Raw genomic sequence first — 122,195 nt, 5'->3', positions numbered from 1 at the left:
AAAAGGAGGGCTGGGAGACCTAGTCTTCGTGCTTATAGCAGACTGATCCTCTCCCCTAATTCCTCTAGATCCACATTACAAAGGATCTAAGGAGCCTTCAGAACTCTGCAAGTTAATATGGAAAAAAAAGTCACTGGAACTGAGTCTAGAAACAGACCTAAGGATACTTGGGAATTCACTTACTCAGTGGTATTTCAGATAAGTGGGAAAGAACACACAGAATAAATATATAAGGAGAAGGAGCCAGGGAAAAATCTGGAAGAAAATATATCCAAATATTAGTTTGTATTTATTTTTTGATTATTTAAAATTCGTTTGGAAAATTATCAGTGATTCTTAACTTTTTGCTCTCTATCTTTCCATATGTTATTGTGTTATTTTTATTACACACAAAGAAGAAAAGGTAGATGGAAGAAAAGCCAGAGTGTAAAATGAGTCAGTTTGAGGCAAATTTGAGAACTCCTTAGCGACTGAAATATGAAAGAGATAAGGTTCCAAGTGTGAATGAAATCAGCAGCTTACATTTATCCCACATTTGCTCATTCTCTGCTCATGCAGCCTTCAGCATCCAGGGCAGACAAAGGGCGGTAACTGTTGGTGACGGGCTCTTTGTCAGCCCTGGTCTCTGTGGAAACAAGGTGAAATGGGAAACAGCATATTTTAGTATTTAGGCTGCAAATTCATCAGAAGTGAAAAGCCTGGTGCTGTGTCTACATATTACATTTTGTCAAGTCTTTCCTTTTGTAAGCACTTTCTCTTTTGATGGGTAATATTTTTTCAATTTTTAAACAAGTTGGGTTTTTTTTTTTTTTCACTCTGTGAACAACCAAGAGAAGGAAAAGCTAAAGTAGTACCTGTTTATTTGTCTTCCTAGGCTGAAAGCAACATCTTGCAGAATTACCACAGAACCATTTCCTCTAGACACCACGTTACAGAATAAATGGAGATAATTAGAAATAGTCAATGTGCTAATTTTTCAGTATTTGTTTAATGCAACTGCACATTGGTGCCTTTATTGTGCTTGCCATCAAATTGCCCTGGGGTACCATTCTCAGAGGCAAAGGCAGATGATGTTTCATGTTAGTTTATTTTCTGTAGCTCTCCCGGTATTGGACGTGAAGTGGTTCAATAGGAATGCTTTCCAGCTGCTGCTGCTGCTGCTGATGCTGAGGAAAGAAGCCACCACTGCGAACCTGCTAACAGGGAAACACATTGGGTCACCCTTCTGTCAGGCAGTTATTCTTCCTGCCAAAGAAGGAATTTAAAATCCTCATGTCTGTCCACAGAGAATCAATTTTGGCCCAGAAAGAAGAGTTACCTATGAGGAAGACAGAAGGAATGATGGTACAATTAGTCAAGCTGTCCTTTAGCATCTTGCTGAACCTAAAGGAGGGAATCAGAATTTTTTATGGAAATCTATTGGTAAACTCAGTACTTCGAGCATTTTTGGTACAAGCAAAGACTAAAAGCTATCTGAGTATAATTGTTGGGAGTCTAAAGCGACAGAGGGGACATCAGAGAGCAGATTGTCTTGGATACACAAGAGAGTTCCCAGAACTTGGAAGAAGAGAAATCCCAGCTGGGCCAGCACCTTTCCCTTGTATATTCTGGTTAAGGGTCATCAGCATTTCCTTGGTGACAGGAGCGGAGGCAGATTTCAGAACTCACTGTGTATCTTTTCAGCATGTTGAATAAACTGCGTATTGTTCTCTTTCACACTGCTTTTTCAGGGACTCTCAGAAAACACATTCACTAATAGCTAAGGAATCTGTTAGGTATTATAAAATCATATAGCAATGACTATTATTTTTAAGTACAGATTTTATAAAGATATTTTATAGTCTTTATTTGTAGTTATAGTGGTCCTTCAAAGTACATTTTTTGGAACCCCAATTAGGGTGAAGAAAGTGAGGCATTCACCACAGGGGCAAGCAACATTTAATGGGGAACCAAAAAAACCCAGCACTCAATGTAAATAATATTTTAATGAAATATTAAAAAAAAATTAATGCCAAGCTTTCACAAAGCATAAACACCATAATTTTAAATAAAAACAGGCTGTTTTGTTCTACAACTCTGTGTTATTGTGCAACAGGAACAGTCATTTCCAATCAGCAGCATGCCCCACCAGCCAGTTTATTAGGGTTGATAATGTCATGCAAACAGATTGGGCAATGCAGAGCTTTAAACAGAAGTCATGATTTGTCCCTGAAAAGCTCCAGTTAACTATTCCCATTTGATTCACAATAAAGGGGGCTATTTTGATAACGTATATAGGAACACGCAGTCTTCGTTTTGTTTCAGGCTCCGACATGGCTCAGCAGGGCATCCCAGTTTATTAGTGACATTTTCATGAAGCTTAGAGAAGTGAGCTAACTTGCCAAGGTGATGGAAGCTAGTGAGTGTACAGGCTGGAGTTCCATCCCGGCTCATATCGCCTTGCTAACCATGCCACATCACATGTACCATGGTCAACTATGTTGGGCCAACATTCCTTCATATTATATTTGAGATTCTGACTCTCTAGTGGGAAAATCCATGTAAGGAGCATGTCTCAAATATGCAGAGCTTCCCAGTGGGTATGGTGGGCCTCAGAGGCACCAGTCCTGTTAACCTTGGAAGCAGCTGGACAAGGCCTAGGTCGCTGGTGACTTGTTTTCCTCTGACACAAATCCTTTACACCTCGAGGCATTGTAAAAATAAAATTATGTCTACCTATCTATTTATCTGTCTATGCACATACACCATGATGTTGAAAAGGCTGGAATGTATAGAATGCTGTCATACCCACTTTCATTTCTATTTGAGAGCTCTAATTCTTTTTTTTTTTTTTTTTTTTTGAGACGGAGTCTCGCTCTGTCGCCCAGGCTGGAGTGCAGTGGCGGGATCTCGGCTCACTGCAAGCTCCGCCTCCCGGGTTCACGCCATTCTCCTGCCTCAGCCTCCCAAGTAGCTGGGACTACAGGCGCCCGCCACTACGCCCGGCTAATTTTTTGTATTTTTAGTAGAGACGGGGTTTCACCGTTTTAGCCGGGATGGTCTCGATCTCCCGACCTCGTGATCCGCCCGCCTCGGCCTCCCAAAGTGCTGGGATTACAGGCGTGAGCCACCGCGCCCGGCCAGAGCTCTAATTCTTTAACATTCCCTCTGTACTGCTCTCCTGCCCTATCCCAGTAGATTAGAACTGTAATGTTCTGATTTGGCAATTTGAAGCTAGTGATTTCTATAATTATTACATCATTCAGAATATCTTAATTCCTCCTTTCATTGCCTCTTGTAGTATCTGTGTACAATTTTATCTCCTTCATTAAAACTATACAACACTTCTTTGCATGGTTGGACCTTGTATTGTCTCCTTGTACATCTTCTTCCTTCTCCCTCTTCAACTCCAGTGTCTCACATAGTTCTCTGCACAAATTGAGTGCTTAACAAATGTTAATCAAAGTAAGAATCAGAACAAGGAAGTGTTTCTCTGTGTCCTCCTAAGGGGATATGTAGGGAACATGTAAACATGTACAGAACTATTTGGAATCCTTAAACTCTAAAGATCCAGTCAACGATTCCTTGTCATTATCTTTGTATTAGCTACTTCAAAAATAATAATTTATGTCATAAGAATGTATAACTTAGATAATACAAAAACAATAAAAAATTAAGTCCAAAACTAAACATTGACTTAGTTGCTAAAACCATTATTCAAATGACAATCGCCCTCCATTAAGGTGCCCTGTTGAGAGATGATACACACAAAAGGGTTCACTATATAAGGTGCCATTTTAACATGAAATGTATTAGCAGTAATTTAAAACATTGCTTGAAGTTACTTTATACAACTGCAGCATGCTTTCTAATTTGATTTCCATGAGGTTGTGATATGCTGGTAAAGGTAAACTAGCTTGAGGGTTAACATACTCAAAGGAGAAGAGCAGGTTGTATTATTAGCTCTGCTTACTATGGTGTTTTGGTTTTCTTTTGTTTTTAAAATCAAGACTTTCTCTTATTGCATACCTCAGTGGGAGTATAGTTGCTTAGTAACCCTGCACTGACTGGGGGCTGTTGCTCTCAGAGCTATACCCGGGAGGAACCTGCGTGTGAATGAGACGGCTGTCAGCAAGCCTACACTCAAAGGATTTACCCGGTGCAGAGAGCTCCAAGAGAACACCAGAGCCCCTGGTATTCTGGTTCACTTGAATTTGTCCTCCTGCCTATTCCATATTTTTTTCACACATATAATCATTTGTTTGCAGTCCGGAAATATAAAACCATTCAAGAAACGGAGGCCCAACTATTGGTAAGAAACTTCTAATCCACATTCGGTATCTCACAATGTGTGTGGTAAGCAACTAAGTGATTTATCTTGCTCTCCTATGTCTGTTTGCTTCCTAAGTTGTGTGTCCTTCCCGTTGGATGGAATCCATCTGTTGCTCTGCTTACAGTGTGCTATGAGCATTTGAAGTTCAATGCTAATAGAGAGGAGACACTTTTTAAAAAGTTCCTTTTTTTCTAGGTTTTTTTTTTGTCCAGCAATTCAGCAATTATTATGTTAGAAATATCAAATAATAATTCAGAAAAATAAAAAACAATGGAGGCCACCATTATTGTGGGCTTACTGTGGGTGAGGCACTGTATTTTACATGTACTGTCTCATTTGGTGGTCATAACAATTCGCTGTTGTATGTGTGTGTTTGTGTGTGTGTATGTTGGGAGGGAGGTCCTATTATTATCTCAATTTTACAGATTGGAACCTGCAGCTTAGAGATGTAAAGTCACCTTCGAGGACACACAGTTAGTGATTTGCAGAGCTAGGATTGAAGCCAGGAAATCTTAATCACGATGCCAAACTATGTTGTTAAAATTACTTTAAATTACTTAGTTCAGCGAAAGGTAAGTTGTTTATAGCACACACTGTTAATACATGCCATGTAACGGTCCAGTATGAAAATCCAAATAACTCAACTGTTCTCTTGGAAAGATGCTCAGAATAAAAGAGCCTCTGGCTGTTGTTCATCTCAAAAAAAAAAAATGTGGTTCAGCAAGGAGGTTAAGAACACTATCACTTTGCAATAACACGATATCACTTTATGGCAGAATTCTGGGTCATCGGAATTTTCCCTGGATCATTAATAAAGCACTGCTTGTCCAGACAACCCATGTTTATTGGTCCCTCTGAGGGAGAAAAGAAAAAAGGAGGGGAAAGGTCGTAGAGATGTGTGAAAGAGGACCTTAGGGAAAGAGACCAATCAGGGCTTCTCTCTGTCCTGGTGGAAATGAGTTCCAGCTCCTTTTTTGTTCCTGCTCTAAGTTACTTGGCATCCTTTTCTTCTCTCTCTTGTTTCTATTAACCTCCCTCAGGGCAGAATGATAGTCACAACAGCCAATTAGGGAGACACTGAAGGAAGAAGGTGCTCCACAGCTCCTTCATTGTCCACAGAGAAACAATCACCTCAGTGGGAAGGTGGTTTTAATTGGCCCTATTCCTTTCTTTTCCTCCCCTTCCTCCCCATCAATACCCTCTCAATCAAGTTCCTTGGCCGAAAGCTAGTGAGTTACCGGGGAACCAGAAAAGCACTAATAAGCTACCACTCAGGTGGTTTGAATTATCGTACAGGCAAGTATTCTTCTGGGATTTGCTAGCTCTCGTTTCTAAGCCCCATATGTACAGCAGTGTTTCCAAGGTGAGCACCTTGGACCACCTGCATCAAGGTCACCTGGGAGCTTGTTAACAAGGCAGATTCCTGGGCAAGGCCCCAGATTCTTGCAATCAGAATCTCTGAGGGTGATACTGGGAAGTCGGCATTTTTAACAAGCTCTCCTGGTTGTTCTGGAATACATCATAGTTTGAATACATCATCGTTTGAAAACCACTGCCTTGCAACTTGCAAAGTGCTTTTACATACAACACTAGACTCAAACATCAAATTCTTCAGAGGTTTATTTTCTTATTCCCCTTTTTGTGTTGCTGTTATTTTCCTCTCTAATCGGTCTAACATCTCAAAATCAGTAGGTCTTCTGTTAAGAAGACTGAATAAGCCAGAGTCAATTTCTCTGCCAAAGATGACAATAAAAAGAAAATAAAACAACCATTAAAAACCATTTAAGATGGGAAGTCAGATGACTTCTGGGGGGACCCAGCATGGAAGAACTTAGTCTTAACTGACTCTGCATAATTTCTGGAGCAAGACTGAGTTCAAACCCTACTTTGTCACTTTGCCTCAGCTTCCTCGTCTGTAAAATAAGGGTAATAAAGCACTTACCTTATAGAGTTGTTGTTAGGGTTAAATGAATTAATAAAGGTAAAGTGCACAGGATGACTTTAAAGGGAGGGTTGTGGAGGGGGTCTCCGATTTTTAAACAACCAGATCTCACGTGAACTAACTGAGCAAGAACTCGTTTGTCACCAAGGGGATAGTGGTAAACCATTCATGATGGATTCATCCCCATGATCCAGACACCTCTCACCAGGCCCCACTTCCAACACTGGGAATCACAGTCCAACATGAGATTTGGAGGGGACACATCCAAACCACAGCACCTTCTTTCTAGAAACAGTTCAGTACTGAGACAGTGCACGTGTAATCCTATTCCTCAGGAACATGCTTGCATATGCTTTTGTTGGACACTCACTAAACAGCTACAATGTAGGGGTTATTATACTACCCACTGGAAAGTATAGGCCAATTAAGATAGAGGACCATCCCTTACAGAGCCCACATGCTACTTGAGGATCAGGTACACACATACATACATGATGATAATGGATGTGGGGATAAGAGGATGTGGATTGGTAGTTGAGGGACATAAATGCAGTAATAGGAGATGCAGACAAAATGGAAAAATTAAACAAATCAACTCTCCTAGACAGGGGAGGGGAGGCTTTTTCAGGTAAGACTTCCCACAGAAAATGATGTTTAGGCTTAGTCTTGTGGGATATGTAGAAGTTAAAAATATTAACTATTTCCTATGTGCCAGGCACTGCTCTGCATATTTTACACATTAATGCATTTAAGGCCAACAACCTTGTGAGCCTAGTTAGCCACTACCATTCTTTTACTGGACAAGAGAAAACTGAGGCACTGAGAGATTAAGTACTTTGCCTAAGGTCACACCACTAATGAAGGCGCAGAGCCATAATGGGTGGCAGTTTTGCTCCAGACTCTGTAATTCTCACTTTCAGGCAAGATAAAGTGTGCAGAGGTGAAAGAGCTCTGAAGTGGGGACACCCCAAAAGTCTGCATTGGATGGAGAGACGTGGCAGGATGTTAGGCTATGTAGCCAAGGGGGAACCCGTCATGAAGGGAGTCTGAGGTCCCCCTGGGAATGAACTTTTTTCTGTGGATAGTGGGTCGCCACAGGAAGGAGAGGGGCCCGATCAGATTGTTATAATAAAGTCAATCTGGCCTAGGCCAAGAGAAAAGGCCAGAAAAAGGAGACACTCTGGTTTTGTATAAAATTAAAACCGCCAATATTTACTGCCACTTTTTCTTTCCAAGATACTAAGAAAAAACCCAAACCTTAAATAGCAGAAAAGATACAGCTGCTCTGGCCTATATGCAGAATCCTTTACTACTATCTTCTGCATGATATACATCTGTGTTTACTCAAGTCCCAGATTTAATTGGATTTAAATAAGAATCTGAGCACAGTCACCCAGAAGGCCTGACATAAATAGAAGAGTATCAAGGGGTCGGAGAAGACACATCCTGTCTGCTTCTATAGAAAGCAGATTCAAGGATTCCCCACCTGCGTCTTCTTCCCCCTCCTGGTAAAGAGCTGCTCCTCATGTCACTAAGCAACAAATGGGCACTTGGGGAGTCCACATCTCATCACTCCCACTCCTTCTCTCTCCTCAAGAAGCCAACTAAATGCTATGGTTTGGATTTATTTCTCTCGTTATCTTTATCAAGCATGATAAAAATGCTTTGTTCTGCTTTTGGCTCTCACAAAGAGCCTGTTTCATCATCAACATAACTGTAAAGCTAAAATATGGTTGGGACGTTTGCCATCATTTTGCAGGTTTAGGTTGCCAGGCACACTTGCAGAACTTAATTCTTTGTTTTCTAACTACAGTTGCCTGCCTGCTTTTCGAGGAAGTTCTTAGTAGGTGAGAAGTGACCCAGGTATTGTGGCCTCATGATCTGAGCATAAAGGCCTCATATGCTCAGGGTTAACTAGGTCTCTTTTATTCATGACAGTATATTATGCTTTGAAAAAACATAAAAATAATTAAAATATTAGCCTCTAATTCTGCCACATAAAATAAGACTAATTGTTGCTAAAAGAGTGAAATTGAACTGTATGTGGCGACAGTATTTTTCCCTAATACTACCACTCCAGAAGTGTAGTATTAAGGAAAATGGAATTGTCCTCTGAGAACTAAACTATAAACTACATCATTGTTCAGATGAGAGATATGCAAAATCGCCCTAAGAAACATAGGGACTCACGGGTGAGCAAGATGAGACTCATTTGATTGAGAATATTCATATATCTAAAGACTTAATGAATTAATTAGCTTGTGGATGGTGGAGCACAAATCCAGCCGAGTCACTGGGGCAAATACTGGCTGTGGCCATTAGGAACTGTCCATTAGAGGCTGTGTCTTTTCAGACTCCTCCCAATATTCACTTGTAGAGGAGGCACCCAGCTATCACAGCCTGATGCCCCTAAACATTTGAATCATGCAATTAACTCCTCTCCGCTCTGATTCCATCTCTACCAGTAACTTTCTGATGACAATTTGGCTTTCTGTGTGATCTACCCGTGGGAAGAATACAAGTGTTTGGCTACCTTGGTTGTTATTGATTCTCAGTGAAAATTAACAGTTGCTATGCTGTGTTAGAGACTTGAACCTCCTAGGGCTTAGTCAGCATGAATTAGCACCCACTAATTGTCAGGGTTTGATAAGATGAGGCATCTGGATGTGTCAGGCTGTTGGCAGGAAGATAACTGATTCAAGTGGTGGCTCTTTGTGAGACCTTGACAGCCACACAAGGCTTTCTTGTGACCCGTATGTAGATTTCCCACCTTCTGGGCTTCAATTCCATTCCAAGATCTGCCCATCTAAGAAGTCAGAAAATCCTAGGAGCTCTCATTTATTGCCATTCCTCATACTTTGTTTTTAGGGTTTGCGTCCTCATCTGCCTTTCCAGACCAGCAGTTCCCAAAAGCCAGTGTGAGAACCATCTGCATCAGAGTGACCAGTCTGTGAAGATCAAGCATAGGAATGCCAGGACTCCACCCTACATGTCCTTTATCTGGGGTGGTGCCCAGGTATCTATTTATCATGCTCTCTGGGTAATTCTGATAAGGAGCCACATTCCAGAATCCCTGTCTAGATAAGTAGTTCTCAAAATTGGCAACGCGATAGAATCACTCTTAGAAAATGTTAATGCCCAGGCTTTACCCCAGAATAATTAAATCCTAGTCTTTTTTTGGAGGTGAGACGTGGGCATGGGTGTTTGTAAAACACTCTCTAGGTGAGTCTAATGTATTGTGAGTGTTGAGAACTTTTGGCTCAGAACTGTGATTCTCAAAGTGTATTACCTGGAAACTTAAAATGTAAATTCTCAGATTAACTAGACCCTCTAAAGCAGCAACCCTGGGGAAGGGTCCCAGCAATCTGTGGCTTAAACCTCTCTAGGTGATTCTGAGGCTTCATTGGCTTAGACTGTTTTGCAGAGCCTCCTCATTGACTTTCTGTGGCTAGTCTCTCTTTTCCCAGATCCGTCCTCCACAATAAAAATATTTTTGCCTTGTCACCCCACACTCAAAAGCATCCAGTGGCTCCATACTGCCTGCAGACATCCTTTGCCTGGCATTCATGCCTTCACTGGTCTACCCCAACCCTAGGCTTCAGTTCACTAGCAGAATAGGAGAAACCAGGCTTGCTGATCCCTAGACAGTGGTTTCCCATTTTGCTTATGCTGCTCCTTTGGTAAAAATCCTGGCCAGGCGTAGTGGCTCATGCCTGTAATTGCAGCACTTTGGGAGGCCAAGGTGGGCAGATCACCTGAGGTCAGGAGTTCAAGACCAGCCTGTACAACATGGTAAAACCTCATCTCTATTAAAAATACAAAAATTAGCCTAGTGCAGTGGCATGCACCTGTAATCTCAGCTACTTGGGAGACTAGGGCAGGACAATTGCTTGAACCTGGGAGGTGGAGGTTGCAGTGAACTGAGATCACTCTAGTGCACTCCAGCCTGGGTGACAGAGTGAGACTTCTTCTCAAAAAAAAAAATCCTGGAGAACAGGGAGCATGTTTGCAAATGCCACAATCCCTAACCTGGCATTGTTCACAGAAAAGGAAGTCCTTACACATTTGCAGTGTATGACTGTGCAAGTGTATGAGTGAGTGAGAGATTTTGTGCTTGTCTTTAACGCGCCTCTACATAATCTATCGCAGGTTCTCCATTCAGCCTGGAGAACAACTCACCTGAACCTTTTTTGTTTGTTTTTAAGCACTCAAGCCCATCAGGGCATGTGCAATATTCTGTTCCCACATTAAAACAATCAGTCTGGTATGAAAAGTTCCTTAGAGATGGGTGATTGGAAGGAGGCAGGAGGGGACTCCTGGGGTATGGATAACGTTTAATTTCCTGATGGGGGTGCTGGTTACATGTGTTCTCTCTACAGGAATTTATTACACTAAATACAATAATTTAAATTTTTCTGCCTGTATGTCTTACTTCAATACAAAGTTACAAAAAATCTTTTCATGCAGTTGTTCTCCAGCTTCTCAAATTCTAATTCGACCAGAGCTTATCAAGCATTGGTGATGTGCCAAGAACAGGGCTGGTTGCTTTCATATTTTATTTGATTTTTACCTTCATAACTCTGTGAAGTGGGAACTGGCATTATTGCTTTTTACTCATGAGGAAGTGAGGCTTGCAGAAATGAAGAAACTTACCAAGTTCACACAGGTGGCCAGTGTCAGGATAAAACTGGAATCTAGTTATCGTATCACAAAGTGCTACAGTTTTCTTTCCGCTCCACTATGACTCTTCAAGAGAAGTCTTTAAATGGAGTGTATGAATAAAAAATTACAATGATTTTGTTTTTTATTAGAAATCATCAAAGAAAACATTAAGTTGCCTTCTTAGTTTTCTTTCCTTTTCTTTTCTTTCTTTCTTTCTTTTTTTTTTTTTGTGAGACGGAGTTTTGCTCTTGTTGCCCAGGCTGGAGTGCAATGGCGCTATCTCAGCTCACTACAACCTCCACCTCCCGGGTTCAAGCGATTCTCCTGCCTGAGCCTTCCCAGTAGCTGGGACTACAGGTGACTGACACCACGCTTGGCTAATTTTTGTATTTTTAGTAGGGACGGGGTTTCACTATGTTGGGCAGGCTGGTCTCAAACTCCTGACCTCGTGATCCCCCCTCAGCTTCCCAAAGTGCTGGGATTACAGGCATGAGCCACTGTGCCCGGCCCTTCGCCTTCTTAGTTTTCATTCCAGATATTTTGTTTTCCTTTGTCTCTTTGCTAAGATGGAAACTGATCACTAGTTTAAGGCAGGTTTAAATGTTGGGCAGTTGAAGCATTGTTTAAAAGTACGGCAGAGTCCTGGAGGTCCCTTCAGCGCCAAGAGGACCCTGGAGGTCCTGTCTGCATCTTCCCTGCCAGATTTCAGGGGGAGAGGCCAGAAAAGCCAGGGTGGTAAGAAAGGAATGTGGAGGTTTTGGGCAGTGGCTATTTAGTAACTGCTGTAGAAGTATTTCAATAGTGCAGCTCCTGGTTTAGGCTGTGCTGCTGTGTGCAAGGAGAATACCAGCCCTGGGGTGAGTTGAACCTAAAGTAGAATATCGTCCTGCCCTGCATACACACCTTTGATGATAAGAGACTTTTCTCAAGGAAGAGTCTTGGCTTTACAATTGGCCATCTTGACAGTAACTTATAATTTGTTAAGAATTCACGCTGATTTTTCTTCACTAATGTCTACAGGCTTCCCGATTATTCTACCAACTCTACCAAATCCTTGTTCTTCGTTGCACAATTAGCTGTGAAACAGACAGAGGTTACCTACAATAAGGTAAGTGTGAAAAGGAGTCCTTCTGCCTATGAGTGTAAGGCAAGAAACAAGAAGGAAAAAAAAGAGAAATGGTGTAGAGTAGAAAGCAACAAGCAACTGACACCAGGAAAGGTCTCCTGTGCCCCACAGTGTATTAATCATTTTTATACATTTGGTGCCACTGTTACATATTGCTTTAATAACAGAATAAGTGCTGAACATGAAACAAAATAAAATTGTTTAAGACTAAGCAATGGAAAAGGATTCAGGCCTGTGAGCTCAATCCAGCGTTGTTCCCAGTTAACTTACTTGGCAATCAAGAATAGTATATGACATCTCTGCTGTCTCAAAACTCCCACATAGTACATAGTTTGGAATGCTTAGAAAAAACTGGCCTGGTCCCCAACGAAACCCACATGTTACTACTGATTTTCTTATATCCTCCAGTCACCAATTAGAAATTAGAATAAAAACAACAGAAAGCAATTTAAAAAATGGTCCTCCAGACGAAGTAGACCATGTGGCTGCTTACTTCACATTGATTCTTGCTTTCCTTTTTCTAAGAAAACCTTAAATTTCATTCGAGTGTGTACCTCACCCCCACTTCAGAGGGAATCTTGATTAGTTAGCTAGCACCATCCAATAGAAATATAGGAAGCCATATAAGTAATTTAAAGTTTTCTAGCAGTCACATTTTTAAAAAAGTAAAAAGAAACAGGTAAATTAATTTTAATAATGTATTTTATTTAATCTAATATATCTGAAATACATTGTCAATATAATCAGTATAGAAATTATTAATGAGCTATATTACATTTTTTTCATATTACGTCTTTAAAATCCAGTGTATCTTTTTCACTTACAGTGCATGTCATTTTGGACTAGCCATATTTCAAGGGCTCAGTATGGCTAATGGCCACTATATTGGACATCGACGGTCAAACCCATTTTACATTCCCCTGACAACTATGATTGGTGTGAGGCCTATGATGGCCCAACTAGGCTGACAGCAAAGATCTTTCCTGTTGGCAAAGATCATCTTTCTCTCTCCTGCTGGCAAGAACAAGAAAGAATAAAGGTCTGATCAACCCATGAGCTTTCTTGGGATTTATGAGGAGAACCAGACTTTGGATGAAACTGACATTGAAATGAGCAGGATGGAGAGAAAAATCCTAGGGGTTTGGTGACAATACTGGGCTGCTGATTAAACTTGGAGTTTGCCCTGACTCTGAACTTTCTATTTAGTGAGATAATAATTGTCTCAATTGTTTAAGCTAGCTTGTGTTGCTTCCAGCTAAAAGAGTGCCAGCTATATACAATGTGCAAGCTGACATGTTGTCATGCTCTGACACTGATGAACACACCCCCACAAGGCTGTGAAGTAGTAGGGGAAGAACTAACCTGCATGGAGTTGGAAGGGGGGGAAAAACAAAATCAAACCATATGGAAAGCAGTTGAATTCACTGCATTAAATATACTTTTTAAAATGTACAACATAATAGCCATATGTTTAAGTCAGAATCATCTGCAAAGCACGCATGTTCACTTTCTGTTCCAGAGTCAGGCGTCTGAATTCTGTGAGCAAAGCCTAGAGAAAAAAAACTAAGCCTATGCCAGATTTACAGGAATAGTTATCTTTATAAAGACTATATGAACTGTAATACAAAGTTACAAAGCTGAAGGCAAAGCTTTTCAATAAAGCAAGTGGCTCTCAAAGAGATACCTTCAAGAGTGTGGTTCTATGTTTCCCACCTAGTGCTAAGTAAAACATACATTTCAATTAGAATTAGAATGTACTTCAGGAAGTAAATTATTAAATGACCTAGCACATTTTGATGTTTTTAAAAGCCCAAACTCCCAGCTGTGGAGAACAATGAGTCTTTAATGATAATTTATTCCCCTCTTGTTCCCATGATTGCTAGATAGCTGGGGGCCCTAGATACTTATTGGGCTCCAGGGACCCAATGTGGGCATTGTCAGAGGAGGATACCAATTAGCAGGTTTGGTTTCACAAAGAAGCAAAGATTGCCCTGAGGTGAAAAACTCTGTCTCAGAGAAAACACCCTTGAACTTGAATTGTCTTTTTTGCTCATCATTAGAAGTCAGCAAAGGATTTAGCCTCTCCCTCACCAATTCATTATCCACACTCTTCAGAAAAAAAAAAATAATAATAAAATAAAATATTTTCTCTTATTATGAAGGTGACAATAAAGACAGTAAGCTTACCACATGCAGAAAAGAGAGTGACCACTTTCTACTAGTTTTAATGGCACTATCACTGCTTCCAAAAATTGCTTTAGGTCACTTACGGCCCCTGGAGATAAACATCTGAGGATTCTGCATAAGGTCCTTAATGGGTGTTTTCAGGACAGCATAATTACCTGAGGCTTGTAAGAGTGAAAAGCATCAGCCTCAAGGTTACTGAATAATGTATGGTTGCCTGTTTGTCTATTAGAGAGAGATAAAGAAGAACAAAAATCCAGTCACCATATGAATCACAATTTTATTATCTTTTTCATTCATTTAGTATTTCATTCAACACATTTGAAAGCATTTATTATGCACCAGGCACTGTACTAAACACTTTAGATTCTAGTATGATTAAGACAGCAGAGTTCTACCCATTGAGATGTTCACAATCTAGGTGGGGAAGGACATGGAGAATGAAGAATAAGCAGACCATTAATTCCCAGAAAGGAGTAGGGTTACCTCTGGGCCCCTGCGGAGGTCAATGAAGCTTTGTCTATGGCCTTTAAGAGCTTTTCATTTTTCTCAGCAGCAGGGATCTGTCCATTCTATATCTTTTTTTTTTTTTTTTCAATCTTCAAACATTTTATTACCTTTCTGGCTACATAGTGAATTCAGTGTCTTCATACTGAATGGTAGAAGATGGGAAGGAATTTTTCTTTTGCTTGGAAGTAAGTAACCATTTTTGGGTTGCTAAAGTCAATATTTAGCCCCTTCCCTGAGCACCCCCTCCGCTCAATCCCTATGCCCTGGCACCCATATAAATAAATAAAATGTTTAAAAAACTAAGTCAATATTTATTCATAAAATTATATCCTAGTCTTAAATAAGTTCAGACTTCAGAGCCAGACTGTCTGGGTTTGAAACCCAAGCTCTACTCTTACCAAATGTATGATGCTGACAAGTTGTCAAATCTCTGTGTTCCTCAGTTCCTTCATAATTAAAATGAAAAGTTCATAGGATAGTATGGATATATAAATATAAGTATAGACTTATTATGAGTATTGAATAAATGAACATACTAGCACCTGGCATACAATATTAATGGTATTATATCTCAATACAAGGGACTTACATTGCTACTTAGTGATTAGATTTGACAATCAGTAAGGAAAATGAATTTAAACATAACTGGTTCTTGAAAGTCCTTAGGAAGCAACATTTTTGGAGACCCACAGCCCACCTCTCAATATGTCTAGCACTGTCAATTTTTCCTTCAATGTTAAAACAAATTGTTGGTTTCTCGGATTGAACATTAAGTAGTATAGCAGGTTTGCCTGTAGGGAACATATCACACCAAAAGGCCACATTTTGAAACAACTTCATGTTGAGAGGCACCAAGAACTAAGCCTGATCTGAGAAGAACAAACTTCCTTTTCATCTCATGGTCATTTAGTGAAATGGCAGGCCAGAATTGTGACCCAATTTAAGTGATTTGTTTCCTCCTCTTTGACCAACTCCTCCTTTTGTCTGTTTTTGCCAAGACACAATAATTGAATTTAGAAAAATTAAATATAAAGCAATGACCTTTTACTAACATCTTGAGGTGCAACCCTTATTAATTTTCATTTGGGAAAGATAACTCAAGTTGTGTCATGTAAGCCATAAGCTTCTCGGGTGGCTGAATAGGAACAGCTCCAGTCTGCAGCTCCCAGCATGATGGATGCAGAAGACAGGTGATTTCTGCATTTCCAAGTGAGGTACCTGGTTCATCTCACTGGGACTGGTTGAACAGTGGTACAGCCCATGGAGGTCGAGTTGAAGCAGGCCAGGGCATCGCCTCATCCAGGAAGTGCAAAGGGACAGAGGATTTCCCTTTCCTAGCCAAGGGAAGCCATGACAAACTGTACTGGAAAAACCAGACATTTCCACCTAAATATTGCGCTTTTCCAATGGTCTTAACAAACAGTACACCAGGAGATTATATCCCATGCCTGGCTCAGTGGGTCCCTTACCCACAGGGCCTTGCTCACTGCTAGCTCAGCAGTCTGAGATCAACCTGTGAGGCAATAGTCTGGCGGTAGAGGGGCGTCGGCCATTGCTGAGGCTTGAGTAAGTAAAGCAGCCAGGGAAGCTCGAACTGGGTGGAGCCCACCACAGCTCAGTAAGGCCTGCTGCCTGTTGACTCCTTCTCTGGGGGCAGGTCATAGCTAAACAAAAGGTAGCAGAAACTTCTGCAGACTTAAACATCCCTGTCTGACAGCTCTGAAGAGAACAGTGGTTGTTCCAGCATGGCATTTGAGCTCTGAGAACAGACAGACTGCCTCCTCAAGTGGGTCCCTGACCTCTGTGTAGCCTAACTGGGAGACACCTCCCAATAGGGGCTGACTGACACCTCATTCACGCAGGTGCCCTCTGGGACAAAGCTTCCAGAGGAAGGATCAGGCAGCAATTTTTGCTGTTCTGCAGCCTCTACTGGTGATATCCAGGCAAACAGCGTCTGGAGTGGACCCCCAGCAAACTCCAAGAGACCTGCAGCTGAGGGACCTGTTAGAAGGAAAAGTAACAAACAGAAAGGAATAGCATCAACATCAACAAAAAGGACATCCACATCAAAAGCCCATCTGTAGATCACCAACATCAAAGACCAAAGGTAGATAAAACCACAAAGATGGGGAGAAACCAGAGCTTTTTAGAAAAGCTGAAAATTCCGAAAACCAGAATGCCTCTTCTCCTCCAAAGGATCACAGCTCCTCACCAGCAACAGGACAAAGCTGGACAAAGAATGACTTTGATGAGTTGACTGAAGTAGGCTTCAGAAGGTTGGTAATAACAAACTTTTCCAAGCTGAAGGAGAATGTTCAAACCCATCACAAGGAAGCTTAGGAAGATTAGACGAATGGCTAACTAGAATAAGCAGTATAGAGAAGACCTTAAATGACCTGATGGAGCTGAAAACTGTGCACAAGAACTATGTGATGCATGCACAAGCTTCAGTAGCTGATTCAATCAAGTAGAAGAAAGGGTATCAGTGATTGAAGATCAAATGAATGAAATAAAGCAAGAACAGAAGTTTAGAGAAAAAAGAGTAAAAAGAAATGAACAAAGCCTCTAAGAAATATGAGACTATAAAAAAGACCAAATCTACATTTGATGGGTGTACTGAAAGTGATGGGGAGAATGGAACCAAGTTGAAAAACACTCTTCAGGGTATTATCCAGGAGAACCTCCCCAACCTAGCAAGGCAGGCCAACATTCAAATTCAGGAAATACAGAGAACACCACAAAGATACTCCTTGAGAAGAGCAAACCCAAGACACATAATTGTCAGATTCACCAAGGTTGAAATGAAGGAAAAAATGCTAAGGGCAGCCAGAGAGAAAGGTCGGATTACCCACAAAGGGAAGCCCATCAGACTAACAGCGGATCTCTTGGCAGAAACTCTACAAGCCAGAAGAGAGGGGGGGCCAATATTCAACATTCTTAAAGAAAAGAATTTTCAACCTAGAATTTCATATCCAGCCAAACTAAGCTTCATAAGTGAAGGAGAAATAAAATACTTTACAGACAAGCAAATGCTCAGAGATTTTGTCACCACCAGGCCTACCTTACAAGAGCTCCTGAAGGAAGCACTAAACATGGAAAGGAACAGCCAGTACCAGCCACTGCAAAAACATGCCAAATTGTAAAGACCATCGATGCTAGGAAGAAACTGCATCAACTAATGGGCAAAATAACCAGCTAACATCATAACGACAGGATCAAATTCACACATAACAATATTAACCTTAAATGCAAATGGGCTAAATGCCCCAATTAAAAGACTCAGAATGGCAAATTGGATAAAGAGTCAACACCCATCAGTGTGCTGTATTCAGGAGACCCATCTCACGTGCAGAGACACACACTGGCTCAAAATAAAGGGATGGAAGAAGATCTACCAAGCAAATAGAAAGCAAAAAAAGCAGGAGTTGCAATCCTAGTCTCTGATAAAACAGGCTTTAAACCAACAAAGATCAAAAGAGACAAAGAAGGCCATTACATAATGGTAAAGGGATCAATTCAACAAGAAGAGCTGACTATCCTAAATATATATGCACCCAATACAGGAGCACCCAGATTCATAAAGCAAGTCCTTAGAGACCTACAAAGAGACTTAGACTCCCACACAATAATAATGGGAGACTTTAACACCCCACTGTCAAAATTAGACAGATCAACGAGACAGAAGGTTAACAAGGATATCCAGGAATTGAACTCAGCTCTGCACCAAGCAGATCTAATAGACATATACAGAACTCTCCACCCCAAATCAGCAGAATATATGTTCTTCTCAGCACCACATTGCACTTATTCCACAATTGACCACATATTTGGAAATAAAGCACTCCTCAGCAAATGTAAAAGAACAGATATCATAACAAACTGTCTCTCAGACCACAGTGCAATCAAATTAGAACTCAGGATTAAGAAACTCACTCAAAACTGCACAACTACATGGAAACTGAACCACCCGCTCCTGAATGACTACTGGGTAAATAATGAAATGAAGGCAGAAATAAAGATGTTCTTTGAAACCAATGAGAACAAAGACAAAAGGTACCAGAATATCTGGGACACATTTAAAGCAGTGTGTAGAGGGAAATTTATAGCACTAAATGCCCACAAGAGAAAGCAGGAAAGATCTAAAATTGACACTCTAGCATCACAATTAAGAGAACTAGAGAAGCAAGAGCAAACAAATTTAAAAGCTAGCAGAAGGCAAGAAATAACTAAGATCAGAGCAGAACTGAAGGAGATAGAGACACAAAAACCCCTTCAAAAAATCAACAAATCCAGAAGCTTGTTCTTTGAAAAGATAACAAAATTGATAGGCAGCTAGCCAGAATAATAAAGAAGAAAGAAGAATCAAACAGACACAATAAAAAATGATAAAGGGGATATCACCACTGATCACACAGAAATACAAACTACCATCAGAGAACACTATAAATGCAAATAAACTAGAAAATCTAGAAGAAATGGATAAATTCCTGGACACATACACCCTCTCAAGACTAAACCAGGAAGAAGTTGAATCTCTGAATAGACCAATAACAGGCTCTGAAATTGAGGCAATAATTAATAGCCTACCAACCAAAAAAATTCCAGGACCAGATGGATTGACAGCTGAATTCTACCAGAGGTACAAAGAGGAGCTGGTACCATTCCTTCTGAAACTATTCCAATCAATAGAAAAAGAGGGAATCCTCCCTAACTCATTTTATGAGGCCAGCATCATCCTGATACCAAAGCCTGGCACAGACACAACAAAAAAAGAGAATTTTAGACCAATATCCCTGATGAACATTGATGCAAAAATCCTCAATAAAATACTGGCAAACTGAATCCAGCAGCACATCAAAAAGCTTATCAACACAATCAAGGTGGCTTCATCCCTGGGATGAAAGGCTGGTTCAACATATGCAAATCAATAAATGTAATCCATCACATAAACAGAACCAATGACAAAAAAACACATGATTATCTCAATAGATGCAGAAAAGGCCTTTGACAAGATTCAACAGCCCTTCATGCTAAAAACTCTCAATAAACTAGGTATAGATGGGACCTATCTCAAAATAATAAGAGCAATTTATAACAAACCCACAGCCAATATCATACTGAATTGGCAAAAACTGGAAGCATTCCCTTTGAAAACCGGCACAAGAGAGGGATGCCCTCTCTCACCACTCCTATTCAACATAGTGTTGGAAGTTCTGGCCAGGGCAATCAGGCAGGAGAAGGAAATAAAGGGTATTCAATTAGGAAAAGAGGAAGTCGAATTGTCCCTGTTTGCAGATGACATGATTGTATATTTAGAAAACCCAATCATCTGGCCAGGTGTGGGGACTCACACTTGTAATCCCAGCACTTTAGGGGGCTGAGGCGGGTGGATCACAAGTTCAGGAGATCAAGACCATCCTGGCTAACATGGTGAAACTCCATCTCTACTAAAAATACAAAAAAAAAAAAAAAAAAAAATTAGCTGGACGTGGTGGCAGGTGCCTGTAGTCCCAGCTACTCAGGAGGCTGAGGCAGGAGAATGGCATGAACCCAGGAGGCAGAGCTTGCAGTGAGCCAAGATCATGCCACTGCACTCCAGCCTGGGCAACAGAGTGAGACTCCATCTCAAAAAAAAAAAAAAAAAAAGCAAGAAAGCAAGAAAGAAAAGAAAGCCCCATCATCTCAGCCCAAAATCTCCTAAAGCTGATAAGCAACTTAAGCAAAGTCTCAGGATACAAAATCAATGTGCAAAAATCACAAACATTCCTATACACCAATAACAGACAAACAGAGAGCCAAATCATGAGTGAACTCACATTCACAATTGCTACAAAGAGAATACAATACCTAGGAATCCAACTTACAAGGGATGTGAAGGACCTCTTCAAGGAGAACTACAAACTACTGCTCTACAAAATAAAGGAGGACACAAAGACATGGAAGAACATTCCACGCTTATGGATAGGAAGAATCAATATCATGAAAATGGCCATACTGCCCAAGGTAATTTATAGATTCGATGCCATCCCCATCAAACTACCAATGACTTTCTTTACAGAATTGGAAAAAACTACTTTAAAGTTCATATGGAACCAAAAAAGAGCCCGCATTGCCAAGAGGCTGGAGGCATCATGCTACCTGACTTCAAACTATACTACAAGGCTACAGTAACCAAGACAGCATGGTACTGGTACCAAAACAGAGGTATAGACCATTGGAATAGAACAGAGGCCTCAGAAATAACACCACACATCTACAACCATCTGATCTTTGAAAAACCTGACAAAAATGAGCAATGGGGAAACGATTCCCTATTTAATAAATGGCGCTGGGAAAACTGGCTAGCCATATGTAGAAAGCTGAAACTGGATCCCTTCCTTACACCTTATAAAAAAATTAATTTAAGATGGATTAAAGACTTAAATGTTAGACCTAAAACCATAAAAACCCTAGAAGAAAACCCAGGCAATACCATTCAGGACATAGGAATGGGCAAGGACTTCATGACTAAAACACAAAAAGCAATGGCAACAAAAGTCAAAATAGACAAATGGGATCTAATTGAACTAAGGAGCTTCTGCACAGCAGAAGAAACTACCATCAGAGTGAACAGGCAACCTACAGAATGGGAGAAAATTTTTGCAATCTACCCATCTGACAAAGTGCTAATATCCAGAATCTACAAATAACTCAAACAAATTCATAAGAAAAACATCAAACAACCCCATCAAAAAGTGGGCAAAGGATATGAACAGTCACTTCTCAAAAGAAGACATGTATGCAGCCAATAGACACAAGAAAAAGTCCTCATCATCACTGGTCATCAGAGAAATGCATATTAAAACCACAATGAGATACCATTTCACAGCAGTTAGAATGGCGGTAAGTAAAAAGTCAGGAAACAACAGATGCTGGAGAGGATGTGGAGAAAAAGGAACGCTTTTACACTGCTGGTGGGAGTGTAAATTAGTTCAACCATTGTGGAAGACAGTGTGGTGATTCCTCAAGGATCTAGAATGAGAAATACCATTTGACCAAGCAATCCCATTACTACTGGGTATATACCCAAAGGATTCTAAATCATGCTACTATAAAGACACATGCACAGGTATGTTTATTGTGGCACTATTCACAATAGCAAACACTTGGAACCAACCCAAATGTCCATCAATGATAGACTAGATTAAGAAAATGTGGCACATATACACCATGGAATACTATGCAGCCATAAAAAAGGATGAGTTAATGTCCTTTGCAGGTCATGGATGCAGCTGGAAACCATCATTCTGAGCAAACTGTCACAAGGACAGAAAACCAAACACTGCATGTTCTTACTTATAGGTGGGAATTGAACAATGAGAACACTTGGACAAGTGTGGGGAGCATCACACACTGGGGCCTGTAATAAGGTGGGGGGCTGGGGGAGGGATAGTATTAGGAGAAATACCTAATGTAAATGATGAGTTAATGGGTGCAGCAAACCAACATGGCACACGTATACCTATGTATCAAACCTGCACATTGTGCATATGTACCCTAGAACTTAAAGTACAATAAAAAATAAATAAATAAAATTAAATTAAAAAATTTTTAAAAAGACATAATAGTGCTTCTATTCTGAGATGCGGTGTGTTACTATTCCCCCTATTATTTCAAATGATAGCAATATTAAAACAATTTTGTATTATACTTCCCTGAAGTTAGCACAATCAGGCTACTCTTTTTTGCCTTCAAAGCTAAGACCTTGACCCCAAACCACCACCATCTCTCACTCAGGTGGTGGCAACAGCCTCCTAACTGTTCTCTTAGCCTCTAGCTTTGTGCCTCTCTTCCCCAACAAGAGGAAATGCAATAGCCAGAACAGCCTTACAAGGTCCCTTTTGTTCAACACCCTACAATGAGCCTCAGTTCATTCTCAGTAAAAGCCAAATGTCTTCCTTCTCTTTTTAATTATCTAAGTTCATTTTATTTTCCAGGATATTGTTTATCTTGAAATTCTATGGGTGCAAGAAAAAAATGTGACTGCTGCTATTATTGCGTGGAGTATTCATATACAGAGTATGGCATCTATCTTGTTGGTTGATTGTGTTTTTCAAATCTTCTATGTCCTTACCCCAAACTCCCAATCCTCCCATTATGCTTATCACCTTCTAATGCAATATATGCTTACTTAATATGCTTAGTGTTTATTGTCTATCTTCCCTTGTTAGAATGTAAGCTCCACAAGGTAGGCATTATTGATTGTTTTGTTTCCTGATGTATCTCATTTTTCTGGAACTGTGCCTGGCACATAGGAGTGCACAGTAAATATTCATTGAATGTTTGAAGAATGCTCCATCCCAACCAAAGGTAGAATAAACCAGTTACTTATTTATTTTGAGACAGAGTCTTGCTCTGTATACAGGGTGGAGTGCAGTGGTGTGATCACAGCTCGCTGCAGCCTCAACCTCCTGGCTCAAGTGATCCTCTTTCCTCAGCCTCTTGAGTAGCTGGCACTACAGGCTAATTTTTTAAAAAAAATTTTGTAGCTATGGGGTCTCAACATGTTGCCCAGGCTAGTCTCAAACTTCTGAGCTCAAGGGATCCTCCTCTCTCAGCCCTCCAAATGGTTGAGATTATAGACATGAGCCACTGCGCTCAGCCCAGCTATGTTTATTTCTATGCCCTTTTCTTCCCTTTATTATTCTGTCTCACACACAAATATGTCTTTTATTCTGATGTCCCACTGATATGATATCAATCTATTTTAGTCAACATTTTTTATTCTTATGGGTTATATACTTTTTTAGTCTTAATATCATTTAAGGGTGGATCCAAGATTTGGGGGCCCTCTTCAAGTAAAAGAATGTGAAATTAAAAACACAAAAACTGCTTGGAAAGAGGCTCTTCACTCTCATTCATGCCAGCTATCATGTTGAGATGCAAGACACCACTCCCCTTTCTTTCCATTGTGGAAGGAATTTCAGATAGTAGAAAACAGGGGCTTCCACTGATAATTTCCTAGCATAAGCTATGATGTTGATGATAAACAAGATTAAACTAAAAGGCAAAGAAGAAGCAAAAAAAGTAGTTTGATTCTGCCAACACATAACAAATTAAAGTGATTTACCCGAACCACTTAAGGTTAATTACGATGAAGCACAATGTAGACTGTGAATGTCATTAGTCTGATAGATTCACTTTGGCTGCCACAGAAGCTAGCATTTGATTCTATGCTGAGCTAAGGAGTTTCTTCAGCTTCTGGCACACAACCCAAGGCTTGCCCCACTCCTTGTTTTTTTTTTTTTGATTTTTTTTTAATTGTTGCTAAAATCAGTGGAACACTGGAAGAGAGGGAAAGGAAGAGAGAGAATCAAAAGCATGGAGGCATATAGCAATCTGAGGAAAGGAAGAGGTTGAAGACATTAACGTAGATATCTATAGCCCCAGTTGAGTTTCTGTTCATCTCCCTTCAATACCCATTCTCTATCCAAATAGTGATGTGGCGCTTTGTTTAATTATTGTTTAATAGAAGTCTTCTCTCCTAGATTGGAAGCTTCCTAAGAGCAAAGGCCTCATCCACTTCCCTCCTGCTCTCCCTGCAACATGTCCCCCTCCATGTGTCTGGCACATTAAAGGGTTTCAATCAATAATTGATGTGTGAATTCCTTTTACGAATGAGTAAACAAATTGAAGAAAATTTGGCTCTTAGAATCCCCCACTTGGTAGAGCATCTCCTTAGTCCTGTTTTCTTTATTTCATTTATTTCTACACCAAGGATTTCTTCTGCTCCTTATGCCCAAGGCTGGAAGACTTAAACCCCTGAATGGGAAAGTGCCTTATAGCAACTGCCTTCATCAAAACGAATTAGACCATAAAGACATCTAGTCTGCACTCTCTCCTACCTATCACTTTCATTTTATTTGTAATATGTTAATAATACATGCAGAGCAGGATAAATGAAAAATATTACAATATGTTCTGTTGACCTAATGTGAGCATACATTTGGCCAAGTAACTGTGAAATATTTGATATTTTCACAGGAAAGCCAATGACTTTCCGTCTCTGAAGTTGGTGCTTTGGTTTATTTGACACATTTTCCATAGTCATGTTACCAGTAATTTTAGAGGTCCCAGGGGAAGAAACATTTCTCTTCCCTGAGTTCAGTAATTGTCATCTGAAGGTCTGAGAGCTGTACCACTTGCTTCTTGATTGTTTGGTTAAAGAAAAAGTTGTATGAAATGTCCTTTCTATTTTCAGAATATATATTTAACATAGAAAACCTGCTGGTAATTGTGCCAGCACTTAAACGCTATTGTTTCTTGGAAAGGGCCTATTCTGTTGCATGTGCCTTTTAAATGTAACATCTTTAAAACTTGAGTTCAAAGGACTGCCTCTCCTTTCATTAAACTGTAAGGACTTTGGAATGCTGTAAATTCATGTTCCCAGTAATTCTGGTCCTGGACAAGTTTCCTCTTCAACACCCCCTGTCCTTTGTTGTCATCTGTCTTCTCAGCGTCCTTCTGATGTCCAGCTTTGTGTTTCCTGCTATGGACATTTCCTGAGATCACTTGAGCTTATGTTCCATCTCCGAGAGAAAGCTGATGAGAATTAGTCATCCATGAATGTGATTATGGGTGATAATAAGCCCTTCTCAGTTGAGGTATTGCAGCTTAGCAGGAGACTTTTGAAATATTATCACTTTGCACAGTATGATTTTACCCAATATTCACAACAACCCTGTGAAGGAGAAGATGTGGCTAGAAATATTTCCATTTGTAGGTGACAACACTGCATTCCTGAAGGGCTAAATGATTTGCTGATGGTGATGTTACAGGACCCCAGCACTTACCCAAAGGTAGCCATTGGGTCAGGGTTTCTGCTCTATAGTCCCTTCTGTGTCACCAGAAAGATGTTACAGGACCCCACCACTTACCCAAAGTTAGCCTTTGGGTCAAAGGTTTCCTCACTGTAGTCCCTTTAGGTTTTGCCAGAAAGATGTTATAGGAAAGGGGTCCGGATCCAGACCCCAAGAGAGGGTTCTTGGATCTCGTGCAAGAAAGAATTCAGGGCGAGTCCGCAGTGCAAAGTAAAAGCAAGTTTATTAAGCGAGTAAAGTGGTGAAAGAATGTCTACTCCATAGACAGAGTAGGATGTTCCTGAAAGTAAGAAGAGAAACACATCCACCCTAAGTACAATACTTGTATATATGGGGAGATGTGCTCTGCTACAAGGATTTGTGATAAAGGATTAATTTGCTTGATTACTATATTTTGCAAGAATCAATATTATTATCTTTAAAGCAAAATTAGGAATGCCTTTGTTCTCCAGATATCGGGATATCTGGACATGCCCAAGTCTGGGTCTGTTTAGCAAACATTATTAATTTGTTCCCTTAACCATAGACATCTAGAGGCTAGGAATGACTAACCTTCTGGAAATGCAGCCCAGCAAATCCCAGCCTCATTTTCCTAGCCCTCACTCAAAATAGAGTCGCTCTGGTTCCAACACCTCTGACAGTGACACAAAAAGTAGCAAAGTCTGAACTGAAAACAGGCTGAGTCAAGATACTTTTGCATTTTTCTATCATCAGGTTACTAGCATCTGGAATGATCAGATAACAAAATTGTAAGCAAAATAGTTGGCGAATAGGAAGGACTGTGGCTGCATGCTAATCTTTCAGCCCTTCCCTGATCTTTGACTCCTCTCGCTTCTTTGATTCCACATTCCCTTTCTCCTCCTTTTCTAACAGAATCTTCTAGTTTCCTAAGCAGATTCCTTTCTCTCTGTGTCCCTTGGAGTATCCAGGGGTTTTGGCCCTCTTCTTTGTTCACTTTATACTGTCTACATGTGTCACCTTAGGTACATCTTTGGTTTAAACCATGATCTTTAGGTTGATGACTTAAAAAACCCAAATCCTGAACTTAGGTAAGTCTTTGCTGAGTACTATGATGGTGCACGCAATTGTCTACAGGGTAACTATTCTGGATAGTCAACTATTACTCTAACAAGACATGGCCAACTCACCAGCCATCTTACAGACTGAACATTTGTGTGCCCCCCACATCCATATTTTGATGCCCTAATCTCCAATGTGATGGCATTAGAAATTGAGGCCTTTGAGAGATAGCTAGGTTTAGATAATACCATGAGGGTGGAGCCCCTAGTGATGGCATTAATGCCCTTACAAGAGAAAAAGAGACACCAGGGTGTCTTCTCTTCATCAGGTGAGGATACTGTGAGAAGATTACCATGTGCAAGCCAGGAATTGGACCCTCACCAAGAATCAAATTTATCAGCACCTTGATCTCAGATTTCCCAGCCTCCAAAACTGTGAGAAATAAATATCTGTTGTTTAAGTAAAAAATACTGGTGTTTGCTATTTTGTTATGGCAGCCTGAGCAGACTAAGACAAGATGCACTCCCCACCTGCTACCCTCATCTATTGCTTACAATATGAAATTACAACTTTGCTATTAGGCCATTTTCCAATTTTTTCATCTATTGATCTATCTGACTATAGTTTGGATATTTGACCCTTCAGACTGCATGTTAAAATTTGATGCCAAAGTTAGAGGTAGAGCCTAATGGGAATGTTTGGGTCATGGGGGTAGATCCCTCATGAATGGCATGGTGTCATCCTTGTGGTACTGAGCTCTCACTATATTAGTTTCCATGAGAGTTCCCCTGAGAAATGGTTGTTGAAAACAGCCTGGCACCTCCTCCTCTCACTTGCCTCCTCTCTCACCATGTGATCTGCACATGTTGGCTCCCCTTCACTTTCCACCATGATTGGAAGCTTCTTGAGGCCCTCATCAGAAGCAGATGTTCTCACCATGCTTCTTGTGCAGCCTGCAGAACTGTGAGCTAAATAAACCTCTTTTCTTTATAAATTACCCAGTCTCAGGTATTCCTTTACAGCAACACAGACTAAGACAAAAAATTGGTATCCAGAGGTGGAGTGTTACACTAAAGATACCTGAAAATGCAGAAGAGGCTTTTGAACTGGGTAATGGGTAGAGATGGGAAGAATTTGGAGGGCTCAGAAAAAGATAAGAATTTGAGAGAAAGTTTGGAACTTTTTAGAGATTAGTTAAGTGGTTGTGATCAAAATGCTTATAGAAATACGGTCAGGAAAGGCCGTTGATGAGGTCTCAAATGGAAATGAGGAACTTACTGGGAACTGCAGCTATCACCCTTTTTACATCTAGCGAAGAACTTGACTACATTGTGTGCATGCCCTAGGGCTTTGTGGAAGGCTGAACTTAAGATTGATGACTAAAGTATCTGACAGAAGACATTTCTGAGCAGCAAAGCGCTCAGGCTGCTGTGTGGTTACTTCTAACTGCTTATGGTAAACTGGTAGAGAAAAAGCAAACAGAGTGGAAAAATTCAGAAAATTCACATCCTGGCCATGTGTTAGAGGAGAAAAGAGCATTTTCAAGATAGAAGTCCTAGGGTATTGGGAAGCAAGCACTTGCTAGAGAGATTAGCAGAGATATAAGGCAGGCAGGTGCTAATAGTCAAGACAATGGGGAAAAGTTCCCAAAAGCATTTCTGAAAATTTCAAGGCTGAGCCTCCCATCACAGGCCCAGAGGCCTAGGAAGACAGAATGGTTTCAAGGGCCAGGCCCAGGGTGCTGCCATCCTTTGCCACCTGGGCATTCTGCTCTCCTCATCCTGGCCACTCTGCCTCCAGACACAGCTCAAATAGCCCCAGGTACCACTGGAGCCACTGCTACAAAGGGCACAAGCCATAAGCCTTGGCAGCTTCCATGTTGTGTTAGGTCTGTAGGTGTGCAGAATGCAGGAGTGGTGGTGGAGAATTGGCACCTGCCACCTAGATTTCAGAGGATATAGCAGAAAGCCTGGGTGCTCAGGCAGAAGACTACCACAAGAGAGACTACTCTGGTGGAGAGTCCCCATGGCAAGACTACTAGGACAATGCTGAGCAGAAATATGGGATTGGAGCCCTCGCAGAATCCCACTGGGGAACTGTCTAGTGAAGTTGTGGGAGCGGGACCACTACCTTCCAAACCCCAGAGTTATATAGCCACTGGCAATGTGCACCTTCAGTCTGGAAAAGCCAAAGGCATTTAACTCCAACCTGTGAGAACTACCATGTAGGCTGCATCTAGCAAAGCCATGGAAACAGGGCTGCTCAAGGCCTTGGGTGCCCACTCTTCTCACCAGTGTGCCCTGGATACAGAATGTGCAGTCAAGAGGGATTATTTTAGAGTTTTAAACTGTAATATTTGCTCTGCTGGGTTCCATACTTGCGTGGGCCCTGTTACCCACCATTTTGGCTGATTTTTTCCTTTTGGAATGGGAATATTTACCAATGTCTGTTCCATCATTGAATCTTGGAAGCAAATAACTTGCCTTTGATTTATTTCTTTTTCTATCCCTTCACTTTCAATCTATGTATGTCTTTGTAGGTGAAGTGAGTTTCTTGTAGGCAGCATATAATTGGCTGTTGTTTTTTAATACATTCGGCCACTCTGTCTTTTAATGGGAGAATTTAACTTTGATTGCAAAAAAAGAGACAAACAAACAAAAAACTGCACACATTAACTGCCTTCTCCCCAACATTTTGAATTTTTGATGTCACAATTTGCATTTTTGTATGGCCTGTCTCTTAACAAATTGTTGTAGCTATTATTTTTCACAGTTTTGTTTTTTAGTCTTCTTATAAAGATATAAGTGGTTTAAACTTCATGATTATAATATTAGTATTGCAAAATAACATCACTTGTTTTTGAAGTCTGCCAAAGTGATGTTAATTGTAGTACCACTCAGCAAGTGATTTAAACTTACATTAGGTATTTACATTAATAAAAAGTCCCTCTGCTTTCCAATACCTCAGGCAGAGCCAGATGTTTCACTATTTTACCAGGATTCTGCTTATTCCATAGGTTCTCCCTCTTCTCTTTAAGCTGTTTTTAACTGTGTGCCCCTCACCCATGAATTTCCTGTTTCTTTCTTGTGCAAAGCAGTTTATTTCTCTCTGGGTTTTGTGGTCTCCTTCCCAACTCTTGGATATGCAGCTCAACCAGTACAAATTAATATTGCAAAATAATTTACAGAATGCTTTGCAGCCTAAATGCTTAATCTCAATTAGGTGCTGGAGAAAAACAGCAATATCTTGAAAGCCCTAAGGTAGAAATCAGGGATGAGCTTTAATGACTATTTCTTCTCCTCTTCTTTTCTTTTTTCCTCTCTTCCCCTCTCTGCTCCTTCCACCCTGCCTCCTTCCCCACTGGATAACACAAACCTTCTGAGAAGCACAAGAGAGATAAGTTATATACCTGAGAAAATACATATATATTTGACAATGTGCTACAGAACTGCTTTATTCATTACACATTAGTTACTGTTCCCTTTACTATTGACTATTTGGGAATGATGAATCCTTAAAAGCTTACTGCAATGTTAGGTTTAGTGCTTGAGCAAAGATAACTAACTTTGATGTTGTACTTGTTTAGAAATATTAACACTTCTTATTCTATATTTTAGCATTATAATTAAAATTAATCTTTAAAAGTCACACACCACACAAACATACAATGGAGTAAGTTCACTTAGAAAATGATGCCTTTTCACTGTTTTTTTTTTTTTTTTGTATACTTTTAAATGAACCACCCCAAAATATTTTACCCCAAAATATACTTCTTTGACATATTTCAAGATAACTATTCACAGTGGCAAGAAACACAGAATAGCTAAAAAGATACTTTTGCAGGGAGGAGATTTGCATCTGTAGAGAAAATCTGCATTGGTGCATCCAGATCTTGAAAAGGTTAACTCAACCGCAGGCTACTGTCTATTCTTTCTGAGAGCTGCTACATGTGAGGTTTCATCTGCATCGCAAGACTGCCTTTGCCCCATGACTTTTTTCTCTCTTCCTCCCATAACTTGCCTTGCCATGCTCCAAGCCCCTGTTCTTTCTGTAACTTCAAGATGATATAAAAGTATCAACCATCTGGCCCTCTCTTTGTGTTTTCCTATTTTGTATGACTCTTCGGTGCACATTAACAAATTTGGTATGTCTTCTCTTATGAATATGCCATCTTTCAGTTGATTTTCAGTGAAACTTCAGAGGGTAAAAAGAAAGTTTTCCCTTGGCCCCTACACTTCTAACAGATTAAAATAAAATTCACATACCATAAAATTCTCACTCTTAAAGTGTAAAATGCTGGGGCCTTCAGTGTATTCACAAGGTCATGTAACTATCACCACTATCTAATTCCAGAACATTGTCATCACCGCAAAAATAAATCTATTATAATACCCCTGAGCAGTGCCTCTCAATTTCTGTCTTCCCCCAGCTCTGCCAACCACCAATTTCTTATCTGTCTCTATGGATTATCCTCTTCTGGGCATTTCATAGAAATGGAATTATACAATATATGGCCTTTTATGTCTGGCTTCTTTCACTAACCATAATGTTTTCATAGTCATCCATGTTTTAGCATATATCAGTACTATTTATTTTTATGGATGAATAATATTCCATTTATGGTTATTTATGGACATTTTGATTATCCATTCATTAGTTGATTTGAGTTGTTTTCACTTTTTGGCTATTATGAATAATTATTCTATGAATATTCACATGCAAGTTTTTGTGTGAACATATGTTTTCAATTCTCTTGAGTATATACGTAAGAGTGGAATTGCTGAGTAACTCTATGTTTAACCACTTGAGAAAGTGCTAAACTGCTTTCTAAAGTAGCTGTTTGATTTAAAATTCTCACTAGCGTTACAAAAAATTATATTAGATGGTAAAAATGCATTTGTAATGCAATGATAAATCTATTGCATTGAATAGAATTAAACAGGCAAGAAATGCTTTATTCAAGACTATTGCAATAAGAGAAATTGAACTGAACTTTGAGTACAACAGGGGCAGCTGGAGATTTATAGCAATGGGCAGAGTGAGGGAGTCTGTGGATGGAAGAGTACCAAGAGGAACCTGGTTGGACACCAAGGGTGCGTGATTCTAGTTAAACTGGCTTGGCACAATTTTTGCTAAAGCGGGCTCAGCACAGCAAGGAGAGCAGGTTAACAATAATGCCTAATAGAGAAGAGGCCTAAGAGGAGGCTGGCTAAAGTTTGACCAAGGAGGGAGTCCAGTACTATATAAGGGTTCCAACTCCACATCCTCATTAACACTTGTTTTGTCTGTCTTTTTTATTGTAGGCATCCTAGTGGGTGTAAAGTGGTATCTCATCGAGGTTTTGAGTAGCATTTCTCTAATGACTAATGATGCTGAGTATCTTTTCATGTGTTCATTGGCCATTTGTATATCTTCTCTGGAGAACTGTTTATTCACATTCTCTGCCCATTTTCAACTGGATTGTCTTTTTGTTTTTGAGTTGGACGAGTCCTTTATATATTCTAGAAAGTAGACTATATAAAGGACTTATCAGACGCAAGATTTGTAAATGTTGTCTCCCATTTTGTAGGCTGTCTTTTTGCTTTCTTGGTAGTGTCCTCTGAGGCACCAAAGTTTTTATTTTGATGAAGTCCAATTATGCCCTAGGGTCATCGCTAATGATTCACAGCCCTAGTATATCGTGCCTTCCCCTTGAGTGATGGAAACTGAGATCTGCCTTTAACCAATACGATATAGCAGAGGTGATGGGATAGCACCCCTGTAATTGTCTTGTTATGTAAGACCCTGTCTTAGTGGACTGGAGAGAGATATTCTCCTGCTGATCTTGAAGAAGCAAACAGCCATGGTATGAGCTGCCTATTGAGAGGGCTGGGAACTGTAGGCAGTCTTCAGCTGACAGCCAATAAGAAGCAAGGACTTCTCAGTCACACAACCACAAAGAAAGTAATTATCCCAACAACCGGAATGAGCTTGGAAGTAGATTCTTCCCTAGCCAAGTCTTCAAATCAAACCAATACATTGTATGCAGCCTTATGAGATCTCATTGAGGTTTTGGTTAGTATTTGACCAGAAGACCCAACTAAATTGTGCCCAGATTTCTGACTCACAGAAACTATAAGTGTGTGTTCTTTGAAATATTTAACTGATTAATTAACATTTGTTAACATTAATTAACATTTGTGGTAATTAGCTATGACGATAGAAAATGAATACACCTTTTAAACTAATACTTTTCAATCTGTTTTAATCCATGCTCCATTTCATAAATGTAAATATATACATTTAACCCTTTTTGTGGTGTAACCTAAAATAAAAATAAAATATTTTGACAAAAAAAATCAAAGCAATGACATAAAGAGTTGCTTTGCCTTCAAATAATATAAAACTTATTTCCAATTTTGATATTTTCCTTAAAATCCAGATAAACTTCAAATAGATTAAATGACCTGCCCCAAAATTCCCAAAAATAGGTTGTGGCTGTCACCATCATTTGCTGTCTCCTTTCTAAACAGCACATTCAATCTTCTTAAGGAAAGAGACCACACTTAATATTATAAAGATCCTTTTTCTGAAGGAAAAATTATGACAAGTAGTGTGACAGAAAATTTTTCTGTTGGTAAATATATTAGCAGGAAAGGTCTTATGATGTTTAAATGTTGTCACATATAATTGCACATTGAAAACATTATCATTGTTGAAAAGATGAAAATGACCTGAAATCAGGGTCATATGAGAACTCTGTGTAACAGAAAGTATAATTAGCCAGCACGGTGTCTATGGGTTCCAGATTGCTAAGAATTACTTTGAGGTATTATTTAAACATGCACAGTCCCCAGCCTCCAGAGCAGGGACCTGGGATTCTGTGTGTTAAATAAATGCCCAGGTAAGTTTATGATTAGGTGCATTTGGGAGATTGGATAATACGAGAAATACAACTGCAATATTTAACTGATTAATTAACAGATAGATTGATGTGTAGATATTCAAGTGTTTAATTGCTAATGTGCAGGTTCGGTCTCTGTATTGGGTCTTCAGGGGAAAGTTTACGTAAAAGACGTGTCCTGAAACACAGTGTCAGTTAAGTATGAAAGAAACTAAAAGTAAATGCACTGAATGTATTATACAGTTGACTTCTTTTTTTTTCTGTTTTTTTTTGTTTGTTTTTTTTTTTTTTGAGATGGAGTTTTGCTCTTGTTGCCCACACTGGAGTGCAATGGCATGATCTTGGCTCACTGCAACCTCCACTTCCCAGGTTCAAGCAAAACTCCTGCCTCAGCATCCCGAGTAGCTGAGATTACAGTCATGCGCCACCATGCCCAGCTAATTTTGTATTTTTAGTAGAGATGGGGTTTCGCCATGTTGATCAGGCTGGTCTTGAACTCCTGACCTCAAGGGATCCACCTGCCTCGGCATCCCAAAGTTCTGGGATTACAGGCGTCTGCCACCATGCCCAGCCAGTTGACTTCTATTAATAATAACTTTTTTTCTGTTAGAATATAAGATCCATGGGGAATGGAAGCATTATCCAGAATAAATATTTTTTGAATTTGTTATTACTAATATTATCAATGAACATGTTCCACTTACCTTGAGAATAGGGCATCTAAAGGAAAAAAGGGTCTCTCAGGTTGGCAAAATAGATCAGATAGAAAAAATAGAGTGAAAGGAAACACTCAACAGCTTCTCTGTTTTTTAAGAAACTCTCATAATCAGAGTTTGAATCTCCTCTGAATTAACTGAGTGGTCCAAATGGAAAATTTAAGAATACCTTTAAAAAAACACACACATAAAAAACTGGCTTCCTAGACCTTGTGGTTAGCAAATAAGTCTTGCCAATTTTGATAAATTAGTTGCAAATGAATCAGAAACATACGGACTATATGTAGTCATATTTTCAAATAGAAGAAAGGTGCTTGGAAAATGTATTTAGTTAATGCCAAAGTTTAAATGTTTCAGAAATAGTCTGTGGCATTCTCAGAAAGCAAAACATTTTCACTCTGTCAGCATTCTAACTTCAATGTATTTATATAGTGCCATTTAGCCCTAGAAACAAATTAACAGAAAGAATCATCTTGCAAAATACCAATATTTTCACTCACTCATGAGCACTGACCTGGCTGGTCTCTATTATTCTTAGGCCATCACATAGTCTTTAACATTTATTTCCTTTTTTTTCATTTCCATATTACAATACAGGAATAGCACAAAGGTAAGTGGTTTAAACTTCAGTACATATCCATTACCATATCTTCCCACTGGTTGGTCAGTATTAATAAATGCAAATAATATATGTAATTCTGCATATATTTTTCAACGTATGTTCTTGAAAAAAAAACAATAAAACACAAAACTATTATAATGCTGAAATATCACAGTATAGAACTTGAATCATAATTGTAATTGCACAGCTAAGAAGACATTAGATAAAGAATAATATTTTATTTGGTACATATCAGAGTAGATTTTTTCCATTTTAATTTGCTTTATTATTGAGTTGCCATTACTGTTCAATGTTAAGCTTCATTTTTGTGTTCAATAAGAGGTTATTTTTATGGTTATGGACTACAATGAGGCAATAACAAAAAACAAGCAACCAAAAAAAACCCCAGTGTTTTCGTAAATTCATTAAGGCAACCACTCAATATACTAAAGGAACAAAAAACAATTCCCCAATCATCAAGCTTGCTACCAGAATTCAATGGTTATATGACTGAATGTACTAACCAGTTTGATCAAAGCAGTTCATCCTCCTCAAATGTCTAATACCCTCTTTTTAGACACTTTGCAAATGGAATGAGTCTCAGTCTCTAAGTAACATGATAGCAAATTGTCAAAAAGATTTTGCTGTTCAGTGTTTCCGGAAATGGAACTCTAGAGCTACTTTAATAAAGCCTTTAAAATTGGAGATAATTCAATAGGTCTGGAAAAAAAAGACTCTCAAGAAACAAGAAAATAATGCCAAAAAACGATTTATGTAGAACAGATATTAAATGTGTAGTGCCATATAAATTCTAGCGAAGAAAATCCATTCTGACAGCTTACAATGTTTTATTGATTAGAAAAGTTTTGGAACATTACCAAGGTCCATGAAAGGCATGGGAAATAATTTCAAAGGAAAGGGAAAAAATTTAAAAATACTCTTTCCCCCTGCATTGAAGAATATTACAGTATAATAACAGAACAAAGTTTCTGGAAAGTTGCCATATGTTCCATGGAAGAAGAAATAACATGCAACAGTAGGTGTAATTATAGCAGATACCAGCTCACTGATGTTCAGTTCCCATTGTCAAGTGATTTAAAGCACCCAAGAAGTGCCAATGCAAACTAATTTCTTGAATTTGCTTTTTACTTTTGTGTATAAAGGAATGGTACACTGTTTTTATAACATCTGATCAAGAAGCCTGATTTTTCCTCTTTTTTCCATCTTGCCTGACACAAATAAGTTAAAAAATGAAAGGAGATGGCTTCTATGACTACTTACTTGAGAGGTTCGCAGCCTGAAGCTAGGCAACACAAATCAGTTTATAAAAATGTATCTGGCAACATGGATGTGCTTGGGGGACATTATGTTAAGTGAAATAAGCCAGGCACAGAAAGACAAGTACCGCATGTTCTCACTCATATGTGGGAGCTAAAAAAGTTGATTTCGGAGAAGTAGAGAGTAGAATTGTGGTTACTAGGGAAGGGGCGTGGGGCACATAGCCAGAGGTTGGTTAACAGAAAGCAATTATAGCTATATAGAAGGAATAAGTTCTAGTGTTCTATAGCGCTGTAGCGCTAGTGTTCTGTAGTGAATATAATTAATAATAATTTACTGTATATTTTTAAATACCTAGAAGAGCAGATTTTGAATGTTCCCAACACAAATGAATGACAGGTGTTTAAGATGATGAATATGGTAATTTGCCTGATTTGATCATTACACATTGTATACATGTATTGAAATATTACACTGAACTCCATTAATATGTGCAATTATTGTGTCAATGAAAAATAATAATAAAAGCAAAAAATGGGCAGAAAGATATGTATCTGAATTCAGCTTAAGAAAAGACTCAGTCTGATTTAAGTAGATGAATGAGGTATACTTCTACAGCAGTGGTCCTCAAACTTCAGGTGACAGAGAATCTTCTAAGGAGTTTGTCAAAATGCATTCCCAGGCCTCTCCTCCAGAGGTTCTGATTTGTAGGTTTGGGATGGCACTCATTAACCTGCACATAAACCAGAGCCTCCAGTGTACCTGATACAGGTGGTTCTCAGAGCACAATGTTGAGAATCTCTGCTCTAGAACCCTAGAACCCGCACCTTCCTCCTGTTCTCCTCTCCTCCAGGCCCTGGAGGATCAGGGTCCTGATGGAAGTCTATTGGACCTCTGTGAGGGAAGGGAAAATATTTGAGAACTATTCCACAGGCTTACTTTCTTTTTCTTTCTTTCTTCTTTTCTGACCTAAATGCAGAAGGAACAATTAATTATACCTTTCAGTCCACAGTTCATGGCACATAATAATCATTGTTGAGAGCAAAGGATCTGCTTCCCTCCCTACCTCCCTTCTTTCTTTCTTGCCTCCCCTTCCTTCTTTATCTATTTCCTTTTATCTCCATTCCAGTTAGTCATTTTTCTCTATCCCGTAGTCAAATTCTCTAATGCTTTTATTGCGAATCTTTTGTTAGTGTGCTTTTCTTGCAAAATGAGCGTTGCTGCTTTGCATGACTGTATGTAAATGGGTTTGTGTTTTACTTATTGTCCCTAAGCACCATGGTTGTGAGATACATTCATGTGTTGCCATGTGTATATTGAACCTGTTGTTTCTAACAGCTACAGACCTGGTGTTTATCTACCACATTATTATTTGATAGACAACCAGGTTGTTCTAACTCGTTGCCACCACATATAATGCTGTAACGCATATCCTTGTACACGTCCCCTTGGATCTGTGTATGAACCTCTTTGAGATGTGTATCAAGAACAGAATAGCTGGAGATTTTCGGCCTAAAAGAACGTCTTCTCTGGATCACTCAAAACCACCCCAGCCATATTTGCCACTCAAGGTCTCATTATTACAACTTTAAAAAGAGCATGGTATAGCTTGGCTGGGATGTAGGAATATGTGTGTTTATTCTACTTTCATGTGCTCAACACTTTACTGAGTATTTATTATATATTTGATGATATAAAGATAAATAATTCACATCCTTCATCATAAGTGTGTGTATATATATCTCCCATTTTTACAGATGGGGAAAATAAGGCTTGAGCTCATGCAACTAGTAAGTGACAGTCAAGATTTGAGACAAAAATCTATCTAATTCCAAATCCTCTAGAAACAATAAAATAGGGAGAATATTGTCTCTACAGGAAAAACATTACCTTGCTCTTTTGAGAATGTGAAATTAGGGAAAATAAAATTTTTCCCCAGATACTTTATACTTATAGCTCTTGATTGGTTGGCAGAAAATAGTTCCTTGCCAAGGTGAGTCTCCAACCCAAGACATACGACAGGGTGTTTTTGTGTTCTAGAGAGAAGATGGGATACTCTGTGAGCCAGACCAGTGGTCTGGGTGGAAGCTGAGCAGGAAGGATGTGGCAGCAGAATCTTTTAAGGGAAAATATCTCCTTCAAGCCACCATCTCTTCCTTTCCTCAGTACTTGATTTAAGACAAGCTCCAGCATAAGGTGGATAGGCCACAGAGCAGCCTCATGAGAATGAAGCAGCCCAAATGATTCTCATATGATCATATGCCGGCATAGGGAAAGGTTAAAAGGGCAATGATCATTTCCAGTTTAAGAACTTTTAAAGCAGTGGGACTCAACTTTTTCCAGTTTGATATCTTATAAGGACAAAAGCATTTTGATATTGTGTTATGACAATGGCTGTTCTTTTTTCAATTTTGAGTGAAATGTATAATAGCAAAAAGCTACAATGAATTTAGTAATACTTTAGCTTGTATCTAAACATTTTTACAAATACTAGTATCGTTTTATTTTTTAAAATATTTTATTTCATTTTATTATTTTTTGCTAGCTGCTGGAAGTTTGTTTTCTTCTTGGTGCGAGGCAAATTGTTACAGGATATCAGGTAAGCTGGGGTGTGACTTGGATAGTGAAGAGTGGAGTGCTCTCAACTTCCTCTTTGATATTTTGCTCTTTGACGTAAAAATAACCCAACTGCTTTCAGCTCATTGCAGCCTGCCCAGTCTAGGGCTGTGATGGGCCTAGGACCTCCAGAAGTGGGTCAGGCCTCTTTCTCAAGGCTTCCCCAGACAGGTCATGGGTGGACATGCAGCTGGAAACCTGAGGAGATCCTGAGTGCTCTGAGGACTCCAATACTGTGGCCATGAATGGGAGTATACATTTCTCAAAAAGAAGCTTGCTCACCAGTGATTAGGACCAGCCGTGGGGAGACTCTGGTGATGGTAGGGGGATGGCATCCCCAAATACTAAACACTTCCACAGAAGCCGTTGGTGGAAGTGGAGCCTAGGAGCATTTGTAATAGTCATGCATGAGTAGGAATGAGCCACTGGAAGAGATGGCTGCTGTGTTCCTGCTGGTGGGCTGATGTAAACACTGGCACACCATCATGGGTGGCAGGGACAGAGATGATAGGCCATGGAGTTTGCAGAAGAGACCACAGAGGCCACTTCATGACTGAGATGCACATGTGTGTGTGCTTGGGATGCATATTTATTTTACTACAGTATATGCTATTCTTTGCCTCTACAGCCTAGCGCCCACGGTCAATCCTGGGTGAGCATTTGAATTCCCAAACCCTTAGAATTACTTACTCTGTTCACCAGTCCACAATAGATCATATCTGGGAAACCACTATCCTAAATGCTCTATATCTATACCACTAGTTGGGCACTTAACATGCCATCTTGTATTCTCAGGTTATATTTTACATTTTTCTGTTAACATTCCTCTTTTTCTTCATCTGGATTGTAAACTCTCTAAAAGAAGAGATCATGTATTGCATTTTAATGTCCACAGAATGAAGAACAGTACTTTGCAGAGCCTTGTTAAATAAGGAGGGGTAAAAAGATTTATTAAGTAACCATTTTGTACCAGGAATTGTGATGGGTGCTTTATGTTTATTGTGGACCTTGAGGTTGAATCTACAGTCTAATCCTATCATGGTAACTCACCCATTTCCTTGCCTATGATGGATTCTGGCACCTCGGCTTAAGCCAATCAGAGCATTGCATTCACCTAAGGACTCCTTGGATTATGGCTGGGCATGAGACCTAAACTGGGCATTCAGACTGAGAGGAATATTTTCCCCCATTTTGGGGGAAGGGTTTAGCTGTGGGCAACTGATTAATGCAAGGATCTAGAACCTTGATGTCATTGAGTCACGTATTCAGTCAACCAAGCTGAAACCACTTTACAGCAAATATCTTCTCTTCAGTCCTCATACCCATCACTCACTTTTCTCACCCTGCTTTTCCCTGAAAGGCTGACCTATATGGTCTGTGTCAATGGATTTCTTGCCCTCTGGCTTCTGGTTGGCTTTAACCAATGGGGAACACAGGCAGGAGATGGCAAGGAGGAAGAAGAGTATGGTTAGCATATTTATTCTTGTACAATGTGCTGTTTTGGAACACCCTGTTGAATGAGATATGAATGGTTTACTCTTTAAACTATTTTGAGTTCTGTTTTCAGTCCCTTACAGTAAAAAAGTTATACTGATATATACATGCAACCATATAGATATATTTCCCCTACGCTTCTGTAGGCACTGATGATGCATATATTATCTCATATAAACCTTTGAAGAAGTTAAAGTAGCTTTATTATCTCCATTTTGCTGTAAGGAAACCAGGACCCAGAGAAATGAGGTGTCCAGGATAAGGACACAGGCTTGAAGGAAGCTTAATTATTAAGTTTAGAAATTGATTTACATTTACTAAATGCTCTATTATAGTATTACTGAGTTCATTTAAAAAAATTTATAAGGCCAAGCACGGTGGCTCACACCTGTAATCCCAGCACTTTGGAAGGCCGAGGCAGGTGGATCACAAGGTCAGGAGATCAAGACCATCCTGGCCAACATGGTGAAACCTTGTCTGTACAAAAAATACAATCTAGCTCAGGGATTGTAAACGCACCAATCAGCACCCTGTCAAAACGGACCACTCGGCTCTCTGTAAAATGGACCAATCAGCAGGATGTGGGTGGGGCCAGATAAGAGAATAAAAGCAGGCTGCCAGAGCCAGCAGTGGCAACCGGCTCGGGTCCCCTTCCACACTGTGGAAGCTTTGTTCTTTTGCTGTTTGCAATAAATCTTGCTGCTGCTCACTCTTTGGGTCCACACTGCCTTTATGAGCTGTAACACTCACCGTGAAGGTCTGCGGCTTCACTCCTGAGCCCGCCAGATCAATTTCTCAATGATCTGATCATGTTCTTTATAGCATTTCCCCCTCCATATGGAATCCACTCTACGATCACATATTATATTTAGTTTTCATATCTCTTTAATTTTCTTTAATCTGCAAGAGTTCCTCAACTTTTCAGTGACTATGACTTTTATCACATCACCGTTTGTGAAACCTCCAGCCTCTCTCCCCTTTTAAATAAAATGCTTCTAATTTTTTAAATAAAATGCTCCTGATTTTTTTCTGACGTTTCCTCATGATTAGATTTAGTTTTTCTGTGTTCTGCTGGAAGACTACCTAGGTGACGTCATGTCCTTCTTAGGATGTTGCACCAGAGGCACCCAATGTCTGTCTACGCCTCCTTGATAATTTAAGTTGTGATCACCTCTTCAATATATTATCTGATTTCTCCACTATATAGGAGAGAGGCCTGAGTTTGAAAGCCAGGATTTGTCAAAGCACAAAGCACTGCTGGCTGCTTCCTGTTGATTCATTCATCTGCCCTTACTGGGAACTTTAGTGGAGGCATTATCTGCTATGACTCTAAGCTAAGAAAGTTTTCTTTCTCATGAGACCAAGGTCTGGGTAAGGGAGGTTACAGTCAAAAGGATTTCTATAGCTTCTGAATTGTTTTCAAATCCTAACAATTGGCCGCTCACTATTCAGTTAAATTACTCTTAAGGGAAAACAATTTCATCAATTTTTTAAACCTCTTCCCTTTCTAACTCACAGTACTTTTAGGGTCTCTCAACTTCTCCTCCATAAAAGAAGTGTCTGCTTTGTTTGTTCAGACCTGGGTGATTTGTTTCTAAGCAGCAGGCAAATTGCTTTGTTCTCAGAATAAGCTTGAGGAGGAGGGATCCCAGGGTGGGACGGCAATCAGAAGGGTTTATACAATGGTTGGCTCCTCTTTCCTATCATGGAGATCCCAGGGGCCTTAACAACTTGGTTCTAGTCCACACTGACAGTGCTGGAGGTCACATCTCTAGTATCTTTCATTTAATCTTTTTCTGGGGATTTTTCCTGTCCCAGGAGGTAGTTGGAAAGACAGCAAACTTTGGTCAGGCTTTGCAGGTGGGTCTCTTGGCTCATGTGAAATCTGGATGTAATAGATTTAAGTAAACAACTGATCTTAAAGCCAGTCCAATTGCTGTTGCGTCAAAATTTATCCCAGGCCTCAAAGACCTTTAGGGGGAGTAAAGCCAAACGCCTTACCTGTAATTACATTCTGTTGATTTGTCTGAAGTTACTCCCCTTTGTCACTTCAGGTCTACGCAAAACTCCCGAGACAATAATGGGCATTGTTGGTTTGCACAGTGCTGGTGGAAACGTGGGTGCAGAAAGGCAAACTTGTGGTCGGTGCATTTTATTGCAGGATACAAATCACACAGCTGAATCTGGCAACTATTATGAGGCTGAAATAAGCACATATACTCACAGAACAAAGCAACCAAATTATGTGTTTAACATAATAATAATTACAAAAGCTCTACAGGCATCGTTTTGAGCTATCTGCTGCCATAAGTCCCAAGGGCTTCCTTCAACCATGGGGAAACTGAAAAATGAACAGTGACAGGAAGCTGGGGTGGAGCGAGAGCTCAGCCATTAGTTTTCTTTTGTGTGTGAACAATTGTTTTAAAGTTTAAATGCAATATTCAGTGTATCATTTGTTGCCACAAATTATCCCTTGGATAGTTTACTATGAGTGCCAGCTTCTCTGGGGTGCCTTCTGTGTTTTACAAGTGGTTCCATCAAACAATGATTATTATTCTTCAAAAAATGATCCAGAGTGGCTTATTACATGACAGACATGTGGTTTGAGTTTTGTCGTAAATGCAGAACAAAGGGTCTGAGAGTGTTTCTTTTTGTTATCTGAGCTGTGTGGCTCTAAGGAAACATCAGATAGTTCATTATTCAAATGAGAATATTTTCTTGCCTTTCATTTCATTTTCGGTTTTATTTCTGTATATCCATGACATTTTAGCAAGCAAGCTGCCTCCTCTAGAAGAGCCATCTGCTTTGCTTTTCAACTGTGAAACCATCTGAGAGAACGAATACCTTCTTCCTCATAGAAACACATATGGGGTGAGGGGAGTGGTATTGTTAATTATATATATGATTATGCATGAATATATACATAAATAGGTATATATTTATGTGTATTTGTATATGTGTATGTGTGTGTGTGTGTAGTGTCTTTCTTTACTTTTTTCTGTTTTTAAAAAATACTAGAGCATAGTTGTACAATCAAGGAACTTGGTCTCAATAAACAACTAAGCAAAAATCTCCGACCCACCTTTCTCCCATGTCTCAAACCTTTCTCAGTGCAATAGGGTATGAGTTACATAAGCATGGGGACTTTGGTCTGCATGTTGATTGGTATATTCCTGGTGTATAGAAGAGTGTCTGGTATATAGTAGTTGCTAAAATAATAGTTGTTGGATGAAGTGGTATGAATATCAGTGTTCCTCCTCAGTAAATTCTGTGTGTCAGGCATGTAACAGTCAGAAATTACTCTTCCTCACTATGATTGTGCCTGTCGTTACTCCCACTCAGAATGGTTATAATCTTTTGCCTGGTGCTAATATACCCTGTGCTATGGTGATGGTTTGGGGCAGGACACCTTCTATGACTTGTGTTACATTTTCTTACTAGATGACAAAGCAAAGATGCCTTGAGGCCATTTCCTATGAGTTGTCAGGCATCCCTGCCAACTCTGTAGGATTACTTAAATTATCACCAGTGAACATACATTTTGGATCCTGGCCTCAGGACTTTTTCTACATGAATATATTGATGGAAGAAACAGGAACCTATTATCTATTGAGATGACTGATAGTAAACCACTACCATAACTCAGGAAATCTGTGAAAAATACCCTCCCATGTATAAGTTAAAATGGCACAGCATAACTGGCCATGAAACAACAGCTATCAGACTAGCTTGATGTCCAATAACTGGAAATGGATTATCTGATTGCACCAAAGATTTCAGAGGCATGAAGTCAGGTCAGCTGGTTTTTGGGTTTCTATTGTGGAAAAGATTCATATTCATATATTGGACCTTGTCCGGCCACTCATAGAGTAACCGAGAGCAACAGACTTTTTGTTCTTGACAGAGATACATAGAATACAAAGGAAGAGACTGGAGATTATCCCTGATGTCAGTAAAGTCTATAGCTCATGGAAATGAGAGCTAGAAACATGTGACAATATTTTTTAGGAACTGTTCTATCATACATTTTCAATAATTCTCTATTTACTACAGAACAGAATTCCCAATTATAAGTAAGTTTTGTAAAAATCTAAGCTAATTCTACCTACTCAGAATCAAGCCTCTTTGCCTGTCCACAGCCACCGTTTGCTGGAACTGAGATGGAGAACACTCACCATTCACTAAACACCCACACCTTGATTTCCCTACCACATTGCTTTGAGGGGCATGCTGTCATCTGTGGTGGCTGAAGTTCCAGGAAAGGGGCTGGTGCATTCCTCTTTGGACATACTAAATATGAGGTATTGATGGTGCAACCAAGGGTGAATTGTGCATTAAAGAGTTGGAGAGAGAGCTCAGCACTCAAGAGAGAGGTCTGGCTGGACACCGAGATTTAAGAAGCTTTCACCTAATGATTGTACGTGAAGGTTTGAGGTAAAAGAGATCATCTAAGGTGATTATGTACAACAAGAAGAGACAAGGACACTGGTTTTATAGGCTAGGCAGAGGAATTAGTAACAGTGAAGGAGACTGTGAGACAATGATCCAAATAAGGAAGGAAAATGGTGTTATGAATAATTAAGCTAATATTTACTGAATGCCATCTATGTGGAAGAGCTCTGTTTAAGCATTGTGCATAAGGTAAATCAACTAATACAATAATCTTATAAAATAAGTTATATTATATTCATTTTTAAGATGAGGACACTGAGGCACAGGAAATTCAAGTAACTTCCCTAAGACTACCAACTAGAAAGTGGTGAGGTTGGAATTAAATTTATCTGATTCCAGAATCTGTACCCTAGTCTATTCTACAATACCTCAGCAAAGGAAAAAGAGTTTCAACGTGGAGACAGCGACCCACATTTGCACAATGCCATATGGTCCAGAGAATTCAATTAAGATAATAAATGCAAAGTATCCATTGAGTTTGAGGATTAGGAAAATACTAGTGATCTTAGCACAAGTTGTTTCAGTGGATTCGAGGCAGTAGAATTTTGAAGCAAATGAGCTCCTAAGTATCACCTATATTAGATCTATTTTTAAAAATTTATTTATCCAGGCCCTGGTTCCAGCACACTTGAATAGGTTTTCAAAAAATAGTCATTCTCCGAATGTTGCAAGAGTAAAATTGAGCATGAGATGTCAATTCTCCACATTAGCTTCAATTCTCCATTTCCCTTTAGCTGTATAGAAATAGCCTGTGATGAAGAGTCAAGGCTGTATAGCTTGTGAAACAATCAGGGCTTGTCTAGCCATTTTTGTTTATGTATGTAGGAGGTCATGAGGAGGCATGCTACAGAGACTTTAAAGATGAGGGAACTGAAGCACAGAGAGGTTAACACTTTGCTGTTCGTGGAGGTGAGGGGTCGGGGAGGGGAATCACCTAGTGTTACTTCCAGGAGATTTGAAAGGCTTTTTACTCTTACTGAAACTAACAATTTGATTCAACATTTAATGCTAGACTTTTAGCCCCTTTATAGATTCTGGTGGAAAAGAGATGGCTTATTGGATGGGCAAGAAAGACCTTCAAGACCCTCTTCTCCTGGTTTCTCTCAGGCTCAGGAAACTAAGAAGTCTCTGTTTTCTGCAATTATCTCTACCATAGTCCCATATAGTTAAGGACTAATATGGTTTGGTGGTATCCCCGGCTAAATCTCATCTTGAATTCCCACATGTTGTGGGAGGGGCCTTGTGGGAGGTCACTGAATTATGAGTCTGGGTCTTTCCCACGCTGTTCTCAGGATAGTGAATAGGTCTCATGAGATCTGATGGTTTTTAAAATGGGAATTTCCCTGCACAAGCCCTCTTCTCTTGTCTGCCACCGTGTGAGACACGCCTTTCACCTTCCACCATGATTGTGAGGCCTCCCCAGCCATGTGGAACTGTAAGTCCATTAAACCTCTTTCTTTTGTAAATTGTCCAGTCTCGAGTATGTCCTTATCAGCAGCATAAAAGTGGACTAATACAAGGATTTTCTAGACCACTTTGGCAGCCATCACTGAAACCGGCCTGAAATATATATAACGGTCCTTCTCTTATGTTCAAGCCAATTTGAATGGAAGGAGATTTCTTTATTTCAGATATCCTCACTAATTAATGCTCTACAATAGCATAAATTTCTTGTGGTCCAAATCCTTTTCTTTTAAAAGTCACTAAGTGGCCAGGCATGGTAGCTCACACTTGTAATCCCAGCACTTTGGGAGGCCGAGGCAGGTGGATCACCTGTGGTCAGCAGTTCGAGACCATCCTGGCCAACATAGGGAGCCTTCATCTCTAAAAGAAATATATAATTCATGAATACTAACAGTTTATGGTTTTTTTAGTCATACAGTTCAAATGCCTTCTACTAATTTTAAACAGCATCTGGATTTTAAAGGAGCAAAATTCAAAAGAAAAAAGCTTGAAAATCCTTCACTGGAAAAACCTGCCCATTAAAAAAAAATAAGACCAAAGCTCAATTCTCACCTGGTTCCAAAAACCATTTGAATTCAGCATATCATGTGTTGGATTTTAGAATGGAGTAAGCAGAGAAACAGAGGGAAAACAGCAACATGTGTAAGTGATCACCAAAAAAATAGCCCGTTTCCAATACTGAAAAAAACATGGCTTGTACATAGGTCACAGAACAAATCAGACGAAACCAAAGTGCCAAGTCACAACTTAAAGGAAAAGAATCCACGAGGGACCTTCGTGAGCAGATGGATTAGAAAGGCTAAGTTTCAACTCATGAAGACTTGAACCTACGCTATCTGAAATAGCCAGTCAATAACATTAATAATAATCATAAGACTCTGAAAACTACAGCTGGGGGGATTAAGCCAAATGGAGAAGCAAGGGACTGAACAAGAGAAGGGACTTTCCACAGAATTACTGAAAACAACAATCTGGTAATGAGGGAGTTGCTTCTTTCTGCTGGAGTGAAATTCCTCTACAATGTTTTTCCTTTGTGGCTGCATTTTCTAGCATCAGTAGGAGTACCTTCTGAAGAGAGTAAGTCCAGTTCACTATTGAATCTGCATTCAAAGATGCCAGTAAGCAGGTAAGAGAAAAGTGTTTTTTGTTTTTGTTTTTGTTTTTGTTTCGTTTTGTTTTGTTTTTGAGACAGAGTCTCTTTCTGTAACCTAGGCTGGAGTGCAATGGCGAGATCTCAATCACTGCTACCTCCGCCGCCCGGGTCCCGGTTCAAGCAATTCTCCTGACTCAGCCTCCCTAGTAGCTGGGATTACAGGCACGTGCCACCATGCCCAGCTAATTTTTGTATTCTTAGTAGAGACGGGGTTTCACCATGTTAGCCAGGCTGGTCTTGAACTCCTGACCTTGAGATCCACCCACCTCGGCCTCCCAAAGTGTTGGGATTACAGGCGTGAGCCACCGCACCCTGCCGAAAAAAGTGTTTTGTAATTGAATCACATGAGACTATGTGGAAAGAAGTCTGGCTCAGTGAATTAAAAATTTTCATTGGTTATCTTCTTATAGTAGAGTGTTTCCCATAGAAAACACCTTCATGGGCTATCTTTTCCTAATAATGTAGCCAAAGTTGGTCAAAATCAAGAAATCTTGTGTTAGCTTCACTGGAATGCTTGTCCAAATTTTTTCATTGCCTTTCAATTTTATCAGCTTGCCAGCACATGAGAAACCCACAAGCAGCCCACAACCCAGGACACACATCTGTCCAAAAAATTATCTGCTCTTTCTCCTATCTAAACAATAAGAGTTCTGGTAAGGATCACATATTTGGTTACTGGTAAGTCCCTTGTAGTATGCCTTACAGGCTCTGTAACCTCTATTGGATCAAATTACACGTGGTGTGGAAGAGGAGAAAGAGTGGAATGCTGCCATAATCAGTGTTGGGTAACCAGAGAGGAAGGAACAGTAAAAAATATCAACAAAAATAAATATGGAGCTCTTACTCCATGTGAGACACTGCCTTAAACATGGTGGGCCATAGAAACAACCTTAGGATCGAGTTCCTGTCCTTAGGAATCTCTGTCTAAGTGGAGATTATAGAAATACAGAGTCATCACTTGAAGCCTGTATTTTGAACGAGTACATAACAAAAGGCCGAAGACTTAGCAATGGGGACCCTGAATTAAGAAGTGGCATCCTCCCACTACTCTCAGTTGGAATGGAACAAAATTCATGAGGGACACATGAGAATGTCCCCAGATCTGGAAGAAAAAAAAAGTTACTATTTGATGAGTTCATACCAAGTGCCAGGCTCTCTGTGCCTTACATGTAGTAACTCATTTAATCCTCCTGATAACCCATAGGTGATTGCTATTGCTATTTCTGTTTCACAGATTTGGAAACTGAAGCAAAGACCTTAAATAATGTGGCCACGTCATGCAACTAATAAGCAGTAGATCTGAGATTATCTCAAAGGTATACTAATGCACCTAATAGTGCACCTAAAATGACCAAATGGGTTGCTAACAGTTCCACAGTGAGAAGGAACTGGGAAGTGGTGTTATAACTCATTGTAAAGCCTGTGAATTTTCTTCAAATAAATGCATATGTAATACTCAAATACATAAAGAAAGGTTCTGTGAGCTTCCTGACAATAAGGAGACCAGATAATTTGTACAGAGACTTCTCAATGGATGAATAGCTTGAGTTCCAAAAAATCTTTCCCCTTTTATTCTATTTTTTTTTCTTTTTCTTTTTTTTTTTTTTAGAGACAGGGACTTGCTACATTTCCCAGGCTGGTCTTGAACTCCTGACCTCAAGCAATCCTTCCACCTCAGCCTCCTAAAGTGCTGGGATTACAGCTTTGAGCCACTGCACCTGGCCTTCCCTTTCATTCTTATATACAAAGTACCATTATATAAATAAGTAGTTGTGCTTTTGTTCTGATGCATAGTTACTCTGTGTCTATGAAAGATGGTACATTGAAAAATTTTTAGGCATTGAATTTTTGACTTACAAGACTTCAGAATCCGGAAGCATCATGTGTACAGAGGAGATGAAAAACTTTGAAGTTGAAGGAAGGTCCTTGATCAAAAGAAAGGGAAAGTAGTGTTTACATAAGTGAGAGGGATATTCCCATTTCCAAATGGAAATTTTGTTTAGGTGAAGAGCCGCTAGTAGTACAATGAAGTACAAATCCATTTATTCAACCAGGCCACAGAACCATTTGCATTCTATGTGTCTGGCTAGGGGAAGTAGTCAGTGAAACCCATTAAACAGTGCTCAGAAGAAACCATCCAGCCCAGTACAATGAAAATGTACTTTTCAAGACCCAATGATCTATCCAAACATCATTTTAGTTGCTGTGGGAGAAGAATGCCATCATTCCTACTCAATAGATTGCATTATTATTGGGGAAAGAAAACAAAAGCATGCAAAATGAGAGCATGAGATGCTGACCACAGCCTGGGAGTTAAGGAAGAGATTAAAGGAAGAAACACCTTCCTGACCTGAGTTTTCTGAGAAAATGGAGCTGGAGCTTGGTAACACTCATCAATAGCCCAAAGATGGACTTTTGGGACTTTGCCTGAGAGCCTGTGGAGAAAATAAAGACCTGGGCTGGATAGTTTCTTCTGAGTACTGTTTAATGAGTTTCACTGACTACCTCCCCTAGCTAGATACATAGAACGCAAATGGTTCTGTGGCCTGGTTGATTAAATGCTTCATCAGGCAGACAGGCCCCTGGGAACTGTATGCAACATTTTATTGCCTTTCAAGGCAGTTGTTTCTCATTGTATAGATGCGCCTGAGTGGATAAATAATCGAGAGTTTCAATGCCAAAGGCTAATTTGCCCTGGCTTTGGAAATGCCTCTTTTTTTTTTTTTTTGAACCCCTAAGCAGCATGAATTATACTGATAGTTCTGCATGTTTCTGGCTGACCACCAAGGACCCCCCTTCCAGGAGGATGGGAAAGTTGCCGGATGAAGTTTTCTCACAGAATTTACCACTGACTATAAAGTGAAATTGCTACAATGAATAATCATCTTTCCTTGTGCAATCTTAATTGAGTTGGCAACATGTGTAATTACCATGATGGCAGAGGAACCCTGTGATGTTGAATGAAGGACGAGTTTCTTTGGCTATCTGTAGAAAGCCTCAAAACACGTTGTCTTCTTAAAGGCCGACCACCACTGAACTCATTTGAGCAGAGGTACATTTCACTTTGCTTGGATTTACCAGGGCTTTCAAAATTCAGTGCTTTCATGCCTTGCAAATAGGTATTTTTGGAAAGTGAATGCTTGCAGGTTAAGGGGATTTGTAATCTTTCTTTCAAGTGCTATTCCTAAGGTTCAAACATGTAAGTCTATCAATGAGTTGCAAATCACTGTAATGCAACACTTATCCAATTTGCAAGGATGTTTGTTAAAAAAAAAAAAAAAAAAAAAAAAAACAACCAACTCTCTCAAGGGGAAAAAAAAAGCTTCACAGCGAGAGCCTGCCCAGGGGTAAATTATAAAGATCTCCCACGAACATCAGAACTACATAAACTGAAGTGTAATTACCACCTAAGTAGGAAAATATAGTCTTTGTTTTTTACCTTTTCACCAAAAGACTATATACTCCTAGAAGTTCAAGAAAGGTCATTGGCAGAACCTAACCTTTACTTTATTGAAACTACCAAAGCTAAATTATACATGTTTTTAACAGCCTGCTGAATGCTATGCAAAGGCTTCTTTACAAATGTCAATCATCACTGAAACCTCAAGTCAGTGTCAAATCCTTGCAAATAATAGTAACAAAGTTCTTCAGTCAGATGCCTATGACTGAGATGGGTTTCATTATTTTCCCCTCTGACTTCTCATAACTGGAGGAAAGCTAGGAGAGAATGTGATATTGCAAAAATAAGCCCTGAAAAGTGCTTTGCCTCTTCCAAAAACTGATGAGCTATATTATTGCTGTAAGTACAATTGTTCAAAGAATATATTATACATGTGAAATCTATATTAACTTATTTAGGCTCCCATGGTATCATTTCGTAAGTTATAGCTACCAGAGACTCTTGGTATGCATTTTCTTTTATCTGGATAAATAGGAAATGGTAATATTGCTCAAGGTAGTGTGAGACAGCTGAATATTCTTGAACAGTCAGTAAAGGTCAAAATTGGGAAACAGGAATTTGCTTATACAATCCTTTCTGTGGCTAGCTCTCTTGCTAGCATGCAATTCAATACTTTCTGGGAACATTTGTGTGCGAAAGAAGCATGTTTGTATGCATCCATTTTTGTACTTCCATTTGCTTAGCATGGCTTTTGTTTGGTAGCTGAGAGTGCTCAAGGACATTAGGCTTATTATTTAATTTATTCAGTCCCCAGGGCTAGACCTCTAGGCAGAGCCATGTGTGGACCTTTTTGATGTGCTTCAAATTATAGTGTTTAGGCAACTTCTACTTCTCTTCCAATGAGTCTGATGTGATCTGAGATATTGCTGGGTTGACTGGCCTAGTGGGGTCTCCTCTCTAAGAGGATAGTTTGTGTAAAGTGGGGAATCAAAATCATCCTCTGCATAGGAAATGAAAGTATGTTTCAAAGCTTACACTGTGGGGGGAACAAACACACTAGGGCCTGTCAGGGTTGAGGGGCGGGGGAGGGAGAGCATCAGGAAGAATAACTAATGGACTGTGTGCTTAATGCCTAGGTGATGGGTGGATCTCTGCAGCAAACCACCATGGCACAGGTTTACCTATGTAACAAGCCTACACATCCTGCACTTCAACCCCAGAACTTAAAATAAAAGTTAATGGAAAAAAAAAAAAAGAAAATGTAAACTACTAAGAAATGCCTGTTCTTCACATTTTAGATAAATAGTGGATCTGGGACAATAGGATCTGGTTTTGTTTGTTTGTTTGTTTTCCTCTGTAATGTAACAGTGCCTGGAAGAGTTAATGTGATTTTATTAAAATTTCTATTTTAATGCCAAGAAACAATTTCTTCTCTGGAAGCATGTAGTTCAATATTTCTTAAAAGCCAAAAAGGGAGAATGTGAAAAGACTCTTCAAAGAGTTTTCCGTCTTTGCTGAGGCAACAACAATGATAGTGATAATCATGATCATTATCTCTTTCATTTGCATGGGATTTTTTAGCTCATAAAACGCTTTTATATACATTATGTCATTTTCTAATATAACTAAAACCTTGCATAATACGAAATTAGCTGTTGCTTATGTCAAGGCATTTGTGGGTTATTAGAAGCTGTGAGCCAGATGTTATGAATGGTATAAAGAGTGTATCATGGCAACGCATAGAAAGGTCCAAACTTTTGTATAGACAGAATGGCAAGACGATGAGAGGAAAATGTACCATAGCTTGCTTTACTGGAATAAAGAGTCCAAGGCAGGGTCAGGGCGAACAGAGGCATGAATACCTACTTTGGCTTTAGTACCTTATCCCAGAGATGGAAGGAATCCATTTGAAGTGGCTGCCTAGGAATCTACGTGAGATGGGTATTGATGCCATGTCTGAGATAAGCAGGAAGGAGAACAGAAGTGCCTCTACTTATGAGCTTTCCACTTCTGAACTCTCATGAATTTATGAACAAAGCTGCTTACAAAGTAAAAGCACCTCCACTGTGTTGTATCACCATCAGTTTCATTTATGAATTATTTCATTGATTCATAGATTCATTGATTTACTAAGCACTCTTTTCACACATAATTATTGTGCCAGGCACTCTGCTTGGTGTTGGAGACATAGTGAAAAGGACAGACAAAGTGCCACCTCATACAGCTTGTATGACATAGACAAAGAACAAGGAAACAAATAGCAAAATAAATACAGATTGTGATGTATCATAAAGGAAAATACAGGGCAATGAAACGGAGAGACAGTTTGAACTTCTTTTTGGAAACATAGATCCCAAGAGCAGCTCTATTAAAGAAGCCTTAAAAATTGTGTTATGGAGGCCCAACACAGTGGCTAACGCCTGTAATCCCACCACTTTGGGAGGCCAAGGTGGGCGGATCACAAGGTCAAGAGGTTGAGACCATCCTGGCTAACATGGTGAAACCCCGTCTCTACTAAAAAATACAAAAAATTAGCCAGGTGTGGTGGCGGGCGCCTGTAGTCCCAGCAGCTTGGGAGGCTGAGGCAGGAGAATGGTGTGAACCCAGGAGACGGAGGTCGCAGTGAGCCGAGATCACGCCACTGCACTCCAGCCTGGGTAACAGAGTGAGACTCTGCCTAAAAAAAAATTGTGTTATGGAAAATGTAACATCCCTTTGACAAACTCTGGGCTCACTTCTTCAAAAGTGTCATGAAGAGCAAGATCAAATGCTCACGAAAAATGGTTAGGGCTGGGTGTGGTGGCTCATGCCTGTAATCCCAGTGCTTTGGGAGGCCAAGGCAGGAGAGTTGAGTGAAGCCAGGAGGTTGAGACCAGCCTGGGCTACAAAGTGAGGCCCTAATTTACAAAAAATTAAAAAAAAAAAATTAGCTGAACGTGGTGGTGTCCACCTGTAGTCCTGGCTAGGCAGGAGGCAGGAAGATCGCTTGAGCCCAAGAGTTTGAGGGTGCAGTGAGTGAGCTGTGATTGCACCACTGTACTCCAGCCTAGGAGACACAGCAGGACCTTATCTCAAAAAAATTGAATAAATAAATGGTCATGATAAAACAATAACATGGAAGTAAATGTATTTTTAGAGTACATTAAATACAATAAGGTATCCCCTTACAGAAGAAACTAGGTAGGTCAGTGTTAGAAAGTTGCTGTGGTGGACAGCCCTTCTCTTTAAATAGCTTCTTTAATTTTTGAGAAAAAGAATTGCTGCTACAGATTATCTCATAAGGTTTTGTTATATAATTCTTGACCAATTAAAAAATATATTGAGCAAGCCTGTACTAGCTTGAAATATATTCTGATCTTTATTCTCCTTATTTATTTTATTAAGTCTTGGCAAAATGCTCTGTAATTGCCAGATGTTCTCACAAGTCATATGAATATTCAATGCAATTTTTTAATGCTTTATCTTCATTTAAGTTTCGTGTGCTAACCAACTGCACTACTGGAGCTTCTAAGGCTTTATCTTCAATTCACTTCTTATAAGGCTGAATCTAGAGCAAATCTCCCTTCTCTGCACCAACAAATTAGCCCACCTACATGGTTCCCAGGAGGGGACATCTATGATTATTGACACATTTCTTGCTTAATCAAACCGATCTGAGTTTTGAATGTGTAAAAACAGAGATGGAAAAAATTTGGAATGCAAATGGGAGAATGCAAATTAGGGAAGAGGTGGATACTTAAAGGAAAATCAGCATGATATTGGCAAAAGAAAGATGAGTAGATGCTGGATAAGGAAAAACAACAGTCAGGAAATAGTCAACTTATATGTTGCAAGTCTCTTTTGTGCTCACAGTGGACATTGCTATTCAAAGAGTATTCTTTTCTATTGAGCTTGGGGATGGCCTTAGAATCTTTTCAGCACATTACAGCAACCTCTGTCACTTTATCAGAGATGTCATATGGGGTCAAATCTATTTGCCATGGCAGTGTAAAGGGTATTGCTCACCCAAATATTTGCCTTTTAACAGGTAATATGGTTTGGTTGTGTCCCTACCCAAATCTCATCTTGAATTGTAGTTCCCATAATTCCCATGTGTCGTGGGAGGGACCCAGTGGGAGTAATTGAATCATGGGGTCAGTTCTTTCCCATGCTGTTGCTGTGATAAAATAAGTCTCATGAGATCTGATGGTTTTATAAAGGGGAGTTCCCCTACACAGGCTCTCTGGCCTGCTGCCATGAAAGACGTGACTTTGCTCTTCATTCCCCTTCAGCTATGATTATGAGGCCTCCCCAGCCGTGTGGAAGTGTGAGTCAATTGAACCTCTTGGGTATTTGAACCCAAGGTTCAATAAATTGAACCTTTATTAGCAGTGTGAGAACAGACTACTACAACAGTCTTCCAAGTCTTAACTTGAGACAGTAATGCAGGAGTTGGAGGCAATAATTTAGGAAAGATATTTAGGAAATACCTTCTTTTTAGGAAAAATGGGCTCATTTAGGAAATTTCATTTTAGGAAAAATGAAGATATTTTGGGACAGGGATCATCGTTTGTTTTTCTTGCTCCTCAAATCTAGGTCACCAGCTCGAACAGACCCTTCTTGCTCTGTCCCAAGGACAAAGAAGATGGCTGCTGCGTTCCCCTCTGTGAAGAATTTGCTGGCCTTTGAAAGAAACGGTCAGTAGAAGATTCACTGGATAGTGAAATTCTTTGTGCCTGGGATGTGTTCAGTCTGCTTTTCTGCTGCACCAGGAAAGAAGGTCCAGTGTCTTATTTCATTCTGGAGCTTTTTGAAACTTTTTACTCTGTACTTTAATTTTGGCAACCTTGGACTGATGGGGTTTGTAGATATTAATTATCAAATTGTTATTTATTAGCTGATATTCTTTCAATTCAATAAATATTTTAAATCCCTTGTGGTGTCTGTTGAACACGTTACCAGGAAACTGAAATAATATCTTCAGTCTTCCTTTTCTTTCCTCCACAAAATAGAAAGAAGATAACTATACATAGCTGATAGTTATTTTCTCTCAGAAATTCAAATATATTATTTTTAAGTGCTTCTGTAAATATTTGAACTGAATGCAATTTAAAAAATAAAAATCTAAAGACCAATACAATTTTATCTCATAAGATTTTTATTTTTGACCTTTAAGTCAAGAATTAATATCTCTATATTAGCTGCAAATGGATTTAATTACCTATATCTGATTCCATGTTAATAATATTAAACCCAACATAGAAATATTGCAATTATGGGTGTGGTTTTTACCTAAGTATTCCCAGGAGCATTTGGGACCAGGCAGAATATGGAAATGTTAAAGGTTACAGCTCAGGAGCTAAAGGTGCGCCTATAATGAACTAAATCAAAGTTCAATGAAATAAATTCAAGATATTTATTGATGTTTATTAGGGACCTTAATGGATCCACTTTATTTACTTGCAGGATAATTGGAGTATAGCAGTGTAAGTAGAAGTTTCAGTAGAAGGAAGCAGCCTATTGTTAAAGACCAGTTGTTCACTTTGCTGATGATTAAACACTGCTCTAATATAAAGGCAAAAAATATTTGCTGTGTTTTCCTTTTTTCTGTTTAGGCTTAAAGGAAACATAAGTAGCTGTAGTATTGTGATAGAGTAGACACCTAAAGTCATCAGTTTTAGGTAAAAGGCTAGTGAGGCCACTCCTGAAATTTTGCGTTGGAGGGGCTACAAATTACTATTATCCTTCTGATTCCAGTTGTGTGTGTTACAAGTTTATTTTCTGCAACTTTGAGGACTTGAAATTTTCCTTAATGCATTTGTTCAACTTCTTTCCAAGAAAATTATGCTATTAATTTAATTACTAAGATCTTTATTTGTATTTAACTTATTAAATATATGTGTTAGGAATTGCTTAGTAGAGTATTATTTATGGTTACATAAGAAAAACACTGCTAATAAATATAACTAGGAAAGAGGGAAGGCTGCTGGGATTCATCACATACAGCATATAGCCAAGGTATTGTAAAAGCAGTCATTTATTATATGTGACTGTATTTACATTTTTAATATTTGTATTGTCCGGAAGGATTTTCTTGCAAAAGAGTGGTAAAAGAGGCCAATAATCATTAATATAACTAGATAAGTTCCTTGCAGAAAGGCAGAAAAATGCTCCAGAAACATCATATGCTAAATTTTCTAGGAACTGTGGATAGCTGTGGATAGCTGGGTTTCAGCCAATTTTTGACAGCATATAAATAATTTTGATATATACGAAAGAAACTTTGGAAAAGTTCAGATGAGCTTTTCCTTGGAGACATGACTGCACAAAGTTGGGGTGCTGATTATAGTTCATTCAGTGCAAAATGATCCCCTATTCCCAGCTTTATACTCCAGTAGTAATTACATGGGCTCCCAGAATGGGGCTAAAAATGAGGCCTCTTTTTATACAGTAACTTGGCTGTCACATTTGTCGCAGAGAAAAAAGAAAACCGTTGATGCGAGTTTGTAACAGGGTTCAAACACTTTTCAGGTTCACCATTGTTTTTATTTTCCAATAGAATTTCGTTTGACTCTTGCCTACACTTCTATCTATTGTTATCTCTCACTTCTGCTAGCCTCAGCCTGCTTTCTACATATACTCCACTCAAAAGAGGCTGAAGCAATTCTGAAACGTGTTTATACAATTATTCACTGACCACATCTGTGTCTACACATGCAGTATGAAGTAAAGATTTCTCCCAATTATATTCAGACTCTAACAAAATGGCAAATCACTCTGTTAGAATAACCACTTAATAACTTCATTCTGCTCCTATGTGTCAATTTAAGTGCAAATAAAATTGATGCCTGAGAAACATTTTGTGGAAGGAACATTTTGTGGGAGATGATTGTCAAGAAGGATTACTTAAGTGTTTCCCAGCATTTATACATTAAACCCGCAGATGCTGAAGGCTGAGTGGGGTGGAGTAGATAAAGACTATAGTGATTGGATAAGCTGAGGAAACGGTGTATACATTTTCACATGGTGAAAAAGCTGTGACATATCCTGTACTTCATGAATCTACTTCATTTTACTTGATGTAACCATTCTTTAAAATATTTGATGAAGGAAACCTTTTTTTGCCTCACATAAAAACTACAAACATGGCTGGGTGTGGTGGCTCACACCTGTAACCCAAGCAGTTTGGGAGGCTGAGGCAGGAAGATCTCTTGAGTATCAGAGTTCCAGAACAGCCTGGACAACAGAGTGAGATCCCATCTCTATTAAAAAATATTAATAGTTAAAAAATTAAGGCCGGGTGTGGTGGCTCACGCCTGTAATCCCAGAACTTTGGGAGGCCAAGGCGGGTGGTTCACAAGGTTAGGAGATGGAGACCATCTGGCTAACACAGTGAAACCCCATCTCTACTAAAAGTACAAAAGATTAGCCAGGCATGGTGGCGGGCACCTGTAGTCCCAGCTACTCAGGAGGCTGAGGCAGGAGAATGGCATGAACCCGGGAGGCGGAGCTTGCAGTGAGCCGAGATCACGCCACTGCACTCCAGCCTGGGTGACAGTGTAAGACTCTGTCTCAAAAAAAAAAAAAAAAAAAAAAAATTAAAAAATATTCTGAAAAATTAGTATTTTGCCAAACATACTTTCACAAATGCTAATCTGAACACATTCCTCATTTTACAGATGATAAAACTGACTTGTTAAAGACGAAATTGCATGCCTAAGATCCTACAGTTAATTAGTGGCTTATTGGGCCTAAAAATCTAGGGCTTGTGATGTTCTTAGTTTCAGTACATGATTCCCTACTTGCTCTACTTGTCTATAGCAGATAATGTGGCAACATTTACTTTTTTAAAAAGCTTTTTTAAAATGGAGGTGTAATTTACATACATTTCACCCTTTTTAATGTACAGTTTTAGGAGTTTTGAAACCACCATCACAATCAATAGTTATTTTTTTCTTAAAAAGTTAAGTGTTTTAAGGAATGTGTGCTAGAGTGCATGAAGATAATTTCAATGGAAATATATTTGTGTTCAAAATCTGTTTAAATGGAGAACCCTAGGCAGTCCTGACTAATGCAGTTTATTGTATAGACTTCAAGAATGACCATAAGCAGGAGAATTATACTGGGAAAAAGAAATGACAAGTCAAACAGCCAAAGGTTAAGCTATACCATGAGAGGAACATACGGCCTAAGAAATTGCCAGGCATGGCTCTCACCTCTAACTGACTGCCTGTCCATACACATCTAAAGAGAAGGAAAGGAGTGGGCAAGAAATAACCTTGAGATTTCAGTCCTGGGGAAGGAAGAAGCTCCCAAAGAACTCTGAATTCAGGGAACAGCCATTCCTTGTTTGAGATTCGTTTTTTTCAACTCACTCCATGACTTTCCTTTAGATTTCCCTTTCTCCACTCTCCCCTTATTCTTTCCAAGTTCCATTCCTGAACAGAATCCGAAGGACCCCTCTCCTTTTTTTCATTCTGCATCTCTGTGATACATGTTATTCAGTGGTGAGGTAAAATCATCATAGTTTAGTTAAACACCAGTCATCAGAAGCCCTTTGGGATCACTCAGTTTTGAGAATGGCACTTCTAATTTCAGTTTCATATCATAAGTACATTTATGCTGCTTGATTATAGTTTCCAAGTGAATTTTATCTTTAAAATATCATGCCCGCTTTTGTTTCTGAGGCAAAAGTCTCTGATCGAAACTAGCAAATCTAACTTTATTTCTTTTGTCCAGACTTTCTTTGCTCTTCCTGACCATTTCCAACAGAGTAATGGGGTGAGAGAGCACCTCATGCGGGACTTTTCCTTTTCTTTCACCCCTGAGGAGTAACACATCCTGTTAGCCCTAACTTGGGCCAAGCCTGTTTGTTTCACAAAACAACCATCTTTAACCATGCTGGGTAGAAACAAGAGATGGATACTCCTCAGGAGGAGTGAGCATGCCTGCTGTGCAGGTAGGTCTTGCCCAACTTCAACATGAAAAGGACCTAGTAAGAAAGAAAACACAAAGCCCTAGAAAAGGACAACAATCGCCATGTGGAGGCAAAATGAAATTGGGTTGTGTACACAGACTCTCCATAGGGATTACACTGAGGAGACAGGAGGCTTCTGGACCTCTTCCTGCAGGTCAGATGGCTGAGCACAGAAAGTGCAGCTCTGGTGCAAACTGGCAGCTCATGTGCTGCTGAGCACTGACTCCTGTCCCCCAGCTCCAGCTGTGGGACACATGGAAACCAAAGGCTGAGTGATGTCTGAGAATGCAATCACCAACTCTCTGTCTGCAGGAAACATGGTTCTAGAATGGCAAGTATGATAGAGCTGTTTATATCAGCAGGATATCAGATTGCCCAAGAAGACACTCTCTCTAAGGAGCCCTTGCTACATGTCAGACACTGTCAGGTGGTTTACCTCCTTTAATATTCATAACAAGCCTGTGGATAAAGACCAGAAGAAAGTCTCCATTTTGTGATATTGAAAACTGATGTTCAATGAGGTTAAGACAGTTTTTTAAGGTACAAATGTATTAAGTAGCAAAGATAGGACTTGAACCCTAGTCCGACAGACTCTAAATGTGTGCTCCCAAACTTTTCATGGTATTGCAGGCCAATGTGGCGAGGGAAAACAACTTTTGCTCAGTATTTTTTTCTTACATCATGTGACCTCAAAAGGAAGCAGATCTTTTGGCTACTTAAGATACAGAACAACTTGTTTTTATCTTTAAGACGGTCAATGCTTTAGTCTTACTATTTAACACAAGGCAGTTCTCACTGCTTTTACAGACAACTCTGATGGTGGTATATACATGTATTTTACTCGTTGGAAGTAATGACTAATCAACCCACAGGTAAGAGTAAACTTGAAAAGTTTATGTGAAAAATCCATTCCTCACCCCTTTCCTGATGGTCAGGGAAGTGTGCTCTGAATTACCATGTTAGTTTATTCAATTATTAATAAATTCCCTTATACTGACATAACTTTAGTAAAAAGTTATGGAGAAAGTATCTAATGTTGCATTAAATATACCATGTCCGATGAAGAATTATCTGTTAGTCCAATGCCATGGAGGAAACCATCAGAGAATTGGGCATTTTTTCATTTTAGTCAACTGAGCTTTCTGAGATCTTAATCTCACAGGTGTTATGGCCCACTGGCATATTTGTTTTGCAAATTTCGTGTGGGAAGCAGAATTCTAGTTTTTCTGCTGTAGCTATTTTGTAAGGTAGTAGATATTAACACATCCCTGAGTAATAAATAACACAAAACTCAAGCCAACCACAGGAACGTCAGGTCTCTTACTGCCTCACATGCTTGCCAGGCAGCTGAAAGAATGTCTAAAAAAGAAATTTGCAAGGTAATAAAAGACAGAACTTCCTCCAGATATATATTTTTGGTGGGAATTTACATATGCTATTGTTTACCATATCCTATCAGCTATGGTGAAATGGACATGACAGTCACATTTGGAATGAACATAAAGCTTTATTTATGTGCCATACATATGGAAATAAAATGAATTTCCAAGAAGTCCTGAGCGCTTTGATTGCTTTTTTATTTTATTTTTTCTCTCTCAATATAATGAGAGAACACCCATACCACATGGAAAATAAAATCACAATTACAAGCATTCAAACAGACTTACTGATATGCAAAGTTCGTAATATCCCTGTTTGTTGCAAGACCTGGAGCCCATAATGACATGTGGGCCTTGAAGCACGTGGGCGGGCCCAGCCAAACACCCAGATTTGTTAGTGGCTGCCAGCATGGTTTTTGGTACTATCGCAATTTAAAAAATAGGAAAAATTAGAGCAATCTACTTATTTCCAATAGATTTTATGTGAATGAAATGAGATAATTTATATAGAAGTGTTTTGAGGGCCGGGCGTGGGGGCTCACGCCTGTAATTCCAGCATTTTGGGAGGCCAAGGCAGGCAGATCACGAAGTCAAGAGACTGAGACCATCCTGGCCAACATGGTGAAACCCCGTCTCTACTAAAAAAACAAAAATTAGCTGGGCATGGTGGCACGTGCCTGTAGTCCCAGCTATGCGGGAGGCTGAGGCAGGAGAATTGCTTGAATCCAGGAGGTGAGGTTGCGGTGAGCCGAGATTGCGCCACTGCACGCTAGCCTGGGCGACAGAGCGAGACTCCGTCTCAAAAACAAACAAACAAACAAACAAACAAACAAAGTGTTTTGAAAACTCCTATGACATTTTATAAAGGAGAGTTCATTCTATTCAACATAGATGAATCTTGTTAAGATAACTTTAAGTGAAAAAGGCAAAAGAGAATTTTAAATAGTATCATATCATTTTGATAAAGACCAAAAACAAGAAAAGCTTGTTTAGGCTACCTATATATATGATAAAACTATATTAAAATGGGAAGGGGATGATATTCACAAAATTCAGTGTAGCTCTTACTTCTGGGGGAAGACCAGAAGATGAGCTAGAGAAAAAACACACAGATGAGTCATGTTCTAGTTTTGAGGTAAGTGGTGGGTTCATGGGTATTCATTATATTATTATTATGCTCCAAAAATTAAGTTACCTATATTTTATAGTTATCAAAATTATATTAAAATAAAATGAGAGCATTTATTTCAGATGATCCTATCTTATAAGAAGGAAACTCAAATCCCAGTTTGTCTCTGAATTACTAATGATATTTTTAGCTTCAACTGTTCTTCAAATTGTTTTCTTTTCCCTTCCCTTTTCCTCTTTTAGTCTTTTTCACTTGCTCTTGCATCCACAGACTAGTACTGAATACACAGACGCTCCCAAAGCAGCATAGCATTGACGCATAATCTAGCACAGCAGTAGTGGGGTCTTCGGAAGCAGGCTCTGCCACTTGCTATCTGGGCCTTGGGCAAGGTCACTAAATGGCTTATTGCTTTAGTTTCCTAATCCTTACAATGGAGACAAAAATCAATCTCACAGGGCTTTTTTGGATATTAAATGAGTTAATGTTTGTAAAGTTCTGCGTACCATGTTGTTCAATTAAACACTGTGCTGGCAGTGGAGGTGCAACAATGAGAAAGATGTGGTTTCAGTTAGAACAGCTCACTATCAAAGATCTTCGGAAATGAAAATTGGCTGGTAAATATACCATAACATTGCACAAACAACAGAGCTTGAACAAACAAATATTATTTTGTAAACACATTTTGAGAAAGAGTGAATGACTTGGGCTTGTTATCATCATTGGATTAGACTCATGAAGATGGAAGAATGCTGTTCTTCCATCCAGCCCCTAAAACAATCCTGTGTATTCACTCCTTCCCAGAGAGACAACTTGAAGACCGCACAGATGGAAATGGTGGCCCCATGAGCTAAAACTGTCAGACTGCTCATTAATTTCCTTGATGAACTGTTGACAAAATGTTAGACCAATGAAAGTTCATAGACAGAGACAAAGAGGAGCTGAACACATGCAGTGATTTTCTTGTTATTCCAAGAACTGTTACAAACTGTGACCCCTAGGACTAGATTGTAGACTTTGTAGACTCAAGAAAAACTCAGGAATACATCTAAGGTTTCAGTCAAATTAATTCCAACCAGGGGATGAGAATTATGTTTGCAGGAATTAATTATTCACATATTTTTCAGAGTCTTTTGGGGGGTAAATACACATTCTCTGTTCACTTTGGTGGTAAAAATACTTTTTTTTTTTTTGGAGAAAACCATGCAATTATTTACTGACCCATTAACTCTCAGGATTTCATGAAAAATTATGATGTTTTGGATTAATTTGAGATATTGAAATTTAGTATGAGTGATAGTTTATGTTGTTTTATCTTCCTAAAGATATCCAAGTTTGATGAGATTGTTAAAGGCAGTCAGCAAAAAATTATGACAACTGCAATAACCAGAAGTTATAAGAACAAATATACAAACATGTGGTTTGGGGTAGGAACCAAATGAAAAGGTTATTATGAATACAAGAGAAAGAAAATTAAGAAAGGGACGAGAAGAGAACTAGAAAGAAAATGGAAGGCAAATATGTAGATAAATACACTGATCTTAGCCAAAAGGCTGAGAAGCTATGGATGGATGGATGGATGGATAGATAGATAGATAGATAGATAGATAGATAGATAGATAGATAGATAGATAAACATAGATAAAAAGATATTGAAGAGTTTATTCCATTCCACTACCTCTATAGAAAGGAAGGCTGCTGAAACAGAGGAGGGTCTTTTCTCTGGCTTAAGCACAGATCTAGTCTTACATACTGTGGCTGTCTATATAACTGAGGCCATTTTTCAGTGCTTTTCAGTTTAGGAAAAACTTAGGAAAAGGAAGGAGGCTAGAATCTGACCATTCTTCCCAAACCTGAAGGTGATTTTCTGTTTTGTTTCTGTTTTGTATCATTGTTTGAAAAAGAGAGCACTGGGCTAATGCCCCCTGAACATCACACACACATAGTTACATAGGATCTTGCTTCTGAAGATCATGTACATCATCCAACACTATAAAAGCAATGCTATCTTCAAGCAGGCCACTAGGGTAGTTGTGGCATTTCATCACTCACCTGAATAAAGAAGTAGATCTTTCTTAACAGTCTGAAATTGAGGGGATGGGAATTCTAAAAATTTTTGATTGAGCTTTCTTTCAGTGGTTCTACCAAACACATTTGGACTCTTACTATTGCTTCCTTAGCAAGATACAGAGAATAACCCTCACAGAGGCTGAGCATTTGCAGTGTACTCAGAGGCTGGCCTTCTGTCTCCATTTACCACTACGTGTTATGCTGTACCCCAAAGATACTGCTGACAGGCTTTGATTGCAACAGAAGGCATCTTTGTGGAGTCATGCATATGGGGCAGTTCTACAGCACATTTCACACATTGCACTCCGTGAGAACGAACATGTGAAGTGCCAACTGCTGACGTTAAAATATGGCTACAGTATTAAAAGAAACTTGCTCAGAATTTAAGAGATGTCACAGGTCATCCTTTATAGGACAACACTAATAACGAATAAGAAAGACAGAAAATAAGTTTAAAAAGGAGGAAGGAAAAACAAAAACCCTGAGTATTTGAAATATCTTTGTCATTAGGAAAGAAACTATTTGTAACCAACAAGGAAAAGACTGTTCTGCAGCTCCTTATTTGACTTCAGTATTTGGGTAGAGTCATCACTAAAGTGTCTGTTTTTCTACAGCCTAGTTTTGAATGTAATGTAAAAAAAGAAGCAAATGTTTCATTTGGGCACTTTGAAATGTTTTACAAGTGAGGATTTATATGTATCTTATCATGCAGTCACCCCACAAAGTCAAGCTAAGATAAAGTTTTATATTACAAGTGGAAACTATGATTTTCAAAAGTCAGGGGAAGAAATAAACAGCTAATCTCCATTGTGTGCACTAGAAACAGAATCTAGTGTAATGACACAGGTTATTCTCTCCTTCTAACAGCCGTTAAAGCTAAACCTTTGCTAAGAGGCCAGTTGGGTGTCACAATGCCCATTTGACCACACAGAGGTTCAAGCTCTCAATTTCCTCGAATGATTATGTTTGCCTTGGCTGAAATTATTTAATTATTTTTAGACACTTTTGAGACAGCTGCAACATTCCATTATTGCATTATTGACACAGAACACATCACCATTTTTATTTTAGAATGTTAAACTATTTTAAACATGCTGACAACTATGGCAAACAGTTTAGCAATACACAAAGTAGCCACCATCCACTTAGTGAATTTTCATAATTTGCTGTATTTGCTTCAGTTTTGTTTTTGTTTCACAGAAGAAGTATTCGAAACAAAAGTGTTACCTACACATTTATCCCCTGGAGATTTCTCTGAGATTCTATACCATTCCCTTCCTTCTCAGAGAAAAATCACTGTCCTGAATTTGGTGTTTATTATAACTGCATATATTTTAAACATTTATTGTATAATTACATATTCATAAATGCTTTACAGTATAATTTTGCTTATTTTAAAGTTCTATATAAACTTACATGTAAATGATATTACAACTATTATCCTGCAACTTGCATTCTTTCTACTAAAAATTATGGCTTTGGTATATACTCATGATGATGCATGCTGCTCTCACTCATTACTTTTAACATTTGTGGAATATCTTTGGTTTGCATCAGTGCATTTATCCTCTTTTCTGTTAATAGACATTTAGATTATTTTCTCTTTTTTTTTGGCTTGTATGTGTATTCTCATATATCGGTGAAAAAGTTTCTCTGAGGTATATATCCGGATGTGAAATTGCTGCATTATGGAGTATACCTGTCTTCAGATTTACCAGATATTGCCAAATTTTTCCATGTCGTGGGTATACTCCCAGTGCTCAACAACCTTGCAAAACTAGATATTCTCAGGCTCTAATTTAATTTTTGTGAGCTTTCTGTTAAAAATTTTTATTATGTAAAATTTTAAGCTCAGTGAAATGTAATATAATGAACTTTGATGTACTTCTTTTACAGTTTCAATAATTACTGACTTATGGTCAGTCTTGGTTTAGGCACACAGCCACTCTCTATACGCCCACTCCATTATCATTTTTTGATATTTTAAAGTAAGTCACTAACAGCACATTATTGCATCTGAAGCTAATTCATTTGATGTCTCTAAAATATGAGAATTCTTTCAAAAAAACTGATAAAATCAAAAAAATTCTTTCAAAAAAATGATAAAATCATTACCATACCTAAAAATTTTAACAATAATCTTTTAACGTAGTTACATATCCAGTTAGTGTTCAAATTTTCCCAGTTGTATTATACATGTTTATAGTTTATCTGTGTGAGATCCAAATAAGATCCAAATTTTGATGTCTTGTCTCTTTTAATCTGCATGTCCCCCTTTTTCTATTTATTTATTACTTTTACATTCATTTTTTGAAGAAACAGGGATATTTGACATAAAGTTTCTCATAGTCTGAGTTTTGCTGATTATTTCCATCTCAATCCAATAGTGTCATGATAACAAAATATCTGAGACTGCATAATTTATAAACAATAGACATGTATTGCTCACAGTTCTGGAGGCTAGGAAGTCCAAGACCAAGGTGCCAGCATATTCAATGTCTGGTAAGAGCTGTTCTTTGCTTCCAAATGGCGCCATGAATGCTATGTCCTCTGGAGGGAAAAGGGAAAAGGGAGCCTAGCAAGTTCCCTCCAGCGTTTTTGTAAAGGTATTAATCCTATTGTAATGACAGAGCCTTCATGACTATCACTTCACAAAAGGTCCCACTTCTTAATACTGTTGCATTGGGGATTAAGTTTCAGCATGAATTTTGGAAGGACACACATGAAAGCCACAGTACTATCCTAGGGTATTATGTAAGAATTTCCAGTAATATTTCATACATGGCAGTATGTATTATATTAACTATGTTTTCTTAGTTTTGTATTTTTAATGCTCTAGCATTAGTGGCCTCTCTGAATGGGAAGAGACTGTCCCTCCAGGGCTAGCAAGACATAGTAAAAGACTTGCCTAGAAGCATGTCTTTCACATGTAAACTAACCAACCGGAGTCTGTACTCTGAGGCACCTCTTATCTGGCTCTTATCTCCAAGAGGCAGTTTTCCTCTGTCCTAAGCACTGAGGGCCAAGTACCAGACAACCAAAGACCACCACTATAGTCTAGCAACTGCCAACATTCTTCAAACAACCCGACCTAAACTGCTCTGCTTTGCCTTCCCCTTGGAAAACACAATAAAGGCTCTGGACCGTGCTGTCCCTGCACCCCTTCTGCTTACTGACCAAACCTGGCATTTCTCCATGTGGCCCTGAATGCTGTGATACACCCACTCCGCTTGTGCAATGTAAATAATAAAAATCTTTCAATGGCATTAGCTTCTCTATGTTGTCACCCAGTCACCTCTACAAATTAAAATCCCATGGGTACATAACACATGTACTTCTATTAGAAAGCATGTAATGTCTTTTCTTACTTTTGATGATGTTAGCAATCATTGCCTCCATTAATTTATTTCAATAAGGGTTGTAAAATGGTGATATTCTCATTCTGTCATTTTTCTTCATTTATTAGCAAGAAATCATTTATAAAGAGAAATTTTCATTACTTATTTGGTTCCCTTGGGTTATGGTTTTTATTGGAAAGTCAGAAAGAATATTTGATTCTTTATCTTTATTTATAAGCTACTAAAATGAGTTGGCTTTCTGGCATCCTTTAAAAGTGATGAACAAGGTTTGTCATGGTGGTAATTGTTGTGTAGACACATTGTTATCTCAAGAATCTATACATATATACCTCAATACCGTAATTTTTTTTTGGTTATTATTCTTATTGATGCTTATTTTTGGCCACTGGGAGCCTCTTTAAGTTGGCTCCTAAGTCCTTTTGTCATGACCCTGGTAGTTTGGAGAGCTTCCTTGCTCTTGAAAGTGACAAAATATTTCTGACAATTCTGTAAATTATGTTTCCAGATCTGGAATCAGCTCTTTCTCCAAGGAGCCTTTGTTCATTTTAGTAGGAAATGGTATTTAGAGACTAAGTGTAGTTACATTGTTGAATTAGGGGTACATACATGTAGATTTATGTTTGGTCTCTTTATTCTTGTCACAATACCTTACCATCTTAACTTCCATAGCTTAAAGTCCTGTAATTTTTAGGATAAGTCTTTTTACCTCTTCTTCTTGAAAATTCTCTTGAATAGATTTGACCCTTTTGGAATTACATATAAATTTAGAATCAGCTTATTAAGTTTCATGGAAAAAAATTCAAAAATTTTTAAGCATTTTACTGATGTTATAAATGAATGCTAGGATAATGATATCTTTGTATTATTGCATCTTCCTATTAATGAATATGGCATATTGTTCCTTATACTTAGATACTTTTTATATTTTTCAGAAACATTTTATAATTGATAGGAAGTTTTGCTCATTTTTTTATGTGTGACTGACAGTATTTGTGTCTGTTGTGGATCTTTTTTTCTATTTTATACATATATTATGTATATATTATAGAAAATATAATGTTATATATTATAAGTATTATATATACTATGTATTATAATATATAAATGTAATATATACCTACATTGTATATTTAATGTATATTTATATATTATATTATATAGTACATATATTTTCTGGGAATGTAAATTAGTAATAAAGTATATTATACTTTATTAAAATAAATGAGCTTCAGAGAAAGGGAAAATCTGGCAATCATCCTGAGAGTAAATGAATAAAAAGAGTAAGAGTAAAAACTGGTCAAATCGATATTTCTCAAAGTGACAAAGCAGAAAATAAGTTCCCTGTTATTTGACTGGCCAATTTGTGGGAAACAGTAGTGGTGAGTCAAATATGAGACACTGATGATGAATGAATGAAATCGGATGGCATAAGAAACATGGTTTGTCTTTAGATTCCCTACCTTTGATAGAGCTGAGATACAGAAAAATGTTTCTCTACTAGAAGAAAAAGAGAGAAACACATAGTGACAAATGCTAAAGAGGCCATTGAGAATGGTAGTCAGGGAGTCAAATGCTACTCAGCTACAACCATTATCATGCTGCAAGAAGGTGAGCCTACTGTAGCCTGGTCCTCTGAATTTTCAAAGCAAACCAGAAATTCGGATTTTGTGAATTCTCTTGGGTTGTAAGTTTTGGTGACAAATTCCAATATTTTAAGAACATTGACCGTATAAAACACATATATAGACTGTTTATGGTTTGAGGGCCGCTTTTCTATGATCCCTGGATTAGAGATTGTTAGGGCTCAGAAATCAGTAACTCCAAATGTGTTTTGACATGCTGAACTGCAGAAACCTCATGTAAGTGCCCTCCTCCACCCACCGTCTCTCCCAAAACCTTTATCTGCCTAAGATCCAGGCCCACCAAAAGGAACAATTGTTTTTTCTTCTCCCTGTAAAACCAAGAATGCAATGATGCCTGAACAGACCCTTTCACAAGATAATGGACAAGCTAATTTCTGTTCCCTGAGACATTCATTCTCCCTAGTAATCCCCTCAACAGAATTTCTCTTTGCCCCTCTCGGGTAACCTGTTCTGCCAAGGCAGTATCTAAGCTTCTGAACCATTTGGGATGGTGGGCATCCCTCAGTGATTCTCCCTATGTGCACATTAAATAAATATGTGTGCCTTTTCTCCAGTTAATCTGCCTTTTGTGAGTTGATTTTTCAGCAACTCCCCAGAGGGCAAAGGGGAAGTCTCTCTTGGCCCCCACAAGGCTTTCTAAATATAATAATTTTTAAAATTTAGTATTTGGATGGTTGGAATACTTTAGTCAATAGGGACAACAGAAGTAAAACCCCACTTTACTTTCCTTTGGCGGGTTTTTTTTGTTTGTTTATTTGTTTTTCAATCTACAAATTCCTCCTTCCCACCACACTAGCAATTCTGAGACACTCCAGTAGGGGGCACCTATCACGTCATTTGAGGATCTCTGCCACCACTAAAGATGGGATTGTGCTGCTTTCCTTAAGTTGTGTTGAGATAAGAAAAAGGTAGACTAGATAATCATATAAACACAGACTCTGAAGTCTGGAAGACGTCTTGGAAAGAATTAATTCCACCCAGGGCTATGTAGGTGAGGAAGCTAAGTCCCACAGAAATTGAGCGGCTTGTTCCAGGACACATCTTAAATTAGCGGTATCTGCTGCTTTTTAGGTTTCTTAATAATTTTCAAGTTTTGTGCTGCAGTGTACAGTTAGCCAAGCTAGTCATGGGATTGCATGAACATCCCAGGGAAATGCTAGTTTTTTTTTCATTATGCATAATTAGGGCTTAATTAAATTTAATTATTTATAATTATCCAAGTAGAGATTGAATATGCCATATTGTCTTTACTATGCTTGAGTAAAAATATAAAAGGCCTGCGAAGGCAGTAATTGAATAAGAATGCAGAGCCTTGTATGTGTAGTAATTACACTGTAGTTTCCTGCTAGTTTCCGACACTACTGATGGAGGTTTGCATAAAAGATCATTCCCTCCTCATGATAACTCTAGGTAGAATTATCCTTTTTTATACTATAGGCTTATTATAAAAATTGTTTACAAATATCTGGTTGTGTATGTGTACAAAACAGATGTTGAAGCTTTTAAACAATCAGTATGAAAAACAATAGTACGCAAACTTCTTTATTACCAAAAATAATTAAATGTCATCTAACTTATTGATAATTCCAGGTAAATAGCAATAGTACATGTTATAATTTCTTGGGTCCTACTATATTACTCCATTTTCATACTGCTATAAAGAACAGCCTGAGACTGGGTAATTTATAAAGAAAAGAGGTTTGACACACAGTTCAGCAAGACTGGGGATATCTTAGGAAACTTACAATCATGGCAGAACGCAAAGAGGAAGCAAGGCACCTTCTTCACAAGGCAGCAGGAAGGAGAAGTGCTGAGCAAAGGGGGAAGAGCCCCTTATAAAACCATCAGATCTTGTGAGAACTCACTCACTATCATGAGGACAGCATGGGGGAAACTGCCCTCACGATTCAATTATCTCCACCTGGTCTGTCCCTTGACATATGTGGATTATGGGGATTACAATTCAAGATGAGATTTGGGTGGGGACACAAAGCCTAACCATATCACCTACCATGTGTCAAGTGATGCTAAGCACTTTGCAAATTATGTTACTTGCACTTTTTAACATGCCTAACAGGTAGCTAGTATTCCTATCATAGTTTTGGTGATAAATTCAAATTTATAGATGAGGAACTGAGAATCAAGTGATTAAGTGACCTTGGATTTGACCTGAGGCCTCTGACTTCAGAGTCTGTTACATTAATATCTGCACTGTGTTGCCTACCTAAGTAGATGTTTCAGATGACATCAGCATCATCTAAAATTCTAACAAAAATCACTCATTATAGTCTTTTAGAGGATTAAAGAGAGTTTACCAAAACAGTTTGTTCTTCATTCCACATTTCCCTTGGAAGTTCTGAGACTTGATTTCCTCAATGCAACATCTAACTAGTGGCATTGCTCAAACTTTTGGCTTGTGTTTCTTTCTTAGCACATACTTCATAAAATGTAGTTTGAAGCAAGACCCCTTACAAAGAAAGTGAAAAGATCCAAGAAAGCAATGCTGTCAAAACGAATAAACATTGTAAGAGACTATTTGTGGGCACTAGTGAGGAAATTATCTGACAATATGTCATAAATTTAGATCCCAATTAAACACAGGATATACAATAGTTGCCTATAAAATGTGAACATGTTGTAGATACTTTAAAATCCCAAGTTTAATGCTTAATGAGAAAAAGCTGTTGTATGATGTCAAACAGAGTAATATTGCATTTTTGAGAAATCATATCTTTGACTTTCTCTATGAAAGTAAAATTAATCTGTGCATAATTAGGTATTGGGATGAAAATTGTTTCCTGTTTTCTCGGATAATACTTAGAACTTTAAGTAAAGGCAATTAGTTGTGGTTTACTCTCACAAGCAATAGAGTGGGCTAGACTGGGATTGAGCTGGGAAACTCTTCAACATACAGACTTCTTTAAACCTTGGCTGGTCGCTAGTATTTGTCCCCTTCCATCTTGAAGAGTATACACCAACTTTAGTGGCTTACATTTAAAAAAGATAGTGTCATAAGTTTTTCGCTCCCAGACTTTTCAGTTTTTGTTTGTTCTAAAATAAATTTATTTGCATGCTATAGGTAGTGGTATGCACTTTCTACTTTGCTACACTCTCACCATTCCATATTATATTAATTCTAGCTGCTTCACTCACTTATGCCTCTCTCGGTCATGAAGGCATTTGATTTGCAACCCTCTTTTATGGCCTAACACGTATAAAGAAATGCAATATTGGATTTTATTTGAGCATAGTGATTAAGACACACTGGGGACAAAAAGGAGGAGGTAATTCTTCATCGATTGGGGAAGACTTCAGGAAACGTTTCAATAAAGAAGTAGCCCTTGAATTGTCACTGTAATCACCTGATGGATTCTTCCTGTCCACTGCACAGACAAAACCAGTTCACTGAGACTGTGGTATTGCAGTAAAGAAAGTGTTTAATGGACGTGAAGCCAACCATGTGGAAGATAGAGTTATTACTTAAATCAGTCTCCTGAAAGGCCCAGAGGTTAGGGTTTTTTCAAGAATAGTTTGGTGGGCAGGTGGCTAGAGAATGGAGAATGCTTATTGGTTGGGGATGAAATAATAGGGGTGTGGAAAATGATCCTGGTGCACTGAGTCAACCTCTCAGTGGGGGCCACAGGACTATGTGAGTCTTGAGTCAGCTGGTCATTAGAAATGCAAAAGTCTGAAAAAAAAATCTTAAAAGGCCAATTTTAGGTTCTACAATAGTGATATTATCTACAGGAGTAACTGGGGGAGGTTACAAGTCTTGTGACCTCCAGAGAAATGGCTGGTTAGTGTTTAAGTATATCTTAGCAGCACTAAGGCTCCTTTCATAATTCTAACCTTCTGGCCTTTCACTAGTTTTACAAAGGTGGTTTAATTTTGGGAAGAGCTATTATCATCCTTGCTTTAAGGTTAAACTATAGGCTAAATTCCTCCCAAAGTGAGTTTGGCCCACACCCAGGAATGACCAAGGACAGCTTGGAGGTTAGAAGCAAGATGGAGTTAACTATGTCAGATTTCTCTTACTGTCATAATTTTGCAAAGGCAGTTTCAATATTAAAAGAGGAATAGGTATTATGTAGATTTATAGGGAGGGGAGGAGGTTATGCTGGGCATAGGAGCATACAATTGAAGAAGAAAACTCAAAGGAGGGGACCAAAATTATGGAGGCAGGTAGGGGCTGAACTATGGAGAGCATGAAATGACATATTGAAAGGTGAATAAGTATTCCCTTTGTGTACCATATATAATATAACCCTAATTTCTATTCCAAATATGTGCATGATCAGTTATGGGCATAGCGGAATTATGGCTTAGGGGGTAAGAAATGGGTTGCTTACAATCTGATCATAAATAGTTTCCTGAAGATCAAAACTGGAAAGGGGCATGAGAAGAGGGTGCCTCTTTCCTTGTTATCATTTGATGATGAAAATGTTCTATCTAGACTGGGATATTGGCTATCTAAGTCAAAATTCATCAGATTGTAAACTTAGGATCTATTACTATATGCAATAATACCTCAGTGAAAAAATTAGGAAACAGGGAACATTGTTATGTAATAATGAAAACAATAATGATGCTTTAAAGTTATAAGTGAAAATCTCTCAGGGTGATGACAATCTGACTTTTTTGCAGTATTAGGGTATGTTTGCAACTCCTCTTTGTCAGATATTTTTTCCTATCTTTAATTCAAGCAATTATTTCCAGAAAAATATTCCAATAAGAAAGTAATCTATTTTCAGTTAAAATTTTTGTATAGATGACATTTGGCAGAAATATTAATTTTTATATTTCAGTCTTCTACCCAGTGGGTGCTACTTAACATCAATTTCAAATAATTGAAAAGTTAGTGTCAAACATTCTGAGAACTCTTAAGAAGAGGAATGTATATATGAGTAAGTGTAAGGCGGATATCACCATATGATTGGTATGAACACATTCTTATTTCATTGTACCACGCAGTTCATTTGACTGACTCTGTCATAGACTCACTGGTTGAGAACTCAAGCTTCTGTAGTTGGATAGATCTGAATTGGCATCTTAAGTGTAAAATTTAGTAATTATATGATATTGAACATGTTATAGAAGCTCTTGAATTAGTTTCCTATTGCTGCTGTAAAATTATAATAAACTTGGTGACTTAAAACAACACAGATTTATCATCTTGCAGTTCTGGAGACTGAAAGTCCTAAAATAAATAAGCAGGGCTGTGTTTCTTCTGGAGAAACTAGGGGAGAATTCATTTCCTTGACTTTCCTACCATAGGCTTTCCTTGGTTTGTGGCCCCTTTTGCCATCTTCAAGGCTAGCTGTGACTAGTTAAGTCTTTCTCACGCTGCATCACTCTCAGACTCCTCTCTTATGATCAAATCTTTCCTATTTCCCTCTTATATGGACACTTCTGATTACATTGGGCCCACTCAGGAAATCCAGTTTAGTCTCCCCATCTCAAGGTCCTTAGCTAATCACATCTATAAAGTGCGCATATTCACAGGCTCTGAGGATTTGAACACTGACATCTTTATGAGTCATTATTCAGCCTACCACAACCCTCACCAGTAGAAAAGGAATAATAATACCTACCTTATGGGATTACTGTAAGGATTAAATGGCCAGTGTCACGGCTTGACACATGTAATGCATTCTGAGTAAAGTTAGTTTTCTTTCTAATTTTTAATTGTGGTAAAATATACACAAAATTTACCATCTTAACCTTTATCAACTGTACAGCTCTGTAGTGTTAAGTACATTTACATTGTTGTGCAAATCTTCTGCAGAGCTCTCTTCTTTTTGTAAAACTGAAATTCTATACCCATTCGACAGCTTCCCATTCCTTCCCCCACCAGCCCTTGGCAAGCACCATTTTACTCTATGTCTATAAATTTGACTACTCTAAGTATCTCAGGAAAGTGGAATCATATATACAGCATTTTCTTTTTGTGACTGGCTTATTTCACCTAGTGTAGTGACCCTAAGGTCCACTCATGTTGTAGCATGTGTCAGAATTTTTTTTCCTTTTTAAGGCTAAATTTATATTCTATTGTTTGTATATGCCGCATTTTGTTTATCCATTAATCTATCAGTGGACACTAACTGCTTTTACCTTTCAGCTATCATGATAGTGCTATAACGGACAGGAATATACAAACAGCTCTTTGAGCCCTGCTTTTAATTCTTTTGGGTGTATACCCATAAGTGAAATTGTTGGATCATATGGTAATTCTATTTTTAATTATTTTAGAAACTGCCATTTAATCTCCTATAGTGGCTGCACGATTTCACGTTCCTACCAACAGTGCACAAGGTTTCCAGTTTCTCCGTATTGTCACCAATACTTCTTTTCTTCTTCTTTTTTAAATAGTGGGCACCCTGATGAGTATGAGGTGATACCTCATTGTGCAGTTAGGTTTGGATATTAATAATGATAAACTCTGCCATCCTGAAGAATGGTGGTATAACCTTAGGCAAGTTACTTTGTCTTAGAACCTCGAGTTCTTACACTGAAAATGGGGATAGCAATAATTTGCGGTATCATAGTAAGGATTAGAAATAAGAAGCAATGGGCCGGGTGCGGTGGCTTACGCCTGTTATCCCAGCACTTTGGGGGGCCGAGGCGGGCGGATCACGAGGTCAGGAGATCGAGACCATCCTGGCTAACACGGTGAAACCCTGTCTCTACTAAAAATACAAAAACATTAGCCAGGTGTGGTGGCAGGTACCTGTATTCCCAGCTACTCAGGAGGCTGAGGCAGGAGAATGGTGTGAATCCGGGAGGTGGAGCTTGCAGTCAGCGGAGATAGCGCCACTCTACTCCAACCTGGGCAACAGAGCAAGACTCCATCTCAAAAAAAAGAAAAAAAAAAAGAAATAAGAAGCAATGTATGTAAAGTACCTACGCTTACTAGAAATGATAAAAATCTCTAAGAACAATGGCAAATTTATTAGGGTTCTCCAAAGAAACAAAACCAATAGGAGAGATATACATCTATTCCATATTTATCTATTCCATAAATATAAATAAATATATATGTTCCATATATATATATATATATATATATATAGAGAGAGAGAGAGAGAGAGAGAGATTGAGAGACAGATTACAAAGAATTGGCTCATGTGACCATGGAGGCTGAGAAGTCCAAAAATTTGGTATCTGCAAGCTGGAGACCTAGGAAAGCTGGTGGTGTATTTCAAAGGCCTGAGAGCCAGAAAGTTGGTAGTATAGATTCCAGTTGGAGTCTGAAGGTCCGAGAACCAGGAACGCTAAGGGCCAAAGATTCGTGTTCCAGCTCAGTCAGGCAGAGAGAGAGTAAATCAACCTTCCTCCACCTTTTTACTCTGTTTAGCTCCTCAACTGGTTGGGGAGGGCCACCTGATTTACTCAGTCCATCAGTCCAAATGCTAATCTCTTTCAGAAACACCCTCACAGACATACCCAGAAATAATGTCTAATCAGATATCAGGGCATCTCATGGCCCAGTCAATTTGACACATAAAATTAACCGTTACAACAACCATCACTGTGAAGATATTTAAAGGGAAAAGAATTAAGGAGAAACTCACCCTTGGTAGAGGGCAAAATAATTTAAGCTGACTTTATTCTGAAGGTCAGCTTGTATAAAAGAGATTCTACTAGCTTAATTTTGCTTCTTAATTATTCCTTCCTTAAAATTTTATAAAGAGGTTCAGGATTTGCTTTCTTTCTCCTCATTCCTTTGAATCATGATACAAATTTAAATCTACTTACTTTGTGCCAAATAGCATATTTCTTATGTTAAATTCATTCACTGAATCCTAGAGCAGACTAAACCTATATAATTAGTCTTACTAAAAGCCAGAAAGTTAGCTGTCAATGCTTCTATTTGACATGACGTGTGATGAGCATGTTGTAAATCCAAACTGAGTTCCCAGTGTGCCATGCTGGTAATAAGTTCAGACCCACCGTAATTCTCCAGCATAATGTTCATGATTCAACAAAAGAAAACTCACCCATGAAAGCAGATTGTTATTTTTGGTGTAGAAGTGCAAATGAGTGAAATGCGAATATTTGTGTGTTTAAATTCTAGTAAAAAGCCTTTTATTTACTGGGAGTCTATTTCTCTTCTAATACATACATATATGTTTATATGTGGAGACAAACTGTTTGGGTTCAAATACTGGCCCTTTCACATACTAGCTGTGTGTTCTTAACCAGGTTACTTAGCACCTCTTTCTTCAGTTTCCACATATGTAAAACAGGATATAAATAGCACGCCCCTCAGGATTGTTAACTATCAGGTTGAAGAACGGACTAAGTAAATTAGTACATGTACAACCCTTAAAACAGTGCTTGGCACATATAAGGGCTGTATTAATACTTGTTACTATTTCTGTAGGCTTTTAAAAAATGACATTATAACTTGTCACTTCATCTAAAAGGTTGCCCAGGTGTTAAATGATGGATTTAGACAAGCTGGACACCAAGTTTGTGTTCTATCATTCTACAGCTGATTTAGGGTTGGAGACAAACTGCTGTATTATCAGGATACAAGAGTTATGAGTTCTCTGATGGCATACTCAGTCTAGTCCCAGAGAGAAACCAAAAGAATGAACCATTTTACTAAATAAATAGTAGATAAACTTCTGTATGTTTTACTGATATCATGGGCAAAGGACAGTTGAACAGTAGCCACTGAACAAAGTCTGCAGCACTATAGGGTGCACATGGCAGGATTCTAGTTAAAAGACTAACAATTCTTGTTGCAAAGCAATACAAAACTCATGAATTTTATGACCTAATCATACAGGCAGTGCACTGTGCTGTATAATCTATTTCTCTCAGCATAATGCAGTAACCTTGTACTTGCAGGATTATCTGTGGCCCTGTGTAAACTAAATGGCCTGCATTTAGTTTACAATGGATTAGTACCACATCTAATATTTTATGGATAAAAGAGTATCTTTCTTAAGTGGTTAAAATAGTCTACATGGCATAAAACAATGCCAGATAATAACAGAAATTGATTTTGTAAATATTATTTCTTTAGTTTCTGCATGAATAGAGCTTTTAAAATGTAAAATGTGTGTAGTGGTTTCAAAATGCTATCTGTGGAAAATGTACTTACTGAGTAGGTGATGGATTTGGGGGAGTTTAGCAGACTGTTTGCCCAAGTACTTTGAATCCAGAATTCTAAGTGGTCATGACTGGCAAGCCTTAGAGGCTCTCTCTTCCAGCCCTATTGTTTTAAAGATGTGTGAATGGGGTCCTGGAGAGGTTAAATTATTTAGCCAGTGTTGCATAATTTCTTAGAGACAGAGCTAAGTGAGAATACTGGTATACAGTTCTTTCCACAACATTAAATTTTATTTTATTCCTTTCTAATTTTTATGGACTTGTGGAAGTCAAAGGAATTACTATATCCACATCACTTTTTAATCCCACATTTAGACAGTAATCTATAAACATGTTTACTTAGATACAATTGCAGTTTTCTACTAAACTCCAAACCTCTCTTCTGGGCTGTTTTCCTTGCCAGCAACTCTGTCATAAGATATGACTTTTCTTAAGGGTTTCTGAAACAGGTAACATTGAGAGTCAATTGACAGAGGGCCAAAGCCCTGAAGTCATCAGTTAATATCCACATATATTTACATACATATTTATTTTAAAATGAACATTTCAGGAGCAGCCCAAGTATGAACTTTTCCCACTGACCTCATTTAGATGGAAAAGAAAATGAATTGTTGCAAAAATTCAGCACAATGGAAAAGGGCTCATGACTAGCTTAAACGGCATTGGCCAGTTCATACTACACCAGTCTATACCCACAGACCCTGTGGCATGGGAAAAGGTCACCACAGGACATTTGTTCTGCAAAAGTTGTTATGTGTCATGTCCTGTAGTCCTGTTATGGTGGCCACAGTTGATTGGTGCATGGATCTATACCTTAGGAAACACCATTTAAGCACACACATAGGAAACCGTTGGTTTGTCTTGAGAAGCATATCCCCTAGAGATGTTTCAAATCAATGATAACTGATCACACCTATTCAGCCATGAGCTGTGGCTAAATTATGAGAATGGTTGAATCACCAACACTGGGAACAAAGGGCTCATGCTTCTTAGAGAACAACAGGTTATCTGAGTCACTTAAACTGTAGGATTACTAAAGTAGTAAATATTTTTTGAGCACTGACTGTGCCCTGGACACTGTTCCAGATGCTTGAAATACATAATAAATGAAGCCCTAACTTCATGTAGTTTCTTTTTAATGGGGACAGGAACAGACAATAAGATATTGATATAATAGATTAATAGCACTATCACTTAGAAGGTGGTAAGTATTCTATGGATAAGAAAGGTAGAGTTTGGTAAGGGGGGATCAAGAGAATTCATAATGCTGATAGGTGGGGGCTTGCAATTTTAAACAGAGTATTCAGAGCAGGTCATACTAAGAAGATGTTTGAGCAAACACTTGAAGGAGGTGATGAAGTTAGGTATATGGACAGCCAATAGATGATGTCCCACTGTTCTAATCCACTTTTAGGTTTGCTATATTGAGTTGTATGAAAGGGGGCCCACTGGGTAGTTGCCTGTGGCACCAATCTATAAGGGATGCTAAAACAGCCCTAAAACTGTAACAAGATGTACTCGCTAGAACTTCTCTCAGAAAGAGTATTATATTTGGTTGAAAGGAATTCTTGAAAAAGGTTTTTAAGGTACGGGGAGATCCATCTCAAGGGATATCAATGTCTCTTAGACATTGTATTCACATAATTCCTAAACTCACGTTGAAGAAGGAAAAATCTCTTATCTATAGGCTTTTATTTGGGGGATGTTTCTCTTTCCTGGATGAATTTTGCATTTTGGAGTCAAACTTGAATTTCTTTGGAAAATTGGTTTTCTTTGGAAAATTGATTAAGCCCTGCCACTCAAGTCTGTCCTTTCTATCTTTTTTTCCAAGTAATTCTTAGCATGTCTCCTGGTATTGGAGAATATTGGGTTGAAGGGGTGACATTATTAGACCGCACGAGTGCAGTGGGCAGTGTTGCCATCCCACCCGGATCACTAGCTCTGTGAGTGCATCCCTCAAACTGCTGGGCTTTGTCCCTAACAACTGTCACTTACAACTGCCCTTGGCCACTGGAGCCACTGGAGCTGCCATTCTTCTGAAATTTCCCATTCTTTTCTTCTCAAGCCTCCCTCGACCTTTGTCCTTCCAGGGTGGCTTGTAGCCTACATGTACCGGGGTGGGATATAAGTCCAGTTCCTTCATCTCAAGCTTGTGATGCCCTTGAGATTAGGCTAAAATCACTTACTTAGCTTCTTCCCCTTTCCTATCCTGCTTCCCCACTCCCTTATTGGTCTTTTGTAAATCATTGCACCTGAATTTCTGCTCAGGCTTTGTGTTTGGGGTAAACCCAAACTATGACAACAGGGTGCCCACAATTCTTGGTCAAGTCATGGCTATATATTTCAGCCTCAGAAGTGCTTAAAAGCATGTGGCTGCTGAGACGCTGCCCATAATTTATTTCTTTATTTGCCTAAACCTTTTCTGTTCCTTGAAATTGAGATGAGCCTAACTATGCAAATGACAAGTCCTTTCCTAGGAAAATGCTGGATCCCAGATTCTTTGATGCTTCATGGGGAGCCGCGTATAGTACAGTTGACCCTTGACAATGCAGAGGTTAGAGGTACTGCCTCCCACTATGCAGCCAAAAATTCACATATAACTTTCGACTTCCCCAAAACTTAACTATGAATATCCTACTGTTGACTGGAAGCCTTACTGATAACATAAACAGTTAGTGAACATATATTTTGTGTGTTATGTGTATTATATACTGTATTCTTACAATAAGGTAAGCTAGAGGAAAGAGAATGTTATTAAGAAAACAATAAGGAAGAGAAAATATATTTACTACTCATTAAATGGAAATGGACCATTATAAAGGTCTTCATTCTTGTAGTCTTCATGTTGAGCAGGCTGAGGAGGAAGAGGAAGAGGAGTGGTGGCAGAGCCGAAAGAAAAGTGTTGTATAAGTATACCTGCATACTTCAAGACTATTCAAGAGTCAACCGTAGTTCTTTAATTACGGCAAGATGGTTTTGTGTACCTTGTATAAAGATGTAAAGACATTTAACCACATAACACTTTGAGTGGAAGAATTATTAAATTCTTACATCAGATAAAAACTTTAGAAACTTTTCCTGAAGCATCTGGTCATTAATGACAAATTTAATCAATTAAATTTCCTGAAACAGTTTAAACAACTAAAATACTGGTATTGCTGAATAGTTTGCATAAATTAAATATTTTAAAAATCAGACAAATATGCACAAATGAATACAGTTATATATAAATTTATTCTAAAACACCAACACTATGGGTTTAAAGTCGCTTCTTTTTTATATGTTAGTTTCTATATGAGACTGGCATTTTAGTTATGTTAATTTTGATATTTTCCAAAGGTTTTAAGAATATAATGTTAACATATTCCTAGGGTTAGAGACACATTACCAGGCCAAAAAGAAAAAGAACACCTCCTTAGCCAAAATAAGCCACAAGATCTGGATAATCAGTGGATCAGTTTCTTGTTGAGACAGTGGAACTTGGATGCTCCTTCCAAGTAGACGCACACACAGGTCATTTAGCTGAACTTTCTCTGTATAGTTAAATTTTGCTAGTTTGGTCAAAAGATTTTCAGTCATAACTCTAAGATGGGTTTTCCTTCTTCACATATTCAATGCATAGATCTATAGGACCACCATAACCAGCAAAATATAGAATGTTCTTATTAATCCCCAAATTCTCTGTGTACCTTGCCAGTCAACCACACTCCCTACACACACACACACCGACACACACACACACACACACACGACCACAGAACCCCAGGTAACCACTGATTTGCTTTTACTCACTATAGATTAGTTTTGTTCTTTCTATAATCTCATATAAATGGAATATTATATTTCTGGCTTCTTTCAACTGTATAAGGTTTTTGAGCTTCCTCCATGTTGTTGCCCTTTAGATGGCTGTACAATATTTCAGTGTATAGACATACTGCAGGTTGTCTATTCATATGATGTATATATGGGTTATTTCTAATTATTGGCTTTTTTGAATGAAGTTTCTAGAAACATTTACAGACAAGTTTTTATGAGAACATGTTTTTATTTCTTTTGAGTAACTATCTCTGAGTGGAATTGCTGGGTCGTGTGGTAAGCGTACATTTCATTTTGTAGGAAACTGCTGGTTTTGCTACACCACTTTTACTTTCCCACCAGCAATTTATGAGAGTTCTAGTTCTTCCACATCATTTCCAAGATTTTCAGTCTTTTTAATATTAGCCATTTTAGTGGGTATGAAGTGGTATCTCATGGTTTTAACTTATATTTCACTGATGACTAATGATTTTAAACATATTTTTATGTGTTTATTGGCCATTCATATTTTTGTGTGTGAAATGTCAGTTTAAATCTTCTCCCTGTTTATTTTAATTGAACTGTTTGTCTTTTTATTCCTAAATTTTAAGAATTCTTAATATATCCTGAATACAAGATTTTTATCAGATGTATGTATTGTGAATATATCCTCTTAGCTTATGACTTGGTTATTTCATATTTTAATGGTGTCTATTTAAGAGCAGAAATAATTCTTTTGATGAAATTCAATGAACAATTTTTACTTTTATGGCTTGTGCTTTTCGAATTCCAAGAAATCTTTCCCATACCAGTGTCATAAAGATTTTTTTCTATGCTTTTTTAAAAAAATAAATTGTATGGCTTTAATTATTTACATTTAGGTTTATAATCCATTCAAGTTAATTTTTATGTATGGTAGGAGGTAAGAGTTGAGGTTAATTTTTTTCCTATATATATATCCAATTGTTCCTGTAGCATTTGTTGAAAATGCTTAATCAAAAATCAATTGACCGAATATTCATAGTCTATTTCTGAATTCTCTATTCTATTTCATTGAGCTTTACAGTGGCACCATACTCTCTTGATTACAATAGTATAGTAATCCTTGAAATCAGATATTGCTAAGTCCTCCTGCTTTGTTCTACTTTTCAAGATTGCTTTGGTTAGTTTATGTCCTTTACATTTCCATGTATATATTATATTGCGGTAGTCAGAGCTACCATGAATTCATCTATCTTTCTTCTACCCAGCATTTTGTTAACACTTTTCTTATCTATGTGGTTTTCTTGACCACAAAAACTTTTCCCTATTTGACAAACATTTATTGGTTGCGTTTTCCAATTAATTTTTCTAACTGCTTTGTTTTGTATTATGGAAGATGCTTCCTTTTATAAATATGTATAAAAAGTATCTCATGAGCTGCAATTAACTCATCACTATTAAACTACGTACATATTTTATTTTTACCATTAGGGCTCATTTGTAAACACTGATATAATGACTAATTTTTTTAATTCCAGGGAAACAACGCAAACTCAACTGATGTGTCCATGTTATTAAAATATTACCACTTATTTTATATAAAGAGGAAGAACACAATTTAGTTTTCTAAAACACAGATCATCCACATATTCCTGGACTGTAGATATACCCATTTTTGAGTTTAAAAATGACATTAGAATCTTGAAGAATTATTTCACTCTAGAAGTTTTTATTGGTTCAGATTTACTGCAAAATAGACATTATAATGACATGTTCAACAAGATGAAAGAACATGTTTCATGATCTAAAGTATGTCATAGAGGGATGAAACAGAAGTTTAAGACTATAACCTCACAGATGCATAGCAGAAGTTCTAGGTTTATATTTTGGAAAGGAAATAGTGTAGAAGAGGTTTTAAACATATAGTGTTATGTTCACAGTAACAGTCATAGGGACTTTGGTTTCTTACCCAACTCTTACTTCAGACTTGCCAGTAAGATAAGTTTCAACCATAAGTTGCTACATATTGTATATGTAGTGTGTTCAAAATTGTACCTAGCATGATGGGATAGCAAATTCAATTTTTACATATAAATGGATAGCTGGGTTTACTACAAGTATAGATGTTAAAATGGACATCATTATAAAGGTGACAATGGCTAGCTGAAAAGAGTGAGCCCAACTTCCAATTAACCTGTACTGAAATGCCTCTTTCACATATTCATGGACTCAGCCATATTCTTCAGGACATATGTAATCAGGCAGTGTTCCTGTCAGGGCTCTTTTGTTTCAAGGAACAGAAACCCACCTAAGCTAGCTTAAGAACTTAAATTTTTACAAAGATATAGTAAGGGTGATAGAAATCAAAAATTAGATTCATTATGTAACCAGGTCCTGGGACCTAAAATTGTATAGCTATCAGGAATTGAGGTTACTCTATCTCTGTGGGGGCTTCAGGGTTATGGGGTCTCTGCTACTCTCTGTGTCTATGATCCATCTTCATCTCTGCCTACCTCTTATTCAGCTTGTACATAACTTAGAGGGGCTGATCCAGTCCTTGTTACATCATGAAACCTTTTATAGTTATGTTTCTGACCCTCATCTGCTGATTAGCCAAGGACTTCAGGCTCCAAATTCCCAGGGAAGATCGGCTCTACCTAGTTTTTAGCCAAGCCTCACAAGCCGTAAGTTTTAGAAGCAAATGGAGCCACCATCTTTGGGTCAGTTCTCACATCAGGTCCAATGAGCTGTAGTTAAGGAAAGGGTCTGGGGTTATCTAGTAGAGAACATGATCATTCAGGCCAGTGGAGCCTGCCACATAGTGTGTGTTGAATGTTGAATGAGTGAACAAATAATGAATCAGTGTCCTGTCTGAAGGAAAAATAAAGCAGAGGACCTTGAAGATAAAACTTGGTCATGTTGTAGGATTACAGGCAACAAAAAACAGAAGAGAAGGCATTAAATTTATCTCCAGACATTTTACACTGAATAGAAACAGGCTATATTTAAAGTTGTTATGCCATTTGTTCACCACATAATTACATGGTTTAGGAGCCCTGCTGCTTGGAGGAATAAGACTAGATCAGAAGAGCAACAGTATGATTTCATAAGCCTAATTATTGGTATTATTTCCTTCTGTTTTTAAGTTTTTGCGATTATTTTGTGAGTTTGAAAATATTTCCTATCATATTGCATAGTAGCCATTTCTTCATGTATTGCATTGTGTCCTTAGGAAGGAGAATGTAATTGGCATGTTAGTGGGATGTTTATTTCTTGATCAATATGTTTATTATCTTAATCTGAAAAATCTTAGAAAATTACAGATTATAATTGTTTGATTTAGCTGTTTGCTGCACACTTCTAATCTCTGAGGATGCTTATCTTCTGAGTTACCTCATTTGTCTTTTGGGCAAGAGACATTTTGGAATCGTTCAGTTTAAAATAAAAGTACCTTTTTCTTAGAATTTTTTTCCCCTTAGACTGGATTTCATATAGCTTCATAAATTTTCTTGTACATTTTCCTTATGATGTGTGGAGTTATGTTTAAATGAATAGAGAAAATGGGTTACTGTAGGCCCCTATATCTTCTTCCCTTGATGTGCTTCTATATTGAATTCTTGGCTTTCTGAACCATAAACTGGTACTCATTTGGTTCTGTGAGGACTGAATATGCTTCCATCCACAGCTCCTTCAGAGCCCCAGAAAGTTTGTTTCCATGGATACTTCTGCTGAGGCCTGCATCCGTACATTTGCATCATGCAAATGTACCAGGTTGGCCTTTACTACATTCTACCTTGCCTTCACCTGTGCTTGCCTCCACTTGATATTTAGAAATGTTTTCATAGATTTCATCCATGCTAAATCCATTAAGAAGTAGTGTGGGTACACAATAGGCACACAGGGTCCACAAAGATGGATCTTCACACTTTGAGAATTCATGAGCATAAGCACTTTTCAAATGACTCCTCTGTTGGTAACACTATCATCTTTCATTTGGGTATGTTTGACTTGTTCCTAATCCAGATTACCAAGCATTTCTGAGATTAGAAATCAGTTCTACCCTCTCATCTTCTCTTTTATTGCACTTGAACTCTCTGGAGATAGGCTTGATTCTTAAAAACTAGAACAAATATCATCTGGTTAAACAGAGACCCGTGTTAACAAGTTGGCCCAGCTGTAGGTTACCAGCACTCACAGGGAAAATGTATTAGTAAGACATTGTTTTGTTTTTTGAGAATCAAGGGAAATTCTACCAAAATCTTCCTGCAGCAGCTTACAGGTCCCATTGCATGTATTCCAGTGTCCTTGTGACATTCAGAGACTCTTCTCTTTAATTACAAGCAGATGTGAAGATTGAAATATCATGCTTGATAAAGTAAGTAATGTGGCAAATAATTCAGAGAATTATAGCTCATCTTCTAAGACAGGACAAAGAGAACATCACCCTGAGAGGAAGCCTTCTTTGGAAATGTTCACCATGGATAGATTTCTTAGTTACTATATTGTGGTGACCTTGCTCTAATGCTTTTTAATTCTCATCATTCCTTAGCAATAAACCAGAAATAGGAAACCACTGTCAGGTTCCAGCGGGAGAGGGATGTCAAAACCACAAAACTGAACTTAAAAGTGTTTTAACAGGTTAAAAGATAAAAGACCATAGAAACCACATGGACTTCAGAAGGGGAAGAAGCTTGTTTACAAGGTCAAGTCAAAGTGTAGTCAAGTGAGTGACCTGTATCTGGGGTAGAACTGTGCCAGAAAGAGCCCCGGACACTCCTGACAGTAAGACTGGGGCAGGTTGAATATTTAAGCTAAACACATAATTAAAAAGGTCTCACTCTCTACAGCTTTCCAAACCATGCAGTCTGTGTACATATACGTGTATATGTCAGTGAGTGTATGTGGCTGAGCGTGTACATGAGTGTGGTGTGTGCGTGTGGATCTGTGTGGATGTGTATGTATATGCGAGTGGGTTCTATCCCACTGCTGGTGAGAGGTGCTATTTCGGCTATTTTCTATTGTTTATCACCATAGCCATTAAAAAACGATGTTTTCTCCTTGTTGTTTTTGCTTGGATGTTTGCTTCAAACTTGCAGATTCCTAATAGACTGATTTCTTCCTCTTCCATCAACCCTGTCCCTTGCTCCTCCCAAAGTGCATTCACTCATCATTCCCATTGTCACTGTCATTATGGATGGCTTACCATACGTGAGGTGTTCTGCTGAAAGCTAGACCCCATTCCTCCATGCAATACTTCCAACATTGCTGTGTTGTGAGTTACCTCAAATTCTTAAATATGACAAAACTAAGTCTTAGAGAGGTGAAGTAGCTTGGTTAAAGTCACATAGCAAGGGTTTGAACCCAAACCCATCTTATCATCAAATAAAGTTGTCCATTGTTAGTCAAAAAACATTTTTAGCAATTATTTAACAATTATTCTGATTAAAGATGGTGAAATGAAGAACCATCAAACATCTACCTTCCCCTGGTATGTAGATGTCCGCATAGACTAGAAAGCTAAATTCAACTGTGTCTTTGCCCAGCACACCTAATAAAGTCTATCATGGGCGCTGACATTGTTTGGCTGCCTCCATGGAATCAGGAGTGACCAGATTACATTCTCCTCTTTACCCGAAGAAAAGTCTCTGTTGTGGTAGTACAGGACATTTACTGCAAGGCTGGTAAACAGAATGTTCAGATCCTAATGTCCAAAGTTTTAATGTAGAGACTTAAAGGGCTGTCCTAAATGTCAGAGGCAAGGAAAATTCGTGTCTTGTTCCTTACAGGTAAAAAAAAAAAAAAAAAAACTTCCCAGAAATAATCTCTGATTTCAGAGTTTCCTGATACTCACATCTCACGTCAGGTCATATGACATCCCGCCCTTCTGCTGGCTGTGGAGAGGGAGATGATTGTGTTGCTTCAGGATTCTTGTGTTTTAGAAGTGCTAAAGAAATGTCTCATTCTCACAATGGGCCAGTTTCTTTCTTGCTAAGTTTTATAATAAAATTTGGGCAGAAAAAGCAATAATGTTGGTAGTTTCTATGACATTAAGTAGAAAACAGCTTTCCAAACACAGAAAAATAGATCATTCCCAAAGGTTTGCTGACATTTGTTTCTGGTCAACAATATTCCTCAAAATTTAACATTATGGGATTTACCAAGCAGACAAAACAAAATGAAACCTAACATCCCTGAGAAGATTCAACCTATTCTATGTGGGACAGGTGCCAGTGAACTTGCTGAAGTGGTAGGCTTGCCCCCAACACAGCCTGCTGAGTGTTGCTGAGGAGTGGCAACTTCCAACCCTGTCTCCACACAGAAATCTCCAGGCCTGGGGCATTGTTCAGAAGTACCATTGCGTGGGCCCCATTCCCAGACATTTTTTTTTCCTCTGGGATGGGGCCTGGCAATTAGAAATTTTTAAAAAACTCTGGAGATGATTCCATGTACAGTCAGAATTGGAAACCATTAAGAAACTGGCCCAAGTGAATTCTGTTTTCTGCAGGAACAATTAATTAATCAAGTGCTGTGAACCAGGAAACTTTACCTAATTCATTCAAATATCCATTTGATGTGCATACCTTTCTCAAGAATTTGCAAAAAGAGATATGATCAAAGTTTTCTGAAAATATCTCTGAGTAAATGTATAGATTTGTCAGCACATAAAACATTAGTACCAATGCTCAAGCTCATTGACTTAAAATAGAAACTGCTGTATTGATTTGTGGTCCTTAAAGAGGCAGAAATAAGTTGTAATTGGAATCAAATTGCTCAGAAAATCCCCCTGGCAAGTCTATCTCCTAAGGAACATTCTCAAAGAATAAGGAACATGTTATCCTACCCTGCAGGCTTCATTCTGCCTGCTCAGGCCCACAGAGGCAAATCAGCTGCTCTGCGGACACACCCTTCTCCTGTAGAGAAACTCCTTCGTAGGCAAGGAAGTACTCCCGGTCCATCACAGGGCTGTTGGGCACAGACACACTTGCCCACTCAGCCCTGTGGAGCAGGGAAAGAGAGGTGAGAAGAGAAGGAAAAATGAAGAATTGTCAGGCCTGCTAGGGGTCTAGAGTCCAGGGTAGGGATGGGAGAGAAGAGTCTCTGGAGGGAAGGGCACAGGAGCTTTTGCACCTACATAAAATAGTTTTCAATTCTGGCTCACTGTTAGAATTACTGGCAAAACTTTAAAAATACTATATCAATACCCACGTTCCACTTGGATCAGTGAAGTCAGAATCTTTATGGGCAGGGCCTGTGCCATCATATATGTCTTTAAAACTCTCAGAGATTTGGCTGGGCGCGGTGGCTCACGCCTGTAATTCCAACACTTTGGGAGGTCGAGGCGGGCGGATCACGAGGTCAGGAGATCGAGACCATCCTGGCTAACATGGTGAAACCCAACCTCTATTAAAAATAGGAAAAAAATTAGCCAGGTTTGGTGGTGGGCGCCTGTAGTCCCAGCTACTGGGGAGGCTGAGGCAGGAGAATGGCGTGAACCTGGGAGGCAGAGCTTGCAGTGAGCTGAGATCCTGCCACTGCACTCCAGCCTGGGCGACAGAGTGAGACTCCTTCTAAAAAAAAAAAAAAAAAAAACTCTCAGAGATTCTAAAATGCTGCCAGGGTTGAAAATCACTACTGTATTATCAGCCTCTTAAAGGGCAGGTAAGATGGATTAGCCATTTATATAGTATAATTTCTTGGGTGCTGGAAAAATCCACTTTCCCCTGAGTTCCTCCCTTACCTACACCTTAATGCACAAAAATTCTACAATTTGAGATGTCTTCCTTTGGCTTAATCCAACATTGACCTTGTTCTGTGTTATAAGGCACACACTTCAGAAAGAAGGAGTATATGGAGCTGATTTGAGTCACTTTAACCATTCTGGGTATTTTAAAAGAGGAAGAAAAGGCCGCAAAGTCAGAGGGAATGTTGGGGTATCAGGAAGGACAACACCAGGATAGGGACAGGAAAGGGGAACTAGAGACTAAATCAACCTTCTCCATTTTGTCTAGATCTTGTTCCTGAGGATGACCTCTGCAGACTGCTGGACGCAGGAGACTTGTAGGTACAGACTCCCACTTCTGAAACTGGAAAGACACGATTCAGTGGTTACAAGGGGGTAACGGGGTAACAATAGGGCCCCATCCAGCCATTCTTTTGGTCCTTAAGCCTTTGGGGATCAGAGAGCAGATCTAGGCTGATACCATGGGCTGATAGATGGCTGAGCAGCAGCCATCCACAGCCAAGTGAGGCTAGCAGCAAAAGAGATAGGACAAGGAGTCAGGTCCCCAACCCAATCTACTACTCTCCACTAGACTACAATCCAGACCACTTCTCCATTCCTTGGATTTACTTTGTTCTATGGAAGCAAGTGCTGTTTCTTCTTCCTAAGGGCACTTACTGGCTATTATGTTTTTTTGTTCCCTGAATATAGATGGCTTTCAGCTTATAAAGAATTTGTGTTTCAAAAGTTCAGATATAATGTAGTTATTTGTACAAATATTATGTCTCTCCTATAGAAACAATATAATATGTGGTGGTTAGGTTCCCAGGTCAATTCATGAAAAGCTTTCATCGTAAACATTCCTGAAGGAATGTAATCATATGTAACCAAGGAAATAGGAGTTTTCAAGTCAGGAAATCTCGACTTGTAAATCCAGTGCCTCTCTCTCTGCCCAAAGAATTAATCAGGTACTGTCTCCTCATATATAGATATCTCCTCCCCAGCAGTCCTGCTATAGCAACATTTTTGGGAAATCATGTCGGAGTAAATATACCCCGATCAGTGCATAACTTGATAAGACATTCAACTTGTTTATTTTGCAGGGTTTGGGGTGGGGAATGAGAGAATCTTCCCTCCAGGTTTATGTTTTATAAATGCATATATTTATAAATAAGACAGATGGATAAAATCCACATATTCACTTCCTAGCAGAATTGCTTTCATCAAGAAAAATATACATTTTTGTATTTAAAATTTGGTTAAGAGTATTCAGTGCATCAGTCTAATCATATCTAATAGCAACTTGGCAATTTTGTGTCTTGAAACTATAGTATGGAGCACAGAGCATGCCATCTTTGAGGATGTTTGGCATTTCAGCAATAAACTCCAGTGAAAGAATGACTTCAGACAAATTTTAGGGCCTTATGACAGATGTATTAGTGGAGAAAAAAATGTTTTCCCAAAGATGACTTTGAAAGGTAGCGTGGAAATTTTGCTCTGAAGACTTATTTTTATGCCTTATAAAGTGACAAAGATGTGACGGGCGCTACAAAGGTAATGGGGCATTGGGCCAAACAGGCAAAAGTAAGCATCCCTATAGGACTTAAGACAAAAGAACCATGAATGCAGCCATCCATAGGGGTAGGGAACCTGCCTTTTGAGCCACATAGAGGATTTTCTCAGATGAAAGGAAAGAAAAACAACAGCTGAAGCAACAAGAAACAAAAATCAGGGTCGAAGGTCCTTAGAGCAAATCTTCAACACTCCCAGCCTCTGACTGCTGGACTGTGGAATTCCTTTGAATTCAGAAAAGGCAAGAAGACAGTAATTTTTAAACTACCGTTTCCTACAAAAACACATTTCTTTCTTCAGCCACATGCTATTGGCTGATGACACAAGAACTGTCTGAGATGTGAACCAGTACCTGAATTCCTGTGTATAGGGTCCTCTCTATTGCCCTTTAATTTTGAGGTTCTATTCATCCATCCAGCCATCCATTCAATGAATATGTAATGATCATCTACTAAGTGCCAAGCAATGTTGTAAGCTCTAAGGATAGAGTAGTGAATAAGACAAAGTCCTTTCCCTTATTTTATAGGGAAAACAGAAAATAAGCAAATAAGTTAATTATATAAAATAATGTCAGGAATAAGGGCTCATTAGAAAAGCTCAGCAGTTAAAGAAATATAGTGAGGGGATGACACACACCTATTTTAGATAAAATGGCCCTGCTGAGGAGGTGATATTTGAGTGGACTCTTAAGTAGAGATGGAGTCAGCTATTGGAAAATGTGGGGAAAAGATGGACCAGGTGGACAGGTTTGCTATAGCACAGGTCCCGAACACCCAGGCCATGGTACTGGTGGCCTATTAGGAAGTGGGCTGCACAGCAGGAGGTGAGTGGCGGGCAAGTGAAGCTTCATCTCTGTTTACAGCTGTTTTCCATTGCATTACTGTCTGAGCTCCACCTCTGGTCAGATCAGCAGGGGCATTAGATTCTCTTAGGAGCAGGAAACCTACTGTGAACTGCACATGCCAGGGATATAGGTTGCATGTTCCTTATGAGAATCTAATGCCTGATGATCTGTCACTGTTTCCCATCACCCCCCAAATGGAACCATCTAGTTGCAGCAAAACAAGCTCAGGGCTCCCACTGATTCTACATTTTGGTGAGTTGCATAACTATTTCATTTTATATTACAATGTAATAATAATAGAAATAAATTACACAATAAATATAATGTGCTAGGTTCATTCTGAAACCATCCCCCGTCCCTGGTCTGTGGAAAAATTGTCTTCCACGAAACTGGTCCCTGGTGCCAAAAAGGTTGGGGACTGCTGTGCTATAGCAAAGGCCTTGAGGCAGGAACAAGCTTGGCATATTGGGGAAAAACAAGACACCCTTTGAGAACAAAGTGGGGTGAGAATGGTAGATAAGCTCTGAAAGGTAAGCACAGATTAGAATATGTAGAATCTGTGGATGTGGATAAGTTAGTAAGAAGTCTTCGAAAGGAAGCTATTAGAAGGTTTGCAGCAAGATACTAATGTAAAATTATTTATGTTTCACAAACAACTCTGGAAAACCCATTTCTGCTGGAGGAATAGATATTGTATTTACCCTTATGACTGAAACAACTAAAATACCAGACAAAATATATAAAACAACAACTCTCAAGACATTGGACATCACAGGGAGAAGGATGTCTGAGATATGAAAAACAAATTAAGTGAGCCAAACAATGGCCCTGCTTACTGCCTGGAGAAAGTTTCCAGGTCACAGTGCAAGGACAGGGAACCCAGGCAGAGTCCAGTGATCTCATGAGCTGGAGAGCCAGCTGTGAGTCTGGGGACACCAAAGTAGTAAGAGATCACAGAGCAGAGTACCAGAGAGGAGAAGGCTGCACAGAGAACTCCGGATATCTATAGAGGAACCCCCCTTGAGAGTATTCATTCAGCTGAGTCCAGATTAGGGCATGTGTATCAATTCATTCTCACCCTGTTATAAAGAACTGCCTGAGACTGGGTAATATTTTTTTTTTTGAGACAGAGTCTCGCTCTGTCCCCCAGGCTGGAGTGCAGTGGCACAATCTCGGCTCACTGCAAGCTCCGCCTCCCAGGTTCACACCATTCTCCTGCCTCAGCCTCCTGAGTAGCTGGGACTACAGGCACCCACCACCACACCTGGCTAATTTTTTGTATTTTTAGTAGAGACAGGGTTTCACCGTGTTAGCCAGAATGGTCTTGATCTCCTGACCTTGTGATCCGCCTGCCTTGGCCTCCCTAACTGCTGGGATTACAGGCATGAGCCACCGTGCCCAGCCTGAGACTGGGTAATTTATAAGGGAAAGAGGTTTAATTGACTCACAGTTCTGCATGGCTAGTGGGGGGGCCTCAGGAAACTTACAATTCTGGCAGGAAGCGGGTACCTTCTTTCCAAAGTGGCAGGAGAAAGTGTATGAGAATGAGGGAAAAACAACCATTTATAAAATCATCAGCTCTTGTGAGAATTCAGTCACTATTATGAGAACAGCATGGGGAACACTGCCCCCATAATTCAATCACTTCCCTCCTTTGACATATGGGGATTACACGTCCCTCCCTCAACATGTGGAAATTACAATTCAAGATGAGATTTAGGTGGGAACACAGAGCCAAACCATATCTTTCCACCCCAGCTCCTCCAAAATCTCATGTCTTTTCACAATTCAAAACCAATCATGCCTTCCCAACAGTCCCCCAAAGTCTTAATTCATTTTAGCATTAACTCAAAAGTCCACAGTCCAAAGTCTCACCTGAGAAAAGGCAAGTACCTTCCACTGATGAGCCTGCAAAATCAAAAGCAAGTTAGTTACTTCTTAGATATAATGGGGGTACAGATATTCGGTAAACGCTCCCATTCCAAATGGGAGAAATTGGCCAAAACAAAAGGGCTACTACCCCACACAAGTCCAAATCCAGCAGGGCAGTCATTCAATCTTAAAGCTCCAAAATGATTCCATGTCTCACTTCCAGGTCACAGTGATGCAAGAAGTGGGCTCCCATGGCCTTAGGCAGCTCTGCCTCTGTTGATTTGCAGGGTACAACCCCCTCCCAGCTGCTTTCATGGGCTGGTGTCGAGTGTCTATGGCTTTCCCAGGCACACGGTGCAAGCTGTCGGTGGATCTACCATCCTGGGGTCTAGAGGTCAGTGACTCTCTTCTCATAGGTCTACTAGGCAGTGGCCCAGTGGGGTCTCTATGTGGGGGCTTCAACCCCACATTCCCCTTCCATAGTGCCCTAGCAGCGTTTTTCTATGAGGGCTTTGCCCCTGCAGCAGACTTCTGCCTGGACAGCCAGGTGTGTCCATACATCCTCTGACATCTAGGTGGAGGTTCCCAAACCTCAATAGCTGACTTCTGTGTCCCGCAGGCCCATGTGGAAGTCACCAAAACCATGTGGAAGTCACCAAGACTAGAGGCTTGCTCCCTCTGAAGCCATGGCCAGAGCTATACCTTGGTCCCTTTAGCCCTGGCTGTTGGGATGCAGGACACCAAGTCCCAAGGCTGCACAGAGCAGGGGTGGCCCTGGGCTGGGCACAGGAAACCATTTTTTCCTTTTAGGCTTGTGATGGGAGGGGTTGCCACAAAGGTCTCTGCATGCCCTGGAGACGTTTTCTCCATTGTCTTGCCGATTAACATTTGGCTCCTCAGTTTGTATGCAAATTTCTGCAGGAGGCTTGAATTTCTCCCCAGAAAATGGGTTTTTCTTTTCTATCACATGGTCAGGCTGCATTTTTTTAAAGTTTTATGCTGTGTCACCTCTTGAACACTTTACTGCTTAGAAATTTCTTCCACCAGATGCCCTAAGTCATCTCTCTCAAGTTCAAAGTTCCACAGATCTCTAGGGCAGGGACAAAATGCCACCAGTCTCTTTGCTAAAGCATAGCAAGAGGGACCTTTGCTCCAGTGCCCAACAAATTCCTCACATCCATCTGAGATCGCCTCAGCCTGGACTTCATTGTCCACATCACTATCAGCATTTTGCTCAAAACCAGTCTCCAGGCTCTAGGAAGCTCCAAACTTTCCCACATCTTTCTGTCTTCTTCGGAGCCCTTCAAACTGTTCCAACTTCTGCCCATTACCCAGTTTCAAAGTCGCTTCCACATTTTCAAGTATGCCCACTCTCTGCAGTACCAATTTACTCTATTAGACCACTCTCACACTAATATAAAGAAGTGCCTGAGACTGGGTAATTTAAAGGAAAGAGGTTTAATTGACTCAATTCTCTATGGGTGGGGGGGTCCTCAGGAAATTTACAATCATGGCAGGAGAGGAAGCAGGTACCTTCTTCATAAGGCAGCAGGAGACAGTGTGTGAGAGTCCAGGAAAAACTACCATTTATTAAACCATTAGGTGTTGTGAGAATTTGCTATCGTGAGAACAGCATAGGGGAAACCACCCGCATAATCCAGTCACTTCCCTCCCTCGATACATGGGGATTACAGGTCTCTTCCTCAACACGTGGGATTATAATTCAAGATGAGATTTGGGTGGGAACCCAGAGCTAAACCATATTAGCATGTGTGTGAGGAAAGTACCCAAACCTGAAGAAAAATTTTCCTGAAAGAATAGGGGGAAATAGTAAGCGGAACTCACAAGGGGCCAGAAATACTGCCTGTTTCCAACAGCTACAGGGGAAAACCTCACAATTCAGAGGACATCTGCCAGAGAACTAAGAAGAGTGTTGCAAAAATTGTGCGGAAAAAATTAACCCTAAATGAAATGCTGCTGGGATTCTTCTAATAAAGCTTAAAAATAAGATCCATCAAGAACAAAGTAACTGAAAAATATCTAGCACTCAGCAAGGTACAATTCACAATGTCTTGAACCTAAAGACATGCCAAAAAAAAAAACATAAGAAAATAATTAGAAGATCAATCACTCATATGGAAATGACCCTGATCTGTAGTTGACACAGATGATGGAACTGGTAGATTAGGATACTTAAGCAATCATTACTATATTTGTATTTGTATTAGTCCATTTTCACACTGCTGATAAAGACATACCTGAGACTGGGTAATTTATAAAGGAAAGAGGTTTAATTGACTCACAGTTCTGCATGGCTGGGGAGGCCTCACAATCATGGTGGCCTCACAATCAAGGAAGAGCAGAGGGACATCTTACATGGTGGACGGCAAGAGAGAATTTATGCAGGGAACTCCCCTTTATAAAACCGTCAGATCTTGTGGGACTTATTCACTATCACGAGAATGGCCCAAGAAAGACCTGCCCCCATGATTCAATTACCTCCCACCAGATCCCTCCCATGACACATGAGAATTATGGGAGCTAGAATTCAAGATTTGGGTCGGGACACAGCCAAACCGTATCAGTATTCCATAAGCCAAAGAAGCTAGAGGCAAGATTGAAAAAGTTAATATATAAATAAAATATATATTTATATATTATATATTATATATATTTATAATATATAAAATATATATTTATATATTATATATTATATATATTTATAATATATAAAATATAAAAATAACCAAAATTTAATTTGTACACATAAAAACCACACTGTGTGATTAAAACATTCATTGGCTGGGACTAATAGCGGAATAGACATTTCAATAGAAAAGATTAAGAAGCTTAAAAGTATAGCAATAGAAACAGCCTGCCTCCCTCCCCACCACTCCCACAAAAAAAAAAAAAAACAGAGAAAAAATGCTAAACAATGATAACAACAAAAACCAGAGCATAGTGATCTGTGGGATGACATCAAATGACCAAATAATTAGAGTAACCAAAAGAGAGTTGAGAGGGGTGAGACATAAAACATATTTGAAGACATAATTGAGAAAAATTGTCTAAACTGATGAAACTATTAGCCCACAGATCCAAGAATCTCCATAAACCTCAAGCACGAGAAATATAATGAAAACTACATCAAGACACATTTTGATTAACAGAGATCAAAGGAGCCAGAAGAAAATAGAGACATTATATACAGAGGAACAGTCATAAAGAAGACAGCAGATTTTACATCAGAAACAATTCACGCTGGAAGAAAGCGGACAGGATCTTTAAAATACTGAGTGAAAGAAAAAAACCTTAGCAACTTAGAATTCTTTAAGCAGTGAAAATATCTTTGTAAAAGAAAGTAGAATAAAGAAGCTTTCCTAAATATAAAAGCTAAAATAGCTTTTATTTTTAAATTAGCAAAGCTGCACCATAAGAAATGGTAAAGGAAATCCTTCAAGGAAAATGATACCAGATGGAAATATGAATCTTTACAAAGGAATGAAAGCCACAGAAATCACAACTATATGGGTTTATGTAAAGGTTTTTTTCTGAATACTTAAGGGCTTTTAGAAAATAATCACCCATTTTGGTGGTGCTGGAGCTGCACTGGGCTAACTTTATAAGGCTGACAGTGCTTCTCCCCCAAATCTCTGTTGTCCTTGTGCTTTTCATCTCTCTTGTGTTCATCTGTTCTTTAGTATAAGTAGCATAATGAGATGCTGTGCTTCCCACTGTCCTGTTAATTCATAGTGAAAATGGGCCTAGAATCTGACACTTTATTTCACTTGATGAATTGAAATTTTTACTAAGTGGAGCTGTCAAGAACCTTAAAATAACTGTAGATGACAATAAATTTTCAGGTATGCTGCCTCATCTTTGGGACAAAGTTTATTGTTCTCATCTACAGCATTTAGCACTCACCCAGGAGTAGAAGGTTAGGCAATAGCTTTTGAGCTTACACACCGGTGTGTAAACAAATGAAAAATTTCTAAGCATTTGAGTCGCAGTCTGTCCCATTGGGAGCAGTTTAGGGTCAGTTAGCAGCTAGAAACCTAAGGAAAGCAGACCCTCACTAGGATGACTGCAGAGCTGAGGGCTAGCCTGGCTTGTGCAGTGTGGTGCGCTTAGATAATAGCTCATCACTGGCTGTCATCCTTGGCTTCTCTTACATTGTTTATGTTACAAGTTCTCAGCAATTTACAGAACTCTCTCTCCTTTCCTTCCTTCCACCTGTGATCTTCTCTGCTTTGGAGATAAGAACCATTTGTGCAATGTTATACTAATACTTAAGAATAACATGCACTATGTAGTTATAATCAAACCTAATGTTTTCAGATGACCTAATTACATCTTCAATGTGGAAAAAGTAAAGAACAAAAAGAATTCATCTAAACTTCTAGGCAATCCAGTTGCCTTTTAAATGTAAGAATGGAATTCCAAATACTTTAGCTATATGACTGAAAGTAAATCTATGGATACAATCTTTGTGAATGATCTTTTAAATGAAAGAAAACTTTATGGAAAAAAATTACTCACTTAAAACAAAAATAACAGGTATACTCTGTAGTATAAAGACAATTCCCAGCTTTAAATGGTTTGACTTAACAATTTTTCTACTTTACAATGGTGCAAAAGTGACACACATTCAGTAGAAACCTTACTTGAGAACCCACATAATCATTGTTTTTCACTTTCAGTATTTACTAAATTACATGAGATATTCAACACTTTGTTATAAAATAGGCCTTGTGTCAGCTGATTTTGTTCAACTATAGGCTACTGTAAGTGATCTGAGCATGTTTCAGGTAGGCTAGGCTAAACTACGATGTTTGGTAGGCTAGGTATATTAAGCGCATTTTCGACTTGTGACATTTTTAGCTGTGATGAATTTATTGGGTAGCATGTAATCCCATTGTTAAGTTGACAAGCATCTGTATATAGAACTAAAATATATGACTTCGATAGCCTAAAAGATAGGAAGGGAGAAATGGAGAAATAGTGTTGAAAGTTCCTATACTAAATGGGAAATAGAATAGTATTATTGGAAGGTAGACTGTGATAAGTAAAATTTGTATACTATAAATGCTGGAATTGCCACTAAAGAATAATATATCAAGGTATACTGAATAAGCCAGCAATGAAGATAAAATAAGATCATATAACTACTCAATTCATTCAAAAGCATACAGAAAAATAGGAAAAATGTTAACAAATAACAAATGGGATAAATAGAAATCAAAAATAAGATGGTAGATTTAACCCAATCATATCAATAGTCACATTTAATGCAAATTGTTTAAACAAATTTGGCAGAGATTGTCCAAATGAATTAAAAAGAACATAATTATACTTTAAATATAAAGACAAAAATAGTCTATAAATTAGAAGACTGGACAAACATATGTTATATAACTAATAAAAATTCAGTTTGAATGACCTTATTTATACAAGACATAGATTTCAGAGCAAAGAATATTGTCAGATATAAAGAGGGTCATTTCATAATGATAAAAGGGTCAATTCTTTAGAAGGACATAATCGTATTTATTATTTATGTATTAGGTAACACAACCTCAAAATATATGGAGGAAAAATCAATAGAATTGCAAGATACAGACATATCCACAATCATGGTCAGAGATTTCAAAACCTAGTCTCAACAATCAATAAATACAAAGACAGAAATCGGTAAGAATGTAGTAGACTTGAAGATTATCAACCAACCTGATCTAATTGACATTTATTGACCACTCCACCTTACAGCACCAGAATACACATTATTTTCAAGTGCACACTGAACATTGATGAAAACACAGTATATTCTGGGCCATAAAACATATTTCAATAAAATTAAAGACAAAAAATTTTTAAATAATTCAAGTCATACGAAATATATTTTCTGCCCATGGTGGAATTAACTAAGAAATCAATAACAAAGATATCTGGAAAATTCTCAGATATGCAAATCATATTATACACTTCTAAATAACCTATGGGTCAAAGAAAAAAATTTTTAAAATACGAAGTATTTTGAACTGAACAAAAATGGAAACACGACATATCAAACTTTCTGGTGCAGCTAAAGTCATATATAGAAGAAAATTTATAGCTTTCAATGCCTAAAAAAAAGGAAGTTCTCTAATCAATGACCTCAGTTTCCACCTTAAGAAGTTAGAAAAGACAAGCTTATTAGGTGCAGAGTAAGCAGAAGAAAAGAAATAATAAAAGTCTGAGTGGAAATCAATGAATTAGAAAAGGGAAAAATAATAGAGAAAATCAATGAAACTAAAAGCCAGTTCTTTGAGAATATTGATATAATTGCTAAACCTCTAACCAGACAGATCAGTAAAAAAGAAAGAAAACACAACCAATAATAAGAATGAAAGACATTTCTTCACTATAAATCATAAAGATATCAAAAAGATAAAAGATATTATGAACAACTCTATGCCGATTAATTGGACAAATTAGATGAAATGAGCCAATTCCTTGAAAGACACAAACTAGCAAAGCTCAATCAAAAAGAAATAGATAACATTAAAATAAATTTGTAGTTAAAAAACCTTCCCACAAAGAAAAGTCCAGACCCAGATGGCTTCACTAGTAAATTCTACTAAATATTAAAAAAAACATATTCTATACAAATTCTTCCAGAAAATTGAAGAGGAGTGAATACTTCCCAACTCATTCTATGAACCAGCATTATTCTTATACCAAATCAGGTAAAAAGGTTTCAAGAAAGGAAAACAGTCCAATACCCTTCATTAACATAGTTACAAAAAATAAAAAAATAACACCCTGAATTCAGCATATATAAAAAGTATGATACATCATGACCAAATGTAGTTTTTGTCAGGAATGCATTTTTTTAACAATAGAAAATCAATCAATGTAATTTATCATTTCAGCAGACTATTCAAGGAAAGTATATGATCATATCAATATATGCAAAAAAAAGCACTTGACAAAATCCAACATGCGTTTCTGATAAACATTGCAGCAAACTAGGACTAGAAGGAAACTTCCTCAATCTGATGGTCACTCCAAGTGTGGCCCACAGATGAGCAACATTGGCAAAACCCAGAAGCCTGCTAGAGATGCAGAATCTCAAACCCATCTTAAACATACTAAATTGGAATCAGAGTTTTAGCAGGATCCTCTGGGGATTTAAATATGTGTGTGTATTAATCATGGTTCTTTAGAGGGACAAAGCTAATAGGATATATGTATAAATGAAAAGGAGTTTATTAAGGAGAATTGGCTCACACGATCACAAAGTAAAGTCCCACGATATGCCATCTGCAGGTTGAGGAGCAAGGAAGCCAGTGGTGGATCAGTCTGAGTCCCCAAACCTCAAAAGTAGGGAAGCTCACAGTGCAGCCTTCAGTCTTTGGCCAAAGGCCTGAGAGCCCCTGGCAAGCCAGTGGTGTAAGTCCAAGAGTCTGAAAGCTGAAGAACTTGAAGTCTGATATTTGAGGGCAGGAAGCATCCAGCACAGGAGAAAGATGAGGACTGGAAGACTCAGCAAGTCTGCTCTTCCATCTTTTCCTGCCTGTTTTAGTCCAGCCATGCTGGCAGCTGATTAGATAGAGTCCACCCAGATTGAGGGTGGGCCTGCCTCTCTAGCTCCACTGACCAAATGTTAACCTCCTTTGGCAATACCCTCACAGACACAGACACACCCAGGAACAATATGTTGCATCCTTCAATCCAATCAAGTTGACACTCAATATTAATCATCACGAAATGCAAGATTGAGAAGCACTGCACTAAGTCTAATTTACAACCATGGCTGATTCACAATCACCTCCCTAAAGCGCTCTACATAGAGAGGTTGTTCTGAACCTTTTACAATATTCTAACTTGAACCTCCATTTTCCTAGAAGTATAATGGAGATACATATATTCCATAGGTTGTTTTAAGAAGTAAATTAAACAAGACAATAAAATATTCAGCATGGTGTCTGTTGGCTATTGTTATTTTCCAGCGAATGTATAAAATAAAGTGCCCTAATAAAAAGGATTTATACTTAATAAAATGGATTATTAGAAACTTACATCTATAAAGAAATCTAGTCTATGTCCTCATTTCACTGATGATGAAACTAATTCCAGAAAAGTCAAGTGACCTCTCCAAGATCACATGCCAGAAAGGTTTTCTGATTTCAACTATAATGTGCTTTCTGCTACACTACATGCTCTGACCTATTTAATTCAATATCACCACAAGGTAATCTGTAAAAAATAAAAGCAGGAGGTTGTCAGGGAGAGGTGGATGATGATAATTTACTTAATGGGTACAATGTATGTTATTTGGGTAATGATACCCTAAAAAAGCCCTGACTTTACTACTATGCAATCTATGCATGTAACAAAATTGCATAGGTACCCCATAAATTTGTACAAATAAAAAATAAACTTTCACTTTAGATGCAGAAGGTAGAGAGATTCCTTTTTCCTATCAATACCGAACGTTACAGTCTCAAAAAAAAAAAAAATCTCTCCAGTACTGTTTAGTACCTCCCATTTTCTACTAGAAGTTACATGTCAATTAAGAATATCTTTAAACACAGCAAATGAGTGCAAAATTGACTTGGAGAAAGTGGTGGGTATTGTGTATTTAACACACAAAATGGTTGACTAGCCAAACCAGGTGATAACCATTTATTTGGTGGATAATACTCTACATGAATATTAAAATGTTAGTGAAACAGGCAATTTCCCTGACCCCTTTGTGGGACTCATGAAGGGAGTGGCTCATTTACTCAGCCCCTTACTCAGCTCTCAACCCCTTGTGGGAGGGGGAGCATGCAGGTGAACGGGCGCAGGGGCTGCGACAAGTGCTTCTGGGCTCCAGCAGGGGCAGAACTCCGTGTAGCCCCCGCAGTGTCGGGGGTGCCTGTGACCCCTGGAGCCCCGGGGGCCATGTGTTACAGTGCTCTTTTAGCTTTGCTATCCGTGGACAGCCAGCTGAAATATTTAATAGCTCAGTGTGACAGCCTCTGTATCAGAGCTCTTGTTCAGCGTCCAGGAAGAATCAGATCACACGAAAAAATTGAAGATAGTAAATGTGAAATATTTTATTGCTGATGAAAGTGGCTCTCAGCAGGAAGGGGAGCTGGAAAGGGGATGGAGTGGGAAGGTGGTCTTCCTCTGGAGTTTGGCCATCCCCTGCTGAACTCTTTTCTGAGGTCCTGCCATCAAGCCATTGCTCTGAAGTCAAGCTGCTTCTCGCTGATGTCAAGGTGCTTCTTCTCTTCTCTCCTTTCCTGCCACTCTGTTGGTCTGCTGCTCTGCCAGTGGAGCCTGGGGTTTTTATGGGTACAGGATTGGGGGTGCGGGGTGGCAGGCCAAAAAGCAACATTCAAGCGGGAAAACAAATGCATGTTCTCACTTTGGGCTGCAGTTCCAGGCTTAAGGGTGTGGACCTCACTGGGGACTGCCCTCTTCTACCCAGTATTTCCCTGCCTCCTGCTCCTATCATTAGGTTGTTCCCTTTTGATTAGTATTTATAAATAGCTCTTCACTGTTATGTATTATGATTGCTTCATGAAGTTGTATTATAGTTGTAAAATAGTTAACAAATGATTTAGAAAACTATTAAGTAAAAAAAGAATAAGGAACGAGAGAAGATTGAGTGGTTGTAATTCTGAAAAGAAATTAAGTTCTGATTTTAAAGTGGTATTCCTGGAGGCTGAACTCTTTTCTTTAAAATGAAAAAAAAAAATCCAAACCCATTCAAACTAATTTCCTGTCAATTAAACAATTGCGTCTAATTTACTGTGTGGTAGAATCAACTGATGGTTTGTACAGAAATCCATGTTTGGATGGAAAGCCAGATGAAAAAAATTATTTGTTGAAAACAAAAGTAATTTCCGCTTTTGTATATAAGCACACCACCTCTCCTGCTGGCATATTGAAAGGATTTGCCATTTTCTCAAAGGGGTATAATCCAAATAAATGAAATGCAAATACCAATGAACCCTAGCCCTCCAAGACTATATTTTTTAAAAAGAGAATAATCAGATCATTGCTCTGAAGTAAGAAAGCAAATGTTTTCACGTATGAAGAAAGCTGATGTGTGAAGAAGTTGGACATTATTTTTATTTTACTTCAAGTAAGTTTAAACCCAGAGCAGAGATGAAAGTGAGACTGCTACTTCGGTCTAAAGGGCAAAGAAAGCATCTAGTAGACAGTATAACTGAGAAGGATTTTTATAGCAGTATGATGTTTTAATAAGAATAAGATATCAGGGCCAGGCACGGTGGCTCACGCCTGTAATCTCAGCACTTTGGGATGCCTAGGTGGGCGGATCACGAGGTCAGGAGTTTGAGAGCAGCCTGGCCAATACGGTGAAACCCCGTCTCTACTAAAAATACACAAATTAGCTGGGCATGGTGGCACGCGCCTGTAGTCTCAGCTACTCGGGAGGCTGAGGCAGGAGAATTGCTTGAACCCGGGAGGCGGAGGTAGCAGTGAGCCGAGATCGCTCCACCGTACTCCAGCCTGGGTGATAGAGCGAGACTCCATCCCCACACTTCTCCCCTAAAAAAAGAGTAAGATATCGAATCATCCTAGTTCTTATAAGCAAAAGAGACAATAATGCAGTTTAACTTAGCAGATTTTTATTTAATTTTTGAAAAAACAGTTATAAATTCTAATAAGTAAGGTACATCATGAGGAATGGCTCAAGATTCTTCCATTTATATTCTCAGGGGACATCTCTCCTAAAGCAATCGAACCATTAAAAGATTAGGGAAAATGGTCATGTAACAGAGTAGTTAGAAACACAGTGATGCGTGCTGTCAGAGAGGTAGGGTATGCTTCAGGGACCACGGGAGTGTAGTGGACATGAAACTAGGTGAGGCTATAATGTATTCCTCAAAGGCTCTCCCCTGACCCCACTCCAGTTATTTTTCCCCTTCCTGGTTCTCTCCCACTTTTAGATTTTCTTAACAAGCCAGAGACTTAAAAAAAAATGTGGACAGAGGCAAACTAGATCCAGAGTGTTACTTAAGAGTCTCTTACTTGAAATATTTTCTTACTGGAACCAAAACAAAGTTTTTAAAAACAAAAACAGAAAATTTAAAAAAACAAAAATGTCAGACAAAGATTGAAATCTTTTCCATGAAGAACCTCCCAAGGACTGCCTGAACTTATTTATTCCCTATTTATTCTCATCAACTTATGGGACAGTTAGGCTCAACAAATATTTTTAAATAAATGGCATGATGGATACAAATATGGGTAAGATTTAATATCAGGGGAAAACAAATCTAAGCCTAACAAATAAATATTTTTAGGCAGAAAACAAACTTAATGTTCCATGGAGGCCTATGCAAATTCAATGCAATTACATAGTTATACACAAATACTTAAGGCCTCCTATTTTATTGTCTTCATTGTGTATCTCAGGAAAATTCTCTAGAAACTATTGGACAAATAACCATAAGTTGAAAAGGAATGGGTTTAGTTCAATTCAGCTCCTTTTGTGAGTTTTAAGAGTATTTACAAGCTCACTAAAATAGCTTTGAGGAAGAAAAGCTTTACTCCAAAGTCATCAAAAGAACATTATAGAAAGTCATGGCTTCAGGGATTATGGGTGATGACAAACTTCTACGAAAAAAGAAAAAAAGAAATTTTAGATAGGATGAACAAGCCAGACATGAGAGTGGTGGTGGTGTGTTTCCAGAAAACGAAGTGTGAGTTTACTAAAATATTTTCACAATAAATGGCTTTTTCTCTTCTACTTAAATATTCATACCAATAATAACAGCACTAATATTTGTTATCTTATGAAGAGGTGAGTTATTTATTTAACTCTGATTATGTTACTTTGACATGTCTTGATACAATTAATGCTTCAAATAAAAAACAAAACTCCCAGAGTATGATATGGTTACTTAAAATTTCCACTTAGCATTTTCTGAAGACAAAAAAAAATAAAAACAAAAGAAAACAAAGCAAAATAATTTTTTTTCTGTTCACGTAGTCACAAATTGTATACATCTTATCCTTCTTGCTGTTCTTTCCCGAAGATATACTTGATATGGATGATTATTGTCTAATGCAGGAATACCTGCTTATTTAGAGAAACTCCGTTTGTTACAAAGCAAAAATGAATTGGCTAGTTAATTGTTTCCTTTTAAAAAACTAAAAATAAAACCCACTGTCAGAAAATACACACACACACACACACACACACACACACACACACACACACACACACACACACGAGAGCTGCCACAGAGTAAACATGCCTCCTGCGGATGGTTCATTCCCTTTCTTCCCATTTGTGCCCCCAGGATGTGTCTGGGCTCACAGTGAACGACAGAGGCCACTTTTATGTGCATGTGTTTCTCTGTGATGATCTGACTTTCCCTATGAGTGATGATGTTACATGTCTTGCCCAGTGACAACCATTACTCTCCCCAAGCACATGATCCATACAAAAAAATCTGAAGATTTGTTTTGGCTCCTGTTTATAAAAATACACAGTGGATTGACAGTCCACTTCCCTTGACCACAAAAAAGCTCTTGAATATCTTGTATGCCAGTATAAAACTGTCCCTTCTAGTTATTGTTGGCATATGGTGCATGTTCACAGTTACCACACTACACCCTCTCCTATCTCTTATCTTTGAGGAGCCCTTGTTGGGATAAAACTCTCCCAGCAAAAGAAAGAATAAGGGCTAGGTCGTTCTTCAGCTGTGGAAAGGCAATATGTCTCAACAAAGATGGTTTCTCCTCCCAGTTCCACGACACACGGCCAAGAATATGCTGTAATTGGGAACTGGCTCTCACGTGGGCTTAGATAGGAATGGGATCAGCCCTATATGTGATCAAATAGCTTTCTCATGTTTTGGCTGATAGGCAACTGAGGTAGGACAATAAAGCTTGGTGGTAAAAGAACTGACTAACTGGGAATTTTAGCTGAAGGAACCTTTGAAAGAACCTCATCTAGCTTAGCCCTACAAGTTGCAAGGGAAGAAACTACACTATGAGATGGTTTTTCTAAGTTCTCCCTGGTAAGTTAATGGTAGAACTGAGATTAGAACTAATGACCAAGTCAGTGTAATAAATTGGCAATAGAGGATAAGCAAAATTTTGAGACTGAAACAACTCAAAATTTAATGAAGACCATTCCTCATATGTTATACATTCTAAATCATGTCATTGCAGTCTACATGAATAGTGCTCTTGGAGTTGAACAACACTATAGGCATACAGGGCCCAATGTTCCTGAACACTGAAATCAAGGTGAGGTTCTTGAAAGGGATCCTTAAAGAGAGCTGTCCCCGCCACCTCTGGGATGGGGAAGACTTCCTTTCAGCAGCGTCGCTTATTTGAGAAATGACCATGTCATTTAATGTTCCAACTGGGGCATTTTTACAGTTAAAGGAGGTACTATTAACAATTTGGGATAACAGGAATAATCAGGGCTGTCTCAGGCAAACTGGATGCATGCTTACTGTACTTGTTAAAAGTTTGTCAGCTCTTATGGCCGTCCCTGCATCATCTGCAGATCATTTTCTACTGTTTACAAAAGGCTTACATCTGTTTTTATTCTTTTGTTCTTCAATAAACCAAGTCTATTTTTGAGGTTCTTCCCACAGAGCAATGGAGTTGACTTCATGCTGTACAAATTTAAGATTTGCTTTTTATATTTTCAGGGCTGAAGGAGACCTGTTCTCTCTAGGACTGTGTACAGAGCATAGCCCAGTAACTGAGATATATGTGGTTCTTCTAATGCCCTTTGCTTTGTTCTCCGGTGAGAATTTAAAAAGGAAAAGAAAAAATAAAACCCTGCCCTTTTGAACTGTTCAGCAACTTTGCTTGGCCAGATCAGGAATATATTCTTGGGTGGTATAGATGCAGAAAAGAAGCGTAGCTCTGCTTGCTTCAAAGCGAGTAAAGCAGCAAAGCTCTTCCAAACCTTGGCTGGCCAAACAAGGTGATTGAGTATGGATGTGGCAGACTGCATGCCAATGAAATCGACTGGGCAAAGATTGCTCTGGGAAAAGTGTTGCAGGATAGGGTATATGGGGAATTATATGTGAACTTGAATGAGGATAATCTTATAGCTTTATTTTCAGACCTGGAAAAGACTTTAGAAAACATTTGTCTAACCCTTATATGTTATACATGAGGAAACTGAAGCCTAGAAAGGTGAAGAGATTTGCCTACTGTAGCAGGGCCTAAACCCAAGTTTCCTGATTTCTTTTTCAGGGCCTCTGAAGCACTCCCATCACGTTGTACAACTCCTGGGGCACTATTCACACAGATTGCAATGACATGATTTAGAATGTATAACATATGGAAAGTGGTCTTCATTAAATTTTGATTTGTTTCAATCTTAGAATTTTGATTACCCTCCATTTATCAATTTATAACAGTGACTTGGTCATTAGTTCTAATTTTGGTTCTATTATTAACAACCAGGGAGAATCTGGGAAAATGATTTCACAGTGTAGTATCTTCTCTTGCAAATTGTGGGGCTAAGCTAGATGAAGTTCTTTCAAAGATTCCTTCACCTAAAATTCCCAGTTAATCAGTTCTTCTGAATTCACTGTACTAACACATAAAGTTATTTGAATTAAAACTGCAGTATAAATCTGGCTGGGTGCAGTGGCTCACACCCGTAATCCCATCATTTTGGGAGGCCGAGGTGGGCGGATCACCTAAGGTCAGGAGTTCGAGACCAGCCTGACCAACATGGTGAAATCCCATCTCTACTAAAAATATAAAAATTAGCCAGGTGTGGTGGCATGCACCTGTAGTTCCAGCGACTCGGGAGGCTGAGGTAGGAGAATCGCTTGAACCCAGGAGGTGGAGGTTGCATAGAGCCAAGATTGCACCACTGCACTCCAGCCTGGGTGACAGAGTGAAATCCATCTCAAAACAAAACAAAAACAAAAAAACAAAACCACCACCACCACCACAACAAAACTGTATAAATCCCCAAGCTGTAAGAAACTAGTAGAGGGGGAAGTTAAAGTGTTCTGGTTTTTGTTTTTGTTTTTTCAGTTCCCTACTCCACTCTCCTAGCAATTCTCCCTCCCTTCTCTTTACTCTCCATTATTTCTTTTAATTACATTTCTCTTAACTCTCCATTTTATTTCTAAATTTGCTCACCATAACATTTATTCTCCTTCTAATACAAAAGTACATCAAATAAAAGCAATGTTAATATCAAAGTAACAAAAAATAAAGAATAAAGAAAAAACACCAAGAAAGAAAATATTTCTTGTAATCTAACCAGGCTAATTTGCCTTTCCATAGATAGTCAAATATTTATTTTAAGAGTCATTTATGCATCATCTGACCAGGTACTCATCTCTAGGAGGTGACATATGGTCATCAATAAATAACTTTGGCCCTTATAAATCTCATAAACGTAGGAACAAGAAGTTACTCATGACCAGCAGGAATATACTTTCTTCCAGTAAATTGAAAATCAAGTGACAAAAGGCAGCAGAGTCTGAGATAGCCTTGAGACCTTGAATGCTCTGCAGAAACCAAATTCAATTTGACCTGTAAGAACGAATCTGCAATGAAAGACAGTGGACCCTAAACTTTATGCACTCCAATAGCTGTTAGATTATCAAGGAAAAAAGGAAACTAAAATACTTCTTATTGCTTAAATATAGCATTGAGCCAAAAACAATAACACAGTACACCACATTGTAGATCTTTGAACACATGCCACAAAGAAATAGAGGGAAGTAAGCAAAAGATTTTAATGGTGGTGATTAAAAAATAATAACGAATGTTTGTACTTTCTTGTTACTCTTTTCTTCCTTTTCCTATAAACACACATATGCTTTATTGATAGTTTGCAACAATATTTCTCACCAGGAAACTATGATCCTACAGTAGTACTTTCACCAAAGTGGGGTACTAAGTCTTGCATGAATGTTGAGAAATAACTCTGTTAACACAAAGAGAGCTTCTTTAATATTTTATCCGGCATAGTTAGCTTCTCAGCACTCAGGGCTTCTAAGGTATACAAAGAAACTCCTGTTTAGTCCCAATGTAGATCAAAAGATTTGGTTTTTGGAGAATGGCAGACTGTGTTAATTGTACTTATAGAAAGTAATAATATCTTTTGCTTTGATTGGTTGATTGGTTTCAAATGCATAGATTTCTGATTATATATTTAAAGCATAATTTTCTCCCTTTTATTATGCTTACGAAAGCTAAAATATATGGTAATTTAAAAATCCTTTTACTTTTAACCAGAAAAGAGTGGGTAGCATAAATTTGGCTGGGCAAAAAATTCTTTTCTCTAAATATACCCTAATCTCTGTATTTTCATCAACTCAATTAACACTTTAAAATGATGATGTCATCATCTCATCCATGAAGCAAAAACATTGAAAAACTACTGGAAATTATTGCCAAATGGGAGCAGCACTAAATTCAATGATGGATATAGAATTCTAATTAATTTGTATACAGTGTAAAAAGCTAACTGAAGAACTGTGGTTTTAGGCAACAAAAGTAAAACTAGATGAACTAAACCTCATCAGAATTGAAAACTTCTAAAAATATAAACAGCTTCTGTGCATCAAAGAACACAATCAACAGAGTGAAAGGCAACCTAGAGAAAATGGGAGAAAATATTTGCAAATCATATGTCTGATAAGGGCTTAATATCCAGAATATACAAAGAACTTGTACAACTCAACAACATAAAAATTCAAATAACCTGATTAAAATATAGGCAAAGGACTTGAATAGACATTTCTCCAAAGAAGATATACAAATGGTCAAAAAGCATATAAAAAGATGTTTGATATCACAAATAATTAGGGAAGTGGAAATCAAAACCACAATGAAATATCTTCTCACATCCATCAGGTTGGCTACTGTCAAAGAAACAGAAAATAACAAGTGTTGATAAGGATGTGGAGAAGTTGGAACCGTCGTGGACTGTTGGTGGGAATGTCAAATGGCATAGCTGCTTTGGAAAACAGTATGGTGCTTCCTGAAAAAATTAAAAATAGAATTACCATATGACTCAGCAATTCCACATTTAGGTATATTTCCGAAAGAATTAAAATCAGGATATTGAAGAGATATTTACATAAGTATGTTTATAGCAGCATTATTCACAATAGCCAAAAGATAAAAGCAGCTCAAATGGTCATTGGTGGATGAATGGAAAAACAAAATGTAGCATATACATACAGTAGAATAGTATTCAGTCTTAAAAAAGAAAGAAATTCTGACACATGCTACAACATGGATGAACTTTGAGGATATTATGCTAAGTGGAATAAGCCAGTCACAAAAAGATAAATACTGCATGATTCCACTTATATGAAGTAACGAGAGTAGTCAGAATCCTAGAAAAAAAGGTAGAATGGTGACTGCCACAGGCTGGGTGGAGAGGAGAATAGGAAGTTGTTTAATGGGTACAGAGTTTCAGTTTTATAAAATCAAAACAGTTCAAGATTGCTTTCACAACAATGTGAATGTACTTACTACTACTGAACTGTACACTTAAAAATGGTAAATTTTATATTATACATATTTGACCACAATTTAAAAAACTTAGATGATGATGATAATAATTGTGGTTACAAACTATAGTTTTTAAATCAATTACTAGGGATGTCCTTTTTTGTTTTTTGAGTAAAAATTTACAGACAATACCCATTCTAAGAAATATATACTGTCATATAAGCTATTATAGAGTAAAATGTGAATAAAGATAAAAGATCAATGACAAAAATGCTAAATGGACTCCTTTAGTCAGTGGAATAATAAAGAAAGCAAACCTCATGAATGAAGTAGAAAGTGATTTCTTCAATAGAAATAATAATGAACTACTTTCTGGAACATTATGTGATCTGAACAAATAAAGCATTAAACATAATGTGGACTTCTCTTATTTTCTTTTAGATCTTTTATCATTAATATGAGCATTCAAAAATTTTGTAATAGATTATTTTTATTCAGTATACCTGACAGTAGTCATTTTAAATGATAGGAGATTCTTCTGGTAGCTGGAATCTTTTTGGAAAACATCATTTATCTACTATAGTTATTTCTTCCTATTTAAGTCTCACGACAAATGCTAAAGATCTAAAAAGAATGTTGGGGGTTGTTTAATGGCCAGAGAGTGGCCCACTCTCAGTTATGTGATTCAGAGTTGCCCTTGAATTTGAACAACTCTTGGGCCATTATTGCAGCTTCAGTGCTGGCCATGGTCTGAGACGACGCAAGCACTGGTACATACGCCGCAATTAAGGAAACCAAATGGAGTCTCCAGCTAACAGCCCTCTAGAAGTCTCTCATTCTAAATCCTGGAGTCTTCTCCATTTGGCCTGAAGTTGGTTTATGCTCCAAGTCCTGAACTTAGCAAATATTTTTTCCCTCCATACGCATCATGAGTACTTATTTAAACATATGGCTTTCTAAGGCAAATTAAATATGAGATAAATGTTTTAATTAATATGTCCTGATATGCTTAACCAATGAGATGGAGTCTGACTGTTCTGCCAATTTGGGGAGTCTAGGATGTGAACATTAATTACATATAGTGAACAGATCATGGCTCACTAAAACCGATTTGTTAAATCAGTCTTTAAAATGTTTTCTGTTAAAATGGAAAAAGGTTTTGCAATCTACCCATCTGACAAAGGTCTAACATCCAGAATCTACAAGGAACTTAAAAATATGTACAGGAAAAAAACAGACAACCCTATCTAAAAGTGGGTGAAGGATATGAACAGACACTTCTCAAAACAAGACATTTACGTGGCCAACAAATATATGAAAAAAAGCTCATCATCATTGGTCATTAGAGAAATGCAAATCAAAACCACAATGAGGTACCATCTCATGCCATTAGAATGGCAATCATTAAAAAGTCTGGAAGCAACAGCTACTGGTGAGGATGTGGAGAAATAGGAACACTTTTATACTATTGGTGGGAGTGTAAATTAGTTCAACCATTGTGGAAGACAGTGTGATGATTCCTCAAGGATCTAGAACCAGAAATACCATTTGACCTAGCAATCCCATTGCTGGATATATACCCAAAGGATTATAAATCATTCTACTATAAAGACACATGCACATGTATGTTTATTGTAGCACTATTCACAATAGCAAAGACTTGGAACCAACCAAAATTCCCATCAATGATAGACTGGATAAAGAAAATGTGGCACATATACACCATGGAATACTATGCAGACATAAAAAAGAATGAGTTTATGTTCTTTGCAGGTACATGGATGAAGCTGGAAGCAGCCATCATTCTCAGCAAACTAACACAGGAACAGAAAACCAAAAACTGCATTTTCTCACTCATAAGTGGGAGTTGAAGAATGGGAACACATGGACACAGGGAGGGGGACATCACACACTGGGGCCTGATGGGGGGTTGGGGGCAAGGGGAAGGAGAGCATTAGGACAAATACTAATGCATGTGGGCTTAAAACCTGGATGAAGGGTCAATAGGTGCAATAAACCACCATGGCACATGTATATCTATGTAACAAACCTGCACATTCTGCACATGTATCCCAGAAATTAAAGTAAAATTTAAAAAAATAAAGTTTTCTGTTTGTTTCTTTAAATCTAGGGTTAAAAAAGACATGATTCTCCCTAAGTGTCTGCATTTGACCCCAGTAAAGAGGGTTGCCCGTGCAGGATTGGTTAGTGGTGTTCTCAGGGCTGATGAGCAAACAGACCTGCTGGGAACACCCAGCACAGTGGTGGCAGAGTCTCTGGTTCTGATGAGAGATGTTTTAACATGGTTTTGGTTCAATTTTCATTTTTCTTCCCTCATTTTTACTTTGCTGTTGAAATTATTTCAGTTTTAGAGTCCCATTGAAAGTTCCAACTGTGTGTCATGTGCTATGTGTTTATTCATATTCTTGTTAAAAATGTTATTTGCATATTTGCATCTCAAACAAGGAAAAATACAATGGGGTTTTATTTTATTTAGTTAGAATTTCCTGAGTCCCCAAGGGAATTAGAATTAGGGTTGGCAGTTCAAACAATACATCCTGTATAAAAGTTATAGCACAATGAAGGCATCTATAGAGACTAAGTCCACACGCCACAAAGGCTACAAATCTCTATCAGTAAGGTCAGCATGTCTGTGGTCAAAGCATCTTCAATGACCTTCCTGAAATATCTGGTTCTTTTCTTTTGAAGAAAATGCTTCGTGAGGTATCGATGTGCCAGTGTCTCAAGCAATGTGTGGGTCGCTGTGGTAAGCGATTCCATTCTGCCCTTGTGGAACAAGCAATGCATTGTAACCTCTAACAGAAAACTCCAGCTGTCCCTTTACACGCCAGTCTTTTTGGCAAATGTTCAGATTTTTTTTCCCCCTTGAATAGTCATAATTCATACAGAAAGCCAGACACACAGATTTTTTTTTTTCAACTGACTTTGTCTCTTTGGCTATCTTATCCCTTATTGCTCCATGCAAACCTACCCCTCCACTTTGGTAAACTAGATGGAATCATTTCCACGAACCAGTAAATACAAAATTAAAAAAATTCACTGTTTGAGATATGTACAACATTTATTACCATTTTTGATTCAAGTAGAGAGGAAAATTGCGTAAATCGGTCATTAGGAGCTGCAGGTGTGCTTGGAGAGGCAGAAGCCTTCTTATTCAGAAACCATAGATAATCCCTCTTATAAAACTTTCTCAGTTGTAATTTTTTTTTTCATTCCTTGGGGAAATGCTGTAAGCAGGAAATCGCATATGTGTATTAAAAGTGAGGTGATAAGCCAATTTTACCAGACGGTACTTTCGGGAAATGACTGTGAATTTTAAAATTGTGTGGCTCTTCAAAATTTTCTGATTTACTTGAATTCAATTTTAACCAATTCATATGATATATGATGAACTCATTTCATGTGCACCTCTTTCTACATGCCTGTGGATAAGCTTTTACAAAAATAATGTTGTTTGAATTGGCAGGAAGTTTCTATTTCCTGTCCTGAAGTATGCTGTGAGTGAGGAGAACATCTGAGCAGGGGCCTTTTCCTTTATTTCTCCCCCTTTGTCTTTGTCTCATGAACTGTGCTTTCTGAGTTCTTACTGAAGCACAGGAACCCACGTGAGAAGACAGCTAAGTGAGGCTCATTGATGAGCATTTTTTTCTTCTACACTGCTGACCTGAGATGGGTCTGGTTTTGAGGAGTAAGTATGTCTTGGGTGACTGTTGTGCACTCGGCTCTCTGCCAAGTGTTAGAAACACAGTTCTCACCCTCAAGGAGCTTAATATCTCACAGGCAGAGCAGGTTATACACATCTCCTAGGTATACAGCCACATACAGTAGGAATTTTCAGGGACCCAAATGAATGGAGCAGGTGGAAGAATCTACATGTGCCCGGGCAGGAGCTGGCGGCAAAGGCTGGGGCAAGGGCTCAGTGGAGGAAGAGATGGGAGAAATGAGTTGGCTTTCATGGTGGACAGGGCTTGGGGTGTCAAAGGATGAATATGGAGGAAAAACCATGAGCCAAGGAGAAATCATTCTTGTGTTTTTGGATTTGTCCCTTGCGGGGCTTAGATGCCAGGCAGAAGAGTGTGTGTACTTTATGACATGGGCAGGAGAGAACCTGCTGAGGAATCAAAAGCAGGTTATTGCCACAGATATGGACCTTGTCTGATACTGTCTAGACTGGATCTTTTTAGCTCCAGGATTCTTAAGCCTTTGCAGAAGTCTGTTTTGGATTCTGTGCTGTGTCTCCCAGATCCTCAAAGGACAAATTCCTCCAGCTGCTGGGAATGATGCCAGCAGATGGGCTTCCATTGTCAGCCCTCTCTGGGTCTTTCCTCAGTTGAAGAGACCTGCCCCTTCCCAGGCCAGTCCACATCTAAAAACTGGTCAGTGGGGTGGGAACGGGTATAAAGGCCTTGTGCCCTTTTTCCCATTTGGGAAGTCTCTGAAGGGCTATGCTGGGTTCAAGGTCACCCATGGGGTGTGCAGAGGTCTTGTTATAATTGCTCTGCAGCCTGATTTCTCTCTCTGCCCAATCCTGCTTCCTTCCTTCCTTCCCCTTCTGCAGTGATTGACCATGAGAGTTTTGCCTGATGAACCTCCTGCCTATTAACCTGCATCCCAGAATCTGCTTCCTAGACAATCCAACCTGAAACAATGTGATCTTCCCTTGCTCCTACAAGTCATGGATAAAGCTTCTTTTTGGTGGTTTTGGTGGTTTTTCACCATATTGCTGAGTCTTGTGGCAAACTGACAGAAATATGATCCTCCCCCAAAGAATTAACAGTTGTTCACTAAACACAGTGTTTGAGGCACAGTACTAGACAGCATGGAGCAGTCTTGTGTAGATCCTGCAGCCTAGAAATAATGCCACAGACAGCATACACAGGTGGAAATGAACTGCACACACAGGGAGACTCGAGGAAGGCAAGTCTAATGTGTGGTGGAATGAGTAGGGAAAAGTTCACGGAAGACCTTATAGGAGGGGAGGATTCGGGAGAGGCGAAGAGGAGCGACATATGCAGAAAACTCCAGTTAGAGATAGAAAATAAACGAATTTGGAAACTTGTATTTTAGGGAAATGTTTGAAATCAATAACTCTGTCAGGACTAGAGCAATTATCTTGGAAAAAAAGAGCTAAGGCTGGAAGAGGTGGAGCTGTATTGTGCAGGAATACAGGAGGTTTTGAGTAGTCAGTGTCCTCTAAAGTGACATCTTGCTCCAAAGCCCCCCAGCAGAGTGTGATATTTCAGCTAGAGACTAGTTTCCAATGGGTAGGTGCTTTTACAAACATACTCGGGGACTAGGAAGGTTACTGGGACACTGAAGTCTCCAGAAAATGTCAGTGACTTGGAAACAAAAGGTGGTGAGCATCCCCAAAATCTCACCTAATAATAAGAAAATGATTCTTAAAAGCACTCCTTTCAGTTTTATCCTCTCCAGATTCTGAGGCAGGAGGAAACTGCTGCATAAAGAGTTTTCTAATTTGCATAATTATGAACCTTCAGCTATTAAGTAGACAAGCTGCGATTTAAACCCAGGTTGCCTGACTCCACAGCAGACCTACTTAACCAGTCCACAATATTATCCTTTGCTGGAGTTGTTATAATAATTCTGGTGAAAAGGGAGGGGGGGAATTAAAAAATAGTTTTTGTTTTTTATTTTCATCCCAAGTGATTTATTTTTTTCTTCTCCTCTGAATATATGTGTTCTAATTTTTAGATTCTGTATGCTCATAGATGTGTTTCTTATTCATAACTTTAGTTTGACATAATGCCTTATAGCTCTGAGTCCATCTTAAGGCCCCGACTGCCTCATGGTGCATTCTTCCATGCAGTTTATCAACTTCAGCTTCCACTGGATATTTCCTAGATTAAATTCTCAAGAGGAAATACATTTGGTCTAGCTTATCTTTTAGGACAAGACAATGTCACAAGTCACTGCCAGATAATTAGATGTCCTTGGGTCCCCGTGTTCATCTCAATCCAATCAGCCACCATTACTGGGCAGCGGGAGGGGGTGGCGTGCAGGAGAGAGAAAATGTGGCTACCCAGGCATAAGAGGCTGTGGGTGTGGAAATTTTTCTATGAGCTAGGCAGGCACTGCTGTCAGGCTGAATGCAAGGGGATAAAGCCATAAGGAGATACTCTTCAGTCCTAGGTGACAAGACCTTTCTCCTTAAATCCTTCAGAAGAGTTTGGTGGGAAGGAGCATGAAGTCTTGCTAAGGCTCCCAACCACCTTCCCCTCTCTTACCCCTACCATCAGCCCCCTGAAAGAAGGAACCCTGTAGTCTCCATAGAATCTAGCTAGTGCTTTGATAATTAAATATTTGTTTCAATCCAAAGGTAGAAAAAGTAAGTAGAAAAATTTTTTTAACCTTTTTTCTTGGTGGCTTTTTGATCTTGTCGGAGATGAACAAGGATCTCAACAGGATTAGACGAATTCTGGACTCGAGGTATTACTATTGAGTTAAAGCTCAACTGATACGCAGTCAACTTTCTTCAAAAACAGGGGTTGCTGACTCTTTACAACCTTAAGATCCTGCATAATTTACATTCATCATAAATGTCTTATTTTTGCCACCACTGAACCATTTTCAAATTGCTTTTTACTTAACCTAATAATCCAAACCTTGATGTCAAGAATGATTCATAAACGGTGACTGAAAACATCTGAAGCAGCAGAATCCAATTTAAAGTAAGGAAAGAGACTACTGATGCTAACAGAAATCACTTTCAGAATGCAGGTGGTGTTGTATTGAACCTGTTTAAATATTAAATGGAGGGTTAACAATACATCCATAAGAAGAGGTCAACTGAAAGCATGTTTTATAAAAATCATAGTTTTGATTTATAGTTAAGCCACTGGTCCCCAGCCAGTGTTATGGTGACAATTTTGCTTCTGGGGGACACCTAGCCATGTCTGGAGACAGTTTTGGTTGCCGCAGTGGAGGGTAAGGATGGGAAGGTACTCCTAGCATCCAGTAGGTATAGACAGGGATGCTGCTACACACCCTGCAATGCACAGGACAACACCCACAACAAATAATTATCCAGCCCCAAATGTCAGCAGTGCCAGAAACCCTGTGTAAACCACAGTAGGAGTTTGATGGTGCACCATGCACTGACTCACTAAGAATCACCAGCTTTTTGGGTGACATCAAGCCTTAATGGGTTGGTATTTTTATAGCACGTAGCTATTTTTCTTCATCAAGCTTCCACATGTGCTTTGAGTCTTGTATTAGCCTGTTCTCACACTGCTATAAAGAACTACCTGACACTGGGTGATTCATGAAGAAAAGAGGTTTAGTTGACTCACAGTTCCATAGGCTTAACAGGAAGCATGACAGGGAGGCCTCAGGAAACTTACAATCATGGTGAAAGGCAAAGGGGAAGCAAGCACGTCTTACCATGGCAGAGCAGGAGCGGGTAAGCAGGGAAGTGCCACACTTGTAAACCGTAAGATCTTGTGAGAACTCTATCATGAGAACAGCAAGGGGGATGCTGCCCCCATGATCCAATCACTTCCCACCAAGCCCCTCCTTCAATATGTTGGGTTTACAATTCGATATGCAGTCTGGGTGGGGACACAGAGCTAAACCATAGCAAGTCCTCATTCTTGATTCTCTATGTGATGTTGTCACTTGTGGGTATACGTCTATGTCCTTGCATTGAAGGATTAATTATTTACTCCAGTTTTCTCTGTACAGCTTGTTTCATTATTTATTGGATATGTTTCTTTAGCAAATCTTTACTGCTAGGTTGCTGCCTCCATTTCAGCTCTAGGTGGTACTTTAAGCCCAGGTTGGCCTCACCTGTAGCAAATGTTCAGAGTGCTGCCTATCCTGAATGGGGGAGGTCCCAAAGGGATTATCCTGGCAGTGTGGGAAGTCTGGCTGGAGGTTTGTATCCAGGGGCCTGTGGAACATACCTCGTACAGCATGGCGCTGCTGAACAGCTAATGTAATTTGGTGTTTCCTTTGGCCCATTTACAGAGCAGAGTTTCCAGGGCTGGGGATGGTAGTTCTGCCTCCCCTGTTTGTCTCTGCCTAACCTCAGGGACATGTCTTTCTTTAGGCACTCACAGTACTTCCATGAGTTAAAGCAGGGAAAGTCTTCCACCAGGGAACTCAAGATGGTGGGGAAGCTGGTTGTCCACCTCAAACTCACTTTTCCAGTGTAGAAACTTCTGCCAGGGAACTCAGGATGGTGGAGAAGCTGGTTGTCCACCTCAAACTCAATTTTCCAGTGTAGAAACTGTGAGTTCGCGGGAGATTTTCCAGCAGCTTGGTGCCAGGCAGAATGGGAGAGGGACATCTCATATATGGAATCTGATTCTCTTACCATCTTGTCAGTTTTTTAACTTCTCTGTGGCCCTAGGAACTGTCTCATCCTTGTATATGAGTTCTGTCACGTTACTGGTGAAAATCTCAGCACTGTATATACACACACACATACACACACACACATATATACACATATATATATATACACACTATATATATATACACACACGTATATATACCCACTATATATATATATACACACATATATATATACATATATAGTGGCACAGGGAGAAATCTTCTTGCCTCTCTGCTGCCATTTTGGAACTGGAATCTCATTCTTGAAAGGCCATCCTCTAATGAATAAAAAAATCATTTAAAAAATGTTGAATACCAAGTGCATTTTGTCTTTGCTTTAGATAAACTGTGTATCTAATGGTATTGTGGAGATCACTAGCAACCCGTAAGATCTCATTCTCCCCTTCTTGCATATGGGTAGACTTAATTGTTGCCGGGCACATGGCTGTGCAGTCAGATTTTATATTTCCTAAGCTCCTTTACATGTGACTTTCTTCAGCGACTGCTCATCAGCTTTATTATATTGACACTATATGGAAATATAGACTCAGTTGCCAGTATTTAAGGATGGCCAGAAATACAGGTTTTTATGTGAACACTCCCAGATTTTTTTGGGGGGGTGGGTGACGGGACGAAATCTCGCTCTGTTGCCTGGCTGGAGGGCAGTGGTACGATCTCAGCTCACTGCAACCTCCAACTCCCAGGTTCAAACAATTCTCTTGCCTCAGCCTCCCGAGTACCCAAATTTAAAATGTTGGCAAGACATGCAAAACACTTACTGAATTTTTTGGACTGGTAATCAACAAGTTAATCAACACACTGATTCAGTTCCAGGATATCTGATCATTTTAGTGGACTGCAGGCAGAGGTCAATAGTGATGGAAATGGTTGAATCTGGAGATGACTATAGATAGAAAAAAGTAAGAAATGTTTTTGGGAACATGGTGGGAAGAGATTAGGTTGAATATGATTTTGTAAAAACTTTAAAAATTTGTTTTCAAGATTGCATTTTAGAGTAAAACAGAGCCATAACACTTCCTGAAATCTTTGTAGAAAACAAAGTCTTTAAAAATAATAACAGTTGTATCTAAAAGTATCCAATTTATGCCCCTGTCAACAATATGTAAGCATGCCTGTCTTCCTATAGAGTATTCAAAATTGTTTACTAGGAATATTTTAAATCTTTGCCTATATAATAGTTAACAATAGTATCCTGGCTTAGTTTTAATCTCCATTTCACTTTGAGAGGAGTTAAGCATATTTTTATATTAACCATTTATCATCTCCTGTTAAATGTTTTAATTTTGGGTTCCATTTAGAATCCAAATTTTGAATTGGAATTTGAGCTATCAAGGGGACGCTTTTCACTGTGAGTTTGGCAGGGGTACACTGACAGATTTAGGACAGTTGGTTTTTAGCATGATCAAAGACTCAAGCTACTTTGGTGGTATGCAGAAAACCCAGAAACCTCCAGTTCACTCATAATAATAATTTGACCCAGAGACTACATCCCTTAAAGTCACTGTGTAAAGGATAAATGCATAAATCATACCCGTTGAGAAACTAACAATGTAATTTTAGGTATCTAAAGAGGCCTACAGATAGGGTACTGAAAATACATTTACTTTTTGTCAAATTTTAAGTTTCTTTCTAAACAACATTCTATGTCTTCAAAATTTTCATACTGTATCTCATACTTTATCTTACCTATCAGGTATGTACAGACATAAGAAAAACTTTCACGAAAAGCAATGATAGGCCAGGTTCAGTGGCTCATGCCTGTAATCCCAGCACTTTGGGAGAATGAGGCGAAAGGATCGCTTGGGCCCAGGAGCTTGAGACCAGCCAGGGCAAGATGTTGAGACCCCATCTCTTAAAAAAAAAAAAAAAAAAAAAAAAAGCAATGATAGCTCATGTTAACTGCTAAAAGTCAGCTTCTGTGAAACATTTTGTGGTTAAAAGAACTTTAAAATTATAAATGATAAACTAGGGTTTAGATGAAAATTATAGATAAATATCCCTCAATAATAAACTTTGGGAAAGTAAGGATTATATTTGCAACCTGCTCTGCATTAAAAAGATAATAATGGTGGTCCTCAAATTCCCTCTCTCCGCTCTCTACTAACTCGAGAGAGCAAACTATATAATTTGAAAAGTTTCCTAGATTATGCTGTTCATCCTCTCCTCTCCCCACTGACTTCCCTCACTAACCCTAGCCTTAAATTACTGAACCAAAC

General features: G+C 38.7%; 2 long non-coding RNA genes, 1 other non-coding gene and 1 pseudogene across 3 annotated transcripts, besides 3 other annotated features; 2 read left to right on the top strand and 2 right to left on the bottom strand.

Annotated features, from left to right (window-relative positions):
• Positions 1–4,198: 4,198 nt before the first annotated feature.
• Positions 4,199–13,171, top strand: LINC01338 (long intergenic non-protein coding RNA 1338). Its single transcript, NR_105016.1, has 4 exons — positions 4,199–4,291; positions 9,123–9,270; positions 11,937–12,024; positions 12,869–13,171. It is a non-coding gene; the product is annotated as a long intergenic non-protein coding RNA 1338 (long non-coding RNA).
• Positions 13,650–14,177: an enhancer, noted in NCBI's record as "NANOG hESC enhancer chr5:82145677-82146204 (GRCh37/hg19 assembly coordinates)". NCBI's record gives its function as "activates a minimal SCP1, AML or CMV promoter by ChIP-STARR-seq in naive H9 embryonic stem cells {active_cell/tissue: H9 hESC(naive)}" and the evidence as "EXISTENCE:reporter gene assay evidence [ECO:0000049][PMID:30033119]".
• MIR3977 (microRNA 3977) lies at positions 23,811–23,880 on the bottom strand. The gene has a single exon (NR_039773.1). It is a non-coding gene; the product is annotated as a microRNA 3977 (primary transcript).
• Positions 42,861–43,040: an enhancer, noted in NCBI's record as "active region_22738". NCBI's record gives its function as "activates an Ori minimal core promoter by ATAC-STARR-seq in GM12878 lymphoblastoid cells {active_cell/tissue: GM12878}" and the evidence as "EXISTENCE:reporter gene assay evidence [ECO:0000049][PMID:35858748]".
• Positions 45,860–46,019: an enhancer, noted in NCBI's record as "active region_22737". NCBI's record gives its function as "activates an Ori minimal core promoter by ATAC-STARR-seq in GM12878 lymphoblastoid cells {active_cell/tissue: GM12878}" and the evidence as "EXISTENCE:reporter gene assay evidence [ECO:0000049][PMID:35858748]".
• Positions 47,041–55,586, top strand: LOC124901020 (uncharacterized). The gene is made up of 2 exons (XR_007058846.1): positions 47,041–47,245; positions 55,248–55,586. It is a non-coding gene; the product is annotated as an uncharacterized LOC124901020 (long non-coding RNA).
• RPL5P16 (ribosomal protein L5 pseudogene 16) lies at positions 85,442–86,238 on the bottom strand (annotated as a pseudogene).

The sequence above is a fragment of the Homo sapiens genome, chromosome 5 (genome assembly GCF_000001405.40).
Source record: "Homo sapiens chromosome 5, GRCh38.p14 Primary Assembly".
Lineage (NCBI taxonomy): Eukaryota > Metazoa > Chordata > Mammalia > Primates > Hominidae > Homo > Homo sapiens.
The sequence above is the reverse complement of the archived record's forward strand: the minus strand, read 5'-3'. Positions and strand labels throughout refer to the sequence as shown.